Here is a 144179-nt window from a genome sequence, read left to right as displayed (position 1 = left end):
TGTGCACACAGTAAGCACTCAATAAATATGATTGAGTGAATTTACACTGAATTATCTCACCTGCACCTCCCTGGCCAAACTCAGGGAATTTTGTTTGCTTTAAAGTTTGCCTGGAAGGAGATATTTATGCTGGTAAAATAGATTCTATTTACAAAAATATCAAAGGATGGTGGCTGACTTAAGACACTGCTCCTAATTTTCCTTTCTCCTTGAGGACATGGGGAAGATTTTGTTGATTACCTTTCTCCTATATGAATTTTCTTGGTGTACCCTTTAGAAGTTATATTTAAAAGTCTATAAACCCTGAAATGATTATATTGCACTATTTAATTTGACACGGACTTTATATTTTCAACTGGAAGAAAAGAATACTCTTTCATTGACTTATTTTTGGATGAGAGTCTTCAAATATCGATTTCTGAAGGACATCAAATTGCAAGAGTGAAATGTGCTTGGATGAATCTGGTATCCTTTTTGCTCTACCAGCATGGTAATTAAGTGAAACATGCACAACTAAAGGTCATCAGTCATATTTTAGCAACTGTGGAAAAAGCACATTAGAGTAAAGAACAGAATGTTTTCCATCGCTGGCATGGTAGTCACTTTATGTGCCTTTTTTGTTTCAATACTGACCTTTTGTAGGCTATAATCTAGAAAGCTGTCACAGAGCACTTAAAAAAACTGACACACATACCACAAAGTCAGCTGTGCAATAGAATGTTTCTATTAATCTATTTATTGAAATCAGCTGCAATGACTTCCAAGTCTCAAAGACTCATCCCCACATGACACCTACACAAATGGTACACAGTTACTGGAGGGAGCTCTCCACAAACCAGTATCCCACTTTCAATAACACTACCAGGACTGAAAAATAAGGAACTGGAATATTTGTTAAGCACTTTACTATGTGCTAACTTTACTAATCCCTGTGATAGATACAGTAGAAGCAGAGCCCCTGTTGCATACAGGGCTCACAGTCTAACTGGGAGGGAGAACAGGCACTTAGTTCCTATTTTACAAACTTTGAAACCAAGAAACGGAGAAGTTAAGTGACTTCCCCTAAATCCAGGCAGGCAAGTGTCAGAGTCAGGATTAGAACCTAGGTCTTCAGAATCTCAGGCCCATGATCTACACAAGAGTCCATGCTGCTTCTCAAGTCTGATTACCAGACTCTACAAGATGCTGAGATAGAAAAGTACAAAAATAATCATTGTATGTAGTATATTCACTGAGAAGAAAAAATTGAAAAAAATGTGAGAACTAAAGAAAAGAATTCGAGGCCTTTTAAAGCTTGTGGAGGAGTCACTGGAAAAAAGAAATTTTAGAATCTCTAGATAGGGAGACCTGGTGGGAAGAGCTGAGGATGAATTGTACTTCCCAAGCACTCAGTACAGTGCTCTGCACACAGTAAGCACTTAATAAGTACGATTGAATTAATGAATTATGAAACCCAGGTTCTAATCCCAGTTGTGCTGTTGATCTGCTATGTGACCTTGGGTAAGTTAGTTAACTCTCTGGGCCTCAGTTTCCTCATCTGTAAAATGGGATAAGATCCTAGATCTCCCCATTTCTTAAATTGTTTCTGAGTAGGAAAGGGACTGTACCTGACCTGATTACCTTCTTTCTGCCTCAGCACTTATCAAATGCTTTTAAAAAACAGACTAAGAAATGCATTCATTCATTCTTCCAGATATATTAAATCCTAGTTCTGTGCAGAGAACTGTACTGGACACTTGGGAGAGTATGATAAGAGTAAAATACATAGTGCCCTTAAGGAGTTCACAGTCTATGGGAGGACATAAGAAGACACACATCAGAGTAGAAGGAAGACAAGAACCTCTTAATACAGTCCTCTGCACACAGTAGACACTCAAGAAATACTAGTGATTGACTGATGAACATGGTCATTCCTTACTTACTGAAAAAAGCACTTTCCTCATTGATCAGAATAGGTAGGAGGTCATCAAATGTTATTTCAGAAACCATTATCAGTGGATATAGAAAAGAAGGATTGGAACAAGCACACACTCCGCATACCCCCTCCTTAGGTTTGGAAGGAACTCCTACAGGACAGGAACTATCTTCTGCTTTACCTTTTAATATTCAGTCATCCAATCCTATTTATTGAGCACTTACTGTGTGCAGATTAATGTACTAAGCACTTAGAAAGTACAATTTAGCAGTAGAGACAATCCTTGCCCACACTGGAATTAGTCTAAACGGGGGAAGACAGACATTAAAACAAGTAAACGGGCATCAAGTCTTTATTATTTTTTTAATTTTTAAATTTAGGACCCAGCACAGTTCACACACACTTGGAAACGTTTGCACAAATAGCAGTTTTCAAAATTTCTGATAAGGAAATCAAAATTAATCTAGTTCCTTTTTTTCTGTTTTAATTATACTGTATTGACTTGTAAAGATGTTTTACTAGATACTAAAGGTGACTTTAAGAGAAGTAGATGACAAGGTTCCAGGAAACAATCAAATATTAAATATGAAATAAGCAGACTCAATTTTACTCTGAAGTGTGCTTTGCACGGTTTGGATTTAGCACCATTCTTCCCACAATGTGAGCATGTTTGTGGAATAACATAATCCATAAATTGGCTCAATTAAATTAGGTGTAGGAAGAAATGTTCAGTGCATAAGTATCATATTGCTCAATGCATGATGTAGCAATGATTTCTAACCTCTGACTGTCTTATTGTTCTATATTATACAATAGTTTTCTTTCTTTGTGATTTTGCAACAGTGAGTGGCAAGGGTGAGAAGCATTTTGCTAGGGGTGGGCATGACAATAATATGGTGATTTATTCTGAAAATTTTCAGTCCTGGTGGTATCTGTTCCTGTGGGTAACAGCCTAGGGGAATAGATGAGAGCTGGAGATTAAAGTGACTGGGTCCTCTGGGACCCCAATAGAACTATAGAATGTAGGGCGGGAAGCCAGGTTTCCTTAAGGATGCAAGGTGGAATGACAGTTTAGCAAAATACGTAAAGTAAAAAGTCAAGATTAAAAACAGGATGTAAGGTGGAAGGCCAGGTATAAGAAGAAAAGCCAGGTTTATGAAATAGGTGAAAGGTCAAGTTTATGAAATAGGTGAAAGGTCAAATGCTGTGGACAATCAATCGATCAGTCAATTGTATTTATTGAGCGCTTACTGTGTGAAGAGCACTGTACTTAGGTACTTGGACAATTACAATATATCAGAGCTGGTAGACACATTCTCTGCCTACAACAAGTATTCACTCTAGAGGGGGAGACAGACATTGATATAAATAAATAAATTGCGGATAAGTACATAAATACTGTGTGACAGAGGTAGTAGTGACTAAAGGGTGAAAAATCCAAGTTCAAGGGTGATGCAGAAGGGAGTGGGAGAAGAGGAAATTAGCGCTTAATCACGGAAGGCCTCTTGGAAGAGATGTGCTTTTAATAAGGCTTTGAAAGTAAGGAGAGTGACCGTCTGTTGCATTTGAAGAGAGAGAGCATTCCAGGCCAGAGGCAGGATGTGGGACAGAGGTTGGCAGTGAGATAAATGAGAGAGATATACTGAGTAGGTTGGAATTAGAGCAAAATGTGCCAACTAGGCTGTAATTGGAAATCAGGGAGGAAAGGGAGCAAGATGATTGAGTGCTTCAAAGCGTATTGTAAGGATTTTCTCTTTGATACAGAGGTGGATAGACAACCACCGGAGGTTCTTGAAGAGTGGGAAAACATGGACAAAATGACCCGGGAAGCAGAGGGAAGTCTAGTCTGGAATGGTGAGAGACAGAAGGCATGGAGGTCAGTAAAGACCTGATGCAGTAAACAACATGGAATTGGATAAGTGCTTGGATTAACATGGTAGCAGTTGCGGATGAAGAGGAAAGGGGAGAATTTAGCAATGTTGTGAAAGACTTGGTGAAAGATTGAATATGAGGGTTGAATGAGAGAGGTGAGTTGAGGATAACTCCAAGGTTAAGGGCCTGAGAGACAGGGAGGATGGTGGTGCTGTCTACAGTGACAGAAAAGTCAGAAGGAGGAAAGGGTTTGGATTAGAAGAAAAGTTCTATTTTTGACATGATACCTATCCCCAGAAGCAAGTCTGTTGCTTCTGTGAGGCAACGCAGAAAGAAGAGTGCAACAAAAACAGTCGTTGGAAACCGGTTGAGATGAGAAGAGGGGGATCCTGTGGAGATAAGTATCAACAATGTGGGAGTACCCAACCACTGCTGAGTTACCTGCCTCTCCATGCCCTGATTCTTTGGGAAGAAGGAGAGACTTCTTGGAAAAATCCATGGCATGCCACTCTGTCATGGAAGGGTTGGGCTGAGGTTTAGGGTATATAAACAATGAAATCATCCAACTTAAATCAAGTTTGCTCACTGGCAGATAATCTGGTGGAGCAACAACTTTGTAGTGCACCTGAAGAAGGTCAGCAGACTGGGAGAGGGAAGAGGGAAACATGTAATTGTGAAAGTTATTCTTGTACCAACTACAGTACGCACATTTTTTGCTATAGAAGGGAACATTATGGGAGCGTTCAGACACTGAGAATACATATTCCTGTAACAAAATCTTCAGTCAATCATATGTATCAATCAATTGTATTTATTGAGTGCTTATGGTGTGCAGAGTGCTGTATTAAGTGCCCTGGGAGAGTACAATATAACAGAGTTGGTAAACACGTTCCCTGCCCACAAGGAACCTGCAGTCCTCAAGCAATCTACAGTACAATTTTCCCTAACAATAGTTTCTTGAACAATACAACCTGTCTGTTATAACTGAGTATTGGTAAACTCACATATCTGCATAATTGTTCAGAAAGCCCTAATTGGTGATATGACAAAGGTAAGAGGGGTAACTGAGAGAAGTCTGAGTTGATAAAGTGGATTTGTAGTTGGATTTTGAAAAAGAGGACAAGCAAAAATGAGTGTGAGCAGCAGCTCAAAAGATGAAGTGTCAGAACCAGGAGAATTGGTTGATTGCAGGGCCTGACCTGTGGTGTAGCAGGAGCAGAGTTCACATCAAGATTGTAAGCATCAATCAATCAATTATATTTATTGAGCTCCTTGTGCAGAGCACTCCCTGAACACTTGGGAGAGTACAACATAGCAATATAACTAATTTGGTAGAAACATTTCCTGCATACAGTGATCTTATAGTCTAGAGCGGGAGACAGACGTTAATGTAAATAAGTAAATTATGGATATGTATATATGTACATATGTGCATATACATTTTCTGTGGGACTGATGGAGGGGTGAATTGAAGGAGCATAGGGGACCTAGGGGAGCTATTAAAAGTGATGGAAAATTTGGGGAAAGGAGAGGGTTTAGAAGAGAAGATTAGGGAGTCATTTTACATATTAAAGTCTCAAAGCTGATCCCAACGGAATTGCCAGATAGGAAATAAAAAACTACAGCCTATGAGTACTAGTCACACAAAAAGCAGACTGTTCAGTGAGGAGAATAGCAGGCAAAACATCTCTCATCATTTAATATCTACAATTCAGATCATTCAAGTTGTCAAGAAATCATAGTCATTGCATGAACCAAATCATATGGAGGGGGTCATCTAAAGGAACTAGGGAGGAGAAGTCGCAAGTTAGGAAAAGGAGGATGTGGTGACAAAAGGCAACATAGCTCCATGTATAACAGAGAAGCAGCGTGGCTCAATGGAAAGAGCATGGGCTTGGGAGTCAGAGGTCATGGGTTCAAATCCTGGCTCTACCAAGTGTCAGCTGTGTGACTTTGGGAAAGTCACTTAACTTCTCTGTGCCTCAGTTACCTCATCTGTAAAATGGGGATGGAGACTGTGAGCCCCACGTGGGACAATCTGATCTCCTTGTATCCTCCCCAGCACTTAGAACAATGCTTTGCACATAGTGAGTGCTTAACAAATGCCATCATCATCATCAACTAAATTTGAATCAATCAAATATTCAATAGCATATTAGGTACTATTGGGGTACTAAGGACTGGGGCGACTGAAATAGAATTAGTAGACATGATATCTCTTGCCCTAAAGGAGCTTTTAGTCTAACAGGGCATGCATCAACCAAAATAAATTACATATAAGAGGAAGAAATAGTATAAAAAACATGTGCATAATTGCAGTGGGGTTTGAGAGTACTTTATTGGTGAGGAAGTGTTGAAATGGCAGTGGAGGCTTGATGAGGAGGAGTTTAGAAGTCAGTCAGAAAAGGCCTCCTGGAGGAGATGAGACTTCAAGGAGTTTGGAAGATGGGGAAAGCAGTGGTCTGTCAAATGCTAATACAGAGAGAGTTCCAGGCAGTATAGAAGTAGTAAGGAAGAGAGTGATCCTGGAAGAAACCAAAATGAGTCGTGGTGAGTAGGTTAGGTTTTGCAGAACCAAGAGTGAGAAATGGGGTATAGTGGAAGAAGAGAGTGGAGAATAGGAAGAAAGAGTTAAGTAAGAGCCTTAAACTATTGTTCAGGTGTTCTATTTATTTCAGAGAGGAATGGGCAGTCACTGAAGAGTTTTGAGAAATCAATCAATCGTATTTATTGAGCGCTTACTGTGTGCAGAGCACTGTACTAAGCGCTTGGGAAGTACAAGTCGGCAACACATAGAGACAGGCCCTACCCAACAGCAGGCTCACAGTCTAGAAGGGGGAGACAGAGAACAAAACCAAACATACTAACAAAATAAAATAAATAGAATAGATATGTACAAGTAAGATAAATAGAGTAATAAATATGTACCAACATATATACATCTATACAGGTGCTGTGGGGAAGGGAAGGAGGTAAGATGAGGGGGATGGAGAGGGGAACGAGGGGGAGAGGAAGGAAGGGGCTCAGAGAGCTAGCTTGGTGGATAGGTAGAGGGAGGGCATTCCAGGCCCGGGGGATGACGTGGGCTGGGGGTCGATGGTTGGACAGGCGAGAACGAGGTATGGTGAGGAGATTAGCGGCAGAGGAGTGGAAGGTGTGGGGTGGGCTGTAGAAGGAGAGAAGGGAGGTAAGGTGGGAGGGAGTGAGGTGATGGACAGCCTTGAAGCCGAGGGTGAGGAGTTTCTGCCTGATGCGCAGATTGATTGGTAGCCACTGGAGATTTTTGAGGAGGGGAGTAACATGCCCAGAGCGTTTCTGGACAAAGACAATCCGGGCAGCAGCATGAAGTATGGGGAGAAATGGGGAGACATGGGCAAAATGATATTTTAGAGGAAAGATACAGGCAAAAGAATGAAGTATGGAGACTGTAAGCTCTCTCTAGATTGTAAGCTCATCCCTCTAGACTGCAAGGTTGTTGTGGACAGGGAATGTGTCCATTTATTATTATTTTACTCTCCCAAGAGCATTGTACAATGCTCCGCACACAGTAAGTGTTCAATAAATACAATTGAATGAATAAATGAATGAGAGGAGAGAGGTTGAAAGGGGTTAATGCAGTAGTCAACCAGCAAAGACAAGTGTTGCGCCAATTCAATTAAGAAGAAGGAGCAGATTCTGGAAACATTGAGAAGGAAGAGCCAACAGGATTTGGCAACAGTGAAATGGAAATGGTGATATTGTCAACTGTGAGGGGAAAATATAAAGACTGATGTTGAACTTCCATTTGACTGATTTTTAAACTGGAACATAAATCTGTTTTTAAAAGCCAAATTCAAGCTTAGTATCCACTTAATCATTTTAAAATTCAAGCATAGTATCCACTTAATCACTTAAAATATTTAATCAGACAAACATATACCTGATGGAGCCACAGATAGGGATACAATTCAAGTCTACTTTCCTGGGAAGACCTCTAGCTGCAAAAAGAGACTTCTTTTTGTAACAGCATCATTTTCTGCTTGACTCATGTTCAGCCTCTTATCAATTCTGACCTCTAGGTTTTTTTTGTTTTGTTTTTTTTTTTTCAATTTGGGAAGCAGTGTGGCCTAGTGGAAAAATCACAGGCCTGGCAATCAGAGGTCCTAGGTTCTATTTCTGGTTCCACCACTTGTTGCTTGGGTGTCCTAGGGCAAGTCACTTAACTTCTCTGTGGCTCAGTTTCCTCATTTGCAAAATGGTGACCAAATCCTACACCCTCCTTCTTAGTCTGTGAGCCCCATGTGGGAAAGGGACTGCATCAGATCTGATTATCTTCTATCTACTCTGGTGATTAGTACAGTATTTGGCACTTAGCAAGTACCAAGAAATTCATTTTAGGAAATGGAATCCTAAATATATTAAAACTATGACTGAAAGCATCACCTTCTGAATGGTGAAAGTCCACATCTCTTCATTCTCCAAGATCTTGAACGTTCATGTCATTATAAACTTTTTATATTCACCCTAAAGCTACCAAAATAGTTTTAATTAACAGGGTACCATCTGTGCAATTGTAGATAAGTTCCAAATCATGAAGACAAATTTTAATGGAATAGATATATTTTACAGAATAATCATATTTGCTGTGCTCTAAAAGTACATCAGCTACAATTAAATAATGAAGGGATGTGATGCATTGAATGGGCTCATGGATTTCTGGTCAGTTCTCATTCTTAGTCATCAGATCCTGAATCTGTGTCCAAAAGTGTAGCCAAATTGCTTTTTTTAGACAAACAGACATGTTTGGACAATAGCATGACGAAATAAGCAGAGGGTGTGTCTGGGAGTCAGAAAATAGTACGGGTTCTGCCTGCTGTCTGACATTGGGCAAGTATTTAACTGCTCTGTGTCTCAGTTTCCTTTCCCCATAATGTAGGGGTTAAATATCTGTTCTCCCTCCTTCTTAGAGAGCCCCATGAGTGATTTTTTCCAAGCTGATTATTTTGCTTCTATCCCAGAGGTTAGCACAAGATTTGGCATACAGAAAGTATTCAATAAATACTGTCATCATCATTAAGCTTCTTACATCTTGGCATTTTAAGCTTAAATAGCCCTCTAATTGTTTAAGTACTAAAATAAAGAAACTGGAAAATCCCAAGTAAAGTAACTAACTTGTCCTTCTTAAAAAAAAAAAAAAATTGTATGTGAATTTACACAAAGTGCTCAGTTCAAAGGAATTATAGGACCAGGGGTACTCTCAAATATTTGGCTGCTATGAGGTTAAAAAAAAAAGTTGTCATCCACTTCGTTCCATTCCATATGATGTAATTACACTACACTGCATGCACTTAAAGCATGATGTAATGATGTCATGTGCAACATCTTGCAGAAATTCATCCAAAGAGCATTGGTCTATCCCCTGCTGCCCCTGCTCTGTTAACCCTCTTTGTGCATTTCATTCGCTTACCATCAGACGCTAAACTTGTATACTACTTCAATTTTTAATGTCTGCACAACTCAGATTAAACAGAGAATTGAGCAATTATTAGTTTGTGTTTTCAAACCAGATCCTTCCAGGCCCCAACATCCAATCTGGGGTCTGATTATTTTTTGGATTGTCTACTGTATGACTCCTTCCCTCCATGCCCCCAAATCTTCTCCCTCTGACCCTAAAGTTTCCTTCCACAACAGTCTCTTTCCCCATTTCTTTTTTTTTTTTTTTTTTTTGCTGTAAAAACCACTTCCATGAAAGCTGCGAATGAAATAAAAATAGAACATCCACCCGTGGGTTCAGGTAACAATCACTTATTATATTGCTCTTGTGCGAAAATTGGTTCTAGTATGCAATAAGGCTGCTTTCAGGACCTGTTGTGCCATAAATCAAAAGACTGCCTATATAGCAGTAGTAAGGAAACCATTGTACAAACTTACTTTACTTTGCACTAAGAACAAAGCTGGGAATCTTTCAGCCACTGAGAAATAAGGGGTTTTAATGTTTTATGTTCATAAATGGCCAATTGTTTCCTTTGTCTCTTTTGGACTCAGCCACTGTGAATTTTTTCACAAAGACCTGTAAATAATAAATGAATTAACATGATTCATTCATTCAATCATTTTTATTGTGCACTTACTTTAAAAACAACTCTTAAGCAATAGGTGTTTTAGTTATCATTTGTAATTTTGCCTTTAGATATAATTTTTAAAAAGTTAAAATAAAACAGGCAAACCAAAAATCACATCTCTTTGACAAAACCAGTATTTTTTAATAGTATTGTTAAGCACTTACTAACGTGTAAACCACTGTTCTAAGTGCTGGATACAAGTTTACCAGGTTGGACACAGTCTATAAAGCACAGAGAAGTGAAGTGACTTGCCCAAGGTCAGACAACAAGGAATTGGCAGAGCTAGGATTAGAATCCAGGTCCTCTGACTCACAGGCCTGTTCTCTTCCCACTAAACCATATAGTCACTAATGGAATTTTTGGTTTCATAAAAGTCTTGTTCAAATACATGTTAAGAGATCAGTGGTCAGATTCAGGAATCAATCTTGCGTGATAATGATACTTTTACCTGCACCTTAACATTTCAGCAACAAGTTTCTGTATTTCTCATCTATGATCCTTATCCAATCACAGTAGTAGCATAGACGTATTTCATTCCAAAGTTTTGGAATGGTTGTTGATCTCCTAACTATTCTAAGGATATATCGAGCTTGATTCTTCAAATTAATTTAGTGGGCGTTTGACCTAGGTCAGACCTGGAGGGTCAGATTTAGAATCACCAACACCAGGTTAATAAAAGTGCTTTGTAGGCAGCAAATTTACTGTAAATTTTTCACAGAGCAGAGCCAGAGGAGTAAAATGCAAAGTTTGCAGTGCTGTACCTCCAAGTGTAGCTAAACCTGGATTACATTTCAAGGCTAAACCATAATTGAAAAACAACAGAAATCTATAATATTGCATTTCCTTCCCTGGAGAATAAACAAAGCATATGAGTTGATCAATTCCAATAATTGATAGGATAATAAGCAACTGCATTTACAGCTGTAGGCAATGGTTACCCCAATAAAACTCTTGTGTGGAAGGTTCACAGTAAATTTCTTTCTAGCATAAAGGTAAACTTTGAAACATTTAATTGTTTTACTGCATTTCAATGCTAAATTCCAAACTCTAACACCCAGAAATAGAAGCTTGACCCTTCTAGTAACATTTCAAATTCTTGCTGTTCAGTGACAATCAATGGCATACTTTCTAATCTTTTTTCCTCATCATTAACATACAAAGTTAGCAGAAATTTTTCAGTTTAAATTTAATATTACAAATACAAATTATGGATTATGCCTGGTAAATAGCCTTTTTTGGGTGTTGGTTACAAATGGTCATGGGTAGAAGTCTGCATTTTCAGGGTAAGTATGGCAATCCCACATGCTGAGAAGCAGCATGGCAAAGATGATAGAGCACGGATCTGGGAATGAGAAAGTCGTGTATTTAATCCCACCTCTGCCACCTGTCTGCTCTGTGACCTTGGGCAAGTCACTTCACTTCTCTGGACCTCAGTTACCTCATCTGGAAAATGGGATTGAGACTGTGAGCCCCATGAGGGACAGGGAATGTGTCTAAACCAATTTGCTTGTATCCACACTGCTTAGTACAGTGCTTGGCTTAAGAAATGCCACAATTACTACTATCACTATTTCCCAAAGGTGGTCACCAGACTGGAACAGTCTTGATTATCCCTCCCCATCCCCACCCTTCTGGGTGCTTGGAATAATCTGAGGATTTATCTTTGCCAATAGAGTCAAAAGCCACCCTTCCCTTCAGGGTAGAGCTAAACTGAGCTATGGAGATGAGAGAAGAAATGGAATGAGAGATTATTACTGCTGTCATGAGAAACCTAAAGTCTAATTTGTCATATCTCTCTCCCTCTCCCTCTCCCTCTCCCTCTCCCTCTCCCTCTCCCTCTCCCTCTCCCTCTCCCTCTCCCTCTCCCTCTCCCTCTCCCTCTCCCTCTCCCTCTCCCTCTCCCTCTCCCTCTCCCTCTCCCTCCCTCCTACATCTGGGATAAAATAGAAGATTAGTGTGGTCATGGGTGTTGATGAAACTTAAACCCAGGTTTTCAAGAATCTTTCAGGAGCTCAGAGTTGGGTCCTTATGGCCAACTGGTGAGGTGGATGGTCTGTTAGCTATAACAACCTACAGGAACAGCAGATAATTATAAACCTCTCCTACATTATTCTGTGTAATTTCATTATGGTATATCCGGAATAAGTGTGATACATGTGCAAATTGCACATGTTGATGTACAACATATTTATGAGTCATGTCCTCTGATTGGCTCCTGGAGAAAAGAACTTAATGATTGAAAGATCTCCCAAGATAGGCTGGACACATGGACGCAGTCCATGTCTTGATCCCCATTTTACAGATGAGGTGACTGAGGCCCAGAGAAGTTAAGTAACTTACCCAAGGTCACATAGCTGACTATTGGAATAGATGGGATTAGAACCCAGGTCCTCTGACTCTCAGGCCCAAGCTCTATCCACTAGGCCATATTCCTTCTCATACTAACTCCCAACACAGTTCCAGGTTTCAGAATATCTTTCAATACTTGAAAATGGTGCTATTTCCTTTGCAACCTTGTTAGATGTCTCACTGCCATTACAGCTAAATTAGCTCAAGGAGAACAAAGGACTTGGGGCAGGGAATAGCAGTGAAGATAATTGATAGGTTGAGTGGAGAGTCTTGAAGACAATTGTGAGGTGGATTTGCTTTAGGCATAGGGAAACAAGTAGTCTTTGGAGGGGGATATTGAGGATTCAGAGGCAGAGAGATCAGTGAGGAGCCTGATACACTAGTATAACCAAGACATGACCAAATCTTGGAGGGAGATGGCTGTTTAGGCAGCGAAGTCTGAATATGAGTATTCAAAGACAGTGTAACCCACAGTGCTTTTAATATTTCCCCATCTGTGCCATTAGTTTCTAAAAGCATTTAAGAGGGTCACATCATTTCTAATTTCTATATACCAGATTGGTTTGTCTTCTGCTGCTTTCTCTTACCTAAAATCTATAGCTCCACCACACTACTTGAGAATGTCCCTGGTATATAGACTCTAAGCTCATAATGGACAGGGAAACTGCCTGCTAATTCTATTGTACTGTACTCTTCCAAGCACTTAGTGCAGTGCTTGGCGCTTAGTTCTTAGTAGGAGCTCAATAAATATCACTGATTGAGTGATTAATATGTCTTAAAGATCTTTCTTTAGTTCTCTGCACTTATGGGTCCCTCTCATCTCCCCCAAGTCACATTACAGTAAGTATTTTACAGTAACATTCCAGCTTTAGTCATTCACTCTCCTTACATGTCCACCACTATGAGTTGACATGATGTGTGTTAACTCAATATTTGCGCATGACTACTTTCCAAGATCCCAGTTGTGAATCTGTCTTGCCATTTATTGATGAGTATTTGATGAAATTGTTTGAGATATGTTGCATTTGGCAAATCCTGATTGCATCCTTCCTGCAATCTCTCATTTCCTCTTGCCTTCAAGGCATCTCTATCATCATCATCAATCATATTTATTGAGCGCTTACTGTGTGCAGAGCACTGTACTAAGCGCTTGGGAAATACAAATTGGCAACATATAGAGACAGTCCCTACCCAACAGTGGGCTCACAGTCTAAAAGGGGGAGACAAAACCAAACATACTAACAAAATAAAATAAATAGAATAGATATGTACAAGTAAAATAAATAAATAAATAAATAAATAGAGTAATAAATATGTACAAACATATATACATATATACAGGTGCTGTGGGGAAGGGAAGGAGGTAAGATGGGGGTATGGATAGGGGGAGGAGGGGGAGAGGAAGGAAGGGGCTCAGTCTGGGAAGGCCTCCTGGAGGAGGTGAGCTCTCAGTAGGGCCTTGAAGGGAGGAAGAGAGCTAGGAGAGCTATGAGGAGAACATCCATCTCTACTTGGATGTTCGTCTAGCACCTCAAACTAAACATGCCTGAGACAGAACTCCTTATTCATTCATTCATTAAATCGTATTTATTGAGCACTTATTGTGTGCAGAGCACTGTACTAAGTGCTTGGGAAGTACAAGTTGGCAACATATAGAGACGGTCCCTACCCAACAGTGGGCTCACAGTCTAGAAGAGGGAGACAGAGAACAAAGCAAAACATATTATCAAAATAAAATAAATAGAATAAATATGTACAAATAAAATAAATACAGTAATAAATACATACAAACATATATGCATATATACAGGTGCTGTGGGGAGGGGAAGGAGGTAAGGCAGCGGAGATGGAGGGGGGAGGAGGGGGAGAGGAAGGAGGGGGCTAAGTCTGGGAAGGTCTCCTGGAGGAGGTGAGCTCTCAGTAGGGCCTTGAAGAGAGGAAGAGAGCTAGCTTGGCGGATGTGCGGAGGGAGGGCATTCCAGGCCAGGGGGATGACGTGGGCCAGGGGTCAACAGTGGAACAGGCGAGAACGAGGCACGCTGAGAAGATTAGCGGCAGAGGAGCGGAGGGTGTGGGCTGGGCTGTAGAAGGAGAGAAGGGAGGTGAGGTAGGAGGGGGCAATGTGATGGAGAGCCCTGAAGCCAAGGGTGAGGAGTTTCTGCATGATGTGCAGATTGGTAGCCACTGGAGATTTTTGAGGAGGAGAGTAACATGCCCAGAGCGTTTCTGGACAAAGACAATCCGGGCAGCTGCGTGAAGTATGGATTGAAGTGGGGAGAGACACGAGGATGGGAGATCGGTAAGGAGGCTGATACAGTAGTCCAGATGGGATAGGATGAGAGCTTGAATGAGCAGGGTAGTGGTTTGGATGGAGAGGAAAGGGCGGATCTTGGCAATGTTGCGGAGGTGAGACCGGCCGGTTTTGGTGATGGCTTGGATGTGAGGGGTGAATTAGAGAGCGGAGTCGAGGATGACACCTAGTTTGCAGGCTTGTGAGACAGGAAAGATGGGAGTGCTGTCAACAGTGATGGGAAAGTCAGGGAGATGGCAGGGTTTGGGAGGGAAGATGAGTTCAGTCTTGGACATGTTGTTTTAGATGGCAGGCAGACATCCAGATGGAGATGTCCTGAAGGCAGGAGGAGATGGGAGCCTGGAAGGAGGGAGAGAGAGCAGGGGCAGAGATGCAGATTTGGGTGTCATCAGCGTAGAGATGATAGTTGAAGCCGTGGGAGCGAATGAGGTCACCAAGGGAGTGAGTGTAGATCGAGAACAGAAGGGGAACAAGAACTGAACCTTGAGGAACCCCTAGATTAAGGGGATGGGAGGGGGAGGAGAAGCCTGCAAAAGAGACTGAGAATGAATGACCGGAGAGATAAGAGGAGAACCAGGAGAGGACAGAGTCTATGAAGCCAAGGTTGGATAGCGATACAGTATCATCCTACCCAAACCCTGCCCTTCCCCTGACTTTCCCATCACAGTAGACGTTACCACCATCCTTCCTGCCTCACAAGTCTGGAACCTTGGTATTACTCTTAACTACTCTCTCTCACTGATTCCACATATTCAATCCAACTCTAAATCCTATCGGATTCATCTTCACAACATCGCTACAATCTGCCCTTTTCTCTCCACCCAAACCGATATAATGTTAATCCAAGCACTTATCCTTATCCTTGTTTACTGTATCAGCCTCCTTGATGACCTCCCTGCCTCCTGTCGCTCCCCACTCCAGTCCTACTCTCTCTGCTCCCTGAATTATTTTTCTACAAAAATGTTCAGGCCACATTTTCCCACTCCTCAAAACCCCTGAGTGGTTACCCATCCACCTCTGCATCAAACAGCAACTCCTTCCCATAGACTTCAAAGCACTCAATCACCTTTCCCGCTCCTACCTCATCTTGCTACTCTCCAACTAAAACTCAGACCACACACTTTGCTCCTTTAATGCCAAACTTCTCACTGTACCTAGATCTTGTCCATCTATTGGCCGACCTCTCACCCAGGCCTCCAGCCTAGAATGCCCTCCCTCTTCTCGTCTGACAATTATTCTCCCCTTTTTCAAAGCCTTATTGAAGGCATATATCCTCCAAGAGTCCTTCCCTGACTAAGCCATCCTTTCCTCTTCTCCCACTCCCTGCTGTATCACCTTGACTTGCTGCCTTTATTCATCATCATCAATCGTATTTTATTGATTTATTCATCTCCCTTCCCAGGCCCACAGCACTTATGCACATATCTGTAATTTTATTTACTTATATTAATATCTGTCTCCCCCTCTAGATTGTAAATTCACTGTGGGCAGGGGATGTGTCTGCTATACTGTGGTATTGTACTTTCCCATGCTCTTAGTACAGTGCTCTGCACACAGTAAATGCTCAATAAATATGATTAATTGTTTGACAAATCAAGCTTTACAATCCTAAAGAAGGTGAGGTACCATAATAATAATAATAATAATGATAATGGCATTTATTAAGCACTTACTATGTGCAAAGCACTGTTCTAAGCACTGGGGAAGTTACAAGGTGATCAGGTTGTCCCACGGGGGGCTCACAGTCTTAATCCCCATTTTACAGATGAGGTAACTGAGGCCCAGAGAAGTTAAGTGACTTGCCCAAAGTCACACAGCTGATATAACTGCTCAATAGGCCTTTAATTGGAACGGGATATCAAAGAATAAACTAGCCTTCTTATTGGGTTTTCTAATTTTTTGCCTTTTTTTGCCTCAATGGACAGCAAGCTGCTTAGACAATCAAATTCAGTGACAGCATCAAATCTGTCAGCACTGGAAGTCATGTGAAAGGCTTTCCAGGATCAGGCTGGAATTAAACAGATAATTCTCACTTTAACACTTCATTTTTGCAATGTAGACCCTGCTGCATGGATGGATCACTGCATATGTCTTTCTGGGACCATTATAGGCTCCATTATCTAATTGCTGTGCCAGCTTTCTTTAACTTTCACAGAAAAGGGTAACATGAAAGAGGGACTTAGCCTATTCAGAAGCCAACTACAGGAATGACATGGGATTTTAAGTTAAGCTCCTTAAGCAAACTCCTGGGGCTGGCTTTATGTAAGCCATATTACTTCTTGATTCGACCCCGAGGATAGTCTCCAAGTTAACCTCTATAAAAATTACTTTTTGAATGCATTTCTAAAGCAAAAGCAGTAAAGCTCTTTTGGAAGTCCTGAACATCTAAACCATACTTTTCAAATAATTTTCAAAATTCGTATTCTGCCTTACATCCTATGAATTATAAATTAAAGGGAATTAGTCATTATATGGAATAACCAAAGAGATGCAACTGTGATTTAAAAATGTTACAATGTGGACTTCACTAAACATATATAAATGTAGATTGTGAACCTACTGTTGGGTAGGGACCGTCTCTATATGTTGCCAACTTGTACTTCCCAAGCGCTTAGTACAGTGCTCTGCACACAGTAAGCGCTCAATAAATATGATTGATTGATTGGAGAAAATTCCTTAAGATCACATAATGAAACAAACAGTCCAAATGTATAGGACTTTTCACTCCAAAAGAGAATGAATGGCACATACCAATCAATCAATGGTATTTCTTAAGTGCTTACTATAAGCAGAGCACTGATCTAAGTGCTTGGGAGAGTACAATACAATAAAATTAGCAGAAACATCCCAAACTGTTGTTTGTCATAAAGAAATCAGCACTTGAGAACAGTGCTAGGCACATACATTCATTCATTCAATTGTATTTATTGAGCACTTACTGTGTGCAGAGCACTGTACTAAGCACTTGGGAAGTACAACCTGGCAACATATAGAGATAGCCCCTAGCCAACAATGGGCACTTAACAAATACCATCACTATTATTAAAGGAGGGGTATTTCAGTAACATTATTTTTAATAGCTCGAAACTATGACTCTTTGAAGGGTTTGAAATTCAAAATGTGTATGCCACCAAGTAAAAATTAAACATAACTCTCTAATAGGTAAAAATAATTAACCAAAATACCAATATTCTAAGTTATATTTTGATAACGTATCTTCATACTGCAAAGCCTTATTATTCTGTAATGAGTTTTTAATCCTGCTAAACAGACTGGAGAATAACCCATTTAGAATTGCGGGATAAATTAGCACTCCAGTAGATGTGTGAAATATAATTCCTGTCAATATCTTGATTCTGAACTCCATAACACAGAGTACAGTGTTTAAAAAAATATTTTCATCAGTTGTGGCATGTTTGATAGCTTACAGGCAGCCTGAATAAACCTTCATAAGGTACTTTTCACTAGTGACTTTCATTCCATAATGTTTCTGTCCAAAGTGTCTACAATTTGAAAAGCCTGAGCTAATCGTAAAATGGCTGAAAAAGTATTTTAGTTTCCCTTACTCCTCCTCTTTCCTGGATTTTCTCTTCTAAATTCTCTAATAGTCTGTTATAGCTGTTGTTGATTATTTCTAGAGAAATTATTCAACCTCAGCAGGTCTTTTCCCTTGCCAGTCAATGTCTCCCAGTCCCATTTTCTTTATTTTAAAATCCTTTACAACTCTGAATCACTGCACACTAACTCTAAGGGATCAGTGAATAGTTATCATCTTTATCCCCTTTTCACAGAGTATTGACTGAAATTCCCTTAATCTCTCCTTATATGTCACACTGCTAATCCCTTTATCATTCGGTTTTCCTCTGTTGCATTTCTCCATATTATCAATGTCTTTTAATACCAAGGAAGCAAAAATTCCAAGTAACATTGCCAGGAAAGCAGAATTATTGCACAGTATTTCATTTCTTTAGAGGTAAAAATGATAACCTTCTGCTCAAACAGATTCAAAATTAACGTCTTCTACTGGAATATGGTTTAATTTATAATCACACTTTTTGGATTGTCCTTTACTCTGGAGCACATTCTTGCCAGCAACTCCTTTTCCATATTGCCATCTTCCTACTCCTCAACTGATGGAAACTGAATCACATACTATTGACATGATCTCTTTCCTAATTTTCTAGCCCACACAACAAGCTATCATTTTCTTCTCACTGTCAATACTTCCCTCCAGTGATACAAATAATTTATAATTTTCTTCAAAATTATTGTTTTCCACTTTGTCCAATGTGAGTATTCATTTTATTAAGCATTTAGTAGTAATAGTATTAATCGGTGCTTTCTGTATTAGGTGCTAGTAGTTAGAGCCAGCCCCTGGCTTCCTCTCTATCATTCATTCATTCAGTCACATTTATCAGACACTTACTGTGTGCAAATCACTGTACTAAGAACTTGGGAGAATACAGTATAACAATGAACAGACACATTCCCTGTCCACAACAAGCTTACAATCTAGAGGGGAGAAACAGACATTAATATAAATAAATAAATAATTTACCAATATCGTGGCTCAGTGGAAAGAGCACAGGCTTTGGAGTCAGAGGTCATGGGTTCAAATTGTCAGCTGTGTGACTTTGGGCAAGTCACATAACTTCTCTGTGCCTCAGTTCCCTCGTCTGTAAAATGGGGATTAAGACTGTGAGCCCCACGTGGGACAACGTGATTACCTTGTATCCCCCCAGTGCTTAGAACAGTGCTTTGCACATAGTGCTTAACAATTATTATCATTATTGTTATTATTATGATTACATAAGTGCTGTGGGGCTGCTGGGGGAGGGGGCATGTAGGTGAATTAAGGGAGCAAGTCAGGGTGATGCAGAAGGGGGTGGGAGAAGAGGAAAGGAGAGCTTAGTCAGGGAAGGCCTTTTGGAGGAGATTTGCCTTTAACAAGGATTTGAAGTGGGAAGAGTAATTATCACAAACAGGGTCCCTTAATTATATGCTTGAGTTTGGGTGGGAGAGGTCCAAGAAATATGTTGGACAGCTAAAATAGTAGTAATAGTAGCACCATTGGCATTTATTAAGCACACATTGAATGAAAAGCTTCTGTACTAAGGTAACTACAGCAATATGTCAATCAAACGATGGTATTTGTTGAGTGTTCACTGTGGGCAGAGCACTATTCTAAGAACTTGGGAAGTAGAGTTGGTAGAAACAATCTCTTCCTTCAAGGAGTTTATAGTCTCCTGTGGGGAGGCAGGCATTAAAATTACAGATAGGGGAAACAACAGACTTTAATGGTTACTAGGGGTAACTGTAGCTAAGGCAGATAAGTACTGTAGGGGTAACTGTAGCTGAGACAGTTAAGTACTGTAGGGATAGTGTGAGTGAAATTTTTCTATATGCAATATCTTCTCCCATTTTAAAATGAGCTCTTTGAGGCTAGGGATTGCTACTTTTCTTGGACATTTTTCCCAGCACTTAGAACAGTGTGAAGCAAATTGAGGCATCCTTAATACATACTAATAATAATAATATTTGTTAAGTGCTTACTATATGCCAGGCACTGTACTAAGCACTGGGTCGGATGCAAGCAAATGGAGTTGGACCCATTCCCTGTCCCACATGGGACTCACATCTCAATCCTCATTTTACAAATGAGGTAACTGAGGCCCAGGGAAGTGAAGTGACTTGTCCAAGGCCACACAGCAGACAAGTGGCAGAGCCAGGATTTAGAACCCATGATCTTCTGACTCCCAAGCCAATTATCTATCTACTAGGCCATGCTGGTTTTGTGGTAGCACAAAATGTAGGCATTTTGGCTCCCTTTCACTAGGATTGAACCAAAACATTTTGCCCTTAGTGAAGCCTGAGCTATAAGTATAGGCAGGTACTCATCTTACACATCCCAGGTGTGCTTAGCAGCCTGAAAGAATGTACTATTGTGTTGACCATGTCAGTCCATTAATGGAACTGCCAGCATAGAAAGTCCAGAAATGCCTCCTTCCTCTTCAGTAGACAAAGACATGAAATCTGACAGACCCCATTGACTGGGTCTGGTCTCTGCACATCTTATGGAATATTTGTGGCTATATTCAAAATCTCCTTGACTCGGTTACAGTTACCCCTGGCAACCCGGCCACAGTATACTTGAGCCGTGAATGGATCTTTTACCGATTCTTTTTTCTCCTTAGAAACAATTTGTTTGGGCACTGCAGAAAAAGAGCCTAAGAATAGACCCAAGGAAAGATCCCTGCATCTCCATTACAAGAGGAAAAGTCAGTTACCCATATTCTGTGATTACTTTGGGGGAAAATAATAATAATTGTTATTATAACAATAATCATAATAATGCTACCTGTTAAGTGCTTACCATGTGCCAAGTGCTATTCTAAGCACTGGGGCAGATATAAGGTAATCAGGTTGTCCCACGGGGGGCTCCCAGTTTTAATCCCCATTTTCCAGATGAGGTAACTGAGGCCCAGAGAAGTTAAGTGACTTGCCCAAAGTCGCACATCTGACAAGTGTTAGAGCTGAGATTAGAACTCACTACCTCTGACTCCCAAGCCCATGCTCTTTCCACTAAGCCACACTGCTTCCTTAGTGGACAGAGCACAGGCTTGGGAGTCTGAGGTCATGGGTTCTAATTCTGGTTCCGCCACTTCTCAGCTGTGTAACTTTGGGCGGTCACTTAACTTCTCTGTGCCTCAGTTACCTCATCTGGAAAATGGGGATTAAGACTGTGAGCCCCATACGGGACAATCTGATTACCTTGTACCTACCCCAGCGCTTAGAACTGTGCCTTGGCACATAATAAGCGCTTACCAAATGCCACCATCATCATCATCACTAAGCCACTCTGCTTCACTTTGATAATCCAATAGCAGTTTTATGGTACCCTATTCAACATTTCTTTCCAGGGGTGCAGAGAGTTGCTTACAATATTAAGCACATGGAATTGATCATTAACCCCCAGTGAAGAGCCTACATATCAGTTCCATATATCTGTTAGGTCTCAGCTTGAGAGTAAGTATGGACTCCAAACAGGCTGGTTCCCACATAGCCCAAATTTGTATTTAGACAGTATCAAACTCAAATCACCCGAGAAAAAATATAATAGCTTTGCAACATCCAGGAGGAGAGAATTTTGAGAAAACAGGGAGGGTTCAAATTTGAGTCAGCGAGGGTACACCAAGGATCATGTCTGGGTCCACCAGAAGTTACACCTCCCGGGAGCTATAAGGGAACAAGCAAAGGAGAATCTGAAGAGATGTTTACCAAAACAATTATTCTTTGTCACCTAAATGTTTCTTAAAGTCTTAGATCAGATAAAAAAAGAATCATAGAATTGATGGGTGATCACTTGAGGATCAAATTTAGCCATTAAGATGGTCAGTCACTCAAGTTTATAAAGGTCAACTGGTTTTCAGTGAATCTGTTCCCTGTTTTGTACAGAAATGGCACCAAATGCCTTTATGTCTGTCTAGTAGCTTGATTTCCAGTACCAACCTCCCTCTGCTTCGGCTCAAAAGTAGTAATAGAGTTTACTTGGACCTAGGAAGAATGAAACAGCTGTGGGGAAACTCAAAGATCCTGCCTCACTGGTGACAAGCTTCGGGATTAAGGCAAAGTTGGAATATTTCTGCATTATGGCATGCATGACACTGCTTGTCTGGCATAATGCAAGTGATAATAATAATAATAATGATAATGATGATATTTGTTAAGTGCTTAACTATGTGCCAGGCACTGTACTAAGCACTGGGGTTGATGCAAGCAAATCGGGTTGGACACAGTCCCTGTCCCATGTGAGGCTCACAGTCTTAATCCCCATTTTATATATGAGGTAACTGAGGCCCAGAGAAGTGAAGTGACTAGCCCAAGATCACACAGCAGACTTTGCATCTCGAAGTCTTGTCTTCTGGAGGTACATTAGTCACACATTTGCATACATATGTGTATTACACACACAAACACACACACACACACACACACACACCCTCACAGTCAATAGATTATTGAAATTCTTACTATTGAACAGAGCCAAACAGTATTTCTCACTGAAGAACCAGCCACATTGCCAGTGGTGTGGAAAAAGTTGAGAATGACCATCCTGGTTATTTCAGGCCTAATGGAAAGAGCACAGGAAGAGGAGTCGAAAGATCTGGGTCCTAATCCTGGATCTACACTTGCCTGCTGGTTCACCTTGGAAAAGTCACTTAATTTCTCTGATTTTCAATTTCCTCATTTGTAAAATGGGGATAAAATACCTGTTCTTCTTCCCTCATACTTGGAGATCTCATGTGAGACAGAGATTGTGCCCAATCTGATTATTTTACATTTGCCCCAGTACTTAGCACAGTCCTTTGTATATACTAAGTGTTTAACTTATTGGAGAAGCAGTATGGTCTAATGGAAAGAGCAAGAACATGCTTCTGACCCAGGTTCTGTCACTTCCAAGTCACCTATCCCTGTGCCCCAATTTTCTCATTTGCCAGATGGATATTAAATGCATGTTCTCCCTCCTACTTGGACTATGAGTCCCCAGTGGGGCAGGGACTCTGTACAATCTTATTATTTTATATCTACTCCAACACTTAATATAGTGCTGCACACATAATGCATGAGTAGGAAATATTATTATTGTGGCAAGCCCATGGGAAGCCCTTTTTTTGTTTTTTTGAACCCTTGAACAACAACATTGAGGAAGGAATTGGAGAAGGAACTACGCTGTTCTGCACAGGGCAGATTATTGCAAAACCAGTCCTTGGGGTGGGTATAAAGGGAGAAATAGCCTTCCATCCCTATTTCACCCAGTAATGGGCCTGGAGCAATCAACAACCACCACAACGCCCACGGCAGCAAATCAGGAACCACTGCAATGTCCGAGACACAGGCAGATAAAAGTTAGTTGCCTTGAGAGAAATTACCTCACAGGTGAGATGACGAGAAAGTGGTTGACACAATCTAAGAACTAGACCATGGAGCATGGCAGAACCATTTAAGACTTGCACAACAGTGTGGTGAAAGAGAAAAAGAAGAACTAGCACAGCTGAGACAGCATTGGCACCATGAATCGATAATCAGCTGAGACTTATGTTGGGTGTTCGTACTGTCAACAGTAGCCATCATGGGGCAGTTCTACTGCTGCTTGCAGCCAATCCCTTTGAACTTCTCTGATGTGGGACCCTCTTCACGAACTTAGGGCAAGCAGTCGGATGGGTAGCTATGTCTATTGTTGTAGGGGGTGTGTGTGTTTGCATTTCTCCCCTGAAATTAGACTGAGTTGAATGATGTTTCAATTTGAACTTATCATAGAGTACCTGATCTAAGAAATTCCTGGTCATTATATTAGGATTTGTCTCAGATGTACTGGACCATTTATGAGACTCCTGACCATGGAGGTTGATTAGGGTAGTGGGCTTTACCAGCTCAGGAGGAGCAGCTGGTTTGGGATCCATAGAGCAGGGTCTGGGGCTTGTGACATAAATTGGCGATGAGGACTTGTCATTGAGTAATTGAAATTAGGGAAAGGTGAATCCCTTAGAAAGGTGAATCCTTAATGAACCTCAGAGATGGGCTTATGGCAATTATGATTATTGTTATTATTATTATTGTTACAATAATTTTTCAGGGTCATTCCTTACCTGACAAATTCCCTCCCAACACAAAACTGGAAGAACCTGCATCTCCAACATCCATTTCCTAGAAATCCCAAGCAGACTGAGAGCTACCTTATAAATATGGAAAAGGTAGACCCTGAAATCTTATCTATAAACTTTGGGTCTCTGAATCGTCACCCAGAGGCTCTTTGTCTCTGGGTTCTCTTTGAGGGCAAGGACTGCCTGGAATAGCCTGGAGCTCTATTTTCCTTATGTCTGTGATTGACTACCAAAGGCCTGCAGAAAAAGAATCAATCTATTTGAGAGTTGAATGGAGGTAGGAGGATAAAAGGTGGCAGGGGTGGGCAGGGTGAGAGGGCAAGAAGAGACAAGAGAAGATGGAAAAGCATGAGAAAGAAGATTGGGGGGAAATGGAGGTGGTGGATGAGCTCTCTACTTGGGAAAAGTGCCATGGCAAATGAGATAGGGGAAAGGACTACAACAGGAAGATTCATTCACTCATTTAATCATATTTATAAATAATAATAATAATAATAATGGCATTTGTTAAGTGCTTACTATGTGCAAAGCACTGTTCTAAGTGCTGGGGGGGATCAATCAATCAATCGTATTTATTGAGCACTTACTGTGTGCAGAGCACTGTACTAAGCGCTTGGGAAGTACAAGTTGGCAACATATAGAGACAGTCCCTACCCAACAGTGGGCTCACAGTCTAGAAGGGGGAGACAGAGAACAAAACCAAACATATTAACAAAATAAAATAAATAGAATAGATATGTACAAGTAAAATAAATAAATAGAGTAATAAATATGTACAAACATATATACATATATACAGGTGCTGTGGGGAAGGGAAGGAGGTAAGACGGGGGGATGGAGAGGAGGACGAGGGGGAGAGGAAGGAGGGGGCTCAGTCTGGGAATGCCTCCTGGAGGAGGTGAGCTCTCAGTAGGGCCTTGAAGGAAGAAAGAGAGCTAGCTTGGTGGATGTGGGGAAGGAGGGCATTCCAGGCCCGGGGAATGACGTGGGCCGGCGGTCGACAGCGGGACAGGCGAGAACGAGGCCTAACGGTGAGGAGATTAGCGGCTGAGGAGCAAGGTGATCAGGTTGTCCCACGTGGGGCTCACATCTTAATCCCCATTTTACAGATGAGGTAACTGAGGCTCAGAGAAGTTAAGTGACTTGCCCAAGGTTATACAGCAGACATGTGCCAGAGTCGAGATTCAAACCCATGACCTCTGACTCCCAAGCCCGGGCTCAAGTGCTTACTGCTAGACAAGCACTGAACTAAGCTTTGGGAGAGTACAATAGAACCATAAACACACACATTCCCTGCCCACAAGGAGATAGAAAATAATCAACATGAACAATCTCTGTTGATCCTTGACTTCGTTGTGTTGTCTCCACAACAATTGTATTATAACAGTGAGCTGACTCCCATTGTACTTGGCTGTCTGATCCATATGGTAGATAAGGGAATAGTATTGATCTCCATAACAGGATACCACAACCTAGGAGGGTTAGTTGCCAATCGTGTGGCCTAGAGAAGGCCGCTGCCAAGCCTTGACCAGGATGGATATACTGGGGAGGAGTAATGGGATGGGAAGGGTGAGAGTTTATCAAGGAAGCCAACTGCTGAGGGACTTTTAAGAACAGAGTTTGTCAAGAGTCTAATTGGCTGCTCCTTGTGAGCAGCAGTTAACCCTCCTCCAAGCAATGCCTCCTTTAATAACTGTGGTATTTAAAAGGTGATTACTATGTTTACCATCTAAGGGGCAATAGATATTTAATCCGCATTAAATCATATGAGGAAACTAAGGCGCAGAAGTTGAGTCACTCATCCAAGGTCATACAGGAAGCTCTGGAGTTGGGATCAGAACCTAGGTCCACTGCCCACCTGTTTATTTATTGCACCCCAAGTAGTGGTAAGAATACCACTGGCAGAGATGAGAGTGCAACCCCTATCACTATAATCAGTACCTTCTCACAAGTTCTCAGTTCCGGTTTCAGAACCGAGGTGCATTCATCATTCATTCAAGAAGATGACATCATCACTCATCATTCTCATCATCATAATCAAATACATTTTTTATCCAAGCCTGCTTCTGACCCATAAATCACTAAAAACCATCCAGGTATCTGGGATACAAGTCACCAATAACTCTGTGCTGACCATTTACCTTCCATTAGGCTATACTACAATTTGGAAAGAGAGTGGCTGTATTGAAAAGCGCTTAGTACAGTGCTCTGCACACAGTAAGTGCTCAATAAATATGATTGAATGAATGAAAAGGCATGAATCAATGAGCACATGCTCCTCTGATCATACTGCTTTCCTGCCATTTTTGATTTCTCAATAAAAACATTTGAAGTCAGTAATTTTCATGAAAATCATTCTCAACTGTTGGCAACCCAGCACCCCACTGACAGATATCACAGGGTTTCACACAATCTGTGGCTTTAGGGCTGAAAGAGCTCCTAAAATCTCACCCAGAAGTCCAGTGTGACTCCAGGCAGGGCTTGATCTCATGACCTACACCTTTCCCACTCATCCAAATTAGCCATATGCAGGATTTCTTACCAAACTGAAGCACCTCCCCTGAAGCAGCCCAAGGTAGACTGTGAAAGATTCCAGCTGGAAACATGTCCACGTTCTTCCCCACAATTGACTCTGAAAACAAAGCAAGAGAACTACAGTTTGACCCTGACTGGAAGATGTATGTCCTGCAGGGTCAAATTTATACTAAGAATCCTATGTATCCCATTGAACTCCTTAGTTCCTTAGTCACAATGAAAAGCCATCAAACTCATTTGGATCTCCCACTGCATGATCTGTTGTCCCATGTGGGGCTCACAGTTTTAATTCCAATTTTTCAGATGAGATAACTGGGGCACAGAGAAGTTAAGCGATTTACCCTAAGTCACACAGGGGACAGGTGGTAGAGCTGGGATTAGAAACCATGACCTCTGACTCCCAAGCCTGTGCTCTTTCCAATAAGCCATGCTTCTTCTCCTTGAAATGTTATCTAACCTTGGATTCACCGACACTGCCCTCCCTTGATTCTCCTCTTATCTCTCTGACTGCTCCTTCTCTATCTCTTTTTCTGGCTCCTCCTCTGCCTGCCACACTCTGACAGTAGGGATCCTCCAAAGCTCAGTTCTAAATCCCCTTCTATTCTCCGTCTAAACCCACTCTCTTGGAGAACTCATTCACTCCCATGGCTTCCATTACCATCTGTATGGAGATGATTCCTAAATCTATAGCTCCAACTCTGACCTGTCTCCTTCCCTGAGATCTCCCATTTCCTCCTGCCTTCATGACATATTTACTTGGATGTCCCTCCAACATTTCAAATTTAACATGTCCAAAACGTAACTCCTTGTCTTCCCGTCCTTATCTTCCCACCCAAATTCTCTCCTCTCCCTTTCTTTCCCATCATTGTAGACAACATGACTACCCTACCTGTTTCACAAACCCATAACTTTGGCATGGTCCTCTACTCATCTCTCTCATTCCACCTGCATATTCAATCTGTTACTAAATGTTGTTGATTCTACCTTCACAGCGCTGCCCTTTCCTCTCTACCCAATCTGCTACCATTTTGATCCAAAGCTTATTCTATCTTCCCTTGCCTACTTCATCTGTCTCCTCGCTGACCTCCTGGCCTCCTGTTTCTCCTCACTCCAATCCATACTTCACTCTCCTGCATGAATCATCAACATAAAGGTTCAGTTCATGTGGTCCCACTTCTCAAGAACCTCCAGTGGCTGCCCAACTACCTCCGCAGCAAACAGAAACTCCTTACCATCGGTGTTAAATCATTCAATTATATCACCCCACCCTGCACCAACTCACTAATCTCCTATTACAGCCCAGCCCACACACTTCAGTCCTCTGTGCCAACTTACTCACTGTGCCCCAATCTTGTCTAGCTCACTGCTGACTCCTTTCCTTCATCCTCCCCCTAGCCAGGAACTCCCTCCCACTCCATATATGCCAGACCACCACTCTCTCCACCTTCAGAGCATTACTAAGGTCACATCTCCTCCAAGAGGCTTCCTTCAATTAAACCCTCTTTTATCCACCTCACTCTTCTTTCTGTGTAGTCTGTGCACTTCAATCTGTGACTTTTGGAAAACTTGGTATTCACCCCACCCCCAACCCACAGCACTTATGTGTATGCATGTGTATATAATATATATAATAAATTATTTATTCAAAAATAAGCTACAGCACTTATATGTGTATATATATATATATGTATATCTTTAAATTATAAATAAATTACTCATTTATTCATATTAATGTCTGTCTGCCCCTCTAGACTGCAAGCATGTTAAGACAGGGAAAATATCTGCTAATTCTGTTATATTGTCCTCTCCCAAGTGCTTAGTACAGTGCTCTGCATACAGAAAGAGCTTAATAAATACAATTGATTGATTCAGTCAGTCATATTTGTTGAACACTGTATTCAGTACTTGGGAGGGTGCAATGTAGGTGATCAGTCAAACAATGGTATTTATTGATTGCTTACTGTGTAGCGATCACTGAACAAGGCTCTTGGAAGGGTACAATACAACAGGTTGGTAGATATTCAGTCAATCATATTTGTCAAGCATTTACTGTGTGCAGAGCACTGTACTAAGTGCTTGGGAAGTACAAGTCAGCAACATATAGAGATGGTCCCTACCCAATAACAGGCTCACAGTCTAGAAACGGGCTCACAAAGAATTTACAGTCTGGAGAGAGAGACAGATTTTAAAATAATCTTAATTTACAGATAAGGGAAAGGGGAGAATATAAGAATGTGTCACTATAAAGACCTTAAGGAGTACAGGTCCAAGTGCACAGACAATATAGTACAGAGGGTGAATAGGGAAAGTGACACTCTAGTCAAGGAAGGCCTGTTGGATGAGATGTGATTTAAATAGGGTTTTGAAGGTGAACAAGGCAAGATTCCTGCCCCCCAAAAGCTCACAATCTAGTGTACCGTCTCTTTTCTTTAATATTTCATTTTTTTGTGTCAGTCGTCTGCCTGTTTCCCCAGGCCATGGATCTACTTATGTTTAGACATAAACGTATGTTACCCGACAAAATATTTTAGAACATTTACAACAGAGTACACACACTTCATAAACTTTTAGAATTCCCTCTTTCCCATTTACAAGTTTAATCAATCCCCAATGTGGTAAAAAATAGGATGTCATGTTCTGAAAATTAGAAGACTTGGGTTTTGTCAGACTAGAAAAGGAACTTCAAAGGCATGGCAACAAATACACCCTGACTTATGGGAACTCGAAGGCTTGTTATGAAAAGTAAGCATACCAGTTTTTTCCCTATCTCATGTGGCTATGTTCAGGGCAGATGAGATCATATATTTGAAGTGCTTGAGCTCCTTCTAAGAAAAGTGCCATATAAATTCAATACACTGTCACCATCAATTTATTCCATGCTTTTGACCTTGAAGAACCGAAAGCAATTTATAAACTGTTGAAAGAGTGTGCAAGAATGGCTTCATCCACTCCTAAAACAAAGGCAGCTTTTATGTGGGACAGAGGGATAGAATCTCCTGTTGGACCTGCAGGATTTTTACCAGGCACTAGCTAGAATACAAGTAATTAGAAAGACAATAGTGTGTTTGACCTGTAACAAGGCATGACAACTCTGGCTGAATCACTATATGCTAATATTCAGAACTGAGGGTGAGAACTCTCACTCTGCCCCCTTGTTCTTATTTCTTAACTTGTACATTGGAGAAGAGGGGGTGGGAGAGGAGAGTCAAGATCACTGCTCACATTTAGCATTTCACGTCCTATGCCAGAGAACAGCCCATTCATCACACTGGCTGGGGCACAGATTCAGGTCTGGCACCATTCTTTCTTTTTTTTTTTTTGCCAGTGTAGAATAGTTTCTCAAAACAAAGAAACAATGGAATAAAATCCAAATTCTGGAGAGTTTGCTAAGTGACCCCTGCCTAATAACACTAACCCCAGTCCTCTCTAGTGTAGCTAGAGGCACAGACCATGGAAATTTTCAGACACAGTAGTTTCTCAGAAAAGAGGGAAAAATTACTTCCCTGTCACCACTCTATCTCAGATTTCTCCTCCTCTAGACTGCAAGCCACTTGTGGACAGGGATTGTGTTTACCTACTCTATGCACTGTACTTTCCCAGGTGTTAAGTACAATTCTTTAAACAGAGAATGAGACATAATCAGCCAGTATTTCAAAAGGGTTTACAGTGTATACAGCACTGTGCTAAGTGCTTGGGAGAGTACAAGTTAGACACAAACCTTGCTTACAGTCTATTGTGGGAAACAGTAAGACAAATGCAGATAGCTGAAATGGCAGAGTATAAATGCTGTGGGATGGGGTGAATGTCAACTGTTAACATGGTACAGATCAAAGTACATAGATAATAATAATAATAATGGCATTTATTAAGCACTTACTATGTGCAAAGCAGTGTTCTAAGCACTGGGGAGGTTACAAGGTGATCAGGCAGGGGGCTCACAGTCTTAATCCCCATTTTACAGATGAGGTAACTGAGGCACAGAGAAGTTAAGTGACTTGCCCAAAGTCACACAGCTGACAAGTGGTGGAGCCAGGATATGAACCCATGACCTCCGACTCCACAGCCCGTGCTCTTTCCACTGAGCCACACTGCTTCTCTATGATGAACAATTGAAGCAGAAAGGAGGGCAAAGGGGGGAAATGAGGACTTATAGAAAGCCTCTTAGAAATGATTTGATGTGAATCAATTATATTTATTGCATGCTTACTGTGTGCAGGGAAAACTACTAAATGTACTGGAGAGTTTTTTGCAAATGGTGGTGGTCTGAGAGCAGTGTTCTGTTAGATATGAAGGGGAAAAGAGTTTCAGGGCAGAAGGAAGACATTGGCAAAGGGTGGTGATGAGGCTGATGAGATCAAGGTAGAGTGAATAGGTTGGCCTTTGAGGAGTATAATGTGAAAGGTGGGTTGGAATGCCTGTAAGCCCATTTCTGGTAAGGGACATGTCTACAATTCTGATAGCCCAAGCACTTAGTGCTGTGATATGCCCACAGTAAGTGCTCAATAAATACCACTGGTTGATTGTGATAGGAGATCAGTTAGATAAGGTAGGAGTGAAATGATTGAGTTCTTTAAAGCCAAAGGTAAGGAGTTTCTATTTGATATAAAAGTGGAAGGGCAACCATTGGAATTCTTTGAGGAGTGGGGAAACATGGACTAAATGTTTTGTTAGAAAAATGATCCAGACAGCAGAGGAAAGTTTGGACCAAATAGGGAAGAGACAGGAGGCATGAAAGTCAGCAAGGAAGATGATGCAGAGTCATTCAATCATATTTATTGGGAGCTTATTGTGTGTAGAGCACTGTTCTAAGCGCTGGGGAGGTTACAAGGTGATCAGGCAGGGGGCTCACAGTCTTAATCCCCATTTTACAGATGAGGTAACTGAGGCACAGAGACGTTAAGTGACTTGCCCAAAGTCACACAGCTGACGAGTGGTGGAGCCGGGATATGAACCGTATGAAGTGCTTGAGAGAGTAAAATATAACAATAAACAGACACAAGCTGTATTCGAGGTAGGATAAGTGCTTCATGAGGGCGGCAGCAGTTTGAAGAGAAGGAGCAGATTCTAGAGATGTTGTGAAGGTAGAACAATCAGGACAGGGCAGACTGAACATGCAAGGCTGAATGAAAGAGATGTTGAGGATAATGACACATTAGTGGCTTGTAAGACAGGGAGAATAGTGGAATTGCCTACTATGATGGAAAAGTCTGGGGGTTTAGGTGGGAAGATGAGACTCCCTTTCTGCTGCCTCATATATCCTTCTGCCTTCAAGACACCTCTACTTGGATGTCCCACCATAGCCTCAAACTTAACTTGTCTAAAACAGAACCCCTTAAGGAAGAAGTATAGAGGCAAGCTTTCTAACAAGGTACAAGTAGGTGTGTTCATGTACAGATGGAGGGGGTAGATTTTTGAAAGGAGGCAGGAGATCTTTTGAGACACTGCTGGGAAAGATGGAGAGTAAAAAGCAGGTAGGAGGAGGGGGATGAGACGAGAAGGGGAGATTTAAGAGAAATAGCACCTGTTGGCTTCAATTGTAGGTGGCAAAATCTTTAGAGTCAAGAGATGACAAGAGCATGGAATTTTCAGAGGAAGTTAAAAGTTTAAAAACAGTTGGCCCCAGCAATGGGCTCAGGAGTAAATACTGGTGGACAAGTATTTTTTCCGGGCAGAAGAGAGGCCAGAGTTAAAGCTGGGGAGGATGAATAAAAGATGGACTAGGCTGGCATGGCTTCTGAATTTCCACCAGCAGCGCTCTGCAGCTCATGTACAAGAGTGGAAAAAGGGTATTGTGGAGGGTTACAAGGCTGTGGTTTGGTAGTACAAGATCAGCAGGGACACAGGAGCAAGAGAGCTGACTTCAGTGGAAAAGACAGGGTTGGTGGATGGAGGGGCATGGATTTATGCACCCTATCAGAGGGTAGGGTGAGTATTAAGACCAAATGGGGCCTGATGACTTTGAAAAATTGTAGTGGGTCAAGAGATCAGAGATCTCTATGGGAGAACAGGACAGGTTTGCATAGTGAGAATATGTAGGAAAGTAGGTGAGCAGCCTATGGTGGGAGAGTTGAATCTGAGCATTGCTTACTGGGGACTGAGAGGAACTGGGTTCTAATCCTGGCTCTGAGATTTACCAGCTGTGTGACCTTGCGAAAGTCACTTAACTTTTTGTGTCTGCTATGTCATGTGAAATGGGATAGGGGCTCTTTGTCTTACACAATGATCCTCATGTGGGATAGGGGCTGTGTCCAGTTGTATCGAACCCAGCACTTGGTGCTTGCACATAGTAAGCGCTTAACAAATACAACACTGTACAGTTGTCTTTAGTATTCCAAGAAGACAACACTATTGGTGAAATTCACCTCTGTGTGTGTGTGTCTGAAAAGACCACAGTCCTAGCCACAAAGAACACACAAATAGATTATTCCCTGTTGTGTTGTGCTTGATGTTTGTAGCCCTTGCCATCGTTTTTTTTTTTGCTTTTGGCTGCTTGTCTCCCTTTCCAGCTGAACCACTGAGGCTGCTCAGTGAACTGGTTCTAACCTTGAGATAATCCTGTAGATTGTAAGGTCGTTGGGGGCAGGGATCATGTCTACCAACTCTGCTAGATTTCATTCTCCCAAGTGCTTAACACAGTGCTCTGCACATAGTAAACACTCAGTAAATACCATTGCTTGAATGATCCAGGAGGGATCTGGATTGGGTTTTGATAATTCCCAGTATGAGAATTTGCAGGGGAGACTAGAACAGTACCATATTATTAATCAACACTTTTAGTACTCATTTCTGTCATTACTATTTTGATTACTTTTGCTTTTTTTATCAATCAGTAGTATTTACTGAGTGCTGGCTATGTGCTGAGCACTGTTCTAAGCATTTAGGAGAGTACAATAGAATCAGTAGGGATATTCCCAGCCCTTGAGGAATTTTAAATTTAGCAGAAAATACAGACATTAAAATAAATTGCACATAGAGGGCAGCAACAGAGTTTGAAGTACATATAAGCAGTGGGACAAGATTTAGAAGCATTGAAGTGGTGATAGGGGTGGAAAATTGGGTAAGGTGGGTCGGAAACTGCCCTCTCAAAGCTCACCAATGACCTCCTGCTTGCCAAATCCAACGGCTCATACTCTATCCTAATCCTCCTCGACCTCTCAGCTGCCTTCGACACTGTGGACCACCACCTTCTCCTCAACATGCTATCCGACCTTGGCTTCACAGACTCCGTCCTCTCCTGGTTCTCCTCTTATCTCTCTGGTCATTCATTCTCAGTCTCTTTTGCAGGTTCCTCCTTCCCCTCCCATCCCCTTACTGTGGGGGTTCCCCAAGGTTCAGTGCTTGGTCCCCTTCCGTTCTCGATCTACACTCACTCCCTTGTGACCTCATTCGCTCCCACGGCTTCAACTATCATCTCTACGTTGATGACACCCAGATCTACATCTCTGCCCCTGCTCTCTCCCCCTCTCTCCAGGCTCGCATCTTCTCCTGCCTTCAGGACATCTCCATCTGGATGTCTGCCCGCCACCTAAAACTCAACATGTCGAAGACTGAACTCCTTGTCTTCCCTCCCAAACCTTGTCCTCTCCCTGACTTTCCCATCTCTGTTGACGGCACTACCATCCTTCCCCTCTCACAAGCCCGCAACCTTGGTGCCATCCTCCACTCCGCTCTCTCATTCACCCCTCACATCCAAGCCGTCACCAAAACCTGCAGGTCTCAGCTCCGCAACATTGTCAAGATCCTCCCTTTCCTCTCCATCCAAACGGCTACCCTGATCATTCAAGCTCTCATCCTATCCCGACTGGACTACTGCACCAGCCTTCTCTCTGATCTCCCATCCTCATGTCTCTCCCCACTTCAATCCATACTTCATGCTGCTGCCCGGATTGTCTTTGTCCAGAAACACTCTGGGCATGTTACTCCACTCCTCAGAAATCTCCAGTGGCTACCAAACAATCTGCGCATCAGGCAGAAACTCCTCACCCTCGGCTTCAAGGCTGTCCATCACCTCGCCCCCTCCTACCTCACCTCTCTTCTCTCCTTCTACAGCCCACCCCCGCACCTTCCGCTCCTCTGCCGCTAATCTCCTCACCGTGCCTCATTCTCGCCTGTCCCGCCATCGACCCCCGGCACTCGTCATCCCCCGGGCCTGGAATGCCCTCCCTCTGTCCATCCGCCAAGCTAGCTCTCTTCCTCCCTTCAAGGCCCTACTGAGAGCTCACCTCATCCAGGAGGCCTTCCCAGACTGAGCCCCTTCCTTCCTCTCCCCCTCGTCCCCCTCTCCATATCCCCCATCTGACCTCCTTCCCTTCCCCACAGCACCTGTATATATGTATATATGTTTGTACATATTTATTACTCTATTTATTTATTTTACTTGTACATATCTATTCTATTTATTTTATTTTGTTAGTATGTTTGGTTTTGTTCTCTGTCTCCCCCTTTTAGACTGTGAGCCCACTGTTGGGTAGGGACTGTCTCTATATGTTGCCAACTTGTACTTCCCAAGTGCTTAATACCGTGCTCTGCACAGAGTAAGTGCTCAATAAATATGATTGATTGATTGATTGGGAGATTAATCATAATTAATATAGGAGATGTGATTTCAGAAGGGCTCTATGCCAAGTCTATGCTCTTAACATTGTCCCTCTCTATGAATGGCAGCTAATGCATTTATTTTTTTCCCATTATATCATCAATCCCCTCCTTCCACATAGCCCACCAGGAGCCACGCCTTGCCTTGCACAGGAACAGAAGGTGAGGAGAAATTCAGACATCTGATGATGACGATGACGTTGGTGATGGTATTTGTTAAGTGTTTACTATGTGACAAGCACTGTTCTAAGTGCTGTGATAAATGCCAGCTAATCAGGTTGGACAAAGTCCCTGTCCCACAGGAGGCTCACAATCTTAATCACCATTATACACATGAGGTAACTGAGGCATAGACAAGTTAAGTAACTTCTCCAAGATCACACAGAAGACAAATGGTGGAGGTGGAATTAAAATGTAAGGTCCTTCTTCTCCACTACCAGACTTCCAGTTAATCACTTAGGGATTGTTTTGAGACCTGAAATGGTGACCTGCTCAGAGATGGACCCAATGTCCTTTGGCATATTTTAACCATTCGTATTTATGATTGATAGATCATAGTTTTAATGTACTTCAACAGTCTTGATTTAAATCTTTTTGTCCTATACCTGTCTCCCTCTACTTACATTTTGAATACTTTCAGGACCAAGAATCTACCCGAATTGAGTTTTAAGGACCTGGGTTCTAATCTCAGCTCTGCCACTTGTCTGTTGTGTGACACTGGGCAAATCACTTCACTCCTCTGGGCCTCAGGTACCTCATCTGTAAAATGGGGATAAAGACTGTGAGCCCCATGTAGGACAGGAACTGTGTCTAACCTGATTATCTTGTATCTACCCTAAGAATTAGAACAGTGCTTAGTACATAGTAAGTGCTTAAAAAGTACTAGATACAAAAACAACAAATACCATATGAGTATTATTATGATCAGTATTATTATCATTATCAATAGTATTATCTCAAATTAATATTTGAACTGTATTAGTAGTAACAATAATGATAACCATAAAAACATTTTTCTAATTGTGATAAATAATGATTGTAATAAATTCCCCACTGAAAAGCATTCCCAGTGCAGTGTTTGCCTAAAATATCTGTCACTCTGTTGGACATGTGTATTCAACTCAGTATATTGGGTTCTTAAGAGCATTCCATTATAACACTTTTCAGTAATGAAGGTTTCTCTTCTTAATTAGCATATATTGATTTCCTTCTGACTTGGTTCACTGCTGTACCCAGAACTGGAACTATGTGAACAGATGGTTAATTCCTCAAATTTCTTCTTTGCTTTTTCTTCCATCAGTCTTTTAAGCTGATCAAGGTTTTCCACGGGAAGGACTAACAAAGGGAGATCTCACCCAAAGAGTACCATAAGCAGAATCAGTGCCTGAATAAAAAAACAGATTAAGGGGAAATTACAGTTTCCTTAGCTTTAGGAACTGTCAGTTACAGTTTTCACAAGTATAAAAACTAATTACTAGAAGCACTGTGAATCTTGGTTTCCTTTGGGATTTCTTAATGTAATAATAATAATAATAGCACTCGTTAAGCGCTTACTACGTGTCAAGCACTATTCTAAGTACTGGGGTAGATACAAGGTAATCAGGTTGTCCCATGGTGGCCTCAAAGTCTTAATCCCCATTTTACAGATGAGGTAACTGAGACATGGAGAAGTTAAGTGACTTGACCAAGGTCACATAACAGACAAGTGGTGGAGCCGGAATTAGAACCCATGACCTTCTGACTCTCAGGACTGGGCTCTAGCCACTATGCCATGCTGCTTCTAGATATGTAAATATAGATGTAGATATGATAACAGTAGTACTTCAGAGTTATTTTCATTATTATTATTCATTCATTCATTTGATCATATTTATTGAGCGCTTACTGTGTGCAGAGCACTGTACTAAGTGCTTGGGAAGTACAAGTTGGCAACATATAGAGACGGTCCCTACCCAACAGTGGGCTCACAGTCTAGAAGGGGGAGACAGAGAACAAACAAAACATATTAACAAAATAAAATAAGCAGAATAAATATGTAGAAGTAAAATAAATAGAGTAATAAATACTTACAAACATATATACATATATACAGGTGCTGTGGGGAAGGGAAGGAGGTAAAGCGGAGGGGGTGGAGAGGGAGAGGAGGGGGAGAGGAAGGAGGGGGCTCAGTCTGGGAAGGCCTCTTAGAGGAGGTGAGCTCTCAGTAGGGTCTTGAAGGGAGGAAGAGAGCTAGCTTGGCAGATGTGGGGAGGGAGGGTATTCCAGGCCATGGGGAGGACGTGGGCCGGGGATCAGCGGCATGACAGGGCAAGAACAAGGCACGGTGAGGAGATTAGCGGCAGAGGGGCGGAGGGTGCGGGCTGGGCTGGTGAAGGAGAGAAGGGAGGTGAGGTAGGAGGGGGCGAGGTGATGGATGATTATTATTCATTCATTCATTCATTCAAGTACATTTATTGAGAGCTTACTGTTTGCAGAGCACTGCACTAAGTGTTTGGGAGAGTATAATACAACAATATAATGGAAATATTCCCTGCCCACAATGAATTTACAGTCTAGACAGGGAGACATACAATAACGTAAATAAATTATGAATACATATATAAATGCTGAAAAGATGAGGGGGGGTGAATACAGGGTGCATATCTAAGTGCATGGGTGAAATTATCATTAATAATAAGTATTACAGTATTAATAATGTTGTTCTTTATTAGCATGAGAGTAGTTGCCTACATTTTACCCACTCCAGAGAGACTGGAAGTATATTGAAATACATAGAAAATACAGAGAAAAGATTGAACTAGTCCAAACAAGAGATTATGGAGGTATGAAATGATCTTAGAGAAGCAGCATGGCTCAGTGGAAAGAGCACGGGCTTTGGAGTCAGAGGTCATGGGTTCAAATCCTGGCTCCACCAATTGCGAGCTGTGTGACTTTGGGCACGTCACTTAACTTCTCTGTGCCTCAGTTACCTCATCTGTAGAATGGGGTTTAAGACTTTGAACCCCAAGTGGGACAACCTGATCACCTTGTAACCTTCCCAGCACTTAGAACAGTGCCTTGCACATAGTAAGTGCTTAATAAATGCTATCATTATTATTCCTATATGAGAACAGAGTCAAGTTTTAGCGATTCATTGAAATAAAAAGGTTTTTTTTGGAAGTCAACTCATTCTTAGGGTAGTCTATGGTTCATACTGTTGCATTTCCATTCAATTTGAATAGAATTTATTCTGTAGAGAACTGCAGAATTGACTGGATTTTTTCTTTGTTTTTTGGGGGGGAGGGGTTGATAAATTTGTATCATATCCTCCTTAAATTCTCTAGGTGAATGACTCTCCTTTTCATATGATGTACAGAATTGACAAACTTCTTCCCTCATATATTAAGCTTGCTGAAATAGGAATAATGTGACAGCTTAGAATTTGTACTATGCTATAAATGTAACTATGAAAGTAATTGGAATTCCCCAGGAGCAGTATGAAGTTCTACAAGTTTATTAACTGCAGAATTTGATTAACCTGTATTATTTTTAGTCTGTGTTAATGGCCAACCTCCATTTGTACAACTCCATGGTTTCATTACCAGCTTTGCATACGTATTCTTCTGAATTTGACTGTTTGCACAAAACGTTTGAAGGTGATAGGTTGTAGAGATCACATACTGCCATTCATAATAATAAGAATAATAATAATGGTATTTTTTCAGCACTTACTATGTGCCAAGCACTGTTCTAAGCGCTGGGGTAGATACAAAGGTAATCAGGTTTGTCCCATGTGAAGCTCACAGTCTTAATCCCCATTTTACAGATGAGATAACTAAGCCACAGAGAAGTTAAGTGACTTGCCCAAAGTCACACAGCTGACAAGTGGTGGAGCTGGGATTAGAACCCACGACCTCTGACTCCCAAGCCTGCGCTCGTTCCACTAAGCCACACTGCTATTTTTCTTATGATCTTTGCAATAAGTAGTTTCAGTCACCCAATAGCCACTTACATAGCTCATCATTTTTCCACCTTCATTGATCCCTGTGGCCTAGGACAAATGGCAGCAATGAGCTGCAGGATTCCCATCCCATCCATGAGCTCTGGGCTACTAGGAGAATAGATGTATTCTATTAGATGAATAGATGTACAGATGTACATGTACATGTACATGTATAGATGTACAGATGGCCAGGAAGAGAGCAGTCACATTGAGTGGGAGAGGGGTTGGGATAGATGGAAACTCTATTTACATCTCCATTCTCACTCTTTCTCTCTCTCTCATCTCTCTCTCATTCCCCGCTCCTTCTTTCCTCTTCTCCCCACTTTCTCTTCCACTAATTCACCTCGTTGGTCACAGGTTCCTGAACCTCAAAGTCTAAGTAGGTGGTAGACCATAAGGCCCCTCTAGACTGAAGCTTGTTGTGAGTAGGGAATATGTCTGTTTATTGTTTTACCATACTCTCCCAGGTGCTAATAGAATGCTCTGCACACAGTAGGCATTCAATAAATATCACTGACTGAATGACTGAACAGGTATTTGGTCCTAATTTTATAAATGAGGAAACAGATTCACAGAAGTTAACTGAATTGGCCAAGGTCACACGGTATGCAAGTGGCAGAGCCAGAATTGGAATTCAGCTCTTCTGAATCCCATGCCTGTGCCTCACTGCTTTGAAGGAAGGGAGCAGAGGGAGTCCTTCCCTTTGGAGACCCAACCATCCCGACAATGGGCCTGATCCCTCTGGGATTTTGGATATGGTTATCACAAAGCAAAGCTGCTTGAGGGGATTGGGGTCTCCCCTTCAAGCAGAGTTACCAACAATACCCACATAGTATGAGCCCAGTGGGGCTCATGACAGTGCACATAGAACAAGGTTCTCTCAGTGAAACCCGGTTTGGTCCTCCCAAGAGGCAGGGACTCTCCTACAGTGTCTCTGTCCCCCTTCAGCCACATGGAAAATCTAGTTCTGGAGTAGGGAGAGAGTTCGCTGCCACCCCCTCACTGGAACTGCACATACGTGGCCGTGGCTCTTACTATGTGAGAAGCACTGTACTAAGCAGTGGGGTAGATACAAACAAATCAGGTTGGACACAGTCCATGTCCCAAATGTGACTCACAGTTTTAATTCCCATTTTACAAATGAGATAACTGAAGCACAGAGAGACAAAGTGACTTGGCTAAGGTCACACAGCAGACAAGTGCTGCCCTTCAAAGCCCCACTGAGAGCTCACCTCCTCCAGGAGGCCTTCCCAGACTGAGCCCCCTCCTTCCTCTCCCCCTCCTCCCCCATCCCCCTGCCTTACCTCCTTCCCCTCCCCACAACACCTGTATATATGTATATATGTTTATACGTATTTATTACTCTATTTTATTTGTACATATTTACTCTATTTTGTTAATATGTTTTGATTTGTTCTCTGTCTCCCCCTTCTAGACTGTGAGCCCACTACTGGGTAGAGACCGTCTCTAGATGTTGCCAACTTGTACTTCCCAAGCACTTAGTACAGTGCTCTGCACACAGTAAGTGCTCAATAAATACGAATGAATGAATAAATGAAAGTGGTGGAGCCAGAATTAGAACCCTAGTTCTTCTGACCCCAAGGCCCATGCTCTTGCCAATCTTAGGCCAAAGGTGACCACGAATCTGAAGGTGTCACTCGTGACATTCTTGGGCTTCGTGAATGTGATATCCAGGATGTGATTGATGTTCATGTGGCGAGGAGAAGTACAGCTGGTTTTTACAATCAGCACTCCGGGTTTGTTTCCCATAAATCACTTGCATAGTATTTGTGTGTAATTTGTTTATGATGCCACGGGGATTTCCTGAAACATTTAATCTCATCTTCCTCCTACAATTGGTCATCTATTATCTTTGTGGTCAGGTATTAAAGATATAATGCAACTTTGAACTTGGGAGAATGATATTCTGTGATATGCTTTGCAACTATCAGTCAGTAAATCAACGGTATTCATTGAGCATTTAGTAGGTGCAGAGAACTGACCTAAGTGCTTGGAAAATCAATCAATCAATCGTATTTATTGAGCGCTTACTGTGTGCAGAGCACTGTACTAAGCGCTTGGGAAGTACAAGGTGGCAACATATAGAGACAGTCCCTACCCAACAGTGGGCTCACAGTCTAAAAGTACAATATATGATCATAGCTTGTGTTTCAAGATTAAATTATTTTTTGCAAAATAGAGATATTAATGTGGGGAAACATACTAGAGTTCTTGAACATCTTAACCAAGAGTTCTAAAATCTGGCTGTTGACTTAAAGCTAAAAACCTTCCAGACCAAATAGAGAATGCTATCCTAAGCTTAATGCCTGAGGAAAAGAGCTTAGGCCTTTCATTTTTGTGTGTGAATAGTTTAGTGCATTCATTAAATCTAACCAGTGGATCTAGACCAAAGCTTTTTGAATTCAGTTTTCTTTCCCATTCTTATTCAGTTATTAAACGCATATTTGTAATTTACTTATTTACATTAATATCTGTCTGCCCCTCTAGATTGTAAGCTCATTGTGGGCAGGGAATGTATCTGTTTATTATTATATTGTACTCTCCAAAGCACTTATTACAATGTTCTGCACACAGTAAGTGCTCAATAAATATGATTGATTGACCAACGAATCCACATCTAAGCTTAGCTGTTGCCTTTTTTCTGCTTTCAATTCTGAGAGACTTTCCAAAGTGATCACAGGATGTAAATCGCCCATATATGCAGCTACAGACACCATCCAAGACCACAGTCATCCATCAATTCACTCACACAGAGGAAATTTCAGGCTTCTGGAGGAAAAAAAAATGACATTTGGAAAAAGCCACTTTTTGATTAGAGTCTGATTTAGGGACTCGGTCTGAGACTCGATCTTGGTCTTTTGATGTTAAATGCTTGTATTTGGTGGGTAGTACCCACTGTTAGTCCAAATGTTCATAACAAACAACTGTAGTTAATCTTAATAATAAACATCAAATTGAAGCCAAAGTTGATTAATCCAAACGGGTCAGAATAAACAACTCTAATATGGGCCAATTTTAGAACAAAATCACAGTATGATTACACAGAAAACAGTTCATTCCTGGCTTCATTAAGTTTGGAGAATTGTTGTCCAGTGGGTAGTGAAAGTGGATCGATACTAACCTTAGTATTTTTTAAAGACAAATGAAAAATTTGCTTTTGTCATTTTCGAAACATAATTAAAAATGAGGAAATGCTTTTGAACACTAAATTAAGTCTTTAGGACTATCAGTGACAGAGCATTTATAGCTCTAGAGCAATATTATAGGTAGATTTTTGGAATCTCCCAGACTACAAAATTATGTACTCTGCCGCTAAGGTGTATTATGAATAATAAGACTTACTGAGCATCCACAGTTTCACAGCAATACAATCAGTCAGTGGTATTTGTTGAGCGCTTTTTGTGTGTAGAGTACTGTACTAAGAGCTTGGGAAAATAAAAGAGACTTACAGATATATTCCCTACTCACAAAGAGTTTATAATCTAGAGGGGGATACAGGCATTAAAACAAATTATGAATATGTACATAACTCCTGTGGGGCTCAGGATGGGGTGGTTATCATAGTGTTTGAAGATTACGGAAACAAGTGCTTAGCTGATGCAGAAGGTAGAGGAAAGTAGATGAAATGAACTTAATAGGGGAAGGTGTCTTGGAGGAGATGTGATATTAGTAAGGCTTTGAAGGGGGAGGGAGTTTCAGGGGGAGAACATAGCAAGGTCAGGGGTATCGGTTTGTGATACAGGGAGGATGGTGGTGTTGTCTACAGTGATGGGAAAGATAGGGGAGGAAAGGGATTGGGTGGGAAGATGAAAAGTTCTGCACTAGGTACCGTATAGTATTATACTGTTTTTTGCACCTTGGAGGTACAAAAGAAAGAAATGATATGTTCCCTCTAGACTACAAGCTCCTCCTTCTAGACTGTAAGATCTTTATGAGTAGTACATGTGCATACTAACTCTGTTGTATTCCCAAGTGCTTAGTACAGTGCTCAGTACACAGTAAACACTCAATAAATATAATTGAAAATTGATTGATTGGGCCTCTACCCACAGGAGTATTAAACTCTGATAGAGCTTTACCAGTGTGATACTGATGATGCACAGGCACCGCACAGCCTATAAAGTATATAGCTAATACTGAGACTGTGTTTCCATTTTTATATTAAATTTCCTAGTTCCTTGTAGCTTGATTTCTTTAAAGCTCATTCTAATTTTTGTCTGTCTCTGGGGTCCTCTGGTAATTTAAATATTTGGTATAATGAATTAGAAGAAGCAATTGAACTGAAATGTTCTGAATGTGTTTGAGAAGATGCATGGCCTAGTGGATAGATTCTGGGCCTGGGAATCACAAGGACCTGGGTTCTTGTCTGCTGTGTGACCTTGGACAAGTCCTTTAACTTCTCTATGACACAGTTATCTCAGCTCTAAAATGGGGATTAAGATTGTAAGCCCTGGGACTGGGACTGTGTACAACCCTATTTCCTTGTGTCCATACCAGCGTTTAGAACAGTGCCCACACTGGGCACAAAGTAAGCACTAAATAGATGCCACAATTATTATTCCCTTCCTTAAGCCAAACCTATCCTTCCTTTAGGGAATAAAGGCCCCTTTTGTGGCAAATGATAATGGTCAAAGAGGTGCTAACCCTGTTCTTGATCTATCTGTAACTATGCAGCTATCCAGTTGCCTCATATATTTAGTGGATACTAGTCCTTACCTAGGGATTAATTCATGCTCCACTCCTGCTCTATTTCTCCTTTCTGCTTTCCACCTAGGGGCCTGGACACAGCTCATTAGCAACTCTGTCACTGAGAGGGGAAGGGAGGGGAGGAGACAATGGGGTGAATACTCAATTTTGGTTCCTGTTCCAGCACACTTGAGAGCACTGGTAACAAAAGAAAAGGGAACCTTGATTAAAATGCAGTTTGGAAATTTTGTAGGGTTGTTATTTATCCCTATTGCCACTTCCCATCATTGTGAATCTTTATAATCTTTTCCCACTCATATGGTGAATTCTTAAGGTAAGAATTCTGTAAGGGAGATATCCACAACATAATGATGTCCGGCCCCAAATGCATCCCTTCAGATCTCACCCCCGTGACAAAACCTGCTCCATATTTAGCAGTGTGAACTTCCTGACCTCCTAACACTAGATTTTTCTGTATCTGATTAGTTTACAATGTTTTTTGCCATTAATGACAGACTCTATGCTGCAATAATATGTCCCCTTGTAAAACACTGGCTAAAACATAAAATGTTGAAGTGAAAGCAAATTCTCTTCATTTTTTAATATGAAGATATAAACATTACAGCACTAGGAAGGAAAAGGGGCATTATATGTCCTAATACTATTACAGATAAACACAGTTAATGTATTATTCCATTTAAAAAAAAATCTAAGGTTTTAACCTGCTTAAAAACACAACAATTTAGGAGACTACAATATGCCAGATTCTCATTCAACTTTGACAAGTCAAAGAGCAAAACCCATAAGTGAAAAGGATGCTTTTTAAAAATATGCATTTACAGGGAAGCAGTACCTATCTGACTTCCTGGAATAACAGGGAGGTTATTTACTGGTTATTTTAAGGATAATCTCAATTACCAGAAGAGCAAATGAGCCATTTGGTGGATTAACCCATTTTCTGTTTTTGTTTTTCCTCCTTTTTGATGCTTAGCACATCCACTAGAGTATGAATAGAACAGAAAAGTAATGAAACTAAAATTAGTTGCTTCTGTTATTTGTTGAGTTCATTTAAGTTGTTGACTAATAGGAAAACACTTTGAGTCTATCTATTGAAATGTTTTATCTATGAATGAGGGGAAAGAATGAGGAAGAAGGTGGACATAGCAGAAGTAGTGTGGCTCAGTGGAAAGAGCATGAGCTTGGGAGTCAGAGGTCATGGGTTCTAATCCCAACTCCACCGCTTGTCAGCTGTATGACTTTGGGCAATTCACGTAACTTCTCTGTGCCTTAGTTACCTCATCTGTAAAATGAGGATTAAGATTGTGAGGCCCACATGGGACAACCTGATCACCTTGTATCCCCCCAGCACTTAGAACAGTGCTTTGCACATAATAAGCGCTTAACAAATACCATCATTATTATTATTATGTACAAAGAGGAAAGGAAAGAGGAGGAAAAGATAGAATTGGAGAAAGAGGACAAGGAAGAAAGATGAGGTGGAAGGCATTGGAGGAAAAAGGAAGATGAAGGATAAAAGAAGAGAGGAAGTAGTGAAGAAACAATGGAAACCTTGCAATTTTCCCTGGGGAAGTGTTTCACATAGAGAAAATTGATCTAACTAGGACTCAGAAACTATGAGGGGGGGAAAAAAATCCAAACATAAGACCAATGACCTATTTAACTATCCAAGTGCTTTGCCTGATGTTAGTATGTTTTGAAATGATTATTGCCTTCCCAAATATATGGTGGACAACAGGACTGAACGAACATAATATGCTCCTATTTTGAAACAACTCATTTCGGCACTGAGATGACAATATGTAGACCAGTCATTCACTACTTCACAATCAAATATCCTGTATTATCAGAAAGACTTGCTGAACAAAATGTTACAGGTAAGAGGCAGAGTATTATGATAAAAACAACACTTACCAAAACTCATATTTATGCTATTGAACATGAGACATTAAAATAGGAACAGAAAATAGATACATTAAAATGGAGTATAAAATGAAAAACGTACACCTGAGTGACGAAGAAAGATAGATGAAGTAAAACCAGAAGTAATTGAGAATGAAATTCACAAGAATCAGCAGCTATTTCTGAGAGCAAACTACCTTTAATTTGGTCATTCATATATTAGGCAGTCCCGACCTGATGCAACAAAGTTACAAGCCTCTAAAAAGATGTGTATTGTAGTATGTTATATGAATAATTAGATTTTAGTCCAATGACTTTATGAAACGAGATGCTTAGAATATGATCAATGGAATATCAAACAATTCTGCAGCATAATTATAAATGAATCAACAGGGTGAAGTGTGAACCACAATGGAGACAACCAGAACAAAAAATCAGTGAACTCAGAAAACTGTGGGGAAAGCTTAGTCAGTACAAAATGTAATAACTGATGATGAATTAATAGTGGATGATAATGTTGCCCAGGCAATTTCATCTGCCCTGGATGATTTAAGAAAAGATATATTGATCAAAATAATGAATGCAGGACTGAAAAAAAAGTTATGAAGAAATGTAAGAAATGAAGTCAAAATCAGGTTTTCCACAGTAAATAAAATAATTTTTGTTTTGGTTAAGTACTTTGTAAACAAGTTCCTTGAGGGTAATGATTCAGTTCTACCAACTCTATTGTATTGTACTCTGTTATGTACAGTAGTCTGCACATAGTAAGTGTTTAATAAATACCAGTGATTGACTGATTAGTACAGGCCAAGGGCTATGCTAAGTGCTCGGGCAGGTACACACCTATTTGAACATAGTCCCTGAGAGGCATGGAGCTCACATTCTAAGGGGGAGGGTGGGCAGGGCATTCCTTACAGATGAGGAAACTGAGGCTCAGAACAGGCACACTGAAGTCACACAGCAGAAAACTGGCAGAGCCGGGATTAATAACCAGGTTTCCTGACACCCAGTCCTGGGCTTTATACATAAGGCCATGCTGTTTCTCAAAAGACATGTTTCTCCAGACTTGCAACCGAGTGATAAACGTTGACTGGAAGCCACTGAATGAAGATAAGACGTGATCAAGGGGTCTCCAAAAACCACAACACTGGAGCAGTAGAGTTTCAAGTAGAGAAATTTGGTCAGGTTGAATTATGAAACTTTTGTTTACTGGATTGCCTGAAGAGGAACCCCATGTAGCAATCAAAGTGGTCAATAATTTGAAGGTGATCAATTAATCAATCAATTATTAAGCACTTTGGGTGGACCATTGTATTAAGTGCTTGAGAGAGTACATTCTTAGTCCTTTACAGAGTGCAGAACTAAACGTTCATAGAGCTATCAGAGGATGTTTCATATAATTAGTGCATGGATCAGTATTCTATTCCTTTGCAAAAAGCTTTCTTTTCCAAAAAAGATAAAAAATACTCCAAATCCAGCAAAAGCAGGGTAGGCAACATGTTTGTCTATATTCCTGAAGCTAATGACATCCATCTTGGCAAGGAAGACATACTCCCATTGTGAGACAAATAATACTAGGACCATGGTTTGCCTTCATTCCCTACAGGAGACTACATCCATCTCATCATGATTAAAGACAAGGGAGGATGTTGAAAAGCATCACAAGAAATGTAAAGGTCATTACAGACTTGGTGATAGTTAATCAGTTTTCTAAAAAAATAACAAAATCTAAGTGTGAGCTCGATTGATAGCAAATACACCAATGAATCAATTTCTCATTCATAACCATCATAGATTTTACAGGTTGATAAAATTGATCCTTTGTTTATTTCAACAAAGGCAAAGGAAATACGATGTTAGATATCTCAAATGGTGAAAGGACTCCTTAACTGTGCCCCACTGTTACAAAGTGAGGAATATTTTCAGTATGAGTTTCAGTCCAATTTGGTTCTGATTGGATAAATTTACAAAGCAGAAAATTAAATGTGGAAAATTATGCTTTTAAAAAACACAATCAATCATAATTACTGAGAGCTTACAGTGTGCAGAGCACCGTATTAAGTGCTTGGAAGAGCACAATATAGCTATATAACAGACACATTCCCTGCCCACAATGAGCTTACAGTCTAGGGGGGAGATGCACATTATTATAAATAAATTACAGCAGCATGGCTCAGTGGAAAGAGCCCAGGCTTTGGAGTCACAGGTCATGGGTTCAAATCCCAGCTCTGCCAATTATCAGCTGTGTGTCTTTGGGCAAGTCACTTAACTTCTCTGTGCCTCAGTTACCTCATCTGTAAAATGGGAATTAAGACTGTGAGCCCCCTGTGGGACAACCTGATTTCCTTGTAACCTCCCCAGTGCATAGAACAGTGCTTTGCACATAGTAAGTGCTTAATAAATGCCATTATTATTATTATTATTACTGATATGTACTTAAGGTCAGTGGGGCTGGGAGGGAGGGATTAATAAAGGGAGCAAGTCAGGGCAATGCAGAATGGAATGGAGGAAAAATAAAAAAGTGCTTAGTCAGGGAAGCCCTCTTGGAGGAGATGTGCCTTCAATTAGGCTTTATGATGGGAAGAGTAAATGTCTGTCAGATATGAAGAGGGAGGGCATTCCAGGCCAGTGGTATGACATAGACCTAGGTCAGGTCAGGTCAGCAATGAGATAGACTAGATCTTAGAGAAGCAGCGTGGCTCAGTGGAAAAGATCACGGGCTTTGGAGTCAGAGGTCATGGGTTCAAATCCCGGCTCTGCCAATTGTCAGTTGCGTGACCATGGGCAAATCACTTAACTTCTCTGGGCCTCAATTACCTCATCTGTAAAATGGGGACTGTGAGCCCCCCCTGGGACAACCTGATACTTTTTAACCTCCCCAGTGCTTAGAACAGTGCTTTGCACATAGTAAGCACTTAATAAATGACATTATTATTATTACTATTATTATTATTATTATTATTATTATTACTACTACTATATCAAGGTACAGTCAGTAGTTTGGCATTAAAAGAGCCGAGAGCCTGGGCTGGGTTGCAGTAGCGAGGTGAGGTAGGAGGGAGCAAACCGACTGAGTGCTTTAAAGCAGATGGTAAGGAGTTTCTATATGGTTCAGAGGCATATGGGCAACCACAGGAGGTTCTTAAGGAGTAGAACAACATGGATTGAATGCTTTTGTACAAAAATGATTTGGGCAGCAGAGCAAAGTATGGACAGGAATGGGAAGAGACAGGAGTCAGAGAGGTCAACAAGGAGGCTGATACAGTAATCAAGGTAGGTTAGGATGCGTGTTTGGATTAACATAGAAGTTTGGGAGGAAAGAGTAGTTTTTAGCAATGAAGTGAAACTTGAACTGATAGGATTTAGTGATGGATTCAGTATTTGGGTTGAATGAGAGGAGTCAAGGATAATGCCAAGGTTATGGGCTTGTGAGACAGAAAGGATAATAATAATAGTAATAATAATGGTATTTGTTAAGTGTTTTCTATGAGCCAGGCACTGTATTGAGTGCTGGGGTTGATTCAATCAAATTGAGTTGGACACAGTCTCTGTCCCATGTGGGGCTCACAGTCTTAATCCCCATTTTGCAGATGAGGTAACAAAAGCAAAAAGAAGTGAAGTGATTTGCCTGAGATCACACAGCAGACAAGTGGTGGAGCCAGGTTTAGAACCCATGACCTTCTGATTCCCAGGCCTGTGCTTTAGCCACTACACTATGCTGTGCTGTCTACAGTGCGGGAAAAGTCAGGGTTTGGGTGGGAAGATAAAGAGTTCTGTTTTTGACATGTTAAGTTTGAGTTGACAGGAGGACATCCAAGAAGAGATGTCTTGAAGGCCGAAGGAAACATGAGACTATAGAGAAGGAGAGAGATAAGGACTGGAGATTTGGGAATAATCTGCGTAGTGGTGGTACACTGAAGCCATGTGAGCAAATGTGTCCTCCAAGGGAGTGGATGGAGATGGTGAACAAAAGAAGAACCATAACTGAATCTTGAGGGAAATCCACAGTTAGTGGGTAAGAGGCAGAGGAGAAGCCCACAAAAGAGACCGAGAATGAGTGGCCAGAGAGATGGAGGAGGAAAACCAAGAGAAGACAATGCCAGTGAAGCTGAGTTTGGAAAAAGTTTCCAGAAGAAGGACATGGTAGGCAATGTCAGAGAAAGCAGAGGGGTCGAGGAGGATGGATTAGAGGCTGTTGTATTTGGCAAGAAAGAGAAGGCAGTTTCTGTGGAGTGAAGGGGACTGAAGTCAGATTGTAAGGCATCAAAGAGAGTATTGGAGGAGAAGAACTAATGACAGAGGATGTAGATAACTCACTCATGGAGTTTGGAGAAGAGTGGTAGGAGGGTGACGGGGCGATAACTGGAGGGAGTTGTGGGGTCAAAATAGGATTTTTAGGTAGGGGAGACATGTTTGAAAGCAGTGGGGAAGAAGCCACTGGAGATTGCACAGTTGAAGATAGTGGTCATGGAGGGAAGAAGGGAAGCGGTAAGTATTTTGATAAGGTGTGAAGGGGTGGGGTCAGATGCACAGGTGTAAGGAGTGGATTTTGAGTGAAGGCAGGAGATCTCGTGAGGTACTGCTGCGAAAGATGGGAAAGTTGAAGGAAGGGCAGGAGCGGGGAGGGTCTGGAGAGGTGCAGGGGAGATTTTTAGGGAGATCACACCTGATATTTTCAATTTTCTCAAAGTAGGGACTCAGGTCATTAGGGGCAAGAGACGGGGGAGGTGGGTGAGCAAAGGGCTTGAGGAGGAGTTAAACATCTGTAAGAACTGGAAAGAGTGATGTGCATGGATGTCAATATGGGTAGAGAAATAATTTTGCTGGTAGAGGAGAGGGCAGAGTTAAAGCAAGCAAGGATAAACTTGGAGTGGATGAGGTTGGCCTGATATTTAGATTTATGCCAGCAATGATCTGCAGTTTGTACACAACAGAGAAGGAAGCAGACTATGGAGATGATCCATGGAGAAGCTGCGTGGCTCAGTGGAAAGAGCCCGGGCTTTGGAGTAAGAGGTCATGGGTTCAAATCCCGGCTCCACCACTTGTCAGCTGTGTGACTTTGGGCAAGTGACTTCACTTTACTGGGCCTCAGTTTTCTCATCTGTAAAATGGGGATTAAAACTGTGAGCCCCATGTGGGACAACCTGATCACCTTGTAACCTCCCCAGCACTTAGAACAGTGCTTTGCACATAGTAAGTGCTTAATAAATGCTATTATTATTATTATTATTATTATTATTATCCAGGGCTGTGGGTTAAGGGTATGAGATTGATGAAGAGATAGGGTAGTGAGTGAGTTGACTTTGGTAGAGAGTGTGGTGTTCAAAGCATCAGTTTGGTTGTCAAGGGAAGGTAGTTGAGTATGGAGGCTAAATGGGGCATGATGAGTTGAGAAAATTAAATGGGGTCAAAAAATTGGAGATCTCTTTGGGGAAATAGCACAAACTTTCAGGGAGGAGGTGTGTGGGAGAGAAGACAGGTAAGGAGGTTGTGGTGAGATAGAGGGATTTCAGAGTTGGAGAGTGTAGAGATTGTGCAGATGATGAGATGGTGTGTGTCCAAGTTGGTGAGTACGTGAGCTGCGGTGGAGCAGGAGGTCAGTGGAGTTGAGGAGTGGTGGAAAGTGAGCAGTGGAAGGGTCATCAGAAACCTCTATGTTGTCACTGAAGTCTCAAAGGATCAGTGTAGGGATGGAGAAAGAGAAGGAATGTGAGAAAGAGATCAAAACGGTTCAAAAAATTGGAGCTGGTGCCTGGGGGTAGGGGTGGGGCAGTAGATGACCACTCAACATCATACTATTAACCATTCATTCTACAGTTGGAGATTTTGAGCTTTATGTGAACTTTAAAATCTAAAATCATAAGTGACTAAACACAAAGAATTTCTTGGATGAACTACAAATGGAGTTTTCCGTAGGTGAATGCAAGTTGGTACAAATGCCTCTTAAAATTGTAAGCCTCATTAAACTTAGGGACACAGTGCAATCTGATTATTTTAAATCTATCCTAACACTTTGTCAAGGGCTTTGCACTTAGTAAGCACTTCATTCATTCATTCAATCATATTTATTGAGCGATTACTGCATGCAGAGCACTGTACTAAGCGCTTGGGAAGTACAAGTAAATGCTGTAACTAGTTAAATGAAGAAAAAACAAAAGATGGATTCTCTATTCATCAGTAGTGTTTATTAAACATTTACTGTGTACTAAGCACTTGGGAGTGAGCAATTAAGTAGAGTAGGTAGATATGACCTCTGCCTTCAAGGAGCTTACCGTCTCTAACAGACACCAAATTATGGAAGGAATTGCAAGTGAAACATACACATACTCACACTTCCTACCACTGAGAGAGATTCACAGTGTTACATTATGGAAAGTTGGAAAAAAAAACATATAAATTTTGCCCAAGTGTGGTAATAAAAACAAGCAGTAAGTCGTTTTTCAGTGTCGATCTGACCATACTGGGAATTTAATGACCCCATACTGATCTAGGGGATGCGTAGCCATAGAATTAATATGTACAACACACAATACAACAAGCTGAGAGCATCCTCGAATGTCCTTGAATTCCCCTCCTGTATGTTGATCATCCTGCTCAGGGAGCTCACACACAGCAAGAAATGCAGATGATTATATAAACTTTTCCTCAGAATCATTAAAGCATTATGAGTTGACAAATAGTCTGAAGAAGATTGAGGTTACAAACATAAATGTACAACCACATACCCAGGGCTTGATTAACAAAAGGACTCGATGGACTTAAATCCTGGGCTTCAGGTTTAGGAGAGCCTCAGCAGAACTGCAAATTGCACCCTATTGTATTCTCCAAAGCACTTAATACACTGCTCTGCACATAGTAAGGACTCAATAAATACTACTTATTGATTGATTAATAATAATGATAACGCTCTGCACATAGTAAATGCTCAATAAATATAATTGAATGAATGAATGAATAATAATAATAATTATGGTATTTGTTAAATGCTTACTATGTGCCAAGCACTGTTCTATGTACTGGGGTAAATACAAGGTAATCAGATTGTCCCACGTGGGGCTCACAGTCTTCATCTCCATTTTACAGATGAGGTAACTGAGGCACAGAGAAGTGAAGTGACTTGCCCAAAGTCACACAGCCGGCAAGGCAGAAACTTCAGGAAGATTTTGGTATTGATACCAAGAAGATACAAGGAGTCTCAGAACTGAGGTTATGCTATCATGTCCATCGCCCCAACTCCTTCCGCTCTACCCCACTGCCCGTCCCACAGCTCTTGTGTATATATGTACACATTTATTAATCTATTTTATTAACATGTGCATATATCTATTATTCTATTTATTTATATTTATTCCTGTTTACTTGCTTTGTTTTGTTTTGTTGTCTGTCTCTCTCCTTCTAGACTGTGAGCCCATTGTTGGGCAGGGATTGTCTCTATTTGTTGCTGAATTGTACGTTCCAAGCACTTAGTACAGTGCTCTGCATACAGTTAGTGCTCAATAAATGCAACTGACTGACTGACTAACAAATGCCAATGGCAGTAAGAGGAAATCTTACAGCACCCATTGTGAAAATGATTGTCAATTCTGCAGTGATCTTATCAGCCTCTTTTGCACATACTGATAAAAATCTCCCCATCAATGTCATTCTTGAACCTGAAGGTCATCCATAGGAGCATATAAATATATGTACATATATGATTTTATATATGTAGACAGATATACGAATGGCAGACATCATACATATTGAAAGCTGTAATCAAGAGGATTGCTCTAACACCTGAAGAAGGAAGAATTAACATTTACAGTTTTTAACAAAACCAAGTAACCTTTTTTATACCAAGCCAGACTGTAATCTATATACATTGCTCCCAGTATTGAAGTTGAAAAAATGTAGTTTACTTCCTCATTAAATCAACAAACAATTCCACAACAAATTCAAGCTGAGTGACTTAAAGAACTGGCCCCGTATCTTCCCGAATCAAACTAGACCAAAAATGTGTAGATAAACAGTCTAACTCATGGCTTAATAAAGAAGTTTATCATTGCTGATACAGAGGAGTTGGTTTAAGATGTAAATTAGGGCAATAGGCAATCATAAGCACCACAAGAGTAGACTAGAATAAAGAGTACTTGATGAAACTCCATTAGATTCTAAGGTCCTGGTTTACAGGGATCTTATCTACCAAATATATCACACACTCCCAAGTACTTAGTACAGTGCTTTGTGCAAAGCAAGTGCTTAATAAATACCTTTTATTGATTAGTTGAAAACATGTCAAAATAGACTGGACACATGTGATTGAAAGACGTCCTATTTAGGTTGTTAGGGATTACACCAACAGGCTCAATAATGTTGTGAAATGGTATTTGTTAAGTGCTTACTATGTGCCAGGCACTGTACTAAGTGCTGGGGTAGATAGAAGTTAATCAGGATGGACACAGTCCATGTCACACATTCATTCAACCATATTTTTTGCATACTGCATGCAAAGCACTGTATTAAGCACTTAATCCCTGCACTGTGGTGCTCACAGTCTTAATCCCCATTCTACAGATTACACAACACCCCAGCAGCCTATACACTTCATTACTCTAATGCCAAACTACTCACTGTATCTCGAGCTCATCTTCTTCACCACCAACCTCTTGCCCATAACTTGCCTTTGGCCTAGAACATCCTTCCTCTTCATTTATCACAGACAGTCATGCTCTGCACCTTCCAAGACTTACTGAAGATACATTTCCTCCAAGAGGCCTTCCCTGACTGAACTCTCATTTCCTGTTCACCTGCTCCCTTCGTGTCCCCCTAACTTGCTCCTTTTACTAACTCCCCCACTCAGCCTCACATCACTTATGTACATAACCATAATTCATTTATTTATATTAATGTCTGTCTCCCTCTGGACTGTAAACTTGCTGTGGGCAGGGATTGCGTCTGTTAAATTATTTTGTACTCTCCCAAGAGCTTGGTACAGTGCTCTGCACACAGTAAGTGCTCAGTAAATATGACTGATTGATATTTGGATAATGTTTTCACAATGGCTGGATCCCAAGATCTTGGAAACTTTTTGGGAAGGGATGTTTTTGGCTCTGAAAATGAGGTGTGTATTCATAACAATGAAGGTATTTGTTAAGCACTTACTATGTGCCAAGCAGTGTTCCAAGCGCGGGAGTAAGGTAATCAGGTTGTCCCATATGGAGCTCAGTCTTAATCCCCATTTTACAGATGAGGTATCTGAGGCATGGAGAAGTTAAGTGACTTGCCCAAAGTCACACAGCTGATAAATGGCACAGCCGCAATTAGAACCCATGACCTCTGACTCCCAAGCCCGTGCTCTTTCCACTAAGCCACGCTGTTTTCCTGTGTGCCCCTCTATACTGTAAACCCTTATGGGCAGAGAACGTGCTTGCTAATTCTGTTATATTGGACTCTCCCAAGTGACTAGTACAGTGCTCTGCACATAGTAAGTGCATAAGTGCACGATAAATAATAATGGCATTTATTAAGCACTTACTATGTGCAAAGCACTGTTCTAAGCCCTGGGGAGGTTACAAGGTGATCAGGTTGTCCCAGAGGGGGCTCACAGTCTTAATCCCCATTTTACAGATGAGGTCACTGAGGCACAGAGAAGTGAAGTGACTTGCCCAAAGTCACACAGCTGACAATTGGAAGCTGTGGATAAACTGGATAATACCAATTGGATAAATACCAGTAAGTGCTCAATAACTACCACTGTTTGATTACAGATGTGGTAACTGAAGCACAGAGAGGCTAAGTAACTTGTCCAAAGTCACACGGCAGACAAGCGATGGAGCGGGGATTAGAACTCATGTGCTTCTGAATCCTGGGCTGTGTTCTATCCACTAGGCTACACCACTTCTCCCAGTTAGCCCTTATAAGTGAATGGCTTAGTACTGCATTGTAACTGACAACTACCCCACCCATTTAACATCATAAAAGGCATATGGAAATACATTTTATTACAACAGAACTACTGAATATAGAGTTGCCAACTCAACAAACTACACATGCCGTTCTTTGATCAATGTGTCTCCATAGTTACTTCAAAGAAAGGAGCCCTGATTTGGGAATCAGGACACCTGGGTTCTGCTCCTGGTTTAGCCTGCTGGCGGGCTATGCCATCTACTAAAAACAAACAAACAAAACCCTAAGACATTTTGCAAGGCAGATGATGCCAGTGGTAATCCTGAAAAAACACCTGGCTACCAAGGTTATCACCTGCTGGCTCATGATGCTCTTGCATGGTGTAGCACTATGATGTAATCGCTCATGGAGAAGCAGCATGGCTCAATGGAAAGAGCACGGGCTTTGGAGTCCGAGGTCATGGGTTCAAATCCTGGCTCCACCAGCTGTCAGCTGTGTGACTTTGGGCAAGTCACTTCACTTCTCTGGGCCTTAGTTACCTCATCTGTAAAATGGGGATTAAAACTGTGAGCCCCACATGGGACAATCTGATCACTTTGTAACCTCCCCAGCACTTAGAACAGTGCTTTGCACATAGTAAGCGCTTAAATACCACCATCATTATTATTATTATCTGGAAATGGGTCTTGCACGTAGTCTTTTTCTTATCATTATTATTGTATTTGTCAAGCACTTATTATGTGCCAAGCACTATTCTAAGTGCTGGGGTAAATGGAAGTTAATCACCTTGGACACAGTCCCTGTTCCGCATGCTGCTCACAGTCTAGGCAGGAGGAAGAACAAGCTTTTAATCCCCATTCAATAATAATAATAATAATGGCATTTATTAAGTGCTTACTATGTGCAAAGCACTGTTCTAAGCACTGGGGAGGTTACAAGGCGATCAGGTTGTCCCACAGGGGTCTCACTTTCATTCATTCATTCAATCGTATTTATTGAGCGCTTACTGTGTGCAGAGCACTGTACTAAGCACTTGGGAAGTATAAGTTGGCAACATATAGGGACGGTCCCTACCCAATAGTGGGCTCACAGTCTAGAAGGGGGAGACAGCGAACAAAACAAAACATATTAAAAAAATAAAATAAATAGAATATGTACAAGTAAAATAAATAGAGTAATAAATACGTACATACATATATACATATATACAGGTGCTGTGGGGAAGGGAAGGAGGTAAGATGGGGGAGGGAGGGGGGACGAGGGGTAGAGGAAGGAGGGGGCTCAGTCTGGGAAGGCCTCCTGGAGGAGGTGAGCTCTCAGTAGGGCCTTGAAGGGAGGAAGAGAGCTAGCTTGGTGGATGTGCGGAGGGAGGCCATTCCAGGCCAGGGGGATGACATGGGCCAGGGGTCGATGGCGGGACAGGCGAGAATGAGGCATGGTGAGGAGATTAGCAACAGAGAACCGGAAGGTGCGGGCTGGGCTGTAGAAGAAGGGAGGTGAGGTAGGAGGGGGTGAGGTGATGGACAGCCTTGAAGCCGAGGGTGAGGAGTTTATGCCTGATGCGCAGATTGATTGGTAGCCACTGAAGATTTTTGAGAAGGGGAGTAACATACCCAGAGCGTTTCTGGACAAAGGCAATCCGGGCAGCGGCGTGAAGTATGGATTGAAGTGGGGAGAGATAGGAGGATGGGAGATTGGAGAGGAGGCTGATACAGTAGTCCAGACAGAATAGGATGAGAGCTTGAATGAGCAGAGTAGTGGTTTGGATGGAGAGGAAGGGGAGGTTCTTGGCAATGTTGCAGAGCTGAGACCAGAAGGTTTTGGTGATGGCTTGGATGTGAGGGGTGAACGAGAGAGCGGAGTCGAGGATGACACCAAGGTTGAGGGCTTGTGAGACTGGAAGGATGATAGTGCCGTCAACAGTGATGGGAAAGTCAGGGAGAGGGCAGGGTTTGGGAGGGAAGACAAGGAGTTCAGTCTTGGACATGTTGAGTTTTAGGTGGCTGGCAGACATCCAGATGGAGATGTCCTGAAGGCAGGAGGAGATGTGAGCCTGGAGGGAGGGAGAGAGAGCAGGGGTAGAGATGTAGATTTGGGTGTCATCAGCGTAGAGATGATAGTTGAAGCCATGGGAGCGAATGAGGTGACCAAGGGAGTGAGTATAGATCGAGAACAGAAGGGGACCAAGAACTGAACCTTGAGGAACCCCTACATTAAGGGGGTGGGAGGGGGAGGAGGAGACTGCAAAAGAGACTGAGAATGTTAGTCCCCGTTTTTACAGATGAGGTAACTGAGGCACAGAGAAGTTAAGTGACTTGCCCAAAGTCACACAGCTGACAACTGGCAGAGTCGCATTTGAACTCATGACCTCTGACTCTAAAGCCTGTGCTCAGATGAGCAAACAGAGGCACAGAGAAGTTAACTGACTTGTCCAAGGTCACTCTCCACAGGCAAGAGGCAGAGATGGGATTAGGACCCAGGTCATCTGTTTTCCGGGCCTGCGCTCTTTCCACTAAGTCAAGCCACTCCTTTGCAGTATGCTGCACCTACACCTACTTGCAATAGCACTGTGTGCTTCAGGAGGAATCGGATCATCAGGGATTAGACTGTGTGAATGTCACCACGCAAGCCACTAGAACTTCAGTCATTTTCTCTGAACACATTTTCAGTCCTAAAGTCTCAGAACTGAGGCTATTCTATTATCCCCATCACCCCGACTCCCTCCCTCTGCTCTAACCCCTCCCCATCGCACAGCTCTTGTGTATATATGTACATATTTATTATTCTATTTATTTTTTGAATGATGTGCATAAATCTATAATTCTATTTATTTATATTGATTCCTGTTTACTTGCATTGTTTTGTTTTGTTGTCTGTCTCCCCCCTTCTATTTTGTGAGCCCGTTGTTGGGTAGGGATTGTCTCTACTTGTTGTTGAGTTGTACTTCCCAAGCACTTAGTATAGTGTTCTGCACACGGTAAGTGCTCAATAAATATGACAATGAATGAATGGATTCCTGCATGAATGGATAGATTCTTTAAATTGTCTGGATTTGGTTATATATCACTATGTCCTAAATGCGCACTCTCAGAAATGCCTAAATTCAATATGGTTTATAAAGGCAATGAAGTCATGATCAATTCTGCAGTAATAACCATTATGACATAAAATTAAGGTGGTATTGTAATTAAGGTCCTCTTAGTTTGGATAATGCTGTCTTTTGTAGTCACCACATTGATTTTTCAGCACTCTGGGACTCCGCTCTCGTTTCAAAGACAGAACCTGGTTGTGTCACATTCATGATGAAGTAATTATATGTGGAATCAAAGTGGATTAATGATTAGAAGTGCATTCTCCTTTTCTGATCTGAAAGGACTCATGGATTTCTATGCGTAGGAAGGGAAACATTCATCCCATTTCCACCCTGCAAGGCATTTTATGATGCCACAGCTGTCTGTAAGGAACACCAAAATGTACAAGAGTAACAGCTCCCAGAGCACTTCAGTTGTCAGTTGTCTTCCCAAGTGATTGTTCTAACCTAGGATAAGCTCAGAGGAATAATTCACAGTGGAAACCAGTCTTAATGCTGAGTCTGTTGAAATGGAAAATTCATGTATTGGGAGCTATGTCTAGTAGCATTTCAGGACTGGCAAAGGGCAGCTCATGGGTCAAATGTGGCCCATTAAATTATTCTGGACCAATTAACATTGTGATATCACCCAGGGCTGGTGTATTTGGGCACCCCCTTTGTCCCGTCTTCTCTCTTACCACCCACCGTGATCTACCTGTCACTCTTTGAAGTTCTCTGTCCTTTTCCCCAAAACTCAGCTATTATTTTTTTTTGCTTGTTTTCTGGAACATCCCTTTGTCCCTTCCACCCCCAAATCAAGCAAGGTTGCTCCAATCAATCAATTCATTGTAGTCGTTGACCACTTACTGTGTGCAGAGAATAATATTAAGCGCTTGGGAAAGTACAGTACAAGAGAGTTGGTAGATGTAATTTCTGTCCACAAGGAGTTTACAGTCTACACACCTGGCACTGTTTTTTAATTCATTTTTTGGCTTGTTTCACCACCATGTTTCTTCTGTAACTGCCAAAGAGCTGAGCCCCTCCTGGGTACCTTGCCGGAGAGGATGTTAATGCTAATTAAAAAAAAAAAACTCCAACATTTCAAAGAAAATGAAAAAGGAAATATAGAAAACTCTTCAAATGAGATTAATCAGGAATAAGAATATTATTGAATAAGAATGTGAGCAGAGGTTTAAATACCATCTTAAGAATGTGCCAGTGAAATAAAGAGACTTTTTTGCCAATACAATGTACTGGGGAAAAAAAAAGGTTCAAAGGATTTTTAATCTGTTAACCTAAAACTTTTCAAGACTGAAGAGAGAGAAGATTTTTAATGAGCTTACCATTTCTCCACTTCATAGATTTAAGGGTCATTTCACTCTTTAGTGATTCAACTACCATAAAATCAACTTGGCTTCAACACATTTTTATCTCCCTTTCAGCTAATGTTTAGCTAATATTGACATTCCAAATGACAGGTGAATCAAGAGGCTAAAATGACAGTTTCCACTCTGCTCCCACAACCTGCTTGCTTTTAATATAAAGTTCAAGTATTAAAGGACTTTTAAGTCTCTTTTGAAAAAAGTAGAAAAGAGAAGAAAAAATGTTTACTTCAAAAAGAAAAAATAAAATCTTTTGTAGTTTCAGCTTATTGCATAGGAACTTTGAAGCATGGTATCTTAATCAATTTAGATACCAAACAGGACTCTTCAATTCATTCATTCATTCATTCATTCAATTGTATTTATTGAGCACTTACGGTGTGCAGAGCACTGTACTAAGCACTTTGGAAGTACAAATCATCAACATATACAGGTGTCCCTACCCAACAACGGGCTCACAGTCTAATAAACTTCTGATACTACCAGTCTAGTAGAATCATGGAACCATCAGAAAGTATACCAACATTTTATTTTTCCCAAATAATAACCCCAATATTGTTTCTGGCTCAGTGGAAAGAGCCGGGGCTTTGGAGTCAGAGGTCATGGGTTCAAACCCGGCTCCGCCAAGTGTCAGCTGGGTGACTTTGGGCAAGCCACTTCACTTCTCTGTGTCTCAGTTCCCTCATCTGTAAAATGGGGGTTAAGGCTGTGAGCCCCCCGAGGGACAACCTGATCACTCTGTAACCTCCCCAGCGCTTAGAACAGTGTTTTGCACATAGTAAGAGCTTAATAAATGCCATTATTATTATTCTTTACTATGAGAGCTCACCTCCTCCAGGAGGCCTACCCAGACTGAGCCCCCTCTTTCCTCTCCCCCTCCCTATCCCCCTCCGCCCTACCTCCTTTCCCTCCCCACAGCACCTGTATATGTTTGCACAGATTTATTACTCTATTTATTTTACTTGTACATATTTACTATTCTATTTATTTTGTTAATGATGTGCATCTAGCTTTATTTCTATTTATTCTGATGACTTGACACCAGTCCACATGTTTTGTTTTGTTGTCTGTCTCCCCCTTCTACACTGTGAGCCCGTTGTTGGGTAGGGACATATGTTGCCAACTTGTACTTCCCAAGCGCTTAGTACAGTGCTCTGCGCACAGTAAGCACTCAATAAATATGTTTGAATGAATGAATGAATGAATTCAAAATCATGCTTTTCCCATGAATGAAGGATTAAAAAAAACACACATTGAGATACCATAGAAAAACATGAAACAGACATCTCAGACATTGGGTGCTCATAACATGCTATTTCACGAAGCTGCATGACCTGGTGGAAAGAGGACAAGCCATTAGATTTATGGGAACCATAAGACCTGGGTTTTTTAATCCCAGTTCTCCCACTTAATCGCCCTCCCTCACATAGTCAACAATTAATTTCTCTGTTCCTCAATTTACTCATCTGAAAAATGAGAATTCAATACCCAAACGCCTTCCTACTTAAGCTTTAAATCCCATGTCAAAATGGATTGAGTCCAATATGATTATCTGGTACCTACCCCGGTACTTAATACAAAACTCAGCACATAGTAAATGCTTAAGTACCACTATTGTTATTTCTATTATCATTATTCCTATTATTATTGTTCTATAGTCTCTGTATTTTGACAGGCAAAGCATTAAATTCTGATGAAGTTTTTGCCTGAAGAATGTGTAATCTGAGCTGTTTAGCAGTATTTTCTCAAATTAGAACCTAATTAGCCATCATGCATTTTAGACTACTGAAGGAAGAGTGGAGATTAAGAACTCCCTCCAGGGTCTAGTTAATTCTCTGGAGGCCCAAATGACCATGGCTGAGGCCAAATCCCAAACAAGATAGTCATCAAAATTAGGATTTAATTTGAACCACAGACTGGAAAAGTTCACAACAGAAAATATCCAAGTCTAGATTTGCAAGCAATATTTAAAGCTATTGAGGTTCAAGACTTCCAGCCCAAAGTCATGATTTGATTTGACAGAAACCAGATGCCATGTTTTGGCCACGCAGTCTGCATTTAAATTTTGATTGGGAAAAAGGGTATCATCTGAAATATCCTTCAGATCCAGTTAATGACCAAATTAAGACAATCTAGCTACCTATTTAATCTGTGGTATATTTTAAGTAGAGGGAATACTAAAAATGATTGTGGTAATTATTAAGTTCCCTCTCAGGATCACATCTGGAGAGTTTCCAGTAGTGCATTAGTCTCAACCATTCCTAGCTTGGGTGGTGGCTATAGAATGGAAGGCAATCTGCTACAAGTCTAAACTCACCTGTTCTGGGCAGCAGTGACATGGGAGAGAGTTGAGGTGGAAGACTCAAGTTGACTGCGTGGAAGAAGGCAATGGAAAAACCACTCCCATATTTTTTACCAAGAAAATTATATGGATACACTTCCAGAATGATTGCAGATAGAAATGGGGCCTTCTGGGAGAGGTGTCCATGGAGTCACTATGGGTCGGAAATGACTGGACAGCATAAGACAAGATGAATTATTAAATGCTTCCTTTGTACCAAGAGCACATGCTAAGTGCTGGGGTATAGAGAGGATAAACAGATCAGACATAATCCCTGTCCCACAAGGTGCTTCCAGTCTAAGGGGAAAGGAGAACTGATATTTTATCCCCATTTTATAGATATGGAAAATGAGGCACATAGAAGTTAAGTGTCTTGCCCAGGATCACACAATAGGCCAGTGGCACAGCTGGGATTGGAACGAGATTCTGTGATTCTCAAACCCGTGCTTTTTCCACTAGGCCACAGTATGTTGCCACAGTATCATTTCTTCTGGTCTAGTCTCCGAGAAGGCACACAGGAGCACGTATCATAGTCACCAGAAAGTTCCAACTGTCGAACTCCCTGCCCCGACCTCTCTGCCCTCAGGAAACTTGACCCTAAGGGATTGTACCTTTGCTGCTATTGTCAAAGAGACTTGTCATGTCCCAGGATGTTCCTAATGATTCTGAGAGACGTGGCGTTCATCCTTCAGCCCGTCCTATGACCATTTTGCCTAGCAGTCACCACCTCATCATCTACTTGAACATGGGTCAAAGATCACACTTATGCATATCCATCCATCTGGTCACAATGACAACTATCTTCAGTCCTGTGGCCCCCCAGTATCTTTACTGAGCCAAACTGTAAGTATATCCACTCTAGGCACCAGTAAGATTTTTGTTTAGTGATGTAGTGGGCTTAAATTGATGCACAAACCAAACTCCCTTGTTTTGTGGTTGAGAATTAGCATGATCTAGTGGATAAAGCACACAGGTCTGAAAGTCAGTCTAATCCCAGTTCAGCCACTTGTCCTCTGTGTGACCTTGGAGAAGTCACTTAACTTTTCTGTGCCTCAGTTACCTCATCTGTAAAATGGGGATTAAGACTGTGAACCCCATGTGGGACATGGACTGTGTCCAACCTGATTACCTTGTATGTACCCCAGCAGTTAGAACAGTGCCTGGCACAAAGTAAATGCTTAACAAATATCTTTAAAAAGCAACAAAAAAAAAGCTTTTGGGGCCTCCCCAACCTTACTTGGTCAAAGACCATGCTGCTTCTGTGGAGACCCTCAGGATGCTTGTAGAATCTCACGGGGACAGTGTTTGGGAGCAAGTGCTGTAACACCAAATGAACAATTCTGGTTCTGGCAAAGGGGATCGAAGAAAACTATAGGATTTATTTCTCTTCGCCCGAACAATTCTGTGCCAAGAGAGAGGATTAGATGAATAAATGAATACAGGGCAAACGGAACAAAAGGATCAAACAGAAAAGAGGGTCACAGTGATCCAATACAAAAGAACAGCAGAATAAAATGTGGTAAAACTGAGCAAAAGTAAACCTAATTACCAATAAAGACCCAAAATAATAACAAACATAATACATTGAATGAACAGAGAGCAAAATAGAAAAAAATCACTGAAGCACTTACCTTGACCTCTCCTACCTTATCCTCTGATTTCTCAGTACAATCCAGCCCACCCATTTTACTAATGCCAACCTACACACTGCACCTCGGTCTCATTATTCTGCAACCGATCCCTCATCCACATCTTGCCTCTGGCCTGGACCTCTTTCCTTCTTCATAACTAACAGACTCTTCCCACCTTCAAAGCCTTATTAAAAATACATCAACTCCAAGAGGGCTTCCCCAACTAAGCCTTCATTTTCTCTTCCCCCACTCCCTTCTGCATCACCCTTGCACTAGGGTTTGCACCCTTCATTCACCCCTCTCAGCCTCATAGCACTTATATACATAGCTGTAATTTAATTTATTCATATTAATGTCTGTCTTTCCCTCATTATGAGCACAGGGAATGTGTCTCCAGAGAAGCAGCATGGCCTAGTGGAAACAGCATAGTCCAGAGAGTCACAGAACTTGGGTTCTAATTCCGGCTCCATCACTTATTTGCTGTGTGACCCTGGGCACGTCACTTCACTTCTCTGTGCCTCAGTTATCTCATCTGTAAAATGTGGATCAATACTGTCAACCAGGTGTGGGACAGGAACTGTATCCAACCAGATAAGCTTGGATCTACTCCAGTGCTGGCACATAGTAAGAACTTAACAAATACCATTTAAAAAAACCAAAAACTATTTTACATTGTACTCTCCCAAGTGCTTTGTACAGTGTCCTGCAAATGGTAAATGCTCACCCTTGTCTGTTGTGTGACCTTAGGCAAGTCACTTAACTTCTCTGTGCCTCAGTTACCATGTGGGACAGCAACTGTGTCCAACCTGTGTCCAACCTGGGGAAGCAGTGTGGCTCAGTGGAAAGAGCATGGGCTTTGGAATCAGAGATCATGGGTTCAAACCCCGGCTCTGCCAATTGTCAGCTGTGTGACTTTGAGCAAGTCACTTAACTTCTCTTTGCTTCAGTTACCTCATCTGTAAAATGGGGATTATGACTGTGAGCCCACCGTGGGACAACCTGATCACCTTGAAACCTCCCCAGCATTTAGAACAGTGCTTTGCACATAGTAAGCACTTAGTAAATGCCATTATTATTATTACCTTTATTTACCAGTCCTTAATACTACTTAATACTACTACTAAGAATAATAATAATATTCATGGTATTATTTGTTAAGTGCTAACTAGGTGCCAGGCACTGTATTAAGCACTAGAGGGGATACAAGCAAATTGAGTTGGACACAGTCCCTGTCCCACGTGGGGCTCACAGTCTTAATCACCATTTTACAGATGAGGTAACTGAGGCAAGAGAAGTTAAGTGCCGTGCCCATGGCCACACAGCCGACTAGTAGCAGAACCAGGATTAGAACCCATGACCTTCTGAATCCCAGGCACATGCTCTATCCACTATGCCATGCTGTTTAGAACAGTGCTTGGCACATAGTAAGCCCTTAACAAATACATTCTATGTAGTATTATTATATGCAATTGATTCATTGACTGAAAAATCAAAAAAGGAAACAAATATCAGGTGCCAGAAGATCCAATTAGTAGAGGCCCCCCAGGTTCCCAGACACTCCCAAAGCTCTGATCACGTATATACTTGCCACAGATTACTGCTAAGAGGGAAGAGGTTTTGGGGGGGCTGGTCAGTGACACCTCAATCAAGCAGCAGGAATGCCCAGTAGATCAGTCTTGAGCTGGAGACACGTCCTTCCTTCACCCTTCTGATACAAGATATTTGAAAGGGGGATGGGTTAATATATAACACCACTGCGTCAGGTCCGGTAGCATTCACAAGGCACTTTACAGTGCAGAACATGACCAGCATTGTCCTTTTTCAGCCATGATAGTTTTCTTCCACAAACGTCAAAACCCCTGAGGCATAAACAATGTGTCTTCCTTGATGACCTATGACTGTGGATAAGATCTTCTCATTGGGGGCCAATTCCTGGACAAAAGACTTCTCCTGAGTGGGCTGGGCCTGGCAGGTCTTTCCGTAGGGCTTCCTTGAGGTCAAGGATGCTTGATTCTGTCCTATTGTCTTTTCCATCCCAACGCCTTTGGTAGGAGCCAGTACGAGGGGCCCACTAGTGCTGCTTAGCCTCCTACGAAACCTCTGCATATCCAGAAAACCTGAACCCAATTCCTGAAATGGGGGTAGGGGCGGGCTCTGAAAGCTAGCCATCCTTTGCTAATCAGCAGAGAACCTTCCATGTTCCAGGCAGAGACCTAAATACCAAAACTGTGAATATCCCTGTTGAGAAGTAGCATTGTTTAGTGCGTAGTTCACGGGCCTGGAGTCCGGGGGACTTGAGTTCTCATCTGCCACTTGTCTGCTATGTGACCATGGGCAAGTCAGTTCACTTCTCTGTGCCTAATTTACCTCATCTGTAAAATGGGGATTAATACTGTAAGCTAGTTATGCAACAGGGACCATATCAAAACTGATAATATTGCGTTTACTTCAATGCTTAGTATAGCTCCTGGTGGAAAAAAGGATTTACTGGAACAGTGTAAATCCTTCTTTTAGAATTGGCTCCATCAGGCTTTCCAGAACTTCCAAGTGTTCCTCCCAGTTTTGTCACTATTATCCTGTCATCCAAATATTAGATGATGCAATTATGATGGGAAAAATCTACCGACACATTTTCTGCAGGTCTGTGGAATATGGAGAATTTCAGAAGTTTGTGGAAACCAGGTCTTCGAATACTGTTGACCTTCAGATGTGAAGTAGAACATATCCTAGCAGGTGGAGCCTGATTTGATGAAACCCAAAACTAATGTCCCTGAGGGCATATCCCCAGGCTTCTGCGGTAATATCTGGCTAGCACTTCCATTTGAGGGACAAAAATGGGAGTAGAGAGCTGAGTCATTCAGTTGAATCTGTGATGATCGATTGTCAATTGCGAACTCTGACAACCCTTCTCTATCAGCCAAGAGCTATTGGTCCGGGGTAATAATAATAATAATAATAATAATAATAATAATAATAATAATAATAATAATAATAATAATAATGGCATGTGTTAAGTGCTTGCTATGCGCCAGGCAATGATCCCAGCCTCAACACTTCTTCGACCAATAGTGACTTTATGGTGGCCCAAAAGGGAGAGGTGGACTCACATGCATATAGATACTATATGTGAGATGGAAGGTCAGGCAGTACTCCATGGTATGTGTCCACACATCCACAGTTGTGTTTAGAACGTGAAAATATAACTTAATGTGTGGGGCAGAGTGCTCTGATTTCCACTTCCCTTTCATTGCCTACATCTAAACCTTCTAAATTAGACCTTCAGTATCACAGATGGCATGAACACTGGAGACTATAATTAACCCATCTATGGTGTTCATGCTCAGCTAAAGCTGGAAATTCTCCCCATCCACTGACCATGTTCCATTCTTTGAGCAGTTAATCAATTTTTTTTCCATCTGAAAGGTCATTTTTTCTTGGCCTGAAATTTTAAAATGAATGTTACCCATACAGACACCTGACACCAGGACAGGATTGTTTCTCAATTATCCTCTGGCTTCACCTCATTGTGAGCCCCCCATGGGACAACCTGATTACCTTGTAACCTCCCCAGTGCTTAGAGCAGTGCTTTGTACATAGTAAGCGCTTAATAAATGCCATTATTATTATTATTATTATTATTATTATTATTATTCTGTCCTGAAGAGATCTCCCTTTTCACCACCCAGTTAATCAATCAATCCCCCTTTATTCATTCATTCAATTCATTCAATCATATTTATTGAGCACTTACTATGTTTAGAGCACTGTACTAAGTGCTTGGGAAGTACAAGTTGGCAACATATAGAGATGGTCCCTACCCAACAATGGGCTCACAGTCTAGAAGGGGGAGACAGACAACAAAACAAAACATGTGGATAGGTGTCAAGTCATCAGAATAAATAGAAATAAAGCTAGATGCACATCATTAACGAAATAAAATAGTATATATGTACAAGTAAAATAAATAGAGTAATAAATCTGTACAAACATAGATACAGGTGCTGTGGGGAGGGAAAGGATGTAGGGCGGGAGGATGGGGAGGAGGAGAGGAAATAAGGGGCTCAGGCTGGGATGGCCTCCTGGAGGAGGTGAGCTCTCAGTAGATTGTATCTACCAATGTATCTACCAATAGTATAATGTACACTCCCAGGGGCTTAGTACATGCTGAGAAATAGCATGGCCTAGTGGACAGAGCACAGGCCTAGGAGTGAGAGGACCTGAGTTCTAATCCCAATTCTGCCACTTGTCTGAGGTGTGATCTTGGGCAAGTCACTTAACAATGCTGGGCCTCAGCTACCTCATTTGTAAAATGGGGAATAAGACTGTGAGCCCTCTGTGGGACAAGGACCATGTCCAATCCTATTATCTTGTAACTACTCCATCGCTTAGTACAGTGCCTGGCACATAATAAGCACTTAAATACCACAATTATCTTTATTATTAGTAGTACAGTGCTCTGCACACAGTAAGTGCTCAAAAAATGATTTATTGATGATTGATCAATCATAGTTATTGAGCATTTACTGTGTGCAGAACACTGTATTTAGTACTTGGCAGAATAATAATAACAATAATAATAATAATAATAATTATGGTATTTGTTAAGCACTTACTATGTGCAAAGCACTGTTCTAAGTGCTGGGGAGGTTACAATGTGATCAGGTTGTCCCACAGGGGGCTCACAGTTTTAATCCCCATTTAACAGACGAGGTAACTGAGGCACAGAGAAGTTAAGTGACTTGCCCAAAGTCATACAGCTGACAGTTGGCGGAGCCGAGATTTGAACCCATGACCTCTGACTCCAAAGCCCGTGCTCTTTCCACTGAGCCATGCTGCTTCTCAAACAACAGTGTTGGTACATGTTTCCTACCCAGAAGGAGCTGACAGTCCCTTTCCCCCAACAATGGTGATAGATAGGGTGGCCATTGATAATTTTACCATATACCAGACAAAAAAGCACATTTTGTGGAATTATGCAGAATTCACATGATCCTAAAGCATTTCTCTGGGAGGAAGCCTTAGGGCCCACTGTCCCCACCCCTCAACTCCTGGCGGTCGCCCCAAAATTGATCTCAGGTCAATGCGAAATCTCTCCTGCAGCATCTGAGTTGGGGGAATTCAGTGGCGAAGCTGTGGCAGGGGAGACTTGTCGATGAAATCATAAAAGCACACTAAATCATTTAGTTCCAATGGCAGACCATCTGAAATCGGGCCTGTCCTGTTTAAAATCAGGTAGCACCTACCCTACTTGATAGATAGCCTCAGATGGGTGACAGGACAGTTCCTTGTCCTTGAGGAGATTACAGTACAGTGACAATATAATTACAGCCTCATATGTGTTTTCAAAATTGCTAAGGTTGTAAAATTTCTATTCATATATGAAAGATGCACTGCCCACAGCATGCTTACCAGTGGCTCCTCCTTCCTGGTCCTCTGATCATTAGCTTACTTGACTGTGTTTTCAGCAAATAAATTCAATGTCTCCAAATAACAAATGCCCATGAAAACAAAATAAAGGAAAAAAAGATAAACAAAAAACAATGATACAAAATTTAATCAATATCTTACTGTATTTATTGCTTGATTTTTCACCCAGGATACCCTGATATTTTGGGGTCCATATAAGTTGATATATGATCATACATGGAGCAGGAACAAAGTCATTAGACCACACCTCTTGTAAGCTGACTGTTTTATTCTTCATTTTTTTAATCTAGATTCACTGGGTACAGGTAAACAGTATCTCTACTGTTTATTGGATTTGCTGCCTACTTATTTCCAATATTATCTAGTAGATCTTATTGCTGTCAGCATGATGTACTGAAAATATGGGAAGCAGCATTGCCTAGCAGATAGAGTGTGGGCCTGGGAGTAAGAAGGACTTGAGTTCTAATCCAAGCTCTGCCACTTGTCTGCTGTGTGACCTTGGAGAAGTCACTTCAGTTTTCTGTACCTCAGTTAACTAACTCATCTGAAAATGGGGATTAAAATTGTGAGCTCAATGTAGGACAGACTGTGTCCAACTCAGTTAATTTGTATCTACCCCAGTGTTTAGTACAGTGCGTGACATAGTAAGCACCTAACAAATACCACAATTATTATTATTATTATTAAAATGAAAAAGGTGGCAGTGTGCAACTGCAAGATCTGCCTTAACGCCATATGAGATTGCCACTTATGACAGGAGACTCTGTCGTCATTATTATCTACATTATATAAATGAGGAAACTGAGGCAACAGAAATTAAGTAGAAGCAGTAACTGTAATGTCATTTACTGAACATCTGAGCGCACACAATTTGCTAAGCACATAGCAAAAGAAGATGGACACACAAAGCTTACAATGGGAAAGTCAGATTTATAAAATTATTGATGAATAATGGGAACAGTAGTAGGAACTAAGATCAAATAGGCAGAGCAAATATGACAGGGTGAAAAAGAGAATACAATTATGTGTGTACATATATATATATATGTATATACACATATATGTGTGTGTGTGTGAGTGTGCATATGTGTGCATATGTGTGGTTGGGTATACAAATATAAGTTCTCAGGTTGGCTTTATGTTTGTTGGTATCAGTTGCTTGTCTAAGGTCACACAACAACAGCATGAGGAAGAATTGGGGCTACAACCTTGATCTTCTTTCATTCATTCATTCAATCATATTTGTTGAGTGCTTATTATGTGCAAAGCACTGTACTACGTACTTGGGAGAGTACAATATAAGAACAGACACTTTCCTGCACACAACGAGCTCACAGTCTAGAGGGGGAGACAGACATCAATATAAATAAATAGATAATTTAATAAATACATAAATTACAGATATATAGAGATATATACATATCTCTTCCTTCTAGACATATGCCGTATCCATGTTGTAACGCTTTAGCACAATCCCTGGCTTCCCACCGTCAGTCTCTCCCTCCACAAAAAAGCTTAATATTCTGTGTGTATGAAAGTCACACTTGCCAACAGTGATTGCCTCAGCATAATGGGACAACAAAATAGTAACAGCTAACGGCAAAATCGTTTGCTATTATGTTACCCTCCTACACTTGGAAACTGTTGGCAGGACCTAGTTGTGATTTTGTTCAGGCTCCCATTGGAAGCAGAGTTGAGGTCAAGGGGCTGAAAAGAAAGAAGAAACCCACCTGAGAACAACAATTATGCTAAGTGAAGTCTTTTAAATTCAGGAAAAAGGGCCTCTGTTTTTTTTCTTTCACTCTACCTACCTTGTTCAGAGTGTTCCACTAATAGTCTTGTGGAAGGAGCTAACCTGAGCTTTTTGTGTTACCCCTCCCTATCTTACCTTGCTGATCTCCAACTCCAACCCAGCTCATACATTTTTCTCCTTTAGCACCAACCTATTCTGTATAATAACAATAATAATAATAATTTTGGTATTTGCTAAGTGCTTACTACATGCCAAGCACTGTTCTAAGCACTGGAAGAGATACAAGGTAATCGGATTGTCCCACATGGGGCTCATAGTCTTCATCCACATTTTCCAGATGAGGTACCTGAGGCATAGAGAAGTTAAGTGACTTTCCCAAAGTCACACAGCTGATGAGTGGCAGAGCTGGGATTAGAACCCATGACCTCTGACTCCCAAGCCCGGGCTCTTTCCACTGAGCCACACTGCTTCTCTATTGCATTTATCTCTCAGCCAGCCACTTGCCCACATCCTCCCTCTGACGTGGGTGTGACTCCCTCCCCCTTCATGGCCAACAGACCACAACTCTGTTGTGTACAGGGGTACGTCTCTACCCCTGCTCTCTCTCCCTCCCTCCAGGCTCATATCTCCTCCTGCCTTCAGGACCTCTCCATCTGGATGTCTGCCCGCCATCTAAAACTCATGTCCAAGACTGAACTCCTTATCTTCCCTCCCAAACCCTGCCCTCTCCCTGACTTTCCCATCACTGTTGATGGAACTACCATCCTTTCCGTTTCACAAGCCCGCAACCTTGGTGTCATCCTCGACTCTGCTCTCTCGTTCACCTCTCACATCCAATCTGTCACCAAAACCTGCCGGCCTCACCTCCACAACATCGCCAAGATCCGCCCTTTCCTCTCCATCCAAACCGCTACCCTGCTCATTCAATCTCTCATCCTATCCAGACTGGATTACTGCATCAGCCTCCTCTCCAATCTCCCATCCTCCTGTCTCTCCCCACTTCAATCCATACTTCACGCCGCTGCCAGGATCATCTTTGTCCAGAAATGCTCTGGGCATGTTACTCCTGTCCTCGAAAATCTCCAGTGGCTACCAATCAACCTACGCATCAGGCAGAAACTCCTCACCCTGGGCTTCAAGGCTGTCCATCACCTCGCCCCCTCCTACCTCACCTCCCTTCTCTCCTTCTCCAGCCCAGCCCGCACCCTCCGCTCCTCTGCCACTAATCTCCTCACTGTGCCTCATTCTTGCCTGTCCCACTGTCGAGCCCCGGCCCACGTCATCCCCCTGGCCTGGAATGCCCTCCCTCTGCACATCTGCCAAGCTAGCTCTCTTCCTCCATTCAAAGCCCTACTGAGAGCTCACCTCCTCCAGGAGGCCTTCCCAGACTGAGCCCCCTCCTTCCTCTCCCCCTCCTCCCCGTCCCCATCCCCCCGCCTTACCTCCTTCCCCTCCCCGCAGCACCTGTATATATGTATATATGTTTGTACGTATTTATTACTCTATTAATTTATTTTACTTGTACCTATTTCTTCTATTTATTTTATTTTGTTAATATGTTTTGTTTTGTTGTCTATCTCCCCCTTCTAGACTGTGAGCCCGCGTTGGGTAGGGACCATCTCTATATGTTGCCAACTTGTACTTCCCAAGCACTTAGTACAGTGCTCTGCACACAGCAAGTGCTCAATAAAAATGATTGAATGAATGAACAAACTCTCCCCACCCTGAAAGCTTTATTAAAATCATGTCTCCTCCAAAGGACCCTTCATTTCCCTACTCCCTCTCCTTTCTGTATTGCCTATGCACTTGGATATTTACCCATTAAGCATCTGATATTCATCCCAACCTCAGCCCCATGGCATTTATGTACATATCCTTATACACTGCCATTTCCCCTATCTTTCATTTACTGCACCATCTCCCCTCTAGACTATAAACTAACTGTGGGCAGGGATTATGGCATAGTGGATAGGGGCACAGGAACAGGAGTCAGAAGGTTGTGGGTTCTAATCCCGACTCCACCACTTGTATGCTGTGTAACCTTGGGCAAGTCACTTAACTTCTTTATGCCTCAGTTACCTCATATGTAAAATGGGGATTGAGACTGTGAGGCCCACGTGGGATAAGGGACTGAATCCAACCAGATTTGTATATCCACTCCAGCACTTAGTACAGTGTCTGGAACATAGTATGCACTTAACACATACTGCCATTATTATTATTAATAATTAATATTAATTATCATTAATAATATTATTATTAATTATTATTATTAATAATAAGGTCTGTCCGTTGTACTCTCCCAGGTGCTTAGTAAAGTGCTTTGCAACCATCAGCACTCAAATGTCACTGATTGATTGAATAATTGATTTTTTTCTATTTCAGGAACTTTGTATAGATATGAGTTTGTGCTTGAGCAATGGCAGTGGAATTTACTAGGTTGTTAAACATTATGCTAATCCCTGGGGTCAATACAAGATAATCACGTTAGACACATATTTTGCTCTACTTGGGGCTCACATTCCAAGGGATGACAGATGCATAGAATGATGAGTGAATTACTAACAGCAACAAATTATCCAGAGAGGTGAAAATCATAGAGCAGGTCAGTGGTAAAGTTGGGATCAGTTTCCACGCACATCTCCTGACTCCCAGCCCAATTCTCATTACACTAAGCCATACTGCCTCCCAAAATAAATACTCTAATTGCTTGGAAGCTTTTCCTGGGAAATGACATGTTCAATGACACATTGAGAAGCAGCGTGGCTCAGTGGAAAGAGCCCGGGCTTTGAAGTCAGAGATCGTGAGTTCAAATCTCGGCTCCACCACTTGTCAGCTCTGTGACTTTGGGCCAGTCACTTCACTTCTCTGGGCCTCAGTAACCTCATCTGTAAAATGGGGATTAAGACTGTGAGCCCCACAGGGGACAACCTGATCACCTTATAACCTCCCCAGCACTTAGAACAGTAATTTGCACATAGTAAGTGCTTAATAAATGCCATTATTTTTTATTATTTATTATTATTCAAAACCCATTCCAGTCTAACAGCACAAAGACTCAAGGATGCTGCAAATTCTTAAATTGTTCAGCAGTATCAGAACATTAAGCCTGACAGTCTAAAAAATAGGGGATGTTGTTTTTAATGCACTAATTTTCAGGGACTATATAAATCACCAAAATATCTTTGTTAATTACACTAACTCCATAGAATCATAGAAAACAATCATCTAATTCACTCCTCTGTGAATAGCCTTGCACTGAAGCTATCACAAAAAGACAGTTATCTAATCTTTTCTCAAGAATCTCAGTGAAGGAGACTACACCGCCAGCAAAAACACATTCCATTTTATGACAAAGCTAATAATAATAATAAGGTGAATTCTTCTATCAGGTACCATTCAGTGAGATGAAATCTTCTCCCTGGTACCATTATTAACAATTCTGATCATTAAGATGAAAACTATAACTGAATTACGGGGCTGTGGCCATCACACTATCAAACAAAGCACTAATCTAATAAACAAAGAGAATCAGAAAGCTGAGCCAAGAAATCCAGTGCATAACTAACAGCCTAATGAATGTGGTTTCAGATAAACAATGTGAATGTTTAAGATCATGTTTACTATGAAGGTGTGCTTTGTGGAGGGTGTTATTCATCTACTTTGCAGTTGTGTGATTTCCTATCAAAACTGCTAAGTAAATGTTATTTTACATGATCTGCCTGCTACATTTAGTTTCAAATAAAAAGATAGAGTCCACCTAACAAATCATGGAAAAAAATCTAATTAAAAGTCCACCTTAGATAAAATCAATCACCTTCAGTCTTCACCAGTCCAGTAATTAACAGAACACACATAAAAACATATCTAATTCAAACGGCTTCATCCTTTTTGTTTACAGTAACACTATCAAATGTGGCTTTTCAATGGCTTGAGGTTGCTATCTAGTTGGATTAGATATGGGAAATCTAAACCATTGGAATTTGCTTAAAATTGGACTCTAGGTATTTAATGTTAAGACTTGTAGCCACTGTATATAATAAAATATTTGACAATTCTTATTGACAGTCAACCTAAAAGAAGTCATGTGTTGGGTATGTCAAACTCTTTGTGCCAATCACTTTTGCATAACAATCTCTCAGACTCCCAACAACTGGACAGAAGCTATATTGACAGAGCACACTTCAATTCAGTCAGATGTAATGTATTAGTTAACACCTGTAGGACAGCTGGTTGAAACAGACCAGCAGGCTCAGAGCCACCAGGAAGTGAAATGAAATGTCATGCTGGCCAGAGGAAGAAGGAAGAACCATGAAGCTAAGGGTTAACTTCAAATGTCGAAAGAAAAGTTCAAAATGCAATCAGTGCAGAAGGTTCCGTGACCTTGTTTGTGACGTCTGTACTCACTGGGAAGCTAGACGAACAGAATAGAGAAGCAATGTGGCCTAGTGGGAAGAACTCTTTAACCTAGAGTTTTCTTGGTAAAAATATGGCAGTGGTTTACCATTGCTGCCTTCTGCACAGTGAACTCGAGTCTTCGCCCTCGACTCTCTCCCGTGCCGCTCCTGCCCAGCATGGGTGAGTTTTGACTTGTAGCAGATTGCCTTCCACTTGCTAGCCACTGGCCAAGCTAGGAATGGGATGAGTAGGCCTCTGCTCGACTCTCCCTCCCATAGTTGGGACTGGTAGAGTACAGGAAACTCTCCAGGTGCAACCCTGAGAGGGGCAGTGCTTAGTATAGTTCATGGCATATAGTAATTGCTTAACAAAAAAACATAATTAAACCACAATTATAAGAATACTCAAAAGACAAGAGAGGAAAGGAAAGAAGAAACTGCACCAGCTCATCTAGACCCAGAGCACTTCCTTTTTGTCAGTGGTTCCAACTTACTGGTCATCTCCCAATCTAGAACCTCTCCTTCCAATGCTTCTTCCATAAGGGTATTTATCTTGGCAAATTCCCCCCACTCCCCCGACTCTCCCTTCTGTTCTTTTTCTACTTGAAGGTGAGCATTGCTCAGAAACCGGTATCCAAATAATAGTGCCTTTATTCCCACCCTTCAGCCTGATCATAGTGAATCATGAATCCTGTTGTGGGATTCAGTTCTTCATTATTCTGACTTAAGTGGCATTCAGTATCGTATGTGGAATTTAGACAAGAGTCTGTAAAAATCAGCTTTGATATCTTGTTTGGATAGTGAGGATCCCATGGTTCCATTTGAAAGATGAGAGGCTCATTTGGGCCCTTTGGTCAAGTGTGGTGGTCTACTTGTAACTGGCACGTAATGGAGAACTGAGGTTATTCCCAAATATTATGTGATCCCTAAAAAAAGGAATATTAATTTTATTTACTGGATTAGTTCTAAATGTTCTATCTCCCCTTTGCACCTTCCTCTGTAGATGTTGTATTTTCCCCTGAAGCTATAATAGGTATATCAAATGTAATTTCACAAAAACCTGGGGAGCTTAATATCGGCTCACCAAATGATTTTCAGAATTCTCGATTGCTCTCTTGACTTTAATTATACCTTACAAGAAAAGCTTTTGAGAGTAGTACTGCTGAGCAGGGAGATTTAAAAAAAAAATCATGGAACATAGTGCTGTCTTTAAACACAAAAACTCGCAGGTTAGACTGTGAGTCCACTGTTGGGTAGGGACTGTCTCTATATGTTGCCAACTTGTACTTTCCAAGCACTTAGTACAATGCTTTGCACACAGTAAGCGCTCAATAAATACAATTGATCGATTGATTGATTAACCTCAGCGCCATCACTTCACACTATTGCCCACCCATGATACTACTCAAATTTCGGTGAATGTGATGGTTAATAAGATAGAATGTCCTGTAACAAGGCAGGTGCCATGGGTAGATGACTTGAGGATCCACCTGATTCACCCTAGGGTGGTGGATGCCATCCTAGAACACTATTCCTTTCCCTCTCCACTAAGACAGATCAGATCAGTCAATCAGTCATTCAGTCAATCGTATTTACTGAGAGCTTACTGTATGCAGAGCACCATAATAAATGCTTGGGAGAGTACAATACAACAATATAACAGACACATTCCCTGTCACTAAGAGCATAGTCTAGAGACAGACATCTATGCATAAATTACAGATATGTACAAAAGTGCTGCGGGGCTGGGAGGGGGGATTAATAAAGGGAGCAAGTTTGCTGCAGCCTCTTGGTGTCTAGCCTGGATTAGTGTCATCAGAAAACTGGGTTATGTCCTGGAACAGGACGTTCCCCAGTCGGCAATTATATTCCCAGAGGCTCAGTAAAAGCTGGACCAGCTCTCAAAATCCGTGACCCCTCTTCTTATCAAGCAGTCTATCACTTCCCCCTCCTTTAGATCATCTCTACTTGGATGTAGCACTGACACCTCAAACTTAGCATGTTGACATTGTGAACCACCCCTTTCTCCTAAAAAACTTTAACCAGCCTTGGCTTCTTTGACACTGTCCTCTATTGGTTCTCCTCCTATCCCTCTTATTGCTCCTTCTCAGTCTCATTTACAGGCTCCTCCTCTTCCTTTCACCCTCTAACAGTGAATCAATCAATCAATCAATCGTATTTATTGAGTGCTTACTGTGTGCAGAGCACTGTACTAAGCGCTGGGGAAATACAAGTTGGCAACATATGGAGACAGTCCCTACTCAAACAGTGGGCTCACAGTCTAGAAGGGGGAGACAGAGAACAAAACCAAACATATTAACAAAATAAAATAAATAGAATAGATATGTACAAGTAAAATAAATAAATAAATAGAGTAATAAATATGTACGTACATATATACAGGTGCTGTGGGGAAGGGAAGGAGGTAAGGCAGTGGAGATGGAGAGGGGGAGGAGGGGGAGAGGAAGGAGGGGGCTCAGTCTGGGAAGGCCTCCTGGAGGAGGTGAGCTCTCAGTAGGGCCTTGAAGGGAGGAAGAGAGCTAGCTTGGCAGATGTTGGGAGGGAGGACATTTCAGGCCCGGGGGATGACGTGGGCCAGGGGTCAATGGTGGGACAGGCGAGAATGAGGCATGGTGAGGAGATTAGCGGCAGAGGAGCAGAGGGTGTGGGCTGGGCTGTAGAAGGAGAGAAGAGAGGTGAGGTAGGAGGGGGTGAGGTGACGGAGAGCCTTGAAGCTGAGTGTGGGAGTTTTTGCCTGATGCGTAGGTTGATTGGTAGCCACTGGAGATTTTTGAGGAGGGGAGTAACATGCCCAGAGCATTTCTGGACAAAGACAATCCAGGCAGCGGCGTGAAGTATGGATTGAAGTGGGGAGAGACATGAGGATGGGAGATCGGAGAGGAGGCTGATACAGTAGTCCAGATGGGATAGGATGAGAGCTTTAACAAGCAGTGTAGCGGTTTGGATGGAGAGGAAAGGGTGGATCTTGGCAATGTTGCGGAGCTGAGACCGGCAGGTTTTGGTGACGGCTTGGATATGAGGGGTGAACGAGAGCGTGGAGTCGAGGATGACACCAAGGTTGCGGGCCTGTGTGATGGGAAGTATGGTAGTGCCGTCAACAGTAATGGGAAAGTCAGGGAGAGGGCAGGGTTTGGGAGGGAAGACAAGGAGTTCAGTCTTGGACATGCTGAGTTTTAGGTGGTGGGCAGACATCCAGATGGAGATGTCCTGAAGGCAGGAGGAGATGCGAGCATCAGCCTGCATCAGCCTTCTCTCTTATCTCCCATCCTCGTGTCTCTCTCCACTTCAATCCATACTTCATGCTGCTGCCTGGATTATCTTTGTCCAGAAACGCTCTGGGCATATTACTCCCCTCCTCAAAAATCTCCAGTGGCTACCAATCAATCTGCGCATCAGGCAGAAACTCCTCACCCTCGGCTTCAAGGCTCTCCATCACCTCGCCCCCGCCTACCTCACCTCCCTTCTCTCCTTCTCCAGCCCAGCCCGCACCCTCCGCTCCTCCGCCGCTAATCTCCTCACCGTACCTCGTTCTGGCCTGTCCCGCCATCAACCCCCGGCCCACGTCATCCCCCGGGCCTGGAATGCCCTCCCTCTGCCCATCCACCAAGCTAGCTCTCTTCCTCCCTTCAAGGCCCTGCTGAGAGCTCACCGCCTCCAGGAGGCCTTCCCAGACTGAGCCCCTTCCTTCCTCTCCCCCTCGTCCCCCCTCCATCCCCCCCACCTTACCTCCTTCCCTTCCCCACAGCACCTGTATATATGTATATATGTTTGTACATATTTATTACTCTATTTATTTTACTTGTACATATCTATTCTATTTATTTTATTTTGTTAGTATGTTCGGTTTTGTTCTCTGTCTCCCCCTTTTAGACTGTGAGCCCACTGTTGGGTAGGGACTGTCTCTATATGTTGACAATTTGTACTTCCCAAGCGCTTAGTACAGTGCTCTGCACATAGAAAGCGCTCAATAAATACGATTGATGATGATGATGCGAGCCTGGAGCAAGGGGCAGAGAGCAGGGGCAGAGATGTAGATGTGGGTGTCATCAGCATAGAGATGATAGTTGAAGCCATGGGAGCGAATGAGGTCACCAAGGGAGTGAGTGTAGATGGAGAACAGAAGGGGACCAAGAACTGAACCTTGAGGAACCCCCACAGTAAGGGGGGTGAAAGAAGTGGGGCCTCAAAGCTTAGTATGGGATCCCCTTCTATTCTCCACCTACACCCATTCCTTTGAAGAATTCATTCATTATCATGGCTCCAGTTACCATTTCTATTCAGAGGATTCCTACATTTACATCTCCAGCCATGACCAGTCTCCTTTTCTTCAGTCTTGCATTTCCTCCTCCTTTCAGGACATCTCTGCCTGAATATCCCACGAACACCTCAAACTAAACATGTCCAAAGCAGAACTCCTTATCTTTCCCCTAAAAACCTTGTCCTCTTCCTGTCTTTCCCATCACTAGAGAGAATACCACTATCCTCCCTATCTCACAAACACTAATCTTGGCATTGCCCTCAACTGATCTCCCTCATACAACCACATAGTCAATCTGTCAGTTCTATCTTCACAGCACTGAAGCATTGGTAAAATCCTCCCTTTCCTCTCCACCAAAACTTCTGCCACATTAATCGAGCACCTATGCTATCCCACCTTGGTTACTGTACCTGCCTCCTCACTGACTTTCCTGACCTCCTTCCTCCTGTCTCTCTCCATTCGAGTCCATATTTCACTTTGCTGTCCAAAACATTTTTCTAAAAAAAGTTCAGTCCATGTTTACCCACTCTTCGAGAACCTCCAATGATTATCCATCCACCTCCACATCAAGCAAAAATTATTTACCATCAGCTTTAAAGCACTCAATCAGCTTGCCCTACCAGCCATCATATTCATTTTACTCCCCTAGCACCATCTTGCGTATTGTGTCCTGACCTTGTTTATCTCACCACCAACCCCTTTCCCACATCCTCCCTCTAGCCTGGAACTCATTCCCATCTGGATAAACCAGACCACCACTGTACTCCACCTTCAAAGTCTTATTAAGATCACATCTCCTCTAAGAGCCCTTCCTTGATTAAGATCTCTTTTCCCTGACTCCGTCTTCCTTATGTATCATTTGTGACCTTGGAAACTGAACTTTTCGGCATCTGATATTCACCTCAACTTCAGCCCACAGCAATTACGTTCATATCTCTGTCCTCCACCTCTAAACTGGAAGCTCACTGTGGGCAATGAACATGTCTTCTAACTCTGTTGCACTGTATGCTCCCAAGCACTTAGGACACTGCTCTACACATAGTATGTGCTCAATAGATACTATGATGAATAGCAGTGCCACTTTCCAGATTATTAACTCTATGGAATTAAGGGCTTGATTGGACACAGCATCATATGCTTAAGGGAACTCTATTTTTAGGGCATTATTCAGAGTGTCTTCGCATAGAACGCCTCCATAGATTTATATTTCAGTACTGCCAAATGAAAGTTTGATATAACTGAAATTAACATCCCTCCATGACCAAAGCTCAGGCCAGAATTAGTAAGATTAGGTCTTATTCAGACAATCAGCTCCTGAAATTCTGTCCAATACAACCCACCCCCCATTCTCCCCACTTTTAGCATACCTTTATATTTCCAACTAACTGATTTATCTAAACCCTTGCTGTGTGCCTGCCATACAGCAAGTAAAACTCCAATACTGACAAGCCAGCACAGTGTAAATTATGCACAGTTCACTGTACTTGAGCTGCAAAACACAACAGGCAGCCTAGCAATCATTCCATTCACTGGTCTTATCTGAAATTTCTGATGGAATATTGTTACAAGAGGCAAATTGAATTGTTCGTGCTATCCAAATAAAGTTTACATTTTTAGAGGAAAACCTACAACAATATATATGTCTCCATCTATACAAGCTTAGAATGTGAAAAAGTGAAAACAAAATTGAAGATTAATTTGGTGAGATTGTACTGAACGAGGTAGCCCACTGCATAATCTGAGGCAGAAAAACAAACAGACTTCTGTTTCAGTTTATGCTATGAGCTGTCTTGCATACTGTAGGCTGTAACGTAGAGTGTGAGAGAATTGTATTCATTTTGTTTCACAGAGTTAAGCCAATCACGACAAATACTGTTAACTCTGGTTAAAGAACATACTGGGTGATGTGGAAATGTTAATGAGAATTTGGAAAATTTTTAAAGCATTTTTTCTAGGTTTTAGGATAACAATATAACTTAAAGAGTTAGGAATGTTCTAGAGGCATCAGGAAATTCTGCAGTAGAGAGCAGAGAAGGAAGGAAGTATGTCAGTTGTAATTAAGCAAGTGATAAAGCAAAGTTTATTGTGATTGATAAAACCTGCACACACCTAGATTGTTTCCCAGGGAAGATCCACATATCATGGTAGGAAGCAAGAGTGAATTGGATACAAACTGTGAAGAAAAATACTTAATTTAGACTCAAGACATCTCCAAAACAGTTTCAGAATGTCTTCCTCTACACCCCAATTTATACCACACTGGTACAAGCACTTGTCATACCCTGCCTCAACCTCTGCATCAGCCTCCCCAGTGATTTCTCTGACTTCAGTCTCTCCCCTCTCTGGTTCATATTTCACTCACCTGCTTATAACATTTTTCTAAAAAAAAATTTCTGCATACACTCCTCCTTTCCTCAAGTACCTCCAATGGTTGCCCATCCATCTCTACAATAAGAAAAAACTCCTCACTATCGAATTTGAGACTAAATCAGCTCTCTACTCCCTACCTACCCTCCCTCCTCTCCCACTACAACCCAGCGCAAATGCTTTACACTTTTAATATCAACCTAGTCACTGTGTTTCATTCTCATCTTTCTTGCCGTCTAAAACTGGATCTTGGTCTTGCCCTTCCTCCTACCTGGAACTCCTTCCGTTTGCATATCCCACAGACCACCACTCTTCCCATCTTCAAAGCCCTAGTAAAATCACATCCACTTCCTTCAATCAACCACACAATCGAATTTATTAAGTGCTTCTGTGTGCAGAACCCTGTATAAAGTGCTTGGGAGGGTACAATAAAACAGATTTGTAGATATGTTCCCTGACCATAAGGAGACTACAGTATAGAGGAGAAGACAGACATCGAAATAAATTGTGGATAGCTATATAAATGCTGTGGGGCTGAGGGTGGGGTAAATTAAGGGTACAAATTCAAGTACAAGGGTGATGCAAAAAGGGGAAAGAGTAATAAGTACTAAGCTCTTATCCCTGCTGTGTTGACCAGTTCCAGCCTCTGCATTATGGGCATTGTTTTTTGTACTTTCTGTCCTATAATTCTTAATAATTCATTTATTCATCCAATCACATTAAGTACTTACTGTGTGCAGAGCACTGTACAAAGTCCTTGGGAAAGTAGACTACAGCAATAAAGAGTGACAGTCCCTGCCCACAACAAACTCACAGTCTAGAGTTGGGGAGACAGACATCAATAGAAATGAATAAAATTACATATATATATTATAATAATAATGGCATTTCTTAAGTGCTTACTATGTGCAAAGCACTGTTCTAAGCTCTGGGAAAGTTACAAGGTGATCAGGTTGTCCCACGGGGGGTTCGCAGTCTTAATCCCCATTTTACAGATGAGGGAACTGAGGCACAGAGAAGTTACATGACTTGCCCAAAGTCAGAAAGCTGACAAGTGTAAGTGTATATGTAAGTGTTGTGGGGCTGGTGGTGGGTGGGAAGAGCAAAGAGAGCAAGTCAGGGTGATGTAGAAGGGAGTGGAGGATGAGGAAAAGTGGGGCTTAGTCCAGGAAGGCCTCTTGGAGGAGATCTGCCTTCAATGAGGCTTTGAATAGGGGGACAGTAATTGTCTGTTGGATTTGAGGAGGAAGGGCATTCCAGGCCAGAGGCAGGACGTGGTCCAGAGGTCAGAGGTGGGACAGGTGAGATCGAGGCACAGTGAGAAGTTTGGCACTAGGGGAGCAACGGGGAAGCAGTGTGGCTCAGTGGAAAGAGCATGGGCTTTGGAGTCAGAGGTCAGGGGTTCAAATCCCGGCTCCACCACTTGTCAGCTGTGTGACTTTGAGCAAGTCACTTCACTTCTCTGGGCCTCAGTTACCTCATCTGTAAAATGGGGATTAAGACTGTGAGCCCCCCATGGGACAACCTGATCACCTTGTAACTTCCCCAGTGCTTAGAACAGTGCTTTGCACACAGTAAGCACTTAATAAATGCCATTATTATTATTATTATTATTATTATTAAAGTATGCAGGCTGGGTTGAAGAAGGAGAGAAGTGAGGTGAGGTAGTAGGAGGCGAGGTGATGGAGTGCTTAAAAGCCAATGGTGAGGAGGTTTTTTTGATAGGGAAGCAGTGTGGCTTACTGGAAAGAGAGCAGGCTTGGGAGTCAGAGGTCATGGATTCTAATCCCAACTCTGCCACTTATCAGCCGTGTGACTTTGGGCAAGTCACTTAACTTCTCTGTGCCTCAGGTGCCTCATCTGTAAAATGGGGATTAAAACTGTGAGCCCCACATAGGACAACCTGATTACCTTGTACCTACCACAGCGCTCAGAACAGTGCATGGCACCTATTAAGTGTTTAACAAATACCATCATTATTATTATAGGCAAGCACTGGAGATTTTTGAGGAGAAGAGTGACATGTCCTGAACGTTTTTGTAGAAAGAGGCTCTGGACAGTGGACTGAAATATGGGCTGGAGTGGGAATAGACAGTTGAGAGGTCAGCATGGAGGCTGATACAGTAATCTAGAAGGGGCAGGATGAGAGATGATATTAACATGGAGTAGCATGCATTGGATTAGGGTTAGGACATCCTGGAGGTTTGGGTTTAAGTCTCCAGATGAGTGAGGCTCCTGCCCCTGATGAGGAGAATGTACATTGAGAGACCCTGCAACTGAATAAAAGAGGGAATGAGACTGGAGCTTGAGATCCACTGAGAGAAGGGAGAAAGGATCAGGAGAATGAGAGCCCCAGAAGACCTACAGAGAAGTACAGAAGGTCCTGGGATACAAAGTATAGAACCAGGGAAAGGTGGTTTGAACTGCATTTATTTTCACTGTTCCTTCAGTATGGAACTACTAAACATTACTGAGCTCTCTGATCTTGGTGTCTGTCTGCAGTAGGGCAGGAAGAGAATCTCCAGGTGCTGGGGATTTACATGGACCAGGAAAACCACAGAATGGGGAGGGATGTTTTTTCCACAAATATCCTGTAAGCAGTTCAAAGAGGGGGACAGTAGACTGATCCCTGCCCCCCCGCCCCCCTTCCCCAAGGAACTTCAGAGGGATGCCTGAGTTTCATCAGAGAGTAGTAGCAGCATTGGGAGTGCATAGACTTGGGGAGCATTGAGAAGAAAAGGTCACTAAACTTGTTTAGGAATGACTGGAAGGCTAAAATGATATCTCCTCTGGGAAGCCTCCCCTGACTAAAATCTCATCACCCTCCAACCTGTTTTTCCCTTCCTACTCATTTTTTTAAATTGTGTTTAAGTGCTTACTATGTACCAGGCACTGTACCAAGCACAGGGTTATATGCAAGTTAATGAGGTTGGACACAGTCCATCCCCCAGATGGAGCTCATAGACTTAATTCACATTTTACAGATGAGGTAACTGAGGCATAGTGAAGTGATTTGCCCAAGGTCACACAGTTGACACATGATGGATGCGGGATTAGAACTCAAGTACTCCTGACTCCCAGGACCTTGCTCTATCCACTAGCTCACACTGTCCTACTCCCTCACTGATACACTTTTAAAAATCATATCTCCTCTAGGAAGCCTACCCTGACTGTGCTCTCAGCCCCCACCTTATTTTTCCTCCATACTGTCTCATTCATCCATGTAATCCCACCCCTAAACACTTAGGCACTAACCCATCTGCACCCTCAGAACACTTATGTGTGTATCCTCATATGTTAGCTTCCCTTTCCTGCACTGTTTCTACTGAGTGTCTACTAAGGGGAAAACACTGAATTCAGGGCTTAAGGAAGTTAAACAGAAGACACATGGTCCTTGCCCTCAAGGAATTTGCAATCTAATGTGGGAAATAGACACAATTATTTACAAGGAGTGGGAGGAGAAAGGGGTATATTAGGAAGTTGTACAAATGTGTCAGTATGAAATAGATACAACATAATTGAATCTACAAATAAATATGCTTATAGATATTCATTCCTGAAAGAAAACAGAATAAATTGAAGAGGATGCTCAGAAGTTTCCAAAGCTGAACTCCTAAATCAAAAGAGGAAGAAGTTTTAATCTAGCAGAGATGGAAAAAGGTAAATCAATCTATCAATGATAATTATTGAGCAAATAAAGTGTACAGAACTTGGCTAAGTGCTAAGAGTAAAATACAACAGAATTGGTAGGCACATTCCTTGACCACAACAAGCTTACAGTTTAGAAGGTTAGACAGACATTAAATAAATAGAATATGGATATGTACAAAATGTCATGGGGCTGAGTAGAATGTCATCTTAGTCCAGATCTTTAATAGCTACTATTTACCAAAAGATAACACAATCTTTTTTATCTATTTTCATTTGTTATTCTATATCTCTTTTGAAGGAGAAAAGTAAAGCATAACAAACTTAAGTGCTTTGTGCAGGGTTCACAAGTAAATCAGTAGTAGAGTTAAAATTAGTGTGTAGCTCTCCTGGTGCTTTCTCCATAGCCCATTTTTTTTCTCATGGATGTGGAAAATTAGAAAAAGGACAATAACCTGAGGCATAGTACAAAGCTAAGGGTCAGAAAAAGTTGAAACGATACTAAAACTCTCTTTTTAGAAATGACTGTCTTAGGGCAGAAATGAAAAGTGCTAAAATCATTTGCTAAACCAAATCAAGACGGTTGTGAAAAAGGCTAGAAAATTTTGAGCAAATAATGTCTGACTCTAGAAAGATAAATATTAATGTCTGTTTGTGGTGGAAGACCTACTGCTTATGGCAAAACCATTTTTAATAGCTCAGATGAAATCTCAATTTTTAGGGCTGAAAGGTGGCTTTTTCTCCCTTTGGTTCCTTTGTCAGATCTGATATGATCAATTTAAGTGAATCCAAAAGTTAACCATTGCTGAATCCTTATCAGCTCTCTTAAGTTCTCTGCTATTTAGGTACTTACAGTAATTTACTGGACTTGGGCTCTCAAAACACTTCAGAGTAGCAGTGCAAAAAGTGAAGGGAGGGCTTGGGAGAGAAGCAAAAGCTATGCATTCTGTTGAGCATCTGTCAACATAAGCGTTCCTGTATCCCAGTCCCCAAGGTAGGGATAGGCATAGGTGATTCCCCCAAATATTTATTTTTCCTGCTTGACTACCATAGATACATTTGTAATGTCCCATGGCTAATAAGTCCTGGTTCTAACCTGTACAAAAATAGATTTTCCATGTGGACATAACCACTGTAAGGTCTGAAGTTATATTACAGCTACACCAGCAAAATTGCTCTAACTGCTGATGAATTCAACCAATGCCCAATCATGATCTTGTACAAACTCCACTCAGGAATGATTGTTAATATACTCACTACATAGGGCTGAGAATACCAAATTCAAGTGCTTCAGGATATTTAAAATTCTCCAAAACATGATTTTCCTGAATAATATCCACTCTAGTGTTATATTGTACTGTCTCCATTAAGCTCTTATAGAGTACTTATGAAATCTTAATATAAATTGGTAATCATGATAATTCATGATGATGACAATGATCATGATGAAGACTGACAACAGTGAGCAGGGAATTATGCATCAGACTTGATAATGTGATGATGATGATGATTATCATTAGAATTGTTACTATCAGTGTTGCCTTATTTCTCCTCCTCCACCTCAAAATTATGTTCCTTGAAGAAACTTTGCCGGTATCATAAATGATTGTCCTATGGTATGCATTTTCACCTATGTTTTTCATGTTATAAATTAGGATCCATTTTAAGATTTGAGGAAAGTCTTAGATTTTGAAACTTTTCCTTCATGATATTGAGACTGGGTCCACTCAAAGGTATAACACCGACAAGGACTAAGACTGATGAACACCTTATGTTCAGAGCAAGCCAAGGAAGTTTCAGGATTGAAAACTTCAGGAAGTATCCAGGCAATAACCCTACTAAACTAGATCCCCAACAGAGTGATAGCCAATGTCAAGATTTATTCCATTTTACAAATTGGGAAGAGTCGTAACACAAGATACAAGATGAGATATACAGAATGGTATTTTAAGTGACTGAGGCTTAAAACTTCAAATGCCAAGCTTAATTACCTGATTATAAAAATGTGTTTACCATGGGTTTGGGCATGTGGCTATTCTGAACATTGTTTGGGGGAAGTGAATGGAAAAGGGTTTAAACTGAAATAACCCCAAATTAACTCACCCAAGTTTCTTTTCCTAACAAATGTAGTTCTAGCATGAAAAATACCACATGGAGCTTTTTTAGCTGGGACGCAGAGCAGCAGATAGAGAGGGACACCACAGTACAGAGAGGAAAGTAAAATAAAGCTCCTCTATGAGAAAACTCCACTATGCCCACAGGGAAATTGAGCTTTCCCAGTATAGGCAGAGAAGCCGAGGCTGAATTCCTCCCAGAATATATCCCAATAAGTTCTAGGCACTGTAGGCAAAACCAGCTTCTTTGCATTATAGGTTTTGTAGTTTCTGCTCTCTTTCTTGTTATTCTCAATCATTCAATAAATCAGTGGTATTTTTTGAGATTTACTATTTGCAGAGTACTGCACTAAACCACTTGGTAGACATAATTCCTGCCCACAAAGAGCTTACAGTCCAGTGTCTGTCTCCTCTTAAGCCTATTAGAAAAGTGTTTTTAGATCACCACTATGACTGTAAATTTGCTAATAGAAAATAATATGAAATTATTTTACATATTATATATTGCAATGTTAAATGTCATTAAACCATTGTTCAATACTTTAAAAGTAAAGGCTTGGCATAACAAAATTAAATAAATGAGGAACTGAATTATTATTATGAGAAGCAGAAAATTGTCTCCAGAATACAGTAGAGAATTTTTCCATTTTAAGGAAGAATTGTCTAATTTAGCTAGATTATCAGCCTTCTACATTTCTTCCTAATGCATATTATAGCAGGCTAATGCCTTCTGAATGACACTGCATACATCTGAATTCTTCTCTACATTAAGGTGTTGTTGAATCCTATTTAGAACTATCTGAATCAAAGCATTTTAATCCCAAGATTTTAGTCTTTGCTAGTGCAACCATAGTTTCTTCAGCATCTTGCATTGATACAAGGGATCAGTTTCTCACTGGACAATGATAACCACACATGAGACAATCTGCATCATCATTTTCTAAATTAAATTGCCTTCTTTGTTTTCCTGCCCAGAGGTTTCTTCAACACCTTGAAAACTAAACAGTAAGTGTTGGCAAAACTTCATCCAAGATCTATTCATTGTTGATTGTTTACCCTCAGCCCAAGAAGGGTGCGGTTGAGGGAAGGGGTAATGTATTTGCACATGATAGATACCATTGGGTTGGAATAGTAGGCAGTTAGCCTTTAGCATGGGTAAAGCATCCATGTAATCCCGGTTCATTCAATTATTCAATTGTACTTATTGAGCGCTTACTGTGTGCAGAACACTGTACTAAGCACTTGGGAAGTACAAGTCAGCAACATATAGAGACGGTCCCTACCCAACAACGGGCTCACAGTCTAGAAGGGGAAGACAGACAACAAAACAAGTAGACAGGTGTCAAAACCGTCAGAATAAATAGAATTATAGTTATATGCACATCAATAAAATAGAGTAGTAAATATGTACAAGTAAAATAAGTAGAGTAATAAATATGTACAAATATACACAAGTGCTGTGGGGAGAGGAAGAGGAGAGGAAAAAGGGAGTGCAGTCTCGGAAGGCCTCCTGGAGGAGGTGAGCTCTCAGAAGGACTTTGAAGGGACGGTTGTATCCCCAGCCTGACTGGATTGAGGAGCGATTGTAACCAGGACTATGCCAGTTCACTAGAGATTAGCATGTGGATGAAAAGGTATAATTCATCTTTTACATTCTGCAATGCATTACCTGGAGCATGGATATTATTGTCATATTTAGCCAGGGGCTTGAGAGAGGACTATGATTCATATTCAGAGGGAAGTTCTCTAACTTTTTAAACTCTTTCCAGCATCAAATTCTTCTAATGTATTAACTAATGTGTTAATAAAATGGTACCCTTTATTCAAGCCTTCCTTCTTTCCCAAGTTGAGCTCTTTCCTCATCCATATGCAACATTTTAGTTTTCTTTGGTTGGATTTCTCTGCTGAATTCTTCCTCTTGTAAAGAGGGAATGCAGGATTACTGTGTAAATAAATTATCTCCAGTGAGGAGAAGTTGAGATGGACCAGGCCAGAGGAAAGTGCTTTCACCTAGTTTGAAAGCCTCAACTATCTTCAGTACATTTCAACAAATTATTTTAATCAATCCTAAAATAAACCCTACTAGTCACACTTCATCACTAACTTCCAAGTTATCTCACACCTTTTATATTCAAATCTGTCAAGTGTCACAATCTTTAAAATATTTTTTTTTTCTGGATAAAGATGACGTTCAGAGGAATTTAGTCACAAAAGCTATTGTTTTAATATAAAAGACAGGACTAGGATTTAGAATTACATTGAAAAGACAATGCCTAAGATAGATTTCTTTTATCATTTTTATTCTTCATTCCATCTAGGTAGGAATAAAGAATTGACAAACTATTTTTGATCAGGAATCCAAAGGAGAAAAGGGGGCTTGCTAATAGCGTCTTACATTAAAATCCTAGGTGAATGGAGGAAAGCTTGGCATTCTATATGCATCCCGTATAAAAACCTAAGATTCGTTAAACAAAGAACAAAGACAAAACTTAATGTTGGAGAAAAGCCAGGCAATCTAACATCTTCTCTGTCACAGAAAAAAGCTGAGGCTAAAAGAAGGGTTGTAGCAAGAGACAGGGGCTGGAATAAATTTAACCTATATTTGGTGCCAGCCTCAACTCCTCACTCTTTCAGAGTAACAAAAAAAAAACAAAAAACAAAAAACTGCACCATTCTACAAGTTTCTCCTTCAGAACATTTCATGGTTTTGCCTCTTCCTCTCTACCCAGTCACCAACTTGATTCACACTCTCCTCTTACAAGTAGACAAACTTATCAGCCTCCTCAGTGGTTTCTCCCCCTGAAGCCTCATTCATTTCAGTATGTATTAATCGCATTTCATCTTCCTGTAATGTCACTCGGCTCATGTTTCTCACTTCTAGAAAACCTCCAGTGGTTACCAGTCCCCCTCCACATCAAACAGGAACACTTTGAAGGCTTTCCATCAACCTTATCCATTTTATACATTGACTCTTCATCAGCTATTCACTAGATCATACTCTTTATTCCTCTCAAGCCCTCCTTTAAGGGAAGCAGTGTGGTCTGGTAGATAAAGCACTGCCCTGCGAATCAGAAGGACCTGAATTCTAATCCTGATCTGCCACTGGTCTGCTGGGTGACCTTGGGCTTGTTACCTCACTTCTTTGTGCCTCAGTTAACTCAACTGTAAAATGGGGATTAAGACTTTGAGCCCTATGTGAGACATGGACTGGGTCCAACCTGGCTAGTTTGAATCTACCCCAGTGCTTAGTACAGTGCCTGGCATATAGTAAGTGCCTAAGAAATGCAATAGACTGTGAGCCCATTGTTGGATAGGGATTGTCTCTGTTGCCCGAATTGTACTTTCCAAGTGCTTAGTACAGTGCTCTGCAAACAGTAATCACTCAGTAAATACGATTGAATGAATTATTATTATTATACAGAACTGTTGTCTCGATTCCCTTCTCTGAGGTCCTTGCCTATCTTAGTCTCACTGGAGATGAATAAAGAAGACCCACGCCCTCTAGCCCACCTAGTATAGTTGGCTTTGAGCTTCTATAGAGCCTCTTCTGTGTTTGTGACTGAGACCCAATCAAGACTCCTCAATGGAGCAAGGCCTAGACTTTAGTCAGGTTCTCAATGACAAGTTCAGAATAAAATCAAACCACCACTGTATATAGTGAAAGCTTGATTCTAATTGAAGGGAGTCTAACTGAAATGTTAAATGCATACATGCACAAACCACGAACATATTAGCTACCAATCCAATTGTTTGCCCCAGGTTTATGCAGCTGGTCCCACACAGGAGGAGTTCAAGAAATCTGGCTGGCTAGTGGAGGCCACGCTGGTTCATGATGTCTGTGAGCAGCTCAGACTCCTGTTGCAAGTAGTAGCTGGTTCGTGGTGGCCGCATGGTCTGGTTATTAGCTCACGGTGTCCGATCTGATATGTGATAGAGGTGTTTTAGCTGCTGGTCTGGTTCTTCCTCCTTTTATCCTCACTTGCAAGAATGAAAAAGTCCTTCCTAATTTGCTATATTGGGTGTCCTGGTGGTTCCTGATTTGCTACCTCAGGAGTTGCAGCAGTTCCTGATTTGCCGGCTTTGGCATTAGGGCAATTGTCTGTTGCTCCAAGTCTGTTACTGGGTAAAGCAGGGAGGGAAGGCTACTTCTCCCTCCATGTGGGACTGATTTTGAGCTCATCTGTTGTGCACATTCCTTCTGCCCCAGAGCAGAACAGGATGCACACACAAGTGACCTTGACACACATTACAGACAGATCCAGCATTCACTGATGTTGGGCATTTGCTTGGTTCCTCCTCAAATTCCTTCTTCGATGTTATTCACAGGGTCAAATAACAGTCACTCGTAAAATGGCTTTTTGGTCAACTAAATGGCTTCCTGCAGGCTCACTACAATCCATCGTCTTGTCCAACTACACCCCTATTCACACAGTTCATTTCTCTTGAACAAACCTGCTCTAGGGCTGGGAGTTGGTGATTTAAATTTGAAAGAAAGGCAGGGGTGAGGAGGTTTGAAAGAATAGAGTTGAGGATATGAATTTGTGTATCAAAAAAATCAATCATGTTTATTGAACCCTTGCTGTTTGCAGAGCAATGTACTTGGGAAAGCATAACACAATAATAGAGTTGGTAATAATAATAATAATAATGATGGCATTTATTAAGTGCTTACTATGTGCAAAGCACTGTTCTAAGCGCTCGGGAGGTTACAAGGTGATCAGGTTGTCCCACAGGGGGCTCACAGTGTTAATCCCCATTTTACAGATGAGGAAACTGAGGCACAGAGAAGTGAAATGAATAAATATGTACAAACAAAATATGTACAATAAAAACGATTGAAGGAATGAAAACAAAACATATTAACACAATAAAATAAATAGAACCACCACCACCATCACGATGATGATGATGGGGTGGGGGGGCACTCACTAAGTACAAAATCCCTGCCCTCTATCAATCAATCCATCAACGGTATTTATTGAGCACTTATTGGGTATAATGAATTGTACTAAGTGGTCAGAAGAGTACAGTACAATAGAGTTGGAAGACACCTTCCCTGCCCACAAAGAGTTTACAGCCTAGAAGGGTAGAAAGACATTTATATAAACCAAACAAATTACAGGTATGTCCATAAGTGCTGTGGGGCTGAGGGTAGGGTGAATAAAGGGTGTATATCCAAGTGCAAAGGTAACCCAGAAGGAAGAGGGAGTAGAGGAAATGACGGCTTAGTCAGGGAAGGTCTATACAGTCTAGTAAGGAGTTAACAAGAAATAACGATGTTAAACGGGGAATGATAATCTGGAATAAGTGGAAATAATAATAATAATAATGATATTTGTTAAGTGCTTACTATGTGCAAAGCACTGTTCTAAGCACTACGGGAGGGTTACAAGGTGATCAGGTTGTCCCATGTAGGGCTCACAGTCTGAATCCCCATTTGACAGATGAGGGAACTGAGGAACAGAGAAGTGAAGTGACTTGCCCAAAGTCACACTGCTGACAAGCAGCAGAGCCGGGATTAGAACCCAGACCTCTGACTCCCAAGCCCGGGCTCTTTCCACTGAGCCAAACTGGGATGGTCAAAAGACTGGAAATCTCTTGAGGAAGGGCACAGTTTTGTGGCAGAGGAGTATATTAGAGAGAAGGCAGTCAGTACGCTGTAGTATGAGAGTGTGATTTCAGAGTTTTGATGTTAGTGGTGGTACAGTGACTACTGATAGTGATATCCAGCATGTGGTGAAGTTGGTAAGTGAGGAACATGGATTCAAGTGGGATAATGGCAGAGTTGATGAGGGAGAGGGGGTTGAGGAGTGTACACATGGATGTTGAAGTCCCATAGGGGATGGAGTAAAGGAAGGCATCAAGATATCTCAGAAAACTGAGGTAAGACTAATGGAGTAGATGCAGGCCATCATCTAGTAATTATGGAGGATGGTATAGGTTGGATGATGTGGGATTCAAAGGAAGACAATGTGACAGAAGAAGGGGAAGAGGGAGGGGTAAAAAGTGGCACTGAGGGACAAGGAGCAGCTCTTTCTTTATCCTTTCTGCATGTGTCAGGGAAGTGTGAAAAGAAACAGTATGGCCTAGTGGATAGAGCTTGGGTCTAGGAGTCAGAAGGACCTGGGTTCTAATCCCATTTTTGCCATGTGTATGCTGTATGACCTTGGGAAAGTCACTTTACTTCTCTGTGCTTCCGTTATCTCAACTGTAAAATGGGGATTAAGATTGTGAGTCCCAAGGGAGATGGATTGTGTCCAACCTGATTAACTTGTATATACCTCAGTGCTTAGTACAGTGCCTGGCACATAGTAAGTGCTTAACAAATACCATGCTATTATTATTATTATTATTATTATTTTTATTATTATTTAGGGGAGGCAGTATCTCCAGGTCTCATTGATGGTGAGGAGGAGTGATGACCAGGTCAGGAACTACTCAAGGATAAATAGAAGTCTTCCCTCAATGGAGAAGGGTTTCAGTAGGCACTATATAAAAGTCACTGGTTGATTGATAAGATTAACTAAGCATATTATCTGGATATTCCAGTCTATAAAAATGTACCACAGCATAAATTATTCTTATATTTGGCTCAGCCTTGGAGACTGTGTCACGATTAAAGTAAATTACACTAGGAGGCAATGCGGGAAAGACTCCAAGAATAATGAATTTACCAAATCCTGACTGTGTGATTCATCTGGCATTCTACTGACTCTAATTTTGGAGGACTTGAATCATAATGGGCAATAGTCTAATACTGAAATCTTGTGGTGCCTAAGAGGCTTCCTTGGTTTCTGGCCATTTTATTCTCCTTTCATAGGATGCTTCAATATAGACCAACAAAATGCAAAGGGAACAGGAAAAGGAAGCAAAATTGCTAATGACCAGATGTTCTGCTTTAGTTGGGACAGTCATGGTTGTGGTAGTTTACAAATCACTCACTGAAGAGGCCTACTCTCAGCTGTTTTAGGGGGAAGGGACTTCTTTCCGCCTCCTGATTGTTGGGACAGTCAGTAGAGAACATAAACTACTCAAACTCTTTCACCTTATCCTTTTTGATAGCAGTAACAGCTGGAACAGATCAGAATCCCTGAAAAAAGGGCTTCACCCTTCTGGGGCAACCTGGACTCCAGGCAGCACAAGGGGCAAGTAAGAAGCATTTTAGGGGAATTCAGGATAAAGGGGGCACTTCTTCCCAGTCACTCAACCACCCCTGCCCACCCAGAATTGCTCCTCGTGGCAACACTTCTTCAGAGTCCCACTTACCATGCGGGGTGGGCCTCTCAAGCATGCAGGCCACGAGACAATTGTCCCATTTGACCCTATGAATCCTGGCCCTGCAGCTGATCCAGAGGAAAAAATACTTTTTTAAAGTATGTGTTAAGTACTTACTGTGTGCCAGGCACTGTTCTAAGCAGAGGGGTATACACAAAGTGATCAGGTTGGATACAGTCCTTGTTCCACATGGAGCTCACAGTCTTAATCAACATTTTACAGATAAGGTGACTGAGGCACAGAGGTGATGGAGGTAACTTGTCCAAGGTCCCATACTAGACAAGTGTTGGAGTGGGATTAGAACCCAGGTCCTTCCAGCTCCCAGGCTGGTGCTTTATCATCATCAATCGTATTTATTGAGCACTTACTGTGTGCAGAGCACTGTACTAAGCGCTTGGGAAGTACAAGTTGGCTGTTTATCTGTTAAGTCAGGCTGTTCCTTTAGGAATCAAGGGGCCTGGATTTCAGGCCCAGTGTAGACTGTCTTGGTTTGACATCTTGGCATTTTGACTCTATAAATTAGGAGGAGGAAACTGGGAATTGGGATAGGAAATGTGATGTAATGGTAAAAAGAAATCAATGTTAAATTTTGATAAAGATAGAATCCTGACTTCTCTCAAATCCACCACACCACCTGCTCATTCAACCCCATCCCCTTGCATCCTATCAAACCACTTATCAAACCCTTCACCCCTAATTGAGTGCTATCTTTTACTGTTCACTCTCCAATGGCTTCTTCCACTGCTTTCAAACATGCTCATTAATCAATTAATGATGGCATTTGTTAAGTGCTTACTATGTGCAAAGCACTGTTTTAAGCACTGGGGAGGATACCAAGTGATGAGGTTGTACCACGTGGGGCTCACAGTCAATCCTCATTTTACAGATGAGGTAATTGAGGCACAGAGAAGTTAAGTGACTTGCCCAAAGTCACACAGCTGACAAGTGGTGGAGCCGTGATTAGAACCTCTCCTGTCTCACCTCACTGTTCTCCTATGATAGCCCTGCCCACACAGTTATCTCCTCTAATTACAACCTACTCAGTGTACCTCAATCTCATCTATTTCTCCTCAGTTCTTAGTACAATGTTCTGCATACAGTAAACACTCAGTAAACTTGAATAATTGATTGACCTCTACCCCCTTATTCCATCTCATCATATCTCCATTGTCTCATGTGATATGCCCATTAGAAGGAAGACCAAAAAGTACCACTTCACAGACTATGTGGGTTTGGCCAAGATTTAGCTCTGGGCTCCAAGTCTTCTGTGTCCTAGGAATTTGTAAGTAAAAGCATTTACCTCCATCTTCACACTCTAAAAGGGAAGCAGGTGTGATTCATCCACAGGCCAAAACCAAATATTCAAATCTCTTGCACTTGACTCCTTGGAGGAAATCCAAACTCAATGGCCCTCTGGTAGGCAGCTCATAAATAGTAAATAACACCCAGACTCTCCTAAGGAGAGGGGATGTGACTTAAAAACATGATGGTTATAAGCCAAACATCACATCCACAGGCCTTCCAGCTCCTTCCTTACTCTTCCTTTTCTTCTGTTTACAATTGTTCTCAGAGCCTTATTGCTTTGGACAGCTGCCATTTTCTGAGTGATGCCTGGAGAAGGGGGTTTATGTGACCAGACCTGGGTATTTACTACTACTAATAACAATAATAGTATTTATTAAGCACTTACTATGTATCAAGCATGGTGTTGATTGCTGGGGTAGACAAGAAAATCAGATCAGATACAGACCCTGTCCCACTTTAAGCACACATTTTAGGTATTTGGGGCAATTTTACAGATGAGGAAATCAGTAATGACTGTGGTATTTCTTAAGATATTACTATGTACCAAGCACTGTACTAAGCTCTGGGGTAAGTGCAAGACAATCAAGTCCCACATGGAGTTCTCGAAGTAAGTAGGAGGGAGAACACATATTGAATCTTCATTTTGCAGATATAGGAACTGAACAGAGAAGTTAATTGAGCTGTCCAAAATCACACAGGCGGTATGTGGCAGAGCCAGGATTAGAACCCAGGTCCTCTGACTCACAGGTCTGTGTTCTTTCCACTAGGCCACACTGCTTTCCAGTACATAGAAAATTTACGTAGCTTGTCTAAAGTTTTAACAGCAGGCAAGTGGCAGAGCCAAGACTGGAATCCAGGTCTCCTAACTCCTCTCCATTAGGTCGTGTTGCCATTTGGAAGGAGGGTTTCTGTAGGCATTACCCCGTGGAAGCACAAATGAATGAATGATAGATCAATTGATCGATCAATCAGTCGATCAGTGCACCCTCATCTTCCTTAGTGTAAAATGCTATGTTTGCTGTGCGGGTAGCATTCAGGCCATCTTCACATCTCACTGGAGCACTGTTCAGGCCCAGTGGATAAGAGTAATAATAATTAAGGTACTTGTTAAGTGCTTACTACATGCCAAGCACTGCTCTAAGCTCTGGGGAAGACATAATTTAATAAATCTGGACACAGTCCCTGTCCTGCATGAGGCTCACAGTCTAAATAGGAGGGAGTAGGATTTAATCCCCATTTTACAGATGAGGTAACTGAGTCACAGAGAAATAATAATAATAATAATTATGATATTTGTTAAGCATTACTATATGCCCAGCACTGTAACAAGAGCTGAAAGTAACTTTTTCAAGGTCACATAGGGGACACATGGCAGAGTCAGGATTAGAACCCAAGTCCTCTGACTCCCAGCCGGTATTGTATACACCAGGCCATGCTAGTGGGATAATAATAATAATAATAATAATAATAATAATAATAATAGCATTTATTAAGCACTTATTATGTGCAAAGCACTGTTCTAAGTGCTGGGGAGGTTACAAGGTGATCAGGTTGTCCCACAGTGGGGCTCACAGTCTTAATCTCCATTCTACAGATGAGGTACCTGAGGCACAGAGAAGTTAAGTGACTTGCCCAAGGTCACATAGCTAACAACTGGCAGAGCTGGGATTTGAACCCATGACCTCTGACTCCAAAGCCCATGCTCTTTCCACTGAGCCATGCTGCTTCTCATCCATGGCATCTGCCCCCTCCATGGAGATCATTCAGAGAGAGCTGCTTTTAGATTTCCCCAAAGGACAAAGCTAATCTATCAGCAAACTACTCTGCAACTCCCAGAAAACAGTCAATCCCCTCTCCGTACGTAATGATGACATTTGTTTAAGTGCTTACTATGTGCCAAGCACTGTTCTAAGCGCTGGGGTAGATGCAAATTAATAAGTTCAGACCCAAGTCCCCATCCCAGATGGGGCTCTTACAGATGAGGAATCTGAGGCATGGAGAAGTTGTGACTTGCCCAGTGTCAAACACGGCAGGCAAGTGGTGGAGCTTGGATTAGAACACACATCCTCTGATTCCCAGGCCTGGGCTCTTTCAATTAGGTCATGCTGTTTCCCTAAAATCATCCTTGAACCCGGATTTGGAGCCACAGATAAAACAGACAAATTAAATTCACTGTTTCCTTTTCAGTAGGCCTACTGCTTCGTAGCATAAAAACTGTTTTTCCATGAAAGCCAAAACCACATTTTGAAAAGATCAAGCTGCGTGTCTTAGATGGCAGAAACCTCATCACAGCCTTGAAGTATCTGCCTGGCTTTCCATTATCTGGGAGGGATAAGATAAAAAGAAACCATTCAGTCAAACAGGCTTTTGTAACATTTTGATCTTCTGTTGTTGCTTCACAAAAAAATAATTTAAACCATGGACAATGGTGCCATTAAATAATAGAGGAGAATGAAACAGTGTATACAGAAAATTCAAATAAACATTCCTAAGCAAAGATGAAAGCCCCTTTTTAAAGCTACATGCATTATAACCAAGAGCTCTACTAAAGGGGTATTGTGATAAACCCACACAAGCCTGGGAATTCCAAATTAAGGATCAGACTGACACTATTCAGAACCTTCCCCATCATCCCCCAGCCAGGAGTCCTTTTAAAACATTAAAAAACACAGACTGATGCCCTGGTGTGATGCTATCACTAGTGTGATGATTGACAGTGATTTTCTATGTTATTATAGGATTAGCTTTCTGTGTCATTCTTGCCCTGTTTTTTTTCTAAAATACTATGATTTTGAATTGGTATGGTAAATGTTATTCAAAGAGCTCACAACCCACAGAAATATTTAGATACTTGACCAACATGTGCAATTAAATGAATGTGAGTGGGAATCAAATAGGAGTGTTTTAGATTCATCCTTCTTTAGGATTGGGTCCTAAAGAAGAGACCCTTAATATCAAACTAAACTCTTAGTTCAGAGTAGAAGCAGCATGGTTCAGTGGAAGGAGCACGGGCTTTGGAGTCAGAGGTCATGGGTTCAAATCCCTGCTCTGCCACTTGTCAGCTGTGTGACTTTGAGCAAGTCACTTAAATTCTCTAGGTCTCAGTTCCCTCATCTGTAAAATGGGGATTAAGACTGTGAGCCCTCTGTGGGACAACCTCATCACCTTGTAACCTCCGCAGCACTTAAAACAGTGCTTTGTGTAAGTGCTTGATAAATGCTATCATTATTATTATTATTATCTAAATTTGTTCAGCATATCAGTAATCCCCTAGAAATAAAAAAACTTACATATCATATTTAGCCACACTTAATATTCATTCATTCAATTGTATTTATTGAGCACTTACTGTGTGCAGAGCACTGTACTAAGCACTTGGAAAGTATAATTCAGCAACAGATTCATTCATTCAGTCATATATATTGAGCACCTACTGTGTGCAGAGCACTGTACTAAGCGCTTGGGAAGTACAAGTTGGCAACATATAGAGACAAGGCAACATATAGAGACAATCCCTACCCAACAATGGGCTCACAGTCTAGAATGGGGAGACAGACAACAAAACAAGTAGACAGGCAAAAATGATAATGCTTAGTACATTTAGCCATGCTTAGTACAGTCTCGGTACCTAGCAAGTGCTTAATATACCATTAAAAAAAATAAATTGGTTTTGGTCTTTCCCACCTTTCTCAACTAGAAAGCCAAGATAAAAAGAATGAGCCTCCTGAAAACAGGCTTGGGAAGACAGAGCAACTGCATTTATTGAGGTGCACCTATTTTGTGCATTGCTCTGGACCAAGTACAAGACAAGACACAAATATATTGGAGGAAAAAGACAGAGACCTTATCTTCAAGGAATTTACAATCCAATGGATTGTGTGTTCATTATTTTCAGTTGAAAATTTATTTCTGGACTTGGCTCAAGAAGTACATACATCTTTTTAAGCTGGCCAAGTAGAAATATGGATTCTTTAAATATTAATGTAGGCTTTAGGTTTTGCTTTTTATTTTTGCTTTTTTACACTGGATTCTACTGAAAAAGGATCATCTCTCGAAGGACCTATTTGATACCATATCATCATAGAAGGACATTTTTTCTTTCCCATCTCTTAGTGTGAGTATTGGATGATGAAATGTTAACTTTTTGTGGGCAAGAAACATAACTACGGACTTTATTATATTTTTCTCTCCCAAGTGCTTAGTATTGTGCTCTGCAAACAGTAAGCAGTAAATAAATTGAATTGATTGACTGATGATGGAATGGAATCAGCCAGCTCTGATTTCTCAGTAGCAGGAACTGTTGGGACTCCCAACAGTAGCTAGGAAATGTTGATCCAAGGACAGGGTATGACATATACCTGTTCTAGAGCACGAGCACACTCAATAGTGATAATTCCTAATTCTACTTCACACTAGGGTGGAATTTCTTGACAAGATGAATACTGGGAAGATAGAATTTGCTTAAGGAGCTACTTTATAGGATTAGATCAAGTACCTCTCCAGTACAAATTCTTGCCTTTGCAAGGCTAAGACTGCTGCCTCCACTTTCTCTCCTCACAATCTCTCCTTTACCCCTTCCAATCTGGCTTCTACTACCTTCACTCCACAGAAGTCACCTTCTTTAAAGTCACCAGTGACCTTCTCCCTGAACAATCATCATCAATCGTATTTATTGAGCGCTTACTATGTGCAGAGCACTGTACTAAGCGCTTGGGAAGTACAAATTGGCAACATATAGAGACAGTCCCTACCCAACATTGGGCTCACAGTCTAAAAGGGGGAGACAGAGAACAAAACCAAACATACTAACAAAATAAAATAAATAGAACAGATATGTACAAGTAAAATAAATAAATAGAGTAATAAATATGTACAAACATGCATATATACAGGTGCTGTGGGGAAGGGAAGGAGGTAAGATGGGGGGGATGGAGAGGGAGACGAGGGGGAGAGGAAGGAAGGGGCTCAGTCTGGGAAGGCCTCCTGGAGTAGGTGAGCTCTCAGTAGGGCCTTGAAGGGAGGAAGAGAGCTAGCTTGGTGGATGGGCAGAGGGAGGGCATTCCAGGCCCGGGGGATGACGTGGGCCGGGGGTCGATGGCGGGACAGGCGAGAACGAGGTACGGTGAGGAGATTAGCGGCGGAGGAGCGGAGGGTGCAGGCTGGGCTGGAGAAGGAGAGAAGAGAGGTGAGGTAGGAGGGGGCGAGGTGACGGAGAGCCTTGAAGCCCAAGCTGAGGAGTTTCTGCCTGATGCGCAGATTGATTGGTAGCCACTGGAGATTTTTGAGGAGGGGAGTAACATGCCCAGAGCGTTTCTGGACAAAGATAATCCGGGCAGCAGCATGAAGTATGGATTGAAGTGGAGAGAGACACGAGTATGGGAGATCAGAGAGAAGGCTGGTGCAGTAGTCCAGACGGGATAGGATGAGAGCTTGAATAAGCAGGGTAGCAGTTTGGATGGAGAGGAAAGGGCGGATCTTGGCAATGTTGCGGAGCTGAGACCGGCAGGTTTTGGTCACGGCTTGGATGTGAGGGGTGAATGAGAGAGCGGAGTCGAGGATGACAGCAAGTTTGCGGGCTTGTGAGATGGGAAGGATGGTAGTGCCGTCAACAGAGATGGGAAAGTCAGGGAGAGGACAAGGTTTGGGAGGGAAGACAAGGAGTTCAGTCTTCGACATGTTGAGCTTTAGATGGCGGGCAGACATCCAGATGGAGATGTCCTGAAGGCAGGAGGAGATGCGAGCCTGGAGGGAGGGGGAGAGAGCAGGGGCAGAGATGTAGATCTGGGTGTCATCAGCGTAGAGATGATAGTTGAAGCCGTGGGAGCCAATAAGGTCACCAAGGGAGTGCGTGTAGATTGAGAACAGAAGGGAACCAAGCACTGAACTTTGGGGAACCCCCACAGTAAGAGGATGGGAGGGGGAGGAGGAGCCTGCAAAAGAGACTGAGAAAGAATGACCGGAGAGATAAGAGGAGAACCAGGAGAGGACGGAGTCTGTGAAGCCAAGGTCAGATAGTGTGTTGAGGAGAAGGGGGTGGTCCACAGTGTCAAAGGCAGCTGAGAGGTCGAGGAGGATTAGGACAGAATCCAACGACCTCTACTCCATCCCAACCCTACTTGACCTCTCAGCTGATCTTCCCCTTCTTCTTGAATCATCTAACCCTGACTTCAGTGACACTACTTTCCAGGTTTTCCTACCTCTGGCCATTCCTTCTCAGTCACTTTCTCAGGCTCCTCATCTGCTTCCCACCCTTTAACTGTGTAAGTCCTTCAAGCCCCAGTTCTGGTTCCCCTTCTATTCGCCTTCTATACCCAGTCCCTTGGAGAACTCGTTCACTCTCATGGCTTCAACTGTTATCTCCATGCAGATGATTCCTCAATCTGCCTCTACAGGTCTGACCTCTCCCCTCCACAGTCTCACATTTTTTCCCTGCCTTCAGCACATCTCTACGTGGATTACTTCCAACACCTCAAACTTTACACTTCCAAAACAGAGCTCCTCTTCTTTCCATTCAAACTCCGCCCTCCCCTTTCTTTCCCATCACTGTAGAAAACATCATTGTCCTCCCTGTCTCACAGCCCATAATTTTGGCACTACTCTCAACTTAGCTCTCATTCAACCAATATATTCAAAATGTCACCAAATCCTGTCAGTTCTACTTTCACAACACTGCTAAAATGTTCCCTTTCCTATCCATTTAAACCACTGCCACACTGATCCAAGCACTTATTTCCCCTCCATGTCCACTGAATCATCCTGCTTGCTAACTTCTCTCCATCCTGTCTCTCCTGTCTCCAGTGCACACTTGACATTGCTTCTCAGATCATTTTTTCAAAAAAATCATCCAGTCCATGATTTCCTACTCCTCAATAATGTCCATGGTAGTTGCCCATTCACCGCTGCATCAGAAACCCCTTACCATCAGTTTTTAAGCACTTAATCTCACACCCTCTCCTACCTTAACCTCAATGATTTTTGCTATAATTCAGCCCACATACTCCACTATTCTAAACACTTATCTACTTGCTGTATCTTGATCTCATCTGTGTCACCACTGGTTCCTTTGCCCTTGTCCTTCCTCTGGCCTGGATCTCCCTTCCCCTTCATTTCTGTCAATCCACCTGTGCATCAAACCCATTCCCTCACATCAAAACACATGACCCTCCCTTCTTCCCTCCCTAACTGCCATCATCAACTGTTCCCTCTCCAATGCTTTTAAACTTGCCCATATCTCCCCTATTCTAAAAAACCCTCCCTTGATAATACGGCTCTCTCCAGTTAACACCCCATCTCCCTCCTCCTATTCCTTTCCAAAAATCTTTGAGAAAAACTGTCTACACCTGCTGCCTCAGGTTCCTCTCCTCCAATTTTCTCCTTGACCCCTCAAATCTGGCTTCTGTCCTCTTCACTCCACAGAAATCACCCCCTCAAATGTCACCAACCATCTCCTCCTCACTAAATCAAATGGCCTATCCTCCATCCTAAACCTCCTGGACCTCTCAGCTGCTTTTGACACTATCAACCCATTCTTCTGGAAATATTATGCATACTTGGCTTCACTGACACTGTGCTCTCCTGGTTCTCCTCCTATCTCTCTGGCCACTCATTCTCAGTCTCTTTTGTGGGCTCCTCCTCTGCCTCACCTCCTAACTCTGGGTGTCCCTCAAGGTTCAGTTCTGTGTCACCTTCCTATCTCCATCTACACCCCCTCCCTTGGAAAACTCATTCACTCACACACCTTTAACTTTTACCTCTACGCTGATACCCAAATCTACAACTCCTGTCCTGATCTCTCCCCCTCTCTTCAGTCTCGCATTTCCTTCTGCCTTCAAGACAGCTCTACTTGGATGTCCTCCCATCGCCTCAAACTTAATATAGCTAAAACTGAAGTTCTTATCTTCCCACCCATATCCTGTCCTTCTGCTTGCTTTCCCATCACTGTTGATAGAACCACCAGCCTTCTTGTCTCACAAGCCCATAATTTTGGCATTATCCTTGACTCTTCTCTCTTGTTCCATCCACATATTCAAGCCATCACTAAATCCTATCAGTTCTACCTCAACATCACCAAAACCCCTCCCTCTCCATCCAAATTGCTACCACATTAATGCAAGCACTTATTCTATCCTGCCTTATTATGTTAGCCTCCTTGCTGACCACCCTGCCTCTTGTCTCTTCCCACTCCAGTCCATACTCTATTCTGCTTCCTGAATCATTTTCCTTCAGAAACATTCAGACCATGTTTTCCCACTCCTCATAAAACTCCAGTGGTTGCCCATCCGCCTCTGCAGACAAAAACTCCTAACCATTGGCTTTAAAGCACTCCATCACCTTGCCTCCTACTACCTCACCTGGCTACTCTCCTACTACAACCCAGCCTGCACACTTCATTCTCCTCATCCTAGTCTTCTTGCTATGCCTTGATCTTGTTTATAATAATAATAGTATTTGTTAAGCGCTTAAATGTGCAAAGCACTGTTCATTCATTCATCCAATCATATTTATTGAGCACTTATTGTGTGCAAAGCACTGTACTAAGCGCTTGGGAAGTACAATCTCTCTGCCAACAGCTCACCCACATCCTACTTCTGGCCTGGAACAACCTTCCTCTTCATATAAGACATATAATTGCTCTCCGCCATTTCAAAATCTCATTGAAGGCACATCTCCTCCAAGAAGCCTTCCCTGACTAAGCCCTCCCCTCCTCTTCTCCCATTCCCTTCTGTGCTGATCTTACTTGCTCCTTCATTTATCCTCCTCCTTATCCCCACAGCGCATATGTACATACCTGTAATTAATATATCTACTTATTTATTAATTCATTTATCTACTTATTTATTCATATTAATGTCTGTCTTCCACTCTAGATTGTGAGCTCATTGTGGACAGGAATGTGTCTGTTATATTGTAATGTCCCAAGCACTTAGTACAGTGCTTTGCACACAGTAAGCACTCAATCAATCAATAATATTTATTGAGCGCTTACTGTGTGCAGAGCACTGTACTAAGCGCTTGGGAAGTACAAGTTGGCAACACATAGAGATGGTCAATAAACGCTCAATAAATAGTAATGAATCAGTGAAGTCCACCACTCCCCCCCACTTTCAAAGTCCTACTCAAACTACATTTCCTCCAAGAGGCCTTTCCTGACTAAATCCTCATTCACCCTTCTCCCTTCTGGATTGCCTATGCACTTGGATCTGTACCCTGCATGCACTTGATAGCCACCCTAACCTCAGCCCCATGGGGCAAATATGTAATTTATTTTAATGTCTGTCTTCCCCTCTAGACCAAAAGTTCCTTGTTGGCAGGGACCATGTCTATCAGCTCTATTGTATCATACTCTTCCAAGAGCTTTGTGCAATGCTTTGCAAACAGTAAGAGCTTAATAACTACCACTGATTGATTGATGACTAGGCACTTGTATCATCCTCTTCCCTGGTCTCCTAGTTTCTAGCACTTTCCCACCTCTAAATATACATACTGCACATATCATCTTCCTGAAATTTTTCCTGGTTTACATCTCTCCTCTCCTCAAAGTCCTCCACTGGCTCCTGGTGTCTCTTCACAGACAAGAACAACAATTTCCTACAGTTGGCTTCAAAACTCCACCCTCTGGCCCCACTTTCCTGTTGTTTTTAGCCACAACTGTGTTCCTTCCAAGCCAACAATCGAGCCATATGTCTCTCAAATCAAAGTGCTGAGGTGGACACACTGTGCCTAGTACAGCACACTACACCAGATGGGTGCTCAATAAATGCTACTACTATGCTATTGAGTCAATCAATTGTATTTATTGAGCGCTTATGTGCAGAGCACTGTATTAAGTACTCTGCACTTATTACACTACTACTGCTAGCACTACTACTATTACTTTAGCAGTAGGACCTATTCATCCAACCACTCTATCAACAAATATTGGATGTTCAAAATAAGCAGAGTATTGAACTGTTAGGTCACTTGTGGTTAGAAGATTCCATCCACTAGCCCAAAAAATAGAAACATATCATTATTGAAAGTATTTCCTCTGGGATCACATTTTTCCTTTCCAAACTTATTCTCTTCATTTTTACCTTGGCAACTGGCAAGTACCTGGACCAAATGGGAATCCTTCTCCACTCAATTATATATATCTAGGCATTCAAACCGCTTAACCCATCAAATAGTTTCAAGACACCTATATTGTTGAGGTAAATGGAATGTTTCTGACACCTCTTTTCCTAAATTTTAAGAGGTGTGTAAAAAAACCAAACAAAACAAAATTTGAGTGCTCAGATCTGAGCCATTAACTGGATTGTATTAGATCACTGTGGTCAGAAATATCTTGCAGCCTTATGGTAAAAAGAATTGGTAAAGTGAGGGAAAGAACATTTCATTCATTCTATAATCCATAATTAATGTTTTATGTAAAGCTCAGTAACTTCAATTGTGGTTAAGAAATATCTCATTGTTGGATGACAGCAATTCTTTCAAACAGCATTTTTAAGAAGTCTGTGCTAATAATTTTACTATCTGGTTAGATGACCAAATGAATACATAAACAATAGCTGCAGAAAGCCATTCTGGGAGGGATATATTCCATGAGTCAGATTAAGAGGGATGGATTGAGCAAAATTGCATTTCAGGGGTGGTTAAGTGGTTTGCATTTGTATTTACAGCAGTGGCTATCATAGTGCATATAATTACATTTAACACGAGTGACTAGCAACCACAGTAAAAAAGGACTCAAAGAAAATACTATGTACTGCTTGCAGTGAGAGAAACACAGATGAAATAAAATGATCAGTGATCCAGTTGTGGCCTTGTGGAAAGAGCATGGGCCTGGGAGTAAGGGGACTAGATTTTGCTGCTGTCCAGTTGGCCAAATCATTTAACTTCCCTGTGCCTTACTCATCTATCTGTAAAATAAGGATTAAGTACATGACCTCCCTCCTTCTTAGACTGCAATTCCTATATGGGACAGGGCCTGCATCCAACCTGATTATCTTGCATCTGCCCCCAAATTTAGTACAATTATTTTTAAGTAGTAGGAATAGTGTTGTCATTCATAATAACTGAACTGAAATCCTTTTAATGGCATTTACTAAAAATGGTGAAATAGGTTACTCTGCTGATTTCTTATAGAGGACTGCCTTTTCAACCATGCTGATACACAATTGGCAATTTGTGCTCAAGGGAAGCACAGGTTTTAAATAGTAGGGACAGATAGATGATTAGGGTGAGTCCTTAAAATGGTAGTGAACAGACAGTTGCAGTTAGCTTTCTATTTCTTTCAAACAGGTAAAGCCTGTCCACCATACTAGCTCTAGTCTACAGAATCTTTGTGGACAGGGATTATATTGGTCAACCTCAATTGCACTGTGACTTTTAAAGCACTTAGTACAGTAAGTACTGTACATACATAAGTGTTCAATAATGTTCAATAAATAGTACTGCTTGGTTGCATGCTTCTCTGTGGCCATAAAGAATTTAGTCTTAATTCTGCTCATTAGAAGATAAGTTTCTTGAAGGCAGGGACCAAGTCCTGTACTGCAAACATCACTGCAGACTGGAAGGGCACAATGACTTGGAGTCATCAAAGATGCTACAACAGCAAGTCTGCAGCCCAAGCAGTGTGTTCCCAGCCCGTCCTTTATTGGTAAAGTTAATCATTATCTAGGTCATGGTAGGAATTCTAGCAGCACTGCCTCCAGCTGAGTTAACACCATCTGTTTAGTTGGAGGAGAAAATACTGAAGAGGAGGCAGATGTAAAGGACAAACCAAACTCCGCCTAGCTAACTCTCTCAGTGCAATGGAGAGATTACAACCCAAAGCCCTACCCAGAGCACTCAATGTCACTCAGTTTTACTGTTCTAGCAAAGCTAAAATGTAATATTGGGAGCTGAAAAAATCCAAGACAATCTGTAAGTCTTCTTTTGGTAAAGTAAGGCTTGGAGAAGTTAATTCCAAGTTAGCAATGGATGTATGCTACATAAACTTTCCATTCTTCATTGTCAGGACTCCAATTATGTTCATGAGATCAATTTACCCCAGCCCATCTCCAAAGTGAAAATAAATGCCTAGAGTAATGGACTTGAAACATGATTCAACTAGAACACAGAGTAAATGTAAGATTTTAGTGCATGGATGCTCAGAAACTTGTTCTTTCAAGCCTTTTCCCTTTGAAGTAAGTGTTATAACAATAGGCTGATCAAAAGATTTTCTGTTCCTTAGTGATTTTGATACATAGTGTATCCCGCCTACTCCTTTTTACTTATGAATTTGCTACACAAATTTAAGTCCTTCCCACTATAGTCCTGTGTTAAGGGTTTCTTTTAACAATCTCTAGGAATGCCAAGCAAGTTGCGCTAAATATGCAATTCTGCAGAGTCATAGTTACTAAAAGAAAATAAATAAATCAGAGCATACCATTTCCTGTGAGAGTAATTTTTTAAATGGTATTTGTTACGTGTTTAGTATGTGCCTGACACTGTAATAAGCTCTGGAATAGATCCAAGATAATCAGGTTGGACACCATCCATGTCCCACATAGGGTTTACAGTCTTAATCCCCATTTTACAGATGAGGTAACGAGGCACAGAGAAGTAAAGTGACTTTTCCAATGTCACACAGCAGACAAGTGGCAGAGGCAGGATTAGAACCCAGGTCCCGACTCCCAGTCCCGTGCCCTTTCCACTAGACCAAGTTGTTCCTCATCAATTTTTCATAAGTTGGTTCATAGTCTCATGTTTAAATGTTACTGACAGATCACTGTGGCTGGGAAAATAAAAGTGGCATTGTTCTAGAACTGTAATGCAGTAAAATAATATCTTCTTTGCATTATTTACTGTAGACTAACATGGGATAACCATTAAAAAGAACAACCATTTTATAGCCAATGTTTCACAAATAGTATTACAAATAGAGAAGCAGCATGGCTCAGTGGAAAGAGCACGGGCTTTGGAGTCAGGGGTCATGGGTTCAAATTCCAGCTCTGCCAGTTGTCATCTGTGTGACTTTTGGCAAGTCACTTAACTTCTCTGTGCCTGAGTTCCCTCATCTGTAAAATGGGGATTAAGACTGTGAGCCCGCCGTGGTACAACCTGATCTCCTTGTAACCTCCCCAGTGCTTAGAACAGTGCTTTGCACATAGTAAGCACTTAATGAATGCCATCATTATTATTATTACTACTGATTTTCCATCTAAAATTTTGGTTCCATCAAGAGTCAAAATTTCTCAAATGAAGTACTGATGGAAAATCCTTTTAACCATCAGAAGCTTCCTACTATAAAAGAAAAACCACTACATTACAAAGTGCATTTTTTTAAACAACTGCAACAAGTTTATTTGTTCATGTGAATTACATTACATAAAGCATTTACAGCATATTCTGCAATGTCCGAGCAGAGGTAAAAAGAGAAATTCAACTGGAATCTAAGCCTTCTAGACAGAGACTCAGACTGGGGACAATCCTTTTTTATATTGAAAGGCAGATTTTTCTTGCTAAAAATTATTCACCTGTCTCATATAATCACCTATTTCTATATGAGATTAAGGTTTTACTATAACCATAGCAAGGCTATGAAATTTATCATTGCAATGACAATCATTTGTAGACCTAGACACTGTAAATTGACTTTATTTTTAAAGGCCACGATACTCTGGGGAAAAAAAAATACCTAGACATTGACAGTTGAAATTTGTTTGACATGTTGAAATTGTGCATGCTTATCCTGTCCCTTAAAATGTAAGCTCTTTGAGAGCCAGGACTGTGTCTACTTGATTTCAGTGTTATCCGCAGGTACTTTGTCAACCTATAAATGCTTTGTCAATTTATAAATATCTCATCCTTCTAGCAATGTTACAACATCACAACAGCTACTCACTCAGATACTTATAGATTGACAAAGTACCTGGGGAATAAACACAGAAATCAAGTAGAAACAGTCCCTGCTCTCAAAAAGCTTACATTCTAAAGGGAGAGGATAAGAGTGCACAATTTCAACGTGTCAAACAAAGTGCTAACTTTCTCACTGTGCTTTGCTCTTGCCTCCGACCCCTGGCCCACATGCTGCCTCTGGCCTGGAATGCCCTCCCTTCTCAAATCTGAAGGACAATTACTTTCACCCCCTTCAAAGCCTAATTGAAGGCACATCTCCTCTGAGAGGCCTTCCCAGACTAAGCCCCACCTTTCCTCATCCCCCATTCCCTTCTGTGTCACCCTGACTAGCTCCCTTTGGTCTCCCTCTGCCACCAGCACCACAGCACTTATGTCTGTAATTTTATTCATTTGTATTGATGTCTGTTTCCCCTCTTCTAGACTGCGAGTTCATTGTAGGCAGGGAATGTCACTTTATTTTTGTATTCTACTTTCCCAAGCGCTTAGTACAGTGTTATGCACACAGCAAGTACTAATGAATATGATTGAATGCATGAATAAACACAATTTTACCCAAGCCTTTTCCCCTAAAATGGATAAGAAAATCATAAACACACAGCAATACAGCCACAGGCTGAATTGTCAATGATAAGAAGCTTTAGAATCAAGAAAGATGTATTCAAGTCTCATTTCTATCCCTTCCAGTTTTACTGATAAAGACATCATGACAATTAATCCATCATATCAGGTGACAGAATCTTAAATTTAGCAGGGCACTCTTTAATTAGGAAAAAAAAGTGGCTTCCACCGACTAAATTAAGCACTTGAGTAATATTAAGGCAGCATAGTACAATTTCCAAAAGTTGAAGAGGAGGAGAGGAATTTAAGACATTAGGAAACTAATTTTGAAAGGAAAATGGAACTGGTATTTAAAGGATCCTTTAAGAATTGATTTCATAAAGTTTAAAATGTGGGCTTTCGAATTGTGACTGCTATTGTGAAGTTCCAGGGAACACGTACAATCACAGTTCTTCTGGCTTCTCATACCAACCACCCCACCTCTTGTTATGATCAGGATTTGCTATTCTCCTGATAAATTCAGAATTCTGCTAGCAGCATGATGCCTATAGTAAGGTACATTCAGTGATTATAAGATGCTCCATTTTAAATACCTCTCTTCCTGAATTGCTTTGAAGTGTTGAACTTTCTCTAAAGTAGTATAATTTAAAGTTTGTCTTAGACATGTCTTGATGGTTAGACTTCATGAGGAACTCTGCAGCCCTACTTTAGCATGAAGTACATCTTACTCTGATTCAATCAACTGTCACAGCCCTTAAGTAATTCACTATTCACTTGGAGCATGGGTATGTTGGACACAAAAACACTCCTTGGACTCTTACAGACCAAAGGTAGGAGTCGGTAATGGATCTGATCAGGTGAAATGATAGACTTCTGAATTCTCTACAGTGCCTTACCATATTGATCAGTGACGTTTATTGAGTGCTTACTATGTGCATTGTATTAACCACTTGGTAGAGTACAGTACAATGCACCCCAGACTCTTCACATCTTCCTGGTGTCGCAAGTCCCTGGTACGTACCAACCAAGACCTTCCTGGACCGGGGAAGCCTCAGTGACATGTAGTAGAAGTCAAGCCACAACTCTGATCACCATGGTTATTGTGGAAAGTTTTTTACTTAGTTTCACCAACGTGCAAGGGAAGTGGCACATACATGCACACACACTCTCTCTTACTCCACCAAGGGTCCAATACCAGTCTGTGTTCAATGGAGCCCATTCTGCCAATGCTGCTTCTTTCTGCTTCCAAGCACTACTTTTCTGCTGCTCTCAACATGCTTCCTCCAGGTGTCCTCTCATGAGTCAAAGCAACCACCTTTTATCTGCCTTAGGTGTAACAGCTGTGTCTCTATGAGAAGCAGCATGGCTCGGTGGAAAGAGCCCGGGCTTTGGAGTCAGAGGTCATGGGTTCAAATCCCAACTCTGCCACTTGTCATCTGTGTGACTTTGGGCAAGTCACTTAACTTCTCTGTGCCTCAGTTCCCTCATCTGTAAAATGGGGAATAAGACTGCGAGCCCCCCGTGGGACAACCTAATCACCTTGTATCTCCCCAGTGCTTAGAACAATGCTTTGCACATAGTAAGCACTTAACAAAAACCATCATCATTATTATTATTATTATTGACTGGTTCCAGCCCATTACTAGGTAAAACAGGGAGAGTAAGCTCTACCTCCCTCCATGGTCCACCCCATCCTCCCCCACCCCACAGGCCAGCAATCACCTGCCTCAGAGCCCATCAGTGCCTTCGCAAAGTCTATTCCTTGTTGTTATTTAGGGGATCATAAACAGTCTCTAACAAGGCAGCTTGTTGTGGGCTCACCACACCTGGTGCTTCATATAAAGACACACACACAGTATTTCATTGATGTAATTAACTTATTCATTCATTCAATTGTATTTATTAATAATAATAATAATAATAATAGCATTTATTAAGCACTTACTGCGTGCAAAGTACCGTTCTAAGTGCTGGGGAGATTACAAGGTGATCAGCTTGTCCTATGGGGTGCTCACAGTCTTCATTCCAAATTTACAGATGAGGGAACTGAGGCCCAGAGAAGTGAAGTGACTTGCCCAAAGTCACACAGCTGGAAATTAATAGAGCTGGGATTTGAACACCTGACCTCAGACTCTGAAGCCTGTGCTCTTTCCACTGAGCCACGCTAGCACTTACTTTGTGCAGAGCACTGTACAAAGCACTTGGAAAGTACAGTATGGCAAATCAAGAGAGACAATCTCTGCTCATAATAGACTTACAGTCTAGAAGGGGGTACCATGAGTTCTATGGTTTATTCTGTATTTGTTCTATATATGGAATGCTGCCTTAAATTCAGAAAGACATGGGGAGTTAATTAAGATGTGTGTTATTATTTCTCACAAAAGGTTCAAAGCAAAACAAATAATAATCAACAATAGTTGATTAGTTCAGTTCAGGTACAGCTTTAATCTCTACCTGAAATGCTAAAAGGTCTGAATACAAATCCTAAAAAAAGCCTTTTGAATCATCATCAGTCTTTGAAGAGGTAGGTGCAGAGTGGGGAATTTAATGAAAATTTCATTTCCTAGTGGAGAACGATGAGTATAGAGGCTCTAGGCAGTATTAGCTAGTGCAACTCAATAGGGAGTCATGAAAATATGTACAAGTTCATTAATGGGCCTGCAGTCACAAAGGGACACCATCATGTGCCCCAGAGAAAGATCCTGGGTCATGAAATGTGTGCACTTGTAATTCCCCAACTGGAAATTTCACTCTTGTTGTTAAATTATTTACCAACTGAATTACAGACATGGGGACAGAACTAATAGCAGGGTATCTCAATATAGTCATTAACCCTCTACAGCAGTGATAGAATGGTTTGGATGGAGCCAGAGAACATAAATTACTGCAGACGATTAAATAAAGCCTTTAGAACAGACAAAAGCTATTCAAAGCATGGGAAACCACATTTCCAAAAAGACCAGGGTAAAATGTTCTAAAATTTACTGCCTTTTTCTGTAAAATGGCATCTCTTTCCGACACATTGCAGACAGTCATCTCTTTATGTGGACAAGAAACACAACAAAGTTACCACAACTCTCAACTACCTTGCCCGAGTCCAGAGAAAGGACCAGAAACTTCTCAAAGGTAAATGTTCTGGCCTTGGTACAGAGAAATATCACCACAGATGGTATTTACTGAGGGCTTACTGTGTCCATCATCAATCGCTTAGAACAGGGCTTTGCACATAGTAAGCGCTTAACAAATACCAAAATTATTATTGTTATTATTACAGAGCACTCTACTAAGCACTCATAATAATAATAATACAATAATATAAGAATAATACAACAAAGTTTATAGACATGTTCCCTGTCCACACATAGCTTACCAGTCTAGAGGTGGAAACAGACTTTTTTTCAGGTTTATAAATTAATTCTTTATTATATAATTTGTAGATATGTACATAAGTGCTGCGGGGTTGAGGGTGGAGTGAATATCAAATGCCCAAAGATCACAAATCTAAGTGCATAGACAATGCAGAAAGGAAAGAGACTGCGGGGAAAGAGGACTCAATTGGGAAATGTCTCTTGGAGATGTGAGCATAATAAGGCTTTGAAAGTGGGGAGAGTAGTGGTCTGGCATTAATGGAGGGGGAAAGAGTTCATGGATGGGAGAGGACATGTGAAAAGGGTTGGTGGTGAGATATACGAGATCAGGGCACAGTGAGTAAGCTAACTTTGGAGGAGCAGAGTGTGCGAAGTGTACAAAGCTATAGTAAGAGATCAGTGAGTTAAAGTAGGAAGGGGGGCAAGGTGATTGAATGTTTTAAAGCCAGTTGTAAGGAGTTTCCATCTGATGTGGAGTTGGATGGGCAATTATTGGAGATTCTTGAAGTGTGGGGAAACATGGATTGAACATTTTCATAGAAAAATATCTGAGCCGCAGAGTGAAGTATGGAGAGACAAGAGGCAGGAAGGTCAGCAAGGAGGATAGGATAAATGCTTGGATCAGCGTAGTACCAGTTTGGTTGAAGAGGAAAGGATGGATTTTAGCCATGTGGTAAAGGTAGAACTGACAGGATTTGGTGGCAGTTTGAATATTTGGACTGAATAAAAGAGATGAATCAAGGGTAATGTCAGGACTTGTGGGACAGGAGGGGTGATGGTGCTGTCTACAGTGATTGGAAAGGTAGAGGGAGGACAGGGTTTCAGTGGGAATATGAGGAGCTCTGTTGTGGATGTTTCAAAACTGAGGTGTTGGCAGAACATCCAGGAGAGATGTCCTGAAGGCAGAAGGGAATACGAGCCTTCAGAGTAGGAGAGAGATCAGGACTGGAGATGTAGATTTGGGAATCATCTGCATAGAGATGGTAGTTGGAGCCATGGAACCAAATGAGTTCTCCAAGGAGCTGGGTAATCGAAGGGGACCCAGAACTGAACCTTGAGGGACACCCACTGTCAGAGAATGGGAGGCAAAAGAAAGAGCGGTCAGATAGGAGGAAAATCAAGAGAGGCCAGTTTCACTGAAGCCACAGTTGGATAGAGTTTCAAAGAGAAGCGGGTAGTCCACAGTGTTGAAGGCAGATGAGAGGTCTTGGGAGGATTAGGGTAGAGTAGTGGCCCCCAGATTTGGTAACAAGAAGGTCATTAATGACCTTAGAAAGGGCTGTTTCTGTGGAGCTATTTGTGGATAATTTACCTTTTGAAGAGTAATTTTGATTCCAACCCCAAGATGGTAGGACCTGGTAAAATGCCATTAATTGAAAAAATAACTGTTGTATTTAATCCTTAACACAACACTGATAGCAGAGGAAAAAGCTAAAATGTCACATTGGTAGTGAGTGCAACTTATTATTGGCTTCAGATGAAATAAATCTGGACTATACTCTTGCTTTTAGCCTTATTAAAACTACTTCCACTCCAAGAGGCCTTCACTAAGTCCTCATTTACTCTTGTCTCACTCCCTTCTGTGTCACCCTTGCACCTGGATTTTCACCCTCTATTAACCCCTTCCTCAGGCTCCCAACACTTAAGTGTATGTGAATGAATGAATTTGTTCCTCCGTCTCTGACTACTCCAGATCTGATCTCTGAACTAGAGAAATGGAACAGCAAAATTTGACAGTAGAAAGATATTTCATTGCAGATGAATGAAATATTTATTATTATATTTAATTTATATTTAATATTTATATTTAGTATTTATTCATGTATTTTACTTGTACATATTAATTCTATTTATTTTATTCTGTTAATATGTTTTGGTTTTTTCTCTGTCTCCCTCTTCTAGACTGTGAGCCCACTGTTGGGTAGGGACCGTCTCTATATGTTGCCAACTTGTACTTCCCAAGCGCTTAGTACAGTGCTCTGCACACAGTAAGCGCTCAATAAATACAATTGAATGAATGAATGAATCCACCACTTGTCTGCTGGGTGACCAAGGCAAGTCATTTAACTTGTCTATGCCTCAATTATCTCATCTGTATAAATGGAATTAAATACCTGTTCTCCTTCCCCCTTAGGTTGTGAGCCTAATGTGGGATGGGAAGTGTCTCTGAACTAATTATTTTGTGTCTAATCCAGTGCTTAGCATGATGATGATGGTATTTGTTAAGCACTTACTTTGTGCCAAGCACTGTTCTAAGCACTGGGGTAGATACAAGGTAATCAGGTTGCCCCACATGGGGATCACAATCTTAATCCCCATTTTACAGATGAGGTCACTGAGGCACAGAGAAGTTAAGTGATTTGCCCAAAGTCACACAGCTGGCAAGTGGAGAGCAGGGATTAGAACCCACAACCACTGACTCCCAAGCCAGTGCTCTTTCCACTAAGCCACACCACTTCTCTGCATAATATTTTGCACTAAACTCTTACCATCATCATCATCACCATCATCCTTAGCCACACCCTTCCTCAAACTATTATTTTTAATCTTTTCCTTGGGGTTCTTGTTGGAATTTACATAGTGTCGTACTAAGAGCTGGAGTAAGGTATAAGAATAGTCATTCAGACTTTTCTCCCAGGCATGGTGGGCAGAGAGGGACAATGGGTATACTCTCAAAGGACACCCCCTTGCCAACCCCAGACTCCTACCTGATGATCATGTGATCCGTACCCTGTTTGACAGCCTGAACTGGGAGCAGATGGATCTTGAGGATTGGCAGGGAATGCATCTGCTAATTCTGTTGTATCATTCTTTCCCAAGGACTTAATACAGTGCTCTGCACATAGTAAGCACTCAAAAAAATGATTTATTGATTGATTGATTGATTGATCAGCAAGGAAGACTTGTTCAGGAGAAACTCTGTGAGAGAGAGCAGTGATATCACAGTAGACTCTTCATCTGCACAGTGCTCAGGTCCCAGAGAAGACAGCAAATACATTGAGGGAAATCATTAAAATGTTTGTCTGAGAATATCCGGGAACAACAAAGACACTTTTTTAAGACTATATCCTAAAAAAAGCCAAAAAAGAAAGCCAAACTAGAATGTGGACCTCATTTTCTGTTTCAAGAATAAACTCCAGGTGAACCTTCCACCATATTTAGTGGAACATGGAACATGGTGTAAATGTCCTTCCACCATATTTTGGGCAGTCAGTGGTCAAATCAGGAGTGTTTCAAGCATTTGCATAGTACATCCTTTGCCTGGTGATGAAAAGCGGAGTGGTATCAAAAATTAAGGGGCAAACCATCAGTCATTGGTTATTGTAGAACATTTACTGTGTGTAGAATAATAATAATAATAATAATGGCATTTATTAAGCGCTTACTATGTGCAAAGCACTGTTCTAAGCACTGGGAAGGTTACAAGATGATCAGGTTGTCCCACGGGGGCTTACAGTCTTATTCGCCATTTTACAGATGAGATAACTGAGGCACAGAGAAGTTAAGTAATTTGCCCAAAGCCACACAGCTGACATTTGGCGGAGCCGGGATTTGAACCCATCACCTCTGACTCCAAAGCCCGTGCTCTTTCCACTGAGCCATGCTGCTTCTCTAAGCACTGTACTAAGCACTGTAGAACACTGTACTAAGCACTTGACACTGTAGCTCCTCCTGTAGATACAATCCCCTTGTGGGCAGGGATCGCACTTACCAACTTTTTTATACTCTACTTTCTCAAGTGTTTAGTGCAGAACATCCTTGATTGAATGGGCGAGTACAATGGAGTTGGTAGTCAGGAGGTGCTTGCTGTCCTGGAATTTACAATCTGGTCATGAGAAAAAAAATCTCATAAAAAGTCCGATATGTATTAATGCCTTTTTTTTTTTTACCTACCCCTTCTATAATGGGGTGGGTATCTGGCTTAAATATTCCATTTCAGAAGTGATAAAACTGTATGTTTTATTAACATTAATAATGTGAAAGAAATGAGTCCTTAAAATTATCCAAAGAGATGGAAATCAGGCAGAACTAATGTTGGCTTCAATTACTACAGAAGAGTTTTCCGGAGCTATTAAAGAAATGTCAGAGAATCAATCTCTAGAATCTGATCATTCTCCATAGGCTATTAAGATGATTGCACTATTTTTATATCAAATGTATAAGCAATTGAACAAACTCCAAAAACATACCAGAGGCTATGCAATTCATTTACTTTTCATGACAATATACGAAGTTATGTCTCCTATGGCTCAATTACCCAAGTTGTGTTTTCTGATTGATGCAATTGCTGGAGAAAGTAAATGAAGGGTTTTTTTGGATGTTGGGTTTTGGGTTGTTTGTTTGTTTTGAGGGGAGAGATATAATGAAATAGGTGCTGGGACTCATGACCCTCAGAATCAGAGCCAGAAGGCTCTGGGTTCTAATCCCATCTCTACCACTTTTCTGCTGTGTGAACTTGGGCAAGTCACTTAACTTCTCTGTGCGTCAGTTCCCTCATCTGTAAAATGAGGATTAAGACTGTGAGCCCCATGTGGGACATGGACTGTGCCCAACCTGATTACTTTGTATCTACCTCAGTGCTTAGAACAGTGCTTGGCACATAGTAAGCACTTAAAACTTACCACTGAAAAAAAAACCAACAACAAAAACTATGGGGCAATTAGGAGAACAATGTTTGGTGAAGTGGGAAAGGCTCCTGGTTCTTCTCCTTAAGCACACTGGACCGTGAACTGTTTGAGCTTGTGACCATGTTTCTTATTCCCAGAGTATGTTTCCAAGCACCAAGAACAGGGCTCTTCACAAAGTAGGCCTTCATCATCATCATCAATCGTATTTATTGAGCACTTACTGTGTGCAGAGCACTGTACTAAGTGCTTGGGAAGTACAAGTTGGTAACATATAGAGACAGTCCCTACCCAGCAGTGGGCTCACAGTCTAGAAGGGGGAGACAGAGAACACAACCAAACATACTAACAAAATAAAATAAATAGAATAGATATGTACAAGTAAAGTAAATAAATAAATAAATAGAGTAATAAATATGTACAAACATATATACATATATACAGGTGAGGAGGCGGTGGTGAAGAGGGTAGATGTATATGATAGTTGAAATCTGAGGGTACCAGAAGGATTTGCAGACTGCTCATCTAGAGGATGAAGGAACTACAAACATGAATCAATTAATCAGTTATATTTATTGAGATCTTACTGTGTGCAGAATACTGTACTAAGTGCTTGGGAGAGTACATTACCATAGAGATAGGAGCTGTGATCCCTGCCCACAAGGAGCTTAAACTCTGTAGTGGGGAAATCGATGATAAAATAAATCACAGATAGGGGGAATAGCATGGATGGAGCCCTAGAGTGGTTACCAGAATTCCATCCCAGTATGTTGTTATAAAAAGTCCTCACTTGTTATTTTGTCCATGAGACTACATACATTTTTTTCTTTATGAGATTCTTGTCCTCTCATGTGACAAAAACAAGTAGTTCGATTAATTTTCTAAAGCGACCCATTTCAGCCAAGATCATATTATGGAAATAGATAAAGATATTGAGAGCACAGATTGGATCTGATTTAGGAGTGAGAGAGAGAAGTGAATTTTCCTGGATAAACAAACTCAATCTGTTCTCCCTCCTGGGCTTCAGGAAGAACACCAGGGAAGTTTTCATCCAATTGAAGCCAGTGGGTTAATTCTGGTTCATCCCCCCAGATGAATAAGCTACTGGGGAGCCAAAAAGCTGACAGGTGTTTCCTTCTGGTCCTTACACATCTGACTTGATCAATCAATCAATGGTATTTATTGAGTGCTTACTGTGTGCAAAGCACTGAATTAAGTGTTTGGGATAGTATAACACAATAGAGGAGGTAGGCATGATCCCTGATTTCAAGGAACCTACAGTCTGGTCGGGGACACAGGCATTAAAATAAATTATAGACCGGGGAATATAAATATAAGTGCCTAAGTGTTGTGAGACTGGGTGTGGGCTGAGTATCAAAGTACTTAAATGCATACAGGTCCAAATGTACAGGTGAATAGGATGGGAAAATGTGAAGCTAAATGATAAGCTTGGTATTGTTTATGATCACATAATGATAATGATAATAGTAAAAATGACAATAATAATATTAATAATAACTGTTTTGTTAAGTTCTTATTATGTGCCAAGCACTGGGGTAGACACAAGGTCATAATAACAATTATTATTATGTCCCTGTCCCTGTCTCACATGGGGCTCACACTATTAATCCCCATTTTACAGATAAGGTAACTGAGGCCCAGAGAAGTTAAGCCCCAGGTCACACAGGAGACATGTAGCAGAGCCTGGATTAAATCCCAAGTCTTTGTGACTCCCAAGCCTGTGCGCTATCCACTAAGACACAAGGTCATCAGTTTGGATGCAGTTCGGGTCCCACGTGGAGCTCACAGTTTAAGAAGGAGGGAGGGAGAATACCTACTGAATCCCCATTGTACAAATGAGAAAACTGAGGCACAGAGAAGATAATCAATCAGTGATATTTACCAAACACTATGTGGGAAAGAACAATGCAATAGAGTTGGTAGAAATGATACCTGCCCACAAGGAGCTCAGAGTCTATACGAGGAGACAGATATACATCTGTCTAATGGAGATATTTACCAAACACTATGTGGGAAAGAACACATATTGGTAAATTTACAATTTGGTAAATTTCCCCATTAGAAATAGGGGAAATAGTAATAATAATAATTGTGGCATTTGTTAGGTGCTTAGTGTGTGCCAGGCACTATACTAAGCTTTGGGGTGGATACAAACAAATCGGGTTGGACACAGTCCTTGTCCCACGTGGGGCTCACAATCTTTATCCCCATTGTATAGATGAGGTAACTGAGGGACAGAGAAGCTAAGTGACTTTTCCAAGGTCACGCAGCAGACAAGTGGCAGATTAGAACCTACCACATTCTGGCTTCCAGGCCCATGCTCTATCCACTATGTCATGCTGCTTCTTATAAGGATATGAAATAAGTTCTATGGGGCTGGTGTGCGTATCAACGTGCTTAAGGAATACACAATCAATTGAATAATTGGAATAGAGAGTAGGGCAGATAGGGGAAATGATGGCTTAGTCAGAAAAGGCCTCTTGGTGGAGATGCAATTTCAGAAGGGTTTTGAAGGTGAGGAGAGTGATGGGCTGTTAAACATGAAGGAGGAGCATGACCTGGAAGAAAGAGCATGAGCCTTGGAGGCCGATGATCTGTTCTAATACTGGCTCTGCCACTTTCTCTTTTTTTTTTTAAATGGTATTTGCTAAGCACTTACTATGTTCCAGACACTACTGAGTGCTGGGGTATATACAAGTTAATCAGGTTGGACAATCCATCACCCACCTGATATTCACAGTCTTAATCCCCATTTTACAGAAGAGGTAACTAAGGCACATAGAAGTTATGTGACCTTCCCAAGATCACAGTGGAAAGAGCACGGGTTTGGGAGTCAGAGGTCATGGGTTCTAATCCCAGCTCCGCTACTTGTCGACTGTGGACTTTGGGCAAGTCACTCCATTTCTCTTTGCTCCAGCTACCTCATCTGTAAAATGGGAATTAAGACTCTGAGCCCCAGACAGGACAACCTGATCACCTTGTATCCCCCCAGCGCTTAGAACAGTGCTTTGCACATAGTAAGTGCTTAACCAATACCATTATTATTATTATTATTATTATTATTATTATTATCAGACAAGTGGCGTGGGTAGATTTAGAAACTGGGTTCTTTTGACTTCCGAACTGCTCCCTGCTATGTGACCTTGGGCATATCACAACTTCTCTATGCCTCAATTTCCTCATCTGTAAAATGGGGATTCAATCCCTCTTACTTAGACTGTGATCCCTATGAGGGACTTAGAACATGTACAACATGATTAACTTGTATTAACCCCAGTGTTTAGAACAGTTCTTAATAATAATTACTATGGTATGTTAAGTGTTTACTATGTGCCAAGTACTGTTTGAAGCACTGGGGTAGATACAAGGTAATCGGGTTGTCATATGGGGCTGAGAGTCTTAATCCCCATTTTACAGATGAGGTGACTGAGGCACACAGAAGTTAAATGGCTTGCCCAAGGTCACACAGCAGACAAGTGGCAGAGTTGGGATTAGAACCCACGTCCTCTGATTCCCAAGCCCGTGCTCTTTCCACTAAACCACGCTGCTTCTTGACACATAGAAAGTGCTTAACAAATATTATCATCGTTATTATTGTAATTATTATTATGGGAGTTCCAGGCTAGAAGGAGGATGTGGGCAAGGAGTCAGTGGCGGGGTGAGATTGAGGTACAGAGAGTAGGTTGACATTAGAGGAGACAAGTATGTTGATTGCGTTTTTGTAGGAAATCAGTGAGGTCAGGTAGGATGGGGAGAGCTTAGTGACTTGCCCAAGATCACACTGCATGTGAGTAGTGAAGCTGGAATTAGGATCCAGGTCACCTGACCTGCGCCCTTTCCACTAGGCCTTGCTAATTCCTGTATTTGATGATTTGTTCTAAGGCCTGAATCAAGGACAGTCTTGCCCAGAGCAGAACTGCTTCCAGAATCATTACCAGAAAATATCCTGTCAAGTCTCCAAACCGAGCAAGTAAGAAGTGATGTAAGACACTCTACATACACTAGCCTACTATGATCTTCTTAGTATCCTGGTGCACCAGGCCAAATCTGTGCTGACCAATCCATAGCAAAGACCTCAGATTACTTCATGGATCATAGAACACTTCTGGTGATAGATCCCCAGCTGCAATGGACCTTCTCAACTGTTGTACAGTATTAATAATGATGGTATTTGTTAAGCGCTTACTATGTGCAAGCACTGTTCTAAGCGCTGGGGGGATATAAGGTGATCAGGTTGTCCCATATAGGGCTCACGGTCTTAATCCACATTTTACAGGTGAGACATTATTATTAAACAGATATTACTGACATGTTTAGTTTGTAGCAGGTAGTGGAACACAGGACATTCTGTTATACTCCTATCTAGCCCTACCTTCTTCACCCTGTATTTGTGTTGGGATTTTTATTCCTACATTTATTATCTGTGCCTCATTCTTAATGAATTGTTTCCTGGTTTTTGGAACATTTTCTAACTGATCAAGTTTGCTTCAGTCTACAGAGGGAAAGCAATCCAGACCAATTCCCCATAATAAATCCAATGAGGATATTTTAAATTTCTTTTCCCACTCCTCATTAAAGATAGAACCAGCCTGGATTTTTATTACTGAGGGACTCCATTCAACAGACGCCCTTAGGCCACTGTGCTCCACTGAACTTTATGGTCTCATCTCCCTTCCCCAATCCAGATCATTGTCGCCCACCTGGTTGTTTTGGTTGACCCAAATAGAGTGGGCTGGGAAGGAACCAAACAGACAGGGCAGAGGCAGGAAGAGTGGATTTAAGTCTCAGAACTTGGTGGGTTTAGAAAGGTAAGTAGGGGAGCCCCATTTCTGTTTCTTCATTTCCATCTGAACTGTTATCTAGCTGATCAAACTCTTATCATAACCTAATCCTGACTCTGCCACTTGTCTGCTGTGTGACCTGGGGAAAGTCATTTCCACTTCTCTGTGCCTCAGTTAACTCATCTGTAAAATGAGGATTAATAATAATAATAATAATAATGGCATTTATTAAGTGCTTACTATGTGCAAAGCACTGTTCTAAACACTGGGGAGGTAACATGGTCATCAGGTTGTCCCACAGGGAGCTCACAGTCTTCATCTGCATTTTACAGATGAGGTAACTGAGGCCAAGAGAAGTTAAGTGACTTGCCCAAAGTCACACAGCTGACAATTGGCGGAGCCAGGATTTGAACCCATGACCTCTGACTCCAAAGCTAGGGTTCTTTTCACTGAGCCATGTTGCTTCTTTAAGATTAAGACTGTGAGCCCTTTGAGGGACGTGGATTGTGCCCAATGTGATTAGCTTGTATCTGTGAGCCCACTGTTTTAGACTGTGAGCCCACTGTTGGGTAGGGACTGTCTCTATATGTTGCCAACTTGTACTTCCCAAGCGCTTAGTACAGTGCTCTGCACACAGTAAGTGCTCAATAAATACGATTGATGATTGATGATCTGTCCCAGTGCTTAGAACAGTGCCTAGCACCCAGTACGCACTTAACAAATACCATAAAAAAATCCTGCCCTAACTCCTGTCTCCTTGTTGACCTCCCTGCCTCTCTCCTTTCCAATCCATCCTTCACTGTACTGCCCCCATCATTGTTCTAAAATAAAACATTTAGTCTACATCTCCTATCTTCTCAAAAAAAACCCCTCCCCCTTGTGAGAAGCAGTGTAGCCTAGTGGAGTTGAAAGAGCATGTGCCTGGGAGTTCAAGTACCTAGGACTAGGACCTAGGTTCGAATCCTGGTTCTGCCACTGACCTGCAGTGTGGCCTTGAGCAAATCATTCTACTAACATGTGCTAAATTGGGATTCCCAGTTTCCCCACTGTGAGCCCCATGAGGAGCCTGATTAACTCGTATCTACCCCAGTTTTTACAAGAGTGCTCGGCACGTAGTAAGCACTTAAGAAATACCACAATTATTATTATCACTAATTGCCCATCAACCTCGACATCAAAAGAAACTCTTTTCCATCCAGACTGTGAGCTTGTTGTGGGCAGGGTTTGTATCTGTTACATTTTTGTTTGCACTCACCCAAATGCTTAGTACAGTGCCCTGCACACCGTATGTGCTCAATACATATAAGTGATTGATTTATTACCACTGGCTTTGCAGCCTTCAATCAGCATGTCAAATGGTGGAGATGATAATGGTTATGGTTGTACATATTTATTACTCTATTTATTTATTTATTTTACTTGTACATATCTATCCTATTTATTTTATTTTGTTGGTATGTTTGGTTTTGTTCTCTGTCTCCCCCTTTTAGACTGTGAGCCCACTGTTGGGTACGGACTGTCTCTATGTGTTGCCAATTTGTACTTCCCAAGCGCTTAGTACAGTGCTCTGCACATAGTAAGCGCTCAATAAATACAATTGATGATGATGATGATGATGATGATAAATCAATCAATCGTCTTTATTGAGTGCTTTTTATTGATTGCTTACTGTATGCAGAGTACTGTACCAAACAGTTAGGAGAGTACAATATAAAAGAGGTGGTAGACAGGTTGCCTGTCCACAAAAGCTTACAGTCTAGAGACGATGATAATTTTGAATGTCCCTTCCTAGTAAATGCTATTATTTTATCCAGAAGTCACATCCAAATCCCTGAACAACTTCACCTGAATCATTCAGTCGTACTTATGGAGCAATTACTGTGTACAGACCACTGTTCTAAGTGCTTGGGAGAGTACAAAATAACAGGCACATTCCCTTCCCACAACAAGAGACGCACCAAGAGCTTTAGCAGCATCAAACGGCAGGGCAAGATCATCAAGCAAAGGACACTGCAATGCGGTTCTGAGGAAATGCTCACAGCATTTATAGTTTCTGGTCTGTACTGATCCGGTGAGGAGAATGGATAGACGACAGGGTCCCCAAGTAGCTCCTGTACAGAGAACTAAAAGGAGGCTGAGAAGCAGCATTACCTAGTGGAAAGAGCACAGGTCTGAGTTCAGAGAACCTGGCTTCTAATCCCTGACTCCACCACTTGTCTGACCACCACATTGCTGTGTGACACTTCTCTGTGCCTCAGTTCCCTCATCTGCCAAATGGGGATTCAATATAATAATAATAATAATGGTATCTGTTAAGCACTTACTATGTGCCAAACACTGTTCTAATATCTTTTCTCCCTTCTATTTAAACTGTGAGCCTCACATGGGACCTGATTATCCTGTACTTACTCCAGCATTTAGTACAGTGCTTGGCACATAGGAAGAGTTTAACAAATGCCATAAATATATATAAGCAGAGGGGCGAGAACAAAATGTCTGAAGATGATAACAAAGCCCGGACTGAGTACGTCAGTGCACTGTATGGAGACAAGTGCAGCAGATAAACCAGTCTGACAGGAAGCTGTGGGAAAGGCGTTCTTTTCCTTCATCGATTCCCAAAGATGAGGAAACCAGGAAGCCAACTTAAAAACAGAGACAGGTCTTGCAGGACATGGGTTCTAATCCTGGCTTAGGCACTTGCCTGCTATGTGACCGTGGGCAAGTTACTTAAATTATCTGTGCTTCAGTTTCCTCAACTAGCTTGTTGTGGGCAGGGAATGTGTCTGTTCATTCTTGTATGGTACTTTCCCAAGCACTTAGTACCGTGCTACAGTGCTCTGCACACAGTAAGTGCTCAATAAATACATTGAATGAATGAATAAAATAAGGATTCAAATCCTATTCTCTTCCCTCCTTAGACTGGGAGTCCTAGGTGATTCATTGGCCTGGTTAACTTATACTTACCCCCGTGCTTAGATTAAAAAATAAGAATATCACTGGTTTTTATTGCTTTCTTGTCTCTCATTCCTTGTAAAGTTTCTGCTCAAAAATAACCACTTCTTTCTTTATATGACCAGATAGTTTATTGTTTGCTGAAGGAGGTAAAATACTAAGTCCTAGCCTGCCAGATCAAACTGCATTTCTGGTGCATCCTGTTAGAGTAAGTTGTCCTTCTTTGAAGAGGTTAAAGAAAAATATAAATTATCCACCATATAGTTTCTAAAGTAACTACAAATCAAGAGTTACCCATTGACCCAAATGAAAAATGAAAATGATAAACTCCTCACGCCAAGGTCATACAAAGTTCCTGATGCTTAGAAACCTCCGAACAGTTCATGCTTGAGGATTTTTAAGAAAACTGGACATGAACCATAGTAGCTGACATTGAAAAGTTTGTAGGAGAGACTCGGGTACCCAATATGACATACAGTTAATCTATTTGAGGGAAGTATCACATATTCAATCAGAAAAGTACTTTCAACTTCACTTTAGGTGGATACTACATCTTTATATACTACCATATATCTCTGTCAAAATAAATTTCGTGGACATCATTGACTTGTCAAAAATGTGGGGCACATAAATCATTGCAAATACGTGTCGCGTGGGATTTGTAGTGGATGCAGCTATTTCAGAACAGGCATTTTGAGCGAACTATCTACTGTCTATTGATTAGATCCAGTGATCTTTTTGAAAAAAACTACCTGAACATTCCTACATACGAGAAGCAGAGTGGCTCAGTGAAAAGAGCACGGGCTTTGGAGTCAGAGGTCATTGGTTCAAATTCCGGCTCCGCCAATTGTCAGCTATGTGACTTTGGGCAAGTCACTTAACTTCTCTGGGCCTCAGTTACCTCATCTGTAAAATGGGGATGAAGACTGTGAGCCCCTTGTGGGACAACCTGATCACTGTGTAAACTCCCCAGTGCTTAGAACAGTGCTTTGCACATAGTAAGCACTTAATAAACGCCATCATAATTTATTTATCATTACATACATGCACACATGTTTGCACACCAAAGAAACACATAGTAAGGCATGGAACAAGAGATAATTTTTCCTCATGATGAGAATCAGCACAAGTTCTCATTTCCTGTTCTCCACCAAACCAAAGCTTGGGGGAGAGCATCGTGCATTCCCGCGACTAGTTGGCACAGTTTTCTTGACAAAATATTACCCAGGTGACATCCTTCGAGATGATATGTCAGGACATCTAGCGCTTTTTAGTCGCTACCGATTGATAGACTCATACTTTCAAATACTAGGTCACCTGATCTGATGAGCGGGGCCAGGGAAGAGGGAAGCAGGACTTTCCATTAAGGCTTGGGGGGAAAGGACCCAGGCTGACCACAGCCACACAGACTGTCAACTGGGAACAGCTTCTTTGGAACCTGGTGCTGACCCCCATGGGAGGGGCAAAGGGGATGCTTGCTGCTCTCCCGACTGGGCTCACCCGATGCTACCACTGCCACGCTCAGGACAGAGGAGGTGAGGGACCCAGGATGGGCTTTCTCGAAGATGAGGGAAGAGCCATGTTGCTACCACACCCAGGTTGTGTGGGTGATGGGAGCTGCATACACACCATAAGGTTTCCACTGCTGGATAAGAGGACAGAGAGGCCACTCTACCAGGGGTGAGAGAGGTGGTGGAGAAAAGAGGGGTCTATCTCCAGACTCATTCACCTGAGCTGCAGAGCAGGGAAGCCCTTGCCCCTCCCACACAACAGGATAGCAGCGCACACAGAAGCAGTTCTGTCCCAGCTCCTTGGGAGGTTTCATAATAATAATAATAATAATAATAATAATGGCATTTATTAAGCTCTTGCTATGTGCAAAGCACTGTTCTAAGTGCTGGGGAGGTTACAAGGTGATCAGGTTGTTCCACGGGGGGTTCACAGTCTTAATCCCCATTTCACAGATGAGGGAATTGAGGCCCACAGAAGTTAAGTGACTTGCCTAAAGTCACACAGCTGACAATTGGTGGAGGCAGGATTTGAACCCATGACCTCTGACTCCAAAGCCCGGGCTCTTTCCACTGAGCCATGCTGTTTCTCTCATGCTGCCCGAAGTCCATCTCTCCATTATCCCCGAACAGGGAAAGCAGAAAAGCACCTGAGAAGCCTCATGTTTGTTTTCTTTTTATTTTAAAAACTGACAAAAGATGTTTTACTTGTTCTGATGTGTATATGTATGCATATATATGTACATATATGTCTAATTCTATATATATTGATGCTATTAATGCCTGTTTACTGGTTTTGATGCCTGTCTCCCCCCTTCTAGACTGTAAGCCTGTTGTGGGCAGGGATTGTCTCTCTTTGTTGCTGAACTGTACTTTCCAAGCACTTAGTACAGTGCTCTGCACACAGTAAGCACTCAATAAATATGATTGAATAGAATGAATGAATAAATCAGCCAGAGCCAGCAGTGCTTCGAGGGGGGTGCGAACCCGAGACTGGGGACCACCATGGCCACTGCCCAGCTCAGAGGGGCCACAGGCGAGGAGCGTGTATCAGACCGGCCTCAGATGCATCATAGGACTGACAGGGGGAGGTGGTGCCATGTTGGATCACACTTCAGCCCTTTCACTTCAGGACTGTGGAATTGACAGGACACCCATATAAATCCAAAAGCCAACCAAACACCTCCAATGCAAACCGTGCCCAAGTTGCAGACTCCCACCATGCACCAGAAGCAGAGAGGCACAACCACCATTTCCATCCAGGACACACTGCAGGAACGTCAACCTGCTTTAGCCATTGGATAGGAAAATGACACGGTCCTCCCTCCTCTATTCTCCATCTCCTCTATCACTGTCCTCCACCCTTTTTGCCTCCTGGGGATTTTATGTTTGCTTCCTTTAGCCATGCAGGTTGCATTGGAGAAGAGACGAGCACTGAAGAGGCTCTGGTCTCCCAGGCAGCAGTATCAGTAGGGCAGACACCTAATCATCATCAATCATATTTATTGAGCGCTTACTGTGTGCAGAGCACTGTACTAAGCGCTTGGGAAGTACAAGTTGGCAACACATAGAGACAGTCCCTACCCAACAGTGGGCTCACAGTCTAAAAGGTGGCACAGAGTATACACCTAATCCAAGTTGTACATGACCATGTAATCAATGGGCCCCAAATCCTGGCCTGAGACAGTGTCAGCAAATGTATGCATGACCTTTCTAACTGAGTCTTCTCTGACATCTCCTTCTCTTGTTATCTCTACATCAGGCTCCATCAATCAATCAATCATATTTATTAAGTGCTTGCTGTTTTGCCCTGCACATAGTAACCACTCAATAACAATGATTGACTGATTGATCAATTGATTACTATGTTCAGAGCACTATACTAAGAGTGTGGGTGAGTACAATACAACAGAATTAGCAGTCATGATCCCTTCCCATAATGAGCTTACAGTCTAGAGGGAAAGACAGACTCCATCCTCTCTCCAGTGGCATCCATGAATATGAAATATTAACAGACACAATAAAACTTTAACAGATTCCAGTAATTTTTAAAACCGTTATTCATATGAATAGTCCCACTATGAACACCTCTTTGTAGGTGATACTGACTGTGAATTGTGACCCATATACTGCGGAGCTTAGAACAGTGCTTTGCATACAGCAAGTGCTCAATAAATATGATTGAATGAATGAATATAGAGCAAAACACCTTAAATTCTAAAATTTGGTTTACCGTGTAATGCAAGCAGCTATTTTAATTAGGAGACTAGCATTAGGCGATTATTTGTCCCTTATCTAAGCATCTAGGAGATTCTCCAGTAGTTTGAAGTCATAACTCAGAAGACTGTTGAGGATAAAATTTGACTTGTGTACACAGCCTCATCAGCCACATCTTCAGATATTGAAGAATCCAGCTAATCATAGTTTTGAAAAGAAAGCCTGAATACATCTTTTTTTGCTATTTTCTCTTTCTGCTCGCAAAACTCACAATTAACCTTTTGTACTTCTACAGGTTTCACCATCAATTGGTGCCTTTCGTACTACACCACATTAAGCAGGTGAATCCTTCAGATCTGATAAACAGGTGTTTTTTATCCACTCCTGATTAACTGTCTTCATAGTTTAAATCACAAAATCTCCTCACCTTCCAAGCAGGGTGCAGCACTGGGAAGGAGGGAAGTGAGATTTTCCTCCGGAGCTTATCCCCTGCAACAGTGGGGAGGGAAGACAGTCTGTTCAGGGAGACACATGGATTCATGGCATAGTGGATAGAGCATGGGGCTGGGATTCAGAAGGTCATGGGATCTAATCCTGGATAAGCCACTTGTCTGCTTTGTGACCTTGGGCAAGTCACTTTACTTCTCTGTGCTTTAGTTCCCTCATCTGTAAAATGTAGATTGAGACAGTGAGCCCCATGTGGGATAGGGACTCTTTCCAAACCCATTTGCTTGTATCCACCTCGGCACTTTGTACAGCGCTTGGAACATAATAAGTACTTAACAAATACCATCATTAGTACTATTATTATGTGGATTGCAGAGGTGGGGAGTGGATCTGGGAGCATGTGCCTTGCTATAAGACCTCTTCCCCAGAGCTGAGCCACATGAGAGGGGATGGGGGACAGAGTTTGTCTATGGACGAAGGTGGAATGCGAGAATTCATATAGGGAAGCAGCATGGCCTAGTCATGGGAGTCAGAAGGAACTGATTTCTAATCCTACCTCCACTACTTGTCTGCTGTGTGACCTTAGGCAAGTCACTTCACTTCTCTGTGCCTCAGTTATCTCAGCTGTCAAATGGAGATGAAGACTGTGAGCCCCATGTGGGACAGGGATTGTGTCCAACCTGATTAGCTTGCATCTACCCCAGCGATTAGAACAATGCTTGACAAAGACTATCCTCATGTGGAGGCAGGGAGCAGACCAGCCACCAAGCACAAACTGAAGTGGCTTTGTCTTAGCTTCTTGGGAGGGATCATGCCCACATTTCATACAAACTATATTCTTAATGGACAACAAGCCCATAATTCATATTTTTATCAACTTTTAATGATTAGCATAATAATAGCATTTACCTTAATGTTAGAAATATTTTGGTATTTTAAGTCAACATTTTGAGCACCCATTGTAACCCCTTAACCCCAAGGCCCGAGGGCTACCGCCCCTCCATGGGACAGAGAGGTCACTCAGAAAGGAACAGGGGCACAGAGTCTTTGCCAAAGCTGTGGGGAGGACCACCCGTTGGGGATGTGCAAATGAAGCAGGTCCCAGGTCAGCATATGATTGCGTCCAATGACTGGCAGATAACAATCATAAGGGACCTCTAGCTCATCCCTCTAGACTGTAAGCTCATTGTGGGCAGGGAGTGTGTCTGTTCCTTGTTGTATTGTATTACCCCAAGCACCTAATATAATGCTCTACACACAGTAAGCACTCAATAAATACGATTGACTGACTTGATGCAGTGCCATGTTGTGTAATAGTTCAATCTCTACTACTAAAGATGTGTAGACTTAATAGAATATCCAAACACAATTCTACCAAGTGCCTCTTATGGAAATCAAATACCTGTTGCTGCTCCACTTCATTATAGTGCTGTCTCACTGAACTACTTGCTATCTTTTGCAGAGCTCCACTCTGCAATGGCAGAAAGTAGGTAGACAACCTCTGAAATTTAATAAACAAGACGCTTCCTTTACCTGGTGTATTTTCTCAAAAACATTTCATACAAACTATATTCTTAATGGACATCAAGCCCATAATTCATATTTTTATCAGCTTTTAATGATTAGCATAATAATAGCATTAACCTTAATGTTAGAAATATTTTGGTATTTTAAGTCAACATTTTGAGCACCCATTGTAATCTGTGGGGAGTAAGGTATAGTCACTGCCTTCAGGAGATGACACTCTTAACAGGGAATACGAGATGAACAAATACACAAACACAAAGCAAAACATAGAACACAGGCATGTAAATATGTAAAAGATACCTATTATTCTTAGGAAACGACTGGGTTAAGGTCAATAGGCCTGGGAGAGGTTTGCATTCCCAAGGTTACTAGTTCCCAGAGATAACAGCAGTAAAGCGATGTGTGCAAAGCTTTAAGGATTCCATGAGACAAGACAGAAAGTGAACTGCTGTAGCCAATCTGAAACTGACTAGGAGCCCCACCTTAATCTACTTGACCCAAAGTTGAGCCCCTTCCCCACCTCCCCTCCACCGCATGGCCATACATAAAAGAAAAAATGACTATTTTTAAGTCACAAGAGACTCGTTTGATTGGTCAAAAGAAACAGCGTAGCTTAGTGGAATGAGCATGGGCTTGGGGGTCAGAGGTCATGGGTTCTAATCCCCGTTCTGCCACTTATCAGCTGTGTGACCTTGGGGAAGTCACTTCACTTCTCCGAACCTCAGTTCCCTCATCTGTAAAATGGGGATGAAGACTGTGAGCCCCACGTGGGACAACCCGATGACCTTGTATCTACCCCAGCGCTTAGAACAGTGCTTGGCACCTAGTAAGTGCTTAACAAATACCTAATTATTATTATTATTATTATTCAAGCACATGCTAAAGCTGGGCAGTTAAACTGTGTAAGCAGGAAGGAGGGGAGCAACATTACACTGCCCTCCCGAAGCAACTCTTATAAACCTTGCCCAATTTTACTACTAAGCCTAGGTTGCAGGGACAGGGATATTTTGTAGAGGGAATGGTTTGGGGCTGTATTTTTCATGGTATTTTTTAAGCATTTACCATGTGTCAAGCACTCTTCTGAGCACTAGGGTAGCTACAAGGTACATACAATCTCTGTACCACATGGGGCTCACAGTTTAAGTACAAGGGAGTAGAATTTAATCCCCATTTTACAGTTGAGGAAACTGAGACACAGAGCAGTTAAGTGACTTGCCCATGGTCTCACAGCAAACATTGGCAGAGCTGGGATTAGAATCCAGATCCTCTGACTCCCAAGTCCGTGCTCTTTCCACTGGGCAATGCTGCTTCTCAAGCAGTTACTATGTGCTAAGCACTGTACTCAGTGCTGTAGTAGATACAAAATAATCAGGTAGAACCCAATCCCTGCTCCACATGGCACTCAAAGTCTAAGTGGAAGGGAGAACAGGCAAATTGACCCATTTTACAGATGAGGAAACTGTGGCCAGAGAAGTTGTGACTCTGTAAAAGTGAGGAGACACACCCACCACTTCCACCCAGAAATCTCTGTAAGAACGTCAACCTGCATAAACCAGCCATACTATATGTTGCCAACTTGTACTTCCCAAGCGCTTAGTACCGTGCTCTGCACACAGTAAGCGCTCAATAAATACGATTGAATAAATGAATGAATGAATGACTTGCCCAATGTAATGCAGCAGGCACACTGCTTATTTTGTTAAGCGGTCTGCAGAGGGGTCAATCTGCAGAGCAATCAGTCGGCAGAAGGGTCAGTCCACAGAGTGTCGGTCTGCTGAGGTGGTGGCCCAGGCATGGGTCATCTGCAGAGGGGTCAGATAGAGAAGCAGCGTGGCTCAGTAGGAAAGAGCCCGGGCTTTGGAGTCAGAGGTCATGGGTTCAAATCCCAGCTCCACCAATTGTCAGCTGTGTGACTTTGGGCAAATCACTTCACTTCTCTGTGCCTCAGTTACCTCATCTGTAAAATGGGGATTAAGACTGTGAGTTCCCCGTGGGACAACCTGATCACCTTGTATCCTCCCTGGTGCTTAGAACAGTGCTTTGCACATAGTAAGCACTTAATAAATGCCTTCATTATTATCATTATTATTATTATTGCAGAGGGATCTGTCCATGGAGCTCTAGGTCTGAAGAGGGGTCAGTCTATGGAGGGGATGGTCTGTGCAGAAAAATTGAGCCTCGTAGATAGAGCACGGGCCTGAAGTCAGCAAGACGTGGGTTCAAATCCCAGTTCCACTGCTTGTCTGCTCTATGACCTTGAGCAAGTCACTTCATTCCTCTGTTCCTCAGTTACCTCATCTGTAAAATGGGGATTAAGACTGTCAGCCTCATGTAGGATGTAGACTGTGTCCAACCTGATTAGCTTTCACCTATCCCAGTGCTTAGTACAGTGCCTGACAAAAAGTATGCACTTCACAAATGCAATAAAAAGGTGAGGGAGGCAATCCATGGAGGGGGCGATCCATGGAGGGGATCTTCACAGGAGTTGGTCCGTGGAGGGTGTTGTTTATAGAGGGGTAGATCTGCAGAGCAGTTGGTCCAAGAATGGAGTGGTCCATGGAGGGGGAAGCCCTTGAAAGGCTGTTGTGGGGGTGGTCTTCACAGGGGGCTGTTTGTAGAGGGGGGAGTATGGGCCTGCAGAGGGGCCTGCTTCAGGACTTACTGCCTTGGTCCTTAAGCAGGCCCAGGGATATACATTTGGCTCTGTTCACACTGAGGATCTCTCTTGCTGACGGGCTATCAGGGTAGAGTCCATGGGGGACATGAACCACCTCGATCTGCTCCATGTTAGTACCAAAGCCACAGGCATCGCTTGGAAAAAGGGAACTGAGGGAGGAGCAGCTGGAGATTCTGGCTAACAATTAACGCAAGACAGACATGATGAAATGTAGGTTAGAAATTGAAAAAATAATCAAGAGGTTTCTTATTGACTCTAAACAAAGAGCCCAATCATCCTCCGACAGTGATATAGACAAGACTGATGCCATACAAACCGCTCCAGAAGAAGAAAGAAATCAATAAGTCAGTCAGTAATAACAATAATTGCGGTACTTGTACTGAGCATTGTATTAAGTGCTGGTGTAAATACAAGATACTAATAATAATTGTGGTATTTGTTAAACCCTATATACCAAGCAGTGAGAAGCAGCGTGGCTTAGTGGATAGACCATGAGCCTGGGAGTCAGAATGACCTGGGTTGGATAGAAAGGAAAGAAAGGGAGGGCATATAAAATCATGGGGTTAGAAAGGGAAAAATTCTAATCAATTTTCCTACACTTTCGGGAGATGGAGCTTTCTTTGTTTTAAAGACTCCAGGAGAAAGGGATTCTATTTGCCTATGAGAACCCTCACTATTCTCCTTTCATCTAAATTCCTGAAAATTCTAAATCTTCTGTCCCCTTTATCAAAATAATGGTCTTCAAATAAATGTAAGATCACTTCTTTTCACGTTCCCCCATGAACCTTATCTTCCAACCTTTTGTGGCTGCCTCATGGACTTTCCCAGTTCTCCATCCTGTTTAAAATTCAGAACCCAGAACAGTCTTCTAGCAAAGCCTGACCATTTCAGAGTATAATGAAAGGATGACCTTATAGTTCTTCATTCTCTTTATACATACCATTATCAACTTTAATTCTTCAAAAATTGTGCTATGTTACTAACTCAAATTCACCTTGTGATCCTGTATAGCTATAGAAGAAATCTCAAGGTGAATAGGCATAAATATTCATATTTCGTGTCTCCCGAACTTACACCTGTGATAAAATTGATGATTGATATGGTAGCAGCCTCCACATGCCAACCGTATATTGTTCCAAGGGGAAAAAAAAATCACTTGATTTTAATGCACAGCATATTTACTGGCTGCAGATTTAATAAGCATTGCAGAGATGCTGAAGGAACTTCAGGTTCTGTCTCCTGTCTGCACTTGCTTCAACATAAAGACTATAAAATAAAGAGACTTAGGGAGGCATAGATATGGACATCAAGGGTGGTAGAGTTCACCACTAGATTGGTAACCGGTTCCTGGACTAATTACTAGTGCTCTACTCTCTCTTAACCAGTCATCCTAGCTCTGACTCACGCCTACCATTAGTAGTAGTAGTGTAGTAGTAGCAGTAATAGTTGTAGCAGTAGTAGTAATAATAGGAGTAGTAGCACAGCAGCAGTAGTAATAGTAGGAATAAGATTTATAATAATAATAATGATGGTATTTGTTAAGCACTTATTATGTGCAAAGCACTGTTCTAAGCTCTGGGGAGGTTACAAGGTGATCAGGTTGTCCCACGGGGGGGTCACAGTTTTAATTCCTATTTTACAGATGAGGTAACTGAGGCACAGAGAAGTTAAGTGGCTTGCCCAAAGTCACACAGCTGACAGTTGGCGGAGCCAGGATTTGAACCCAAGACCTCTGACTCCAAAGCCCGTGCTCTTTCCACTGAGCCACGCTGCTTCTCATGTGTATTTATTATATGCTTACTCTGTTTTACATGCTGGAGTAGATTCAAGATGGATGGGCCATCAGTCAGTCAGCCAATTGTATTTATTGGGCTCTTACTGTTTACAAAGCACCATACTAAGCACTTGGGAGACTATAATATACCAGAGCTCCTGACTGAGCCCCCTTTTTCCTCTCCTCCTCCCCATCCCCCAGCCCTACCTCCTTCCCCTCCCTACAGTACCTGTATATATGTTTGTATAGATTTATTACTTTATTTTACTTGTACAATACTTTACTACTTTACTTGTACTTTACTTTACTATTCTATTTATTTTATTTAGCTTTAATTCTATTTGTTCTGACAACTTGACAACAGGTCTACTTGTTTTGTTTTGTTGTCTGTCTCCCCCTTCTAGACTGTGAACCCATTGTTGGGTAGGGACCATCTCTACATGTTGCCAACTTGTTCTTCCCAAGCACTTAGTACAGTGCTCTGCACACAGTAAGTGCTCAATAAATATGATTGAATGAATGAATGAATGACTACAATGAGCTAACAGTCTAGAAGGGACATAGTTCAGGTGGATATGGTCTTTCTCTCAGAACACTTGAGTGACCTTTCTTTTTCTGCCAGAATTGTGGCCTAGTGGAAAAATCCCAGCACTGGGTGACAGGAGACTAGGGTTTCAATCCTAGCTCTGCCACCAACCTGTTGTGTGAACTTACAAGTCACTTACTCTCTCTGTGCCTCTGTTTCCTCATCTGTGAAGTGGAGAAAAGATATTTGTTCTCCCCATCTCTTAAACTTGTTAGTCTTATGTGGGATGGGGATTGAGCCTCATCTGATTGCCCATCTCTACCCCAGTGATAAGTATAATGCTTTGACACATAATAATAATAGAAATAATAATGACGTTTGTTAAGTGCTTACTATGCCCCAGGCACTGGACTAAATGCTGGGGTAGATACAAGGTAATTGGTTTGGACACAGTCCATGTGCCACATGAGGCTCACAGAAGCAGTGTGGCTCAGTAGAAAGAGCACAGGCTTTGGAGCCAGAGGTCATGGGTTCAAATCCCAGCTCCGCCAACTGTCAGCTGTGTGACTTTGGGCAAGTCACTTAACTTCTCTGTGCCTCAGTTCCCTCATCTGTAAAATGGGGATTAAGACTGTGGGCCCCCCGTAGGACAACCTGATCACCTTGTAACCTCCCCAACACTTAAAACAGTGCTTTGCACATAGTAAGCACTTAATCAATGTCATTATTATTATTATTAATAAAATCCCCATTTTATAGATAGGAAACTGAGGCACAGAGAAGTGAAGTGACTTGCCCAAGGTCACAGAGTAGACAAGTAGCAGAGCTGGGGTTAGAGCCCAGATCCTTCTGACACCCAGGCCCACGCTCTATCCAGTAGGCACATAAGAACAACTTAACAAGTAAAGACCATCATTGTTTAATATAACTGAGAGGTGAGCAGAGTATAACAGCCTATTAAATATCCCTGATGTGAAAAAACATTTCTTTTTCGATATTAACTTTTTTACCTGCCTAAAGCATACATCATATTTTCATCTATTTTGATAACCATTGTATGGTGAATCACTCAACACATATGCATTGTTTTTACAAGAAATGGTTTCAAGATGTATTACACAGGAGATTAACATCACTATCATGCACTATGAGAGTTTCCAGAATTGAAAAACCAAATTTAACCTTCAGAGAAATCAAGGAAACAGATAGGGACTGCTGATAAATTGCTTTTCGCTGTTTCTAAAGAGCTCTGTCAATTGATTCTAATGTTGTGTTAGAAAATAACAAAATTGCTGGGGAAGAAATATATTCCTTGGTACATTTGAAAGATGATGATGATGATGGTCAAGTCTCAATCCTGAGACTTCAGGACTGAGAACTTTCCCAAAGGAGCTGACTACGGGCCTGTGGTTTGCACAGTGAAATTTACAAACTCTCCTAACTGCCACCCATATTAACAGTGGGACACAGCATGCAACAGGTTAATAGGCAGGCAGGAGTGCAGAGCATTGTAAAATGTGTGCAGAGAGTTGGTATTTTTGTGTTATTTTTTTATGTGCAGGATTCATTTTAAGAAAGAAAGAACCACAGTAAATTGATGAAAGCTGATCTATAGTGTTATAATCCAGCAGACAGTGAGTTGCCTTGATAATAATAATAATAATAATAGTGATAATAATATGTAAGTGCTTCATCGTGGCTCAGTAGAAAAAGCCAGGGCTTGGGAGTCAGAGGTCATGGGTTCTAATCCCGGCTCCACAACTTGTCAGCTGTGTGACTTTGGGCAAGTCACTTGACTTCTCTGTGCCTCAGTTACCTCATCTGTAAAATGGGCATTAAGACTGTGAGTTCTATGTGGGACAATCTAATCACCTTGTATCCCCCCAGCACTTAGAACAGTGCTTTGCACATAGTAAGCGCTTAACAAATTCCATCATTATTATTATTATGTGCCAAGCACTGTACTATGCACTGGGAAAGATACAAGATAATCAGGTCCCACATGGGGCTCACATTCTAAATATAAGGGAGTCAAGGTACTGAATCTCCACCTTGCAGATGAGGGAACTGAGGTACAGAGAAGTTTAGTGACTTGCCCAAGATCACAAAGATGATAAGGTGAGGAGCCAGGATTAAGAACCCAGATCCTTTGATTCCCAGGCCCATGTTCTTTCTACTAGGCCAAGCTGCTTGGTAGCCACTACAGTCTTTACTGGCCAAGTTAGCTGACTATTTTCCCAAATTTCTGCCAGGCCTGTCTACCTCACAGAATGGCCTTTGTGGTTCTTTGGTAAGAAACTTCACTTCTGATGATGGTGCTGGTGGCACAGTTCCAGCGGGAAAAAACACGACTAGAAACCTAGATCACCTGATTCCCAGAGTAATGCACTCTCCTGTGGATCAAGTGGATCTGAAAAAGATCTTAAGACATCTAACTGATCCTCCAGATGATGTTCTGAAATGAAAAGCAAAAAAAGGAAAGGTTTGTAGTTCCTTCTATTGGAATAGTGCTTTACCAAGTGCCTTCATATCTCATTTTATCCTCACAACACCCCTTTAAGGTAGAGGCTGATATTATTAGCCCCACTTTGCAAATGAGGAAACTGACACACAGAGGGGTTAAGTGTCTTGCCCAAGATCACACAGCAGGCCAGGGGCAGAGCTGGAACTGTAACTCAGGTGTCCTGACTGCATTTCTATTAATCTTTCTTCCAAGAGCTTCCATGCACCAACCAACCCTTCCCAATGGATAAATTGCACTCTAGAAAGGACATTCATTGCTTCTGAATCAAACTGAGGTCTGAAAGCCTATGGGAACCTAACAGGAGGATTACAAAATTGTCCCCATTTCTTTGGAATTTTCTTGATAGAATATTTAAGAAGAAGAGAATACGTATGTACTACTCCCTATGCAAAAGCTTCCTCAAGCTTACCCTCATTTTCTAGAGTTATATCGAAATAAACCTCGATAGAAAAAGAGAGAGTTCATGTATTATTCACTGCAAAGAAAAGCATAGTCATATATTGAAGAGATTGGGAAAAGAACTTCATTTTATCTGCAAGCCTTCTTAAAACTACAGGATATTCCCTCCAGCATAGAAGGTGTGGTGATGGAATCTCATATCAGGAATAAAGGCTGAGTCTTGGATCTGAGACTCCAGAATGATGAAACTTGCACAGAGGAATTGATTCTAGCACTTATGGCTTTCACAAAGACCCTCATATTCCCTCATCCCTGCCAATCACTTTCCCACTGGTTATTCAAGTGCAAAGAGCAAGTAGGCGGGCAAGAATGTGGCACATTAAGAAGCAGTGGAGTAGCCTTTGTCTGTGCTAGCCTGTTACAGACAGAATTGGAGCAAGAATTGGAGCTCCTGATTCCCAAAGCAGGATTCTTTCCATTGGACTAACAATGGAGCAATTTCTACAGTTTAGTATAGTGCCTGGCATGTACCATTATTATTATTATTATTATTATTATTATTATTATTATTATTATTATCCTATAGTACAAAGTGCATTCAGAAGTTGCATTATGCCCAAACATTATGTAGCTGGAGAAACTTCTGTTACGTCTATGAGGATGATGATGGTATTTGTTAAACGTTTACTATGTGCTAAGCACGGTTCTAAACACTGGGGTAGATACAAGATGATTGGTCTGGCACAGTCCCTGTCCCACATAGGGCTCACAATCTTAATCCCCATTTTACAGTGAGGGACCTGAGACACAGAGAAGTTAAGTAACTTGCCCAAGGTCACAAAGCAGACAAGTGGCAGAGCTGGAATTAGAACTCAGGTCCTTCTGACTCCCAGGCCTGTGCTCTATTCCACTAGACCACACTACTTCCGTAGGAAAATGAATTCAGTGTCCACAGTTACAGTGATCCAGGATAAATGCCAGGGGCATAAGCAAAATCTTTGTGCGTAATGAACAGGTAAAGGCCTTGGATTCATTTCTTGGAATTTTCTGATTCAAATCCTCAAAGAATTGGGCTGGAAATCAAAGTTTGTCAGGCTCATCTGGTCATTTCATTCACTTTCCAAGGCTAATGATCTGGGGAAGCTCTCAGAATCAATTCGATGACATTTTGTCAGTGGGTTTAAATAAGACCTGACCAATAGTGTCCATCTCAATATTTAGACATTGTGTCCCCAAAATAGATTTGGCTTGGTCAAAATAGATACCGCAACATCAGATGAATTAGTATATTTTTGGAAAGAATAACAGTCATTTGTCAGCAAAATGTGAGCTCCTGGTTGGCCTTGAATCAGGTTTGAATTAATAGCCTGGTACCTTTCCTCTGAGGTTAGTATCAAGTAAATGTTCACAAAATGTCAGGAAAAATGCACATAGTAATGTTGAAAACTGAAGTTAACTTATTGATAAATTCAAGGGTGAATAAAACACTAGGCCAACCACAGTCAGCCACCAAGCTTGGGACTGAAATCAGTCAGTTGCCTTAGCAAATCCTACAAGCCATCTCATCAGGGCTGCTCTTGAATAGGAAGGAGATGGACTAGGTCTGATCAAAGATCATCTTTGATCAAAAGGAAATGTTTTCTGTCCTTCTGCCAAAGAGTGTCTTAAACCAATCAGAATCTATCACCATTATTTTCTAAGAAGCTTGGAAAAGAAAGTGTCAGGATTAGCCAGCTCTTCAGTCAGTTAATGAATCAATGGTATTTATTGAGTGCATACAGTGTGCACAGCATTGTACTAAGCTTTTTGGAGAGTGCAATACAACAGATGTTCCATGCCCACAAGGGGCTGACAGTCTAGAATTCTTCTCACATTCAAATGGCAAGTGACATCACTGAAGAATCTTGGAATCTCCTTTGCTGATCCCTTCCCTCATCCAAATGCACAGTAGCAGGAGGAAATAGACCTGCTGAAGACCACACAGAGGGCCACCATAAAATATGTATTAGGGCTATAGAGTCTTCAGTCCATTCAATCAAAGTCCACCTCTCATCAGATGGAGTCCATTCACAGTTATAGATTCATTCTTTCCTCCTACCACACCCCAGCTCAAACCTTAAATACCTCTAAAACCAACCTACTCATTGGACTTAGTTCTCATCTTTCGACCACTACCGACTTGCCCTTTCCTTTGCCATTGTCTGGAATTCCCTCCACAGAAGTAAAGTGTCTTGCATAAGGTCACACAGCAGACAATTGGCAAAATGAGGATTAGAACCCAGGTCCTTCTCACTCCCAGGGCTATGCTCTATCCATTAGGCCATGTTTAATTTCTAATAACCTTACGTTTTATCCCCTATTGTCACTCCCATCCTAAGTTCTCCTGTACCACCAATATGTATAACTTTATGTTCTATAACTTGATCCTATTTGTAATTTGTTTTAATTTCTGTCGTATGCATTAGATTGTAAGCATCTCGAGAACTGGGATCAGTTCAACATTACTAATTTTATTGTACTGACCTAAACACTTATTACAGTGATCTCACACAGTAGTGTGCTCTCTCTCTCTCTCTCTCTCTCTCTCTCTCTCTCTCTCTCTCTCTCTCTCTCTCTCTCTCTCTCTCTCATATATATAAGTTGTCCTTAGTATTCAAAGAAAACACCATCTTCCTCAAACTCTCAGCTGAATTCAACACTGTGGACCACACTCTTCTCTTCTCCTCATCTAATCTTAGCTTCACTGACACTTTCCTCTCCTGCTTCTCCTCCTGTCTCTTTGTTAGCACATTCTCAGTATCTTTCATGGCTCCTCGTCTGCCTCCTACAGTTTAACTGATCATCTAATGCTAACCTTCTCACTGTACCTTGATCTTGCCTATCATGCTGCAGACCTCTCACCCACATCCTACCTCAGGCCTGGAACACCCTCCCTCTTCATATCTGACAGACAATTACTCTTCCCACCTTCAAAGCCTTACTGAAAGCATATCTTCTCCAAGAGGGTCTTCCCTGACTAATTCTCCTTTTCTCTTCTTCCACACCCTTTTGTGTCACCCTGACTTGCTCCCTTTATTCTTCCCCCTTCTTAGCTCCACAGCACTTGTGTACATATCTACAATTACTTTTATTTACATTAATGTCTATCTCGTCCTCTAGATTGTAAACTTGTTGTGGGAAGGCAGTGTGTTTGTCATATTGTTATACTCTTCCAAGCACTTAGTACAGTTCTCTGCACATGGTAAGTGCTCAATAAATATGATTGACTGGCTGATGTCGACTGACTGACACCTATACCCATGCCCCTGGAAAAATCATTCACTTCCATGATTTCAACTATGATCTAAGTGGATGATTCCCAAATTTACATCTCCACCCCTGACCTGTATGATTCCCAAATCTACATCTCCACTCCTGACCTCTCTCCTTCTCTGCAGTCTCACACTTCTTTGCACCTTCAGGCCATTTCTACTTGGATGTCCCACTGACTCCTCAAACTTAACATGTTCAAAATAACGATTTCATTTTCCTCCCCAAACCCTGTTTTTCCCCTGTTTTCCCATCAATATCC

General features: G+C 41.7%; 1 non-coding gene across 1 annotated transcript; it reads right to left on the bottom strand.

Annotated features, from left to right (window-relative positions):
* Positions 1 to 76026: 76026 nt before the first annotated feature.
* Positions 76027 to 76164, bottom strand: LOC119937663. Its single transcript, XR_005454178.1, has one exon. It is a non-coding gene; the product is annotated as a small nucleolar RNA SNORA7 (small nucleolar RNA).
* Between the last annotated feature and the right edge of the window lie 68015 nt (positions 76165 to 144179).

Source organism: Tachyglossus aculeatus, chromosome 1 (genome assembly GCF_015852505.1).
Source record: "Tachyglossus aculeatus isolate mTacAcu1 chromosome 1, mTacAcu1.pri, whole genome shotgun sequence".
NCBI lineage: Eukaryota > Metazoa > Chordata > Mammalia > Monotremata > Tachyglossidae > Tachyglossus > Tachyglossus aculeatus.
The sequence above is the reverse complement of the archived record's forward strand: the minus strand, read 5'-3'. Positions and strand labels throughout refer to the sequence as shown.